Source organism: Pseudoliparis swirei, chromosome 8, assembly GCF_029220125.1.
Source record: "Pseudoliparis swirei isolate HS2019 ecotype Mariana Trench chromosome 8, NWPU_hadal_v1, whole genome shotgun sequence".
NCBI lineage: Eukaryota > Metazoa > Chordata > Actinopteri > Perciformes > Liparidae > Pseudoliparis > Pseudoliparis swirei.
In genome coordinates, this window is record NC_079395.1 from 9618750 (window position 1) to 9761812 (window position 143063).

At 41.9% G+C, this 143063-nt stretch overlaps 9 protein-coding genes across 18 annotated transcripts; 5 read left to right on the top strand and 4 right to left on the bottom strand.

The window, feature by feature from the left end:
- Positions 1-4735: 4735 nt before the first annotated feature.
- On the bottom strand, positions 4736-7843 carry LOC130197513 (uncharacterized). 2 transcript variants are annotated; one of them, XM_056420203.1, is made up of 6 exons: positions 6951-7843; positions 6634-6839; positions 6092-6274; positions 5652-5804; positions 5156-5222; positions 4736-5040 (listed from the first exon to the last, which is right to left on the bottom strand). In XM_056420203.1, the coding sequence occupies exons 1-6, from the start codon at positions 7582-7584 to the stop codon at positions 4820-4822; spliced, it is 1464 nt and encodes a 487-aa protein (XP_056276178.1). In that variant the 5' UTR covers positions 7585-7843; the 3' UTR covers positions 4736-4819. The 2 variants fall into 2 exon arrangements, with proteins under 2 accessions (XP_056276178.1, XP_056276179.1); XM_056420204.1 differs by having other exon boundaries at positions 6110-6274; positions 6951-7841.
- Positions 7450-22121, top strand: LOC130197514 (amyloid beta A4 precursor protein-binding family B member 1-interacting protein-like). The gene is made up of 13 exons (XM_056420205.1): positions 7450-7534; positions 11572-11631; positions 14838-14913; positions 15514-15716; positions 15804-15875; positions 15963-16122; positions 16260-16381; positions 16465-16539; positions 17001-17144; positions 19075-19185; positions 21047-21145; positions 21309-21393; positions 21892-22121. Exons 2-13 carry the CDS (start codon positions 11572-11574, stop codon positions 22023-22025), a joined length of 1341 nt encoding a protein of 446 aa, XP_056276180.1. The 5' UTR covers positions 7450-7534; the 3' UTR covers positions 22026-22121.
- Positions 22122-22224: 103 nt separating this feature from the next.
- LOC130197512 (abl interactor 1-like) lies at positions 22225-46293 on the bottom strand. 4 transcript variants are annotated; one of them, XM_056420198.1, is made up of 11 exons: positions 45978-46291; positions 40433-40600; positions 36295-36471; positions 32981-32995; positions 32287-32390; positions 31877-32017; positions 30256-30356; positions 29358-29573; positions 27702-27791; positions 24912-25097; positions 22225-24806 (listed from the first exon to the last, which is right to left on the bottom strand). In XM_056420198.1, exons 1-11 carry the CDS (start codon positions 46179-46181, stop codon positions 24631-24633), a joined length of 1578 nt encoding a protein of 525 aa, XP_056276173.1. In that variant the 5' UTR covers positions 46182-46291; the 3' UTR covers positions 22225-24630. The 4 variants fall into 4 exon arrangements, with proteins under 4 accessions (XP_056276173.1, XP_056276176.1, XP_056276175.1 ...); XM_056420201.1 differs by lacking the exon at positions 27702-27791 and having other exon boundaries at positions 45978-46293; XM_056420200.1 differs by lacking the exon at positions 32981-32995 and having other exon boundaries at positions 45978-46290.
- On the top strand, positions 46242-55535 carry LOC130197510 (acyl-CoA-binding domain-containing protein 5-B-like). 4 transcript variants are annotated; one of them, XM_056420195.1, is made up of 14 exons: positions 46242-46324; positions 47103-47365; positions 47644-47767; positions 48167-48239; positions 49221-49386; positions 49509-49547; positions 49910-50125; positions 50545-50769; positions 51465-51559; positions 51836-52028; positions 52535-52743; positions 52851-52901; positions 53020-53135; positions 53248-55535. In XM_056420195.1, the coding sequence occupies exons 2-14, from the start codon at positions 47284-47286 to the stop codon at positions 53258-53260; spliced, it is 1602 nt and encodes a 533-aa protein (XP_056276170.1). In that variant the 5' UTR covers positions 46242-46324; positions 47103-47283; the 3' UTR covers positions 53261-55535. The 4 variants fall into 4 exon arrangements, with proteins under 4 accessions (XP_056276170.1, XP_056276169.1, XP_056276172.1 ...); XM_056420194.1 differs by having other exon boundaries at positions 46244-46324; positions 46497-47365; XM_056420196.1 differs by lacking the exon at positions 46242-46324 and having other exon boundaries at positions 47344-47365; positions 47458-47767.
- Positions 55536-55819: 284 nt separating this feature from the next.
- On the top strand, positions 55820-63441 carry yme1l1b (YME1-like 1b). 2 transcript variants are annotated; one of them, XM_056421516.1, is made up of 18 exons: positions 55820-55994; positions 56398-56529; positions 56609-56786; positions 57077-57166; positions 57422-57519; positions 58135-58285; positions 58385-58468; positions 58855-59007; positions 59107-59259; positions 60108-60240; positions 60670-60732; positions 60876-60988; positions 61237-61392; positions 61601-61752; positions 61904-62030; positions 62150-62223; positions 62642-62728; positions 62830-63441. In XM_056421516.1, the coding sequence occupies exons 1-18, from the start codon at positions 55962-55964 to the stop codon at positions 62971-62973; spliced, it is 2121 nt and encodes a 706-aa protein (XP_056277491.1). In that variant the 5' UTR covers positions 55820-55961; the 3' UTR covers positions 62974-63441. The 2 variants fall into 2 exon arrangements, with proteins under 2 accessions (XP_056277491.1, XP_056277490.1); XM_056421515.1 differs by having other exon boundaries at positions 55821-55994; positions 58834-59007.
- Positions 63442-65142: 1701 nt separating this feature from the next.
- On the bottom strand, positions 65143-68765 carry LOC130198608 (patched domain-containing protein 3). The gene is made up of 4 exons (XM_056421832.1): positions 68046-68765; positions 67834-67955; positions 67614-67759; positions 65143-66662 (listed from the first exon to the last, which is right to left on the bottom strand). The coding sequence occupies exons 1-4, from the start codon at positions 68763-68765 to the stop codon at positions 65143-65145; spliced, it is 2508 nt and encodes an 835-aa protein (XP_056277807.1).
- A 945-nt stretch (positions 68766-69710) lies between these two features.
- LOC130197824 (ras-related protein Rab-18-B) lies at positions 69711-73913 on the top strand. The gene is made up of 7 exons (XM_056420744.1): positions 69711-69883; positions 70308-70363; positions 70457-70518; positions 70981-71053; positions 71319-71437; positions 71737-71803; positions 72420-73913. The coding sequence occupies exons 1-7, from the start codon at positions 69816-69818 to the stop codon at positions 72590-72592; spliced, it is 618 nt and encodes a 205-aa protein (XP_056276719.1). The 5' UTR covers positions 69711-69815; the 3' UTR covers positions 72593-73913.
- An 11216-nt stretch (positions 73914-85129) lies between these two features.
- Positions 85130-105255, bottom strand: LOC130198402 (MAGUK p55 subfamily member 7-like). Its single transcript, XM_056421554.1, is given in 17 exon segments — positions 85130-85327; positions 86576-86719; positions 87622-87730; positions 87904-87997; positions 88088-88168; positions 90007-90180; positions 92355-92399; positions 92798-92809; positions 93005-93063; positions 93168-93364; positions 94907-94992; positions 95175-95253; positions 97156-97290; positions 100747-100827; positions 102086-102163; positions 102843-102937; positions 105175-105255. Coding segments are annotated over 17 exon segments (1737 nt in total). The 5' UTR covers positions 105245-105255.
- A 2050-nt stretch (positions 105256-107305) lies between these two features.
- LOC130198181 (WW domain-containing adapter protein with coiled-coil-like) lies at positions 107306-117565 on the top strand. 2 transcript variants are annotated; one of them, XM_056421312.1, is made up of 13 exons: positions 107306-107612; positions 108050-108083; positions 108704-108893; positions 109408-109499; positions 111380-111495; positions 111708-111805; positions 112046-112324; positions 112980-113096; positions 113592-113740; positions 113884-113975; positions 114564-114747; positions 115190-115317; positions 116089-117565. In XM_056421312.1, the coding sequence occupies exons 1-13, from the start codon at positions 107572-107574 to the stop codon at positions 116156-116158; spliced, it is 1590 nt and encodes a 529-aa protein (XP_056277287.1). In that variant the 5' UTR covers positions 107306-107571; the 3' UTR covers positions 116159-117565. The 2 variants fall into 2 exon arrangements, with proteins under 2 accessions (XP_056277287.1, XP_056277288.1); XM_056421313.1 differs by having other exon boundaries at positions 111386-111495.
- The last annotated feature ends 25498 nt before the right edge of the window (positions 117566-143063 follow it).

Consider the following 143063-nt stretch of genomic DNA (forward strand, 5'->3'; position numbering starts at 1 on the left):
ATATAATATAGTTGTAGTGACCTATAACCCAAGCCATATAAAAAGAAATGTTGTGAGGTTTTTTTTACAGCCTCTAGGGCAAAATCATTTGACTCACGAGAGAGCACAGAACCAGTGGGGCGCCTTTGGGTGCCTTAAAAGCGGATACAGGAGGAAAAAAAAGAGTTTACAAAAAAGTGAGAACTGCTTCCAGATGATGTCTCACGTTCTTTCCCATCGCTTTCTACTTCTGGTTCTCCCACACCTCCCTCGGTATCTTTCTTTCCCTTCATGTTCCTTGATGTGATAGTTGTTACAGTATGAAGGGCAAACACATTCATGTATATCCACAGTCTGTGCACCTCGTGCCGCCCGTCTCCCCTCCGGCCGCCTCGTGCTGCCCGTATCGCTGAGAGGGCTGTGTGCACCACACATGCCTGTTCATTTAAGACCGTGCATAAGTGTATAACAATCATGTGTCAGACTCCCCTTTGAACTATATTTCTCTTAAAATATGGTACGTCTTTTACAACATTTTCCTGATTTTAAGCGTATCCCATTCTGTGTTAAAATGTAGTGTTATGGCATAATATGTTATTTCTTTTGGCTTCAGAGGCCAGGGAAAATTGGCAGAGAATCCTAAAAAATTCTAAAAGCCATGTGACAATGTTTCTCGGGAGGACATAATCATTAACATCTGTTCTTCCATCATGCACGCATACAAAAGACCCTTTTCCGTGCTTAAAGACCCACCCATACCAACTCCACACATATGCTTGTCTTTCCCTCCATCTGTGCTCAATTATCCAGAGTGCTAATGTGTAAGGGCAACTAGCCCTGCCAGACTCTGCTCTCTATCCTGTGAGGCTCTGACCTTTTTACTTCCACGTTTATCATCGTCAGACCACCATAACTCACCCAGCAAGTCATCCATCAGCCTGGAGTTTGCATTTGTGTCCTGATATGCTTCCTTTCTCTGTTGTTACTCGACTCAGGTCTGCTTATTGTCTTGTGTGTTTCTGACTAACGTGTTTCACAATATTACGGCTCAGTTCATAAACTGTGCTGCTCATGTTTTATTCATCGTGAAATCTGGTTAAGCAACCTTGAACTAGAGAGAATTAGAGACGACTGGAGCGGGAAACGGTTGTGTCGGCACTATTTTGATCACGGAGACTCGAGCATCTTCAAGACACGAACCTGCATAATAATGGAAATAATTCCCTAAAAGTCCTGATTTATTGAATAATCTATAGCACACATTAACCTGGGGGCCATAGCTTCAAAGGCTAACACAATAACATCGACTGGTCTACTGGTTTTCATAGAACATATGCTAAGGGTCGTAGTTTTGATCGTGTGCCAACACGGAGCAGCAGCACATTAAGAATGAGAGGCTGTCGGTGGACGTGCGTATAGAGGCCATTAGGAGGTTAACTACCCGGCTAATATAATTTCAACTGTTTGAAATCACGATAAAGAACCTCTGTTCTTTGACGTGTAATAGGAAACACCTGCAGCTTCTGCCTCAATTCAGTCTCCACGTGTTTACCTGTGACACCGAGGGGAAATCTTGTAATGGGATTAGTGCATTATGATTACGTCTTCGAAATGGCAAACCAACACACGACTTATACTTTGCATGGCTTTTGGTTTGCAGTCTGCTGCCATTGTGAAGTCTCGAGTTTGGGTTTTTGGCCGTCGCCGTCTTGGTTCTTGCGATCAGAATGGACACGAGAGGATGAAGCTCAGTACACTCACACGCTGAATGAGACGTTTAATGAACTGAAAACACTCTGTGAAAGGGTTAAAGTTGGAAGAGGAAAACTTGTACAACTCTGAGACCGCACCACATCCACTTCACTTATTATCATTCACTAAATGAACATGCTGCCTGATTTGGGATGAGACGAGTGCATCCCCGTTATCACAACACACCAGACAATCAGTGATATATTACACAAAATAATATGTGTTAAGATAATCCTTTATTAGTTCCACAGCGGGGAAATTTGCAAATATCTCTCTCTCAACGTTTTCTAACAATCGCACCGTACAGTAGCCTACAGTACAGTAGCCTACACCTAAACTAGCCGGACCAAGTTCAGCTTCAGAGGGAAAACACCCGAGTGTTTTTAAGGGTGTGATTCGCGGCTAGCTTTTATCCAAGATGAAAAATAATTTCAAAAGTTTGCTTTCATGACTGACTGCCTTCCATTACTCACCAAAGCACAGTCCTGAAACAGAGGCAGCAGCAAAAGAATCCAGCAAAACTAGTTTATATTTATTCGATTTAATATAAAACATTAAATATACACTTAGTTGCAGTCTAGTTTGAGTAAACAGTAACTATATCTTACGGTGGTAATATTTAAGATAGCATGGTGTCTTCCCGGGACAGTTTAGTGTCGACGAGGCCTTCGTGAAACACATGACTCTCTTTAAGTCCATAACATGCAGAAAGTGGTCATTAAACAAGGCATGCACAGCAGTAGATATTCACATTAGAAGAATGGCGGCTAACATGAAACACATGCTCTTAAAAAACACACTCCGCTCATGGTGACAGCAGAACATGCTGTAGTCACAGTGGGAATAAGCTGGAGGTCCTCTGGCGTCATCAGAGTAACTTAATTACATAAATATAAAACAGAAGTACAGCACATGGAAAAAGCTTAAAACTCAAGCATGAGAAATATTTTCTTTTGGAAGAAATCTTTAGGCCTATCAAATAGTAATATTCACATTGATATAAATACAATATGATTGATGTATTGTGGTAATTTTTAAAATAAGTCATATTTTAGCTTTTTTTTAACACAAAATACAAAAATGTCAAATTTGCCACAGGCTACACACACAAAGCAGCTCGAAGGAACAGTTCAAAATTGAGCTCTCATTTGTTACACTCTTAAAACCCTGGGGGTACCCCTAGTAACATGGTTATTCACTCCCTTTCCAAGAGAAATGAAAATATTGATAATTTACCACTTTCATATGTGTTCATAAAACATGAAGCGACAGCAGGAGACCGTTAGCTTAGCACAAAAGGTTGGAGATGGGGAAGCAGCTCGCTCGGCATAAAACTACAACTAGGTTTCCACTTTGTTGTTTTGGGATGGACGAAACAAGCAAGAGGTAACAACATACTGAGTATGTTTTACATTATCTAATAAGCATATTATTCACTGACATTTGAACAAGCTAGCTTTTTCTTCCTTGTCTCTAATCGTTATGCTATGCTAAGCTAACAAGCGGCTAGATGTAGCTTTATATCTAACAGACAGCTATGAGAGTGGTTTAAAAAATCTCTTTTAACTCCAGGCATGAGAGCAATAAGAGTCTTTCCCAAAATGATAAACTATTCCTCCAAAATCAAACCTATGAAACTACTCAATCATATAAATTGCTTAATATCTGTTCTACTGAATTGGAAACCACATAAAAAAAAAACATGGTTATGTTTTGTCTTTCTGATGTTATGCTGCCACCCAGAGGATTGACACTCCGCTTCCCGTCTGGTAGCTGATCTGGTTGACTCGTCCGCGTACGCAGTCCAGTGTGAAGAACACCGCTGTGCCGTTACGAACCTGGAAAGACGCCCGCAGGCTGACACCGGCCCAAAGGCTTCCCTCAGGCATCTGACCGCCGACCTGCTGGGCCAGAGTGACAGGGCGCAAACGCTCTGCCTCCCGGCCTCCTCCTGACCCCTCTGGATCCCTTCGCCTGAGAAGAGTCACCTTGAGGAGGTTGCAGGAGTGAATAAGTCTGAGATCCAGAGACACACTGGCTGTGCCACTCTCCCTGAAGACAACATCCTGTCTCTGGTCTGTGGATCCCTTCCCCAGCAGCGCCATCTGGGACACCTGAGCGCTGGTCTGGCGGAAGAACAGCGGCTTGTTTCGAACTGCTCCCGAGGGAAGGCCTGTGTGAGCCACGGAGGCCGACAGAGAAGAAGAGAGAGCGGCGGGGACCCAAACCAAGCTGAGGATACTGATGCCGGACTCGTCGCCAAAGAACCGCACGTTGCACTGAGCGGGAGACAGGATCTCAAAGGCCAGTGTGTCCCCAGGGCCGACTGCTGCCGCTCCGGACAGAGATAGGGAAGTGTCCCGATAGTGGACGCCTGCTTTGAAGCTACGGCACAGCTCCGTCCCCGTTCCATTATGGTTGAGATACGCCAACATTTGGAAGCCCTCACTCACACACGTCTGGCCCATTGAGTACACCGCCTGCTGGAACACAAAACGCACAGTTCCACTTTCTGTAAAGCGGATCCCACGGCCATCATGAGTCAGCCCCACCACGTAAGGGTCAGAGTTGGAGGTGGTGCGGAAGACTGGGCGGAAGTTTGTGTGGTAGTGCGCGGACACAGTGGCCTGTGCTGTCATGGCAACCGCCCCGGTGTCATGGGAGAGCCAGAGGAGGCTGAGAGACGGAGCCGCCAACGAGTCGTACAGCCGCACGCCGTCGCCGCTTTCGTTACAGTGGGCGCTGGCGCTCCGGAGAAAGAGGGAGATCATGTTCCCAGGGGCGACTTCTGCGACCCCGCTGATGCTGGCGCTCTGGAGCAACTTCCCCTCCCGCTGCTCCACCCTAATGCCACTGAGGTCACGACCTTCAGAGCCGTCTGTGTTGTTAATACGCAGACACAACTGGATGAAGCTCCGACAGCCGTGGCTCACGGAGAGGTTCTCATCCAGCCAGACCAGGCCGTGCTGCCTGAGCACCAGGCGGCCGTCCACAGCGGACAGCAGGCCGGCGTCGCCTCTCTGCTGGATGTGAAGCTGCACGCCGGGGAAGGCGTGAGGCAGGTTGTGGCCTTTAGCGCCAGGCAGCGTCACATCTCCAGACCAGGACAAAGAAAAGGCGCCGTCACCAGCAGCAGCAGCATGGCCGGAGCAGATGGAGTCTGTGGTAAAGGTACAAGGTGAAGCCACGGGCTCTCCGTCACACTCGTTACAGGCCTGACACTCGTCCATGTCGGGATGTAGAAGTAGCCGTGGCCACACATTCCTGAATTGGCTTCTCGCTCCGTCATGCCCTGACACCTGAATCCACCTGATGATAGGGAAACAAAGAGGTAAGACGAAAACTCAGTTTGGAGTTTAACAAATGCAAGAGAGGCCGAATGAGACATCAAATATTGAAAAAGGTTCTCAGTAATTCATGTTACCTGGAGTATTAAGACATTTCTGTTGGTCTCCACACAGATCAGATATTTCAAGGCATTCATCTCTGTCCTGTAACGATGAATAATTCAACACTTTAAATCAATTTGAGAGCATACTCTAAGTCCCCCTACTTTCTCAATCCATCTTTAGCTCATTGTTTTGGTTTTTGGTTTTGCGTCACTCTCTCCACCCTTATAACTTAGCATGCCGCTTTTTTCCTGCAAAACAATCCTCCACAAATCCAAAATCCCTCCGAGCACCACACTGCACACACAGTATTCTGTTTGCATGTTTCTTGAGTTTGTCTTCTCTGTCATGACGACTCGAGATAACTTCTACTCTCGATGGTAATCAGTGGTGAGACAGTGGACACATCTGCTGTAACTCACCCACACAAGCTTTGTTTTGTCCCCCACTCTTTAAGTTAAACTTTTGCCCTGTTGTACGAGTCCTGTTTACGTCCACGAGTTCAACCGTCATAAAGATAGTCGTGCTAACCTGGCATATCCTGTCAGCGTACACTGAACAATGTGCGACCATGAAGAAGCCGGCAGGACAGATGGTACATTTCTCACAGCGAGGATGACCGCTGCTGAAGCCGCAGTACTCATCGGGACCGCAGCTCCCACAGGCCAGCAGGGAGCGCCCCACCTGGCGGCGTCAGACATGTCATTAAACATCAGGTATGCACATCATATAAAGATGGCCATGCGTACGAGCTAACCAGATGTCATATATTGCAAATAAGTCATTTACTTGTCAAATCCATTTTGCGACTTAAAGTAGCTCAAGAGAAATTCTTTCTTTTTACATAATTACTCATGTTATTCTATAGTGCTTTTGCAGAAGAATATCATTTCCAAACTGATATAATATATAATTATGATATATAAACCATCAGGTTGTTGTTTTTTATCCACTATAATAGACGTGTACACCTTTGATTCCGGATTCACCTCCATCACGCTGGCCTCCATGTCCACCTTGTGCAGGGAGAGAGCCTGCTGTGCTTGGTGACCTCGGACCTGCCCACTCATGGTGTCCACGTCTAGCTCCCCCTGGAGGTTCAGGAGAGATGTTTGCTTGATGCTTTCCATCATTATGCTGTACTGGGCTTTAACCTGGATGGAGACAAATATAAAAGTGTAAACTTTTTGTTTTTTATGATCCTGATAATAAATCACTATGACGTCTGTTATGAATACACAAATTAAAATGCAGGTATGTTTATTCCATGCATCCCCGGTCCCTCAGGCTGCTCTGTGTATCATTATAATTCTCTATTGTACAGAACATTCCCTCTGATCCACATATGGAAAAGATCCACCGGAGGTCAGCGCTCAGGATGATGTAACACATAAAACGTCAGTAGGTCAGGTGTTTTCCATCCACCTCATCAACATAAACGTGTAATGCTTCTCTGCTGCCCAGTAATAAACAACTCCCAACATGTCCCGCATCAGCGATCAAGCAGTCTTACTTGCTCCATTTGGTCATACATCTTCCTCTGTTGTTCCAGTATTTCTCTCTGCTGGTTGACCAGCGTCTCCTGCTGCTCAGTGAGGAGCCTCTGCAGATCCTGGACCTCGTCCTGCTGGCCCCTGAGGGCCTCAACCAGCTTCTCCTCGCTATTGGACAGCTGCAGATGCAGCACGAGAGCGTCTTCTGAGGGAAGCTCATTGTTCCCTGAGACAAAGAAAGAAAACTATGAGACTCGCTGAAAAGGTCGCCGCGTGAAGTGTATTCGTTTATATATCTTTCCATTATGTGGCTAATCACTCACATGCGTATACTGACCTGGTTTCATGTCACATGTCAATTGTATCCATGCACCACGTTCCGACCCGAAGTCTGGAAGCTCATCCAGAAATTGCGCCGCTCTGTCTGTCACATGAACCGGTGAAGAGTGTCCTCTCCCGTCGTCTCCTCCATGCGTACCATGGCGCATCCGAAGAGGCAGTTTACATCCAATCCCTTTACACTCCCGGGTCGTGCTGTCGTCACTCGTCGGGTGGTGAGAGCCAGTGGTCGCACAGGTTCCACCGGCGCAACCAGGATGGAACACCTCCGCCGTGACGGTTCTCGGGTTCGTCCTCCTGGTGACATCTGTTCCCGCCGGTTGCGCAAAGCGTCCCTGCTGAGGTTGGATGATGGAGTACGGTGCCAATGGCGCGCTCTGGGCTTGGTGGTGACTGACATGAGCATCCTGTTGGTAACTCGGGTAGACTTGTCCTTGCCTGTATTGTGCAGAGCTGTGAAACTGTTGTCGGGACTCCGCTGCCTCTGTGCGCCCCTGGCAATGCACTCCGACGCACGGACTCCTGTCCTGCCCAGAGAAGCAGCGCGTCCCCCGGCACAACTCAGGTCCGCTCTTAGCCCCGGTGAGTAGAGAGGCCACGCAGAGTAAGATTAGAATAGAGATCTGTGCCATGTTTCAAAGATGAAAGGTAAACGAAATCAGGCCACGAGTGAATAGTGGCCCCTGTTTGCGCATCAATCCTTCAGTCCGATGGATTTTGTCTGATCGTGAAAAAAATCGCGAGTGCCAGTTGATCTTGAACAAGTGGTTGCACAGACCATGTAGCTTGTCTCCATTGCGCACACCTCGGTGTCTACCCCCTTTGCCCCTTCTGGAGATAGCTACGTCTAGCCCATGTGGCGCTCACGGCTCCTAATTGGCAACAGGCTTTGCTCCTAGTCTTAAATTAACCCGTAGCTTTCCCGGACATACCACTCTGCAGAATCACCCAATTCCTATTAAAGTCGTGCATGTGGTAGATATTTGGACTATTCTAATGTTTGTTCTCACACTCCCGTGGATCATTTATGAGCAGATGTGTACAGTGACCCGAAATATAGGAAGCTCCAAATAGTGCAGTGGACTTTCAGATATTTATAGAATGGTTGTTTTTCTTCTCACATTTAACTACATTATTTAAAGGGAACATTTTTCTTTCTTTCTAACCTTTTCCCTTTTCTATTGCCATTCATTTTGATGACCGGAACAGTCCGGTGGGCTTTTTAACAAGCCCTGTCAGAATAAAATCTGCTTCATGGGATGACAGCTTTGATCTATGTACTAGATTAGGGAGCAGTGGTTGGACTCTGTTATATTGTGAAGCCAAACCTGTCTCTCCTGTAAAATGTAAACTTCATTAAAAGTTTATTGCCACTCATTTCCCTCCCCTGCAGATGGCTTTGATTAAAGCTTAAACCCACATTAGAAAGACTGTTTCTCCCTCTTCTCCTTTTCTTTGCTAAACACATCCTTTTCTCTCTATCTCTCTCACACACACACACACATACACACCCCCACATACACACAGACTATATGCACATAAACCCTCCACCTCTCAGAAGTAGTTTGTTATAAATCATGATGAATATATTGAGTCGTAAACATTTAGTTTTCTTAAAAGGACTGCTTAAGGATGGATGTATCTGCATGTATAAGGGTCACCCATGATTTGTAATGTATACTCACATAAACTAAACTGGGACCACACATGATTCTAATACTAACAACTCAAAAAGACACAGAACAAACGACTGGGAAACACTCACAACTTTGGAGGCTTTTTATATATAAATGAAAATGTCCACAATTCTTTTCTTATCCGTAGTGAGAGTGTTATCGTCAGTGCTCAATCGGCTGCAACCCTATTATAGTCTACACTCAGTTGCAGCTGCACAACTAATGCAGTAACATCCCACAGTGCATCACTTAATGGAGGTTTTTGTTGAAGCCATTTTAGAGAAGAGCTAAGTCCACTTTAAGATCATTGTGGTGGCTGAAACACCTGTCAGTATAATTTAAGTCAATTCCACAGCAGCCCAAACTGCAGCCTCTAAAATAATCACACGGTTGAATAATTGTCTCTGCAGTGTCAACATAAGTTATGTTAATATAACAAAATAGTCGCTTTAATCTTGCTTCTTTCATTAAACCCTCCAAGTCGATATATACTTACAGTACATGCTGCATTACCTCAAGTCACACAAGAGTTTTGAGTCATGCTTTTTGATTTTTAAAGTGTTTTAAATTCGAAAATAAAATGCTAAAATGCACACAAAAAGACAAGCCAAAATTAAAAAGACACAACAATTGGAATTTAAGAAGCGAAAAATAAAGTAGACGTCCAAACACATAAAAAACAGGAGACTTACACTGCAGTTACAATATATCAATACAAAGTTTTAAATGATTCGTTGAAGCACTGGGGCAGACCTCAAGACTCATTTGCTTATGTCACCAAACTTCCTATACTACATAAATGTATAGTATAAATATGCTAAATAGGCACAATAGGGGGTGGCACCAGCGTGGCTCTACTATGATTGTGTACTGTCAGAAATGAAGAGAAAAGGAAAGTACATCATGGTACATCACTCTGCTTTAAAAGAAATGCAGTCTAATCTACTTCCTGATACCACAGGAAGTTCAGTTAATATCTGCAGAAGCAGTGGAGGCAACGTCACATGCTCAAGTGGTTTCTTAGAGACTGACCTCTGAGCGTTTTAGCCCTCACACACACACAAACACACACACACACACACACACACACACCGATGCTCCCATGTGTGAAAGAGACATATAAGGTAAGAACTTCAAATAATAGTGATTGTTTATTTAAGGACCTTTATAAATGATAGATATGTATTATGGCAACTGTATAATGAATCAACAAATGAATAGTATTTATTATGCTAATATATATATATATAATTTTTATTTTTTTCATTCTCCCTTCTCATCATCCCTTTAAGAGTTAAATACTTGAGCAGCCACATCATTTTGTTTCGGACACATGTCCTCTCACAGCCGCCAGTGGATAGATGTGCAACGAATTAGAAAACAGTAAGAAGCTCTCGACCACAAAGGAAGAAACAACATCGTGGTTTACTGTCAGGCATTGCTTTCTGATTCCTGTCATGCATATAAGTCTCAGTAAATCGCTTCGTGTCTCTGGGGCCCGTCCGCCTGATGCTGGCCTGTCTGCTTCCTTGTTGTGTTGATGTGTGAGACCACAGTGGGAGACGGCAGCAACGATCTGCCTGATCTCTGATGAGACGACGGCAAACATAAACAAATGGGGGTTTTGTCGTGCACGCTTTGATGAGACCATGTTAGGGATCACTGGGTGCCATTCAATAGACGTACCGATGTACCATGAAGAAGTTACAGAAACAGAAGTTTGGGTTGACTTTCAGACAAGAAGTCCCGAGAGGTCACAAAGGTAGAGTTCACTTTCTTGATTAACAAAATGCACTTTCATATGGAAGTAATACTTAGTCTACTACCATCCTCTCAACTTCCCCCTCATTACAGTTTAATGGACGGTCTGTTTACTTTTCAGCATAAACACAGAATGAGACTGAACAGCACAGGCAGGACTGTATACTGTATGTGTCTCGCTATGCACATTACGCTGCATGTGAGTGTATATGTGTGTGTGTGTGTGTGTTTATGAAGAAGAACAAGTGGTACATGGAGCAATAGACAACAGGAAAGAGCTTTAAAAGTATAAATATCTCAAACACCACAGATGAGTCTCTGTATACAGGCCAGAATATGCACTAATACTTCCAGCTGCAGATTTAATGTGTAAAATTCATCAGATTAAAGTTAAACAAAGCAAATCAGATGTCCACTGCTCTGCTCGTTGCATATTTAGAGTCAACCTGATTTTTACTTCTGAGAGTTTATTACTCTTTCTGAGATGATTCATTTATTTCTATCACAATGTGATCCAACCTGTGTCAGATAAATAAATAAGTTGAACAAATTAATGGTTTTAAAGTATCTATAATCAATGCTTGTATATTCACAATGGATCACATGACGACTTATATTTGAGAGACGTCACATCTATCAAATGTGCTAAATGTATATTTTATTTTTAGTTAACAATTCTAAAATTAAGTAGTCATTATATCAAGATATGTATTCTCCAACCATCTCAAAGATGAAGGTCATTGGTTTACTGGTGATGAAAACAACGTGTGCGACTTCACAGCCAGAACATGGAAACTATTTTAACCTACCACATACGCTGAAATAGCAACAACATTGCAGAGCAGTGTTTGTAAGCGAGCGTCCTCTCTGTTTTGCGATCTCTCTTTTTGCAGATTGTGGCAGACATATCCAAACTGTATATGTGCATATAGGCATGCATGTGTCCAAGAATGTGTTTATCTCCAGACCACTAAAAAGTTGTTACGCAGGTCTTGATAAATGTATGCAGGCCTTTAAATAGAGAAACAAACTACTCAACAGATGGTGCAGGTAGAAACTGAATTTAAAAAGAACTGAAATTATGCAACGTTTTTCAGTTCCTGATGCTCCTGCTTTCGTCACTTACTCCCCTGTGTTTAACCCCGTTACTGCAGCTCAAATGTTTTTCTGTACCATTCTCAGATGGGCGACGTAGACACCATGTTCAATCAGCTGCTCGGAGAGATACATCATCTCTCTCAGGTGAGTCGTACAGCTGCTGCTGCTGGGAGCTAAATGCTAACCTCATCTTAACATGCTCACAGTGGCATTGCTAACATGTTGATGTTTAGCAGATATTAATGTTTACCAGATATATTCGCCTCACAATTGTTAATTGAGGCTATGTTGTCGTGTCACGGGCTGTCGCCAGGGTGGGGCAGTCAGAAGCTTTAAAATAAAAGGGAAGGTTTATTGTTCACTGCCACGAGCAACTCAGGGGATTCATTTAAACCAAAATAAAAAAGTCCATTAATCAACTTAAAGCATCCCAGAGGAGAAAGTTGTTACTGAAACAAAAGATTGACAAAACAAAGTCCAGCTTACGGGGTCCTGCTCTTCACTCTTTTCCTCCTCATGGATGTCCTTTCCCGTACTGCTGGTCCAGCTCCTCCTCTCCATGTGAAGCTTCCCAGCCCCGCCTCAATGTGGTGCCTTAAGCACCTGCAGCTGGGTGAGTGATGAGGCAGTCTGGGAGACGTAGTGTCGGCAGAGGTGGCAATTTTGTGGTGTGTCCGCTGACCCTGAGTGGGAATGTAGCGCCCCTCCGCTACCTGTCCCCTTGTGATGCCACAATGTATAACATACAACTGAGGCTTTGTTTTGTAGGTAAACACATTTAAAGGTGCTACGATGGTATATTTACCTTCGCATTGAAAATGCCGGAAGGTTATGTTTTGATCGCCGTGTATTTATTTATTTATTTGTATGAGTGTTATTCGCAAAACTCAAAAAGTATTGAACCGAATCGCATGAAATTTGGTGGGATGATTGTTTATTATCCGGGGACCAGTTGATTAGATTTTGGGACCGGGTCAAAGGTCAAGGTCAAAGGTCATGAACAGGTCAAATCTTCTTGAATCACATGGAATTTGGTGGGATGATTGGTTATTATCCGGGGACCATTTGATTAGATTTTGGGATCAATCGGGTCAAAGGTCAAGGTCAAGGTCATGGAAAGGTCAACATATTTTTTTACCATAGCACAATACATTTGTGTCCAATTGGCATGCAACTAATGCCAAAATGTTCAGAATTCAATGCCCAATCTTGTGATATGCGAAGGTATGCGCTCTACCGAGTGCCCATTCTAGTTGTAGATGTGTTCAGGAGGTGTATATATCGTCAGAAACCTGATGATGACCCTTTGAAAAGTAAAGGGTCACAAAAACAATACAGTTAATCCTCATGAATGTCTTTACAAGAGACCGTGTCGTGGTGCTGGAAGAGTCAAGGGATCATAAGAGCCATGGTGATTCATCCTCTGAGAACCATGAATGTCTCCATGAAATTTAATTGCAATCCAATTATCAAACAGCAGTTGAGATACTTAAATCTGGACAAAACCGGTGAACCATCCGACCCGAACTGCTGTGCTTTTTTCACAACACATCGCATGATACATGATTCAAACATCTTTGGTTGCATTCTTTCTAAAAACATGAAATACATTGAGATTAAAATGTGGCAAACTGTTTCCATGAGGGGCTTAAAGCAGGAACAGGCTACGCGAAGCGAATCAGAAAAATCATTCAACGTTTACGTCACTAATCTGGACATTATCTGATAACACATGACAGTCTTTGTTTTGAAACTGAAGCATCAGACAGAGAAATGTGAGGTGAGAGAAGTGAAGTCATCGCATCTGGATGGGACTGTAGGCGATGGTTGCAGATTCCCTGAAGCACATAAGCTGCTCATCTTATAACTGCGGCTCGCCAAGAAAAGCATTGCATTCTTCTAACTGATGCAACCTTTGAGGCTCAATTCCTTATTGTCCATTTCAAATCTCTTCATGCAAGCTACATATGAAAGAGGAACTTTACATCAGCCACATGAGAAAAGGCCTCTATATGTCCCTTTGGCATACATACTCTTGGAAAGCCATCACAGGACAGACACCACTCCACAGACTATCAACAGAGTTAGCAGGAAAACCATTTTGATTGAAGCATGGATTCTTTCAGTCTGAGAACCCAAAGGATTTAAAGTGAGTCCACGCTTTACGCCAGAACACTAAAAGGATTTTTTTTTTTTTTTTTACCCGTGACTGAAGACTTTGGAGGTGTCATTTAAGCAGCAGCTTCAGCATAATCATTTTCACAGTTGAGGAAAATATGTATTCCTGAATGAAGCTGAGTGCAGTACATCCTCTATTAAAAAGGAACAGATTGAAGACAGAGCACAATAACAGGGCGGATAGATAAAAGGCTCATCATGTAACATATTTAAACAGTTGAGAGCGGTTCAAGGACATACAGTGAATAAGGAAAGTATTCACAGCGCTTCACTTTTTCCACATTTTGTTATGTTACAGCCTTATTCCAAAATGGATTAAATTCATTATTTTCCTCAACATTCTACACACAACAACCCATAATGACAAAGTGAAAACTGTTTTTTGCAAATTTTTGCAAATCTGTTAAAAATAAAGAACGAAAACATAACATGTACATAAGTATTCACAGCCTTTGCCATGACACTCAACATTTAGCTCAGGTGCATCCTGTTTCCACTGATCATCCTTGAGATGTTTGATTGGAGTCCACCTGTGCTAAATTCAGTTGATTGGACATGATTGAGAAAGGCACACACCTGTCTATATAAGGTATCACAGTTGACAGTGCATATCAGAGCATAAACCAAGCCATGAAATTCAAGGAATTATCTATAGATCTGAAAATGGCTGTGCACCGACGCTCCCCATCCAACCTGATGGAACTTGAGAGGTTCTGCAAAGAAGAATGGGAGAAACTGCCCAGAAATTTGTGTGCCACGCTTGTGGAATCATACCCAAGAAGACTTGAGGCTGTAATTGCTGCCAAAGGTGCTTCAACAAAGTATTGAGCAAAGGCTGTGAATACTTATGTACATGTTATGTTTTCGTTCTTTATTTTTAATAAATGTGCAAAAAACAGTTTTCACTTTGTCATTATGGGTTTTTGTGTGTAGAATGTTGAGCAAAATAATGAATTTAATCCATTTTGGAATAAGGCTGTAACATAACAAAATGTGGAAAAAATCAAGCGCTGTGAATACTTTCCGGATGCACTGTATATAGCCCACATAACTTATGTGTAAAATGTCTTTAAAATCAACCAATGGAATTAAATAACTGTTTCACAAAATACAATGGTCATTTCTGGATGCTGTGAGCTGTTGTGAATTGACTTCTCATTGCTTTGTTACAGAGTTTATTGCCTGCAGAAGGGGACCCTGACTCACAGACCGGCAGCACCTTCTCCATTGGCTTCACAGACCTAAATGGTACAGTAAGTGCTCCTTCAGATAATGACGCACTCATCCAAAGCAAGAATAGTCAATAAAGCTTCAATCTCCAGATCCCCAATGTTTTAGAGCTAAGAGTCACACTGCCCTGGCTGACAGTGTGATGTAGAAGTGGGGGAGATGTGAGCCAGTCTTTGAAGTGATAGTGAAAGAGTTTTCAGTTGAGAGTCGGGGAGTGACTGTGTTTTCTTGCACCAGAAGGTCACGCCAACTTCAAGAAACCAGAAGAGATACAAGTAGACATAGGCCGATATCAGTTTGGGAAATACCATAATGTTGTTGGGATTTAGATAGACCAAAAAAACTTTCGAATAAATAAACTTTGCTTTCTTTCCGTCAGATTTAGATAAGAAGATTGTTACCGCTCTCATGTCTGTACGTTTAATGTGAGGATTCGGCCAGGAGACAGTTAGCTTAGCTTAGCTTATCGGAAAGACTGGAAACGGGGAAACAGCTCGCCTGGCTCTGAAGTTCTTGTCATCAGTGTAATGTCAAGGGATTTTGAAACATGGACAGGTCCCTTCATAAGGCCTCTTATCTAACATGTAGGGCCACAACTGTGCCCTGATCTCTGTACAGAGTCTCTTAATGAACTGGAAGACCATGACCTGGATGCTCTGGTGGCTGACCTTGGGTCAAAGTCGACCACCTCAGATGGGCGACTCCCTGAGGATCAACTGACCAGCAGCTGTGCAACAGCTTCAGCAATGGCTCGGGAACCTGAGCCAGCAGCTGCCCTTCCTCCGCCATCGAACCCTGAATCCTTTGAATGGCTGCACATGGTAACCTAGTATGTCGATGATCATAACAAATATCGTCGTAATGTTATGAAAATAATAACCGATTCCCTCTTCTTCTTATTCTTCCAGAGCGAACCCCGGACAAAAGCAGAGAAAATTAAACTGGCTCTGGAGAAGCTGAAAGAAGCCAACGTTAGGAAGGTAAATCATCATCCTTGTTTGTGTGTGTGTGTTTCTTAACTAGCAGTCTGACAGACGAAGGTAAACCCAGCTTGCTGCCTCTGCTAGTTGATAGTCAAGGTGCTGATGAGCGACGGCAGCTCCAAGACACTGATGGTGGATGAGAGACAGACGGTCCGAGAGGTTTTGGACACGCTGTTTGAGAAGACACACTGTGACTGCAGCATCGACTGGAGCCTGTGTGAGACCAGCCCGGAGCTGCAGATGGGTGAGATGAACATGTATCTGCTGTTCATACGCAGACTCAGACCACATGCTGACAATATGCAGCACATGCCAACGGAAATCCATTCGCAGAGGCAGGAGACACTGTTTTCAGTCCAGATGTTTTTCTCATCATTTCAGAAAGAGGATTTGAGGACCACGAGCACTTAGTGGAGCTCTTGTCTGCGTGGACGCGCTTCACTGAAAACAAAATCTATTTTGTTTCAAGACCTCAGAAGTATTTGATGTTCACTGACCCTCAGGCGAGCACAGGTTTTCTTCTCTCCAAAGGTTTGCAGTTCAATGCTGAGTCGGTTAATGAAACAATGCTTTACTCACTCTGTAGGTATTTTACATGTGGAAAAAGAAGAAAGAATATTTGAGTGGGAATAACGAGCAAGTCAAACAGCTCTTACTCAAGGTCAGTCACATTACCGTACCGCATTACTGGACATCTATATCAAGTTGCCGTGTGTCATTTCACACATTGAACATGGTCGACATTTATTTAAACTTTTGAGCAGTTTGGATAGTGCGTCCTCTTCCTCTGCACACATCTGCTGTGTGTGCCTCAAGGTCAAATTAGGCCCCAGCAGACAAGACCCAGCTGTACCTCCCACTGACACTTGTAATCTTGTTTTAACTCCTGAACTGCATCGGGAATGTAAAATCATGGCTGGTAAAAAGTTTCCTAAAGCAAAACCAGAATATAACTAATGTTTTCTTGTAGACTCTGCTGCTTACTCAAAAAACGAATCAATATTCTTAACCTCTGCTATGAAAAGCAAGTTCCCATGCAAGAGATCTGTGTTAACCACACCAGCATTTCTATCCACTTTACAACTGTAAAGCACTTTATAAATACATTTATTTACCCTGCAGCATCATTTTGGAGGTTCCACTCTGATTGTTCCTGATATTGAGGGCAAGCTGTACCTAAAGGAAGATGGGAACAAGCTTTGGAAACCTCTCTACTTCATGCTGAGAGCCTCAGGCATTTACTATGTACCCAAGGGAAAGACAAAGGTACGTACTCACTATCACATCCTTTTTTTATTATAAAAGAAAACCCAGATCATATTCAAGACAACCGGTGGGAGATTCCATTTAGCAATTTAGCAACTTGCGTGTTGAAATCACCCGTCGACAAAAAGCTTCGAGAACATTGACGTGAAACTGATAAATACTCAGTTTTGCCGATGTTTCATGAGGGGATTTTTGGGACAACCCACGAAAGACAAAAAAGGTAACATACTTTATTTGCATTATAGTTATTATTCTTAGATAGCTCCGAGAAATAGTTTGATATCTTGGGAAATGCCTCACAGGGCCACAGCTATCAGGTTTAAAAAATCTATCGAAATTTTATTAAGTAACAGCTTATACATATTTGTTTATTCCTTAAAAGAAAAGAAATGTCAGAGTAACAAGTTGTGGCTAGTTGTTTCTCCATGCTTAGCTCACATGAGCTAAACTAACAGAAACAAAGTCTGACACATAATCCTCTATAAAACACGTTTAAAGTTAGAAAACTAACAAATACTAATTGTAAATTATGATCTTTTAATTTTGTAGTCGGGACATTTCTTCCATTTAGACAGAATTAGGCTATTTATTCCCCCTGTTTACAGTCTTTGTGCAAAGCTAACCAGCTGCTAACTCGAGCTACATATTGGACGTGCAGACATACATGAGTGTGGTTATGATATTCTCAAATATAACTCATTACAAAGTGCTTTTTTTTAATGCATCGGTGCATCTATCCATTTCCAATGTTGATGAAAGGTTTCCGGTCTTTCATGCGATCTATTAACAACTGTACAGTTGAACAAATTTGAAGTAAAAAAACTGCGTTAAGTGTGGTAGCAGTACGTGCACAGAGAGATGTTGTTCCCTCTGTGAAGTTCATGATGGCTTACATCTCAGCACTCAAGCTCAGCAGAGGGAAACAGGCAAGAGAGAGCAACAGAGAAATGAAGATGGACAGTGTGGATGGAGGTCTCGTCACTGTTAAAGAGCTGCTAGTCGTTCTGACACTGAGACAAAGAGAAAAGACGCCACACAAGCAGACAAACTAAAAAAAAAAGGATCCAAGAGGAAATAATAGATGGAGGGCAAACTGTGCCAAGCAGATGTGCAAATCACAACCAGAGAGCTGCAGGAATCTTCTGATGTCAAGAGCGAAGAAGAAATAGAAAATGCCAAATCAGACACACACACAAAACACACAACAGCTATTATCATACATTAAGTAGAGAGAATAATGGAGCTGTGATCCTCAAGCAGGCAGAGTTAGGGATAAGGTAAGAAAGTGAAGAATGAAAATGGACGAAGGTGTGAGATCAAGGAAGGGAACCTGAGGGAGCAAAACAAGAGGGAAGTCAGAAAAACATCCTTTTAGGGTCACTTCCACATGCAGGAAGCTTCACTTTGTAGTTTCCAGTAAACCGCAGCAGCGCTGTCGGTGTGGTTTCATGTGAACACGATGTGTTTCAAATTTAAAAATGGAAGAAATGTTGAAACGCTTTAAAAAGAAAAAGAAAATATGTCCTTCGACGTGGACTTTCTTTGAAAGTTACATGAAGAAAAACGTCCTTACACTGAAGTGTGTTCTCTAAAATTTCTTCATTTTAATTTAGCTACCATAAAGTGAGATTGTGAACATATAACACTATCACTGAAGAACTATTCTGGATTAACATTCTTTTTACTTAAAAAATACTAGACTGTTGATTACCATGTTTACTTTTGTGTATAAACATTTTTTTCTACTATTCCCGCCGAGCACTTGAGAGGATCTCAGCTGTGCACGCCACATGTTTAGGGTAACCAGAGACTCTATCATATATCAATCTATCATAGAAACATTCCTTCAATATAAATAGTGTACAATATTATCCACATAATAAGATTTCTACCAGTTGGTGTGATGATTTGCTTGTTTTCTGCCCGGCAGGCTACCAGCGATCTCGTCTGCCTGGTTCATTTTGAAAAAGTCAACATCCACACCACCAACAACTACACACAGAAATACAGAGCTCCCACCAACTTCTGCTTCATAATAAAGGTAAACAAAAAGATGATTTGATCACCAAAGAGGGAATAAGGTAAAAGCATTTTGTGTAATGTACCTGGTGGATACTTTTTTGATCTTTGTCCTCGGGGAAAAAAGTGTTTTAACATCGTGGTGGTCGATATGGACTTTGCAACGCTTTGTGATATTTTATCATAGAACAGAATGTTTAATTCAATAAGAAAAGTGTAGGAATGAATAGAGTGGAACAACATGTAGGCTGTGTGTGTGTGTGTGTGTGTGGTTTTGTTCCATCTGAACGGCATGTCAGATCTAATTATTATGGCACACCAGTGCTTATAGACTTTGTGTTTTAAGAAGAGCCTCAGATTAATTTGATACCATGGTGCAGTGAAATCTTGAACATTGATCGGACCCAAAGCAGAACCCCGAGGAGACGGTAGATTAACTTTACTGTTTCATCAAATTGATCTCCCAGTTGACAATAGCCCATGCGGTAACAAGCAAACGGTTGACAGGAAACTGCTAAAAAACTGCAGACAGCAGCCATGACAAGCCAAGGAGCTCAGGAACCCAGGTGCTATAAATTGAGTGAATTAAGTGAGGTGAGTGACTAATGAGGGACAGGTGAAGCTCGTCAGGACAGAGCAGACAATCAAAAAGGCGGGAAAACTCACAAAAACAGAAAGTACAACCAAACATGACACATACTTCAAAATAAAACAGGAAACCAACTACCCCATGACCGTGACAGTGTGCACTGTTAAATCACATTGTTTCCACTCTGGTGCTTTCTTCATCAAACGTGAGCGTAGATTGAAAGGGAGGTTGAAGATAACGAGAGGAGACGTTACACAACTGCACTCCGACGCAGCAACAGATATAAAGCAAGTTGTTGCTTTTAAAAAGTGTTGCTGGCAACTACAGCTTGTTCACGTTGAGAGGAAGTGAGATGACTGAAGACAGACCAACAAACCTCAACGGGTTGTGATGAAGTGACTTGTGTGTACATTGTGTATTTCTGGCAGCTTGTTTTTATTTCAGAGCATTGCTTCTCACCCGTGATAAACTTGACAAAGCAACACAGTGATACAGTGTTTGTAATAACTGCAGTTTTTTGTTTCTTACGTAATTAAACAAGTCACATCTTGGATTTCCAATGTTTTTTTATATTTTAGATTCAATATAACTAATCAAGTGCCACATTCCAAGTGAAAACATGTTGTTGGTCCTGTTATAAGTCAGGAGTGCAGCAGCAGCAGCTTTGTATCAGCTGCCCTCTGCTGACTCATACGTGTACTACAAATACACAAACTGGCAGCAGTAATGCATCAGTTTTGATCATTACCTTCGCATTGAAAATGCGGAAGGTTATGTTTTGATCGCCGTGTATTTATTTATATATTTATATATTTATTTATATGCGTGTTCCTCGCATAACAAAAATAAATTTAAACCGAATCGCATGAAATTTGGTGGGATGATTGGTTATTATCCGGGGACCATTTGATTAGATTTTGGGATCAAGGTCATGAAAAGGTCAAAATCTTCTTGAATCCATGCCATTTGGTGGGATGATTGGTTATTACCATTTGATTAGATTTTGGGATCAATCGGATCAAAGGTCAAGGTCATGGAAAGGTCAACATATTCTTTTTACCATAGCACAGTCAATTTGAATCCAATTGGCATGCAACTAATGCCAAAATGTTCATAATTCAATGCACAATCTTGTGATATGCGAAGGTATGCACTCTACCGAGTGCCCGTTCTAGTTGTATATTTATATATAAAGATATATAAGCTGCTCTCGATTCGCCCTAACCAAATGGAAGTGCAAAACTAAATCAAGCGAATGGCCCTTTAACCTCTCTGTTCTCTCCGCTTGCCCCAGCATCCCTGCATCCAGAAAGACTCGCCCTACGTCAAGTTCCTGTGCTGTGACAATGAACACACACTGCTGCTTTGGGTAAACTCCATCAGAATAGCCAAGGTCAGATTCAACGCTGTCAGTAACACAAGTCACTTTCCTGTGAGCAGTTCAATGATAAATCTATTTGAAATTCAGCTTCGAATTTGGGAATGTAATGGTCAGAAATAGCAAATATAGATATTTCGTCTCCAGCAAAGTGTGTGTCCTCTGTGTGTGTGCTCAGTACGGGACTGTCCTGTACAAGAACTACCAGGATGCAATGAAGAGAGCCTCCAGTTCACAACCTCTTCACTCTGCTGCACACAAAGGTGAGCGCACACATTACAGATGTTGTAATCTCTTAGAAGCTTTGCATTAGTTAAAGTTACATTTCGCCAAGTTTGACCAAGTCCAGGCTGTGATCACAATCTATCGCTCATGCATTGAATCAGCCAATAGCAGGCCTCCAATAGTGCTATGTTAATCATCAAATAAAAAAAGAAGTCCCTGCGTGGGCATTATACAATGTGTGTATTTGTTCAGGTGCATTTTTAGATTGGACTTTTCCTTCCCAAACAGAACCTAAAAGTCAAACAGTGTCATGCATGTTTTTTATTCTTAACTCCAATAAAAGCAAAAGACACCTTTCTGAGAAGTCTGACATACTACAGACCAACATTTTTCTTGACGCAGTTTTATATGTACATACAGGCCCAGGTCAGAACTGCTTTAAAAAAAAAATAATGCAAGCAGGAATTTAACAAAATAATATAGAATAGGAATACCAGTATTAAATATCTGGAATTCATTATCATTTGTCTTTACAGACAGAGACAACAGCCCACAGACAGACCCAGCTCCACCCAGAACCACAAATGGTGAGGACAATCCACATGAGCCACCACCTGACTTCATCCCTCCTCCTCCTCCTCCTCCTCCTGCCTGGATTAAGCCTGTTTAGCCTCTCTGTGCATATGTCTGGACAAATGTGTCAATAAGGTAATGCACTCATGTGTAGCAGCAGCGTCACATGGATATGATGCAATAGATCACATTTTAAAAGCTTGAATGTATTGCTAAATTTATACGGATATTTAAAAACAAATGCAACATGCACATTCATTCAGCTTTACGACACACACACACATCACACACCTGGGTTCATTGTTTCAATGGGCTGTTTATTTAAAAAAGACTGTACATAAATTTCAATGGACACATAATATTTACAAACTGAGAGGAGAAGACAAATATTGGTTTCTGTTCCCATGAACATTTAAGTTACTGATTTTTTTACCCACTCACATTTCATCAATAAGAAAACACATCAAAGAAAGGCGCCTTGACCTGTGATGCCCTGAAATGCGAGACGTTAAGTGGTAAACATTACAAAGTCATCAGTGGTTGTCTCATGATTTCTCTATGAAAAAAGTATAAATTAATCCTTTACATACAATCTGCTAGCGGACGTTCCTCAGCAGGATCAGACACAAAAACAAGTTGAATGCAAAGCTAGAAATACATTAGGTAGAAAAAGTTGTTTTCTCACAAAAAATGACCTCATGATGGAAGAAATACAATCAAGAATGAGATGTAATGGCGAATCATTTCCTGCAATGAAGCTTAGAGCTGAATGAATACTGTTGATTTGAGTCGTTGTCGTCGTGGAAACCTGAACAAGTTACCTCTTAATAATCTCCTCACAACATAAGGAAGTCTGTATGCATTTCAAAATAAAAGTGTGTGTTCAATGCCCGTTAATCCCAAAGTGTAGATATGATTCCGTTTGTGTGGATTGTTGAAAAACATTGATTCCGAGATAAACATTAGCTTCAATGACATTTGACAGAACCAACTGTTCACACATTTGAAACAATGATCACCTTTTTTTTTGCAAAAAAAGTCGTAGAAATGAGAACAGAAGTCTCCATATCGGCACTATTTGTAAAACCTCGGGATTGCACATCCTTCCATCGCTGCAGTTAGCGGGTGTCATTCATGTGCAGCACAGACTCGTGTCTGTATCCGTGTGCAAATCGACAACAACAGACTAAGTAGCAGGCCGTCTCTAGCTGGAGCTCATTGCTGCTGGGTTCCTACATTGACTGCAATGCAGCTGTGATTGAAGACGATTACAATCAAATCTGATGAATGGTCATCCTCCGGAACAAAGCAATGTGACTTAAATCCCCCGTTACGCTTCTACAGCCTTTAGAGCAGTCTTGGTTTGAGGTCGTTTGGGTCGGTGATGATGGTTATTGAGCACCAATGTGAAGCACCACACCACTGAAAGAATGGAAGAGTCAAGGCCAGTTGATTCTTGTGGATAGCAACTCTTGAGTAAAAACCAAAGCGATGAAGGAACTCATCACGTCATCACAGTTGATAACTAATCAGTGCAGCTATTCCAACACAATGGAAAACAACATGAAAACACAGCGGTTAGTCCTTCCACCGCTTCTCATTTTGAAGCAATCTCTGCTACAGTAGCTGGACAGCGTCACCGGATTCAGTGACAGCGATCGAAATGATATAGTGGTGAAAAAGAAATGTTTATACACGGCCACTCTGCTCCGATAAAGTTAAAAATGGCACTGTGAGTGATGAATATAAAGAATATTCAAGTAAAAATAAACCATTAAATTGAAAACAACATCCGATCTTGGCATCACCTCCACTGACGCTGGTGGAAACTCACAGGTGAAACACACTATCTGACAAATGTACTGTACTTGCAGCTTCTCACGTTACAGTTTATATACAAGAGAACAGAAGGAAGAGTCGGTTGTCTTTTTTTCGTAATGCATTCTTGACACTCGGTTCACCTTTTTTGACGGCAGCCCGACGTACGCAGAGCCGAGTAAATACACAACTCGAGGTTGCTTTTGTTCCCTCTTTAACATCTTGTGATTTGGACATCGACGGCATCAAACATTCAGTCGTGTCCTTATGCACTTTGTTGATGTCGGTTTGTCCTTTTCGGGTTGTTTTTTTTGTAAGGTATGATGGATGTTGTTGAAAGGAGGGAACGGTTGGTCTGCTGGTCTAGAGTGCAAATAAAGAGGGAGGAGCTTCTGCGCACCACTTTATTTAAAAACTGCTCCACTGCCTCATCTATTGATGAAATCCTCGTGATAACTTCACTGGATCTCCTGCGAGCTGGAAATACTGGTTTTATAAACACTGAATCACTAAATCTAAATCTACTTGGCATTGCTTGAAATTACTCTGTAATTCCACAGTTTAAAGTTTAAAAAGTGCTACTGACCAGCAGAGTGTCCCAGCAGTAGCACAAAGGCCTTTAGCTCCTCCCCTTTCGTCCACAGTGTAAACTAACAGACCCCAGTCCAAAGCTCCAGCGCCCTCCTTCTTTGTGCGACACGTTTTTAGTTTTTGGGAGCATAACAAAACCGTGCAAACACTAGCCCCCCCCCCCCCCCCCCCGCCCCACACAAAAAAAGCATTTAAAAATCCACCATGGCACTTCATTCAAAACGAGAGCTGTACATCCTCACGGGTTTACCTCAAAACTGCATCGGCATTTTGGGTGTGTTTTTGTTTTGTTTCTAGTCAGCATAGTGCATGATCGACTCGACGTAGTTTCCTGGGAAGAGTCCGGTGACGCCGTTGGCGACGCCTTCAAACCAGCCGTCATCGTTTTTCTTGATTATGTAGATGATGGCTCCTTCCAAGAAGGACAGCTCATCCTCCTTGTCCCGGCTGTAGTCATAGATGGCCACAACTGGGGGAACAAATGAAAAAAACAAGTTCACGTTAACTTCACAAAAACGTCAGTGAACATCAAGTCAAGTTTTTTCAGTAAGAAAAAGGGAAAGCGGTCACGAACCTTTCTCTAAATAAACCTTGGGGGCCCAGTGGGGGTCTCCGTCAGCGTAGGGATCGCTGTAATGAACCACCGCGGCGTCCTCTTCCTCATAGTCCACAGGTGGGGGGGGAGGAGGGGGAGAGGGCTCCTCAAACACACCCATGTCCTCTGGGGGAGGCGGAGGAGGCGGGGCAGGGCTGTCCGTGACTGAAAGAGATGGGGGATCAGAGCGGAGTGCACAGATGACACGTTCGCTCTCATCCGTCAGTGCAGCCAATTTTAAAATGTGTCACACAGTTTGGGCTCAATTTCCCTTCCAAATGGAGGTGGGTTTTTTTACACCCTCTTTTATTAGTTCTTGTAAATATTGGGATGTATTCTGGCTACATCCCAGCGAAGCCATCTGGAACAAGAATTTGGTTCTACAACACATTTGTGCAACATAACATGTCACTGTGAAGAGGGACGATGGGACTGTAAGAACTGTTTTCTAGACATTAAACTTGCAAACATATTGTCAAATTAATTTGTCCATATTGACAACTATTAAGATCAACAACAACTTTTATGAACCCTGTTACTGTCGAGACTTCTGCATTTAAATGTCCACTAGAGGGCATCTCTGGGTCATTTCTGCTCTTTAGTATGGCAGTCATCCTCCAGCTTCAACTACTCCTACGACTACTACCACTAATACTACCACTATTACTAATACCACTAATACTACCACTATTACTACTACTACTACTATTACTATGACCAATACTACTACTACCACCACCACTAATACTACTACTATTACTAATACTACTACCAATACTACTACTACTACTACCACTAATACTACAACTACCACTACTACTACTATGACGATGACCACTAATACTACTGCTACTGCTGCCATATTATTCATATGCTGTGGAAATCTGTTTTTAAATAAAGAGTTAATTATTTGTTCAGTTATATGTTCTTGCTTCCCAACATGAAGTTCTGAATGTTGTCCAAAAGCCTTTAACACGAATAAAACTCTGTTGGAGAAATATTGAGTGTATTTGTTTCTTAACCTAAGTCCAATGAAATCCTGTTCCCCCCCCCCCCAGGTGGCTTAACCCCAGACCTCCGTGTTTTCAATGGCAGCTACAGCCCTGCTAGTATTGTAAACAAATACATATGCTAGTAGCACCCTTCAGATTATGTGTCACCCCATTTAAACCAAGAAGTTCCTATGGCTATCATTAAGCTGTTTTTTTCTTAATAGACAACTTGTGATGTTTTTTTTTATTTTTTACTTTTGGTGCTGAAGAGGGTTCAGCCTCTCTTATTTACTTTTATAATGTTTTCCCGGAAGAAAAGAGCGGTTCCATTTTAAGCATGCAGCCTAAATATTCCCGTGAGTCAGTTTTGTGTATTTACTCGTACAGACAGTGTGATCCGTGTCTGAGGGCTAAAGGTTGAGCAGAAAAGGACCCGCCACCTCTTCTGCAAATACGAGTACAAGGTGGTCTATTGGCTGGATGTGTTTTACTGGCTTAATAAATAAATCACACAAGGTCCTGACTCCTGACACTCTTCCACTAGTGCTTCAGTCTTTTAACCCTTGTGTTGCCTTCGGGTCATTTTGACCCGATTCAATATTTAACCCTCCTGTCGCCTTCGGGTCAATTTGACCCGATTCAATGTTTAATGTCGGTGTTCTTTCGGGAGTCAACAAACAAACATAAAGTACCTCACACTTAAACTTGGAAAACAATATTAATTCTAATAATTTTCTGGAGATTTTAATAGCTGGGGTCATATTGACCTCAAGGGTAAAATATGTTAGTAAATATAAAGGTAACAGGAGGGGGTATCACTGGTCATACTAACTAGCCACTGCTGCTTCTATATACATATCAATCCGTTTCTGGTGGGAAATGTGACATGCTTCCCTGTGTGCCTCTGTCTGTTTATAAGAATAAAAAGGCAAAAGCTTAATGGATATAGGTTCACAATTTTTTGTATCAAAATGTGCTAATTACCGGTTTGAGACCATAAACTTGGTTTAAGACATATTGCATTCTCTGTCTGAGTCCAGCAATGCAGCAGGCCGGCAGTCTGCGTCACGTTTGACTGGACGAACACAGACAGGCGGACAGGAGGCGAATCAGGACACGGCATCAGGTCACATTTTCTCTCCTCAGTGAATAGAAAGAACGGGACGCACGCTTTCCGCGATCCATCACCATGGCAACAGACAGTCAGCCGAGGGCCGTGTGCTTCCCCTCGACCCCAAATACAGTGCAAGAAAAGGTGTGCCGAGTGGAGCGAGCCACCGGGAAGAGTGTAGAAGTGAGGCTGCGTGTGGATGCTTCATAGCATTGATGAAAGGTGTCTCTCTATATTTGTATGCTCAGTCATGGAGACATAAAATTCGACCAATATGACTGAAGATCTGTATGGAGATAGATTTACCGTTCTGCATTTATTTCAGTACATTCGGTGAAAATTGTGATTCGAGTCAATTTAGGTCGTTCGGAGATTTGTAGTGTAGGTCATTCAATACATTGAGTTTTTTGTTTCCGCCCCACCTACAGTTTCTACTGTGTGTGTGTTTTGTGCGACTGTGTGGTCGTGAATGTGTCTCCGAGTGTGGATGTGAATGTAAAGAGTCATCTCTATAAGAATGTGATTTGAATACTGAGATCGTTGGAAACGCACCCGTATGTGCATAAGTGAGTATCTGTATAATATATAATGGGTTGAATTGAACTCACACATGTATATCTGCTTAACTCGGTGCATGTGCATGTTTTACATGGATGTTCTACTTACTGCTCTCCTGCATTCTGGCAACAAAGCCGGTCAGAGGGATCTGTGGGGTCAGCTGGACCATTGGCGGAGGAGGCGGAGGAGCCACAGACACTGGAGCAGCAACACCCAGAGAGGCAGACAGAGCAGCAGAGAGACAGAGAGAGATGGAGGCGGTGGACAGGGAGACAGGCAATGTCAGGGGAAGAGCAAATAGACAATACAGAGGACATAAGGGAACAGAGAATGGAGAAACAGAGGGGTGAATTTAAGGAAACAAAGAGCTTGTGAGTGCAGAAAGCATTGCTGAGCAACTCTTTTACACATTTCCAATTATTGTTCTATAGTTTCCTTCGTTTTTTTAAAGCAAGGCTAAGGAGGCATTCGTCTCATCTCTCGTTAGGAAATCGAACTCATCAGCATCCGTTTAACATCAAGAGTGAAAGGCCGTCGCTAGCGATATGTTTCTGCTACAGTGAAAAGCTGCATAGCACCACACAGCCCTAACGACATCGCAGCTCTGGCGCTGTGTGGTAGGAGTAACATGGCAGGGATGTGTGTTTACAGGGAGAACGGCAGCATCTGTATATGATCTGATTAAATGCTGAATTAGAGTGATATGTCTGGATCGAGTGCTACATTCAGTTCACTCTCCACTGAACAGCCTAGCATCGACACATTTGCCATCTTCTGCCTCTAGAAAAGGGCTTTTTGCTGCAATTTCTTTTTTTTTAAAGAGATAAATGAAGAGAAAAACAGACAAACGCTGCTTTCCTGAAGGATGAAGACATGATGTCACCCCAGCGTATGCCAGGTCTGACTCATAAATCACATGTCATGGAAAGGCGTCTATAAACTCGCTGGGCATTAATGTCTTATGATTCCACTCTGCGCTCACCGCAGAGTCACATCCAGCCACAGCTACACCCGAGAGATCAATGAAATCCCTCATGCCTTTTCTGCGATTACATCCACCAGAAATCCCAAAGTATATTTTCCTTGAATTCAATTTAAATGAGCAGACATCACGGAGATCACACGCTGCCCCAGTTACAGACCCTGGTTGATGCAGCTGTGCATCATTGTCTCTCTCCTCCCAGAGAAGACAAACAGCCTCCTCCATCTGTGCCAAGGAAGATGCTAGTCCTTTGAGGGGGAGAAGCCATTAGAAGAAAATGGCTCAGAGTGATGACTGCCAAAATAGATTATATCTTCTGACAGAGAATATGCATATGTCCCGGGTTTCCCCTTGTCTAGCAATTATTTATGTGTTTGCTGCCCTGAAATGCCTCCTGCCTGTCTTTCTCTCCTCAACAAGAAGCCTTCTCCAGTTGACTAAAGTGATAATGTCAGAACTCAATTACAAATGGTAATGAAACACTCTGCACCGCAGTGGTGAGGTGGGAATGTTTCAACAACCCTGACTTCAGTAATTAAGGTTCATCATTCCTTTTCATTAGCCTCTTGAAGCCCATGCATATCTTTTAGACCCATAGGATCGTTTTTTGCAGTTTCACATAATCATAGATTTTGGAGTCAAGCTGCACGACCAACATGTACTGTATGTGTGAGTTTCACCAGACCAGATAAGTCTATTACGACGCACCAACCATCTGGTAAAGCAGACCATTTCTAAACCTACATTATTGATGAAAAGAAAAAGTATTGAATCTGAGTTACCCGTGTTCTGTGGGTAGGCCGGAACACCGTTGATGTGGGGCTGCTGGGATGAGACGGAAGGTGCGCGGCGGTAGGTGCCGGTGGCCGACACCATGGAGGCCGAGGAGGTGGTGGAAGAGTTGTGACGGGAGATCTGGCGGGAGATGGTGCCGAACTGGGACATGGGTATTGGACCCAAGCCGGGGCCTTGGGGCACCGAGGCAGAGGACGTCACCACTGAAGCAGAGGAAAGAGAACCTCAGTCACTTTTTGTGCTGACATTATCAATAGTTTTTGTAATAGTATGCATACATTTTCTGGATATTTCCATGCAGAATGTGCGAAAAAATAATAAGATGAGAGCATTTCAATTCAGTTTACTTACACTCAATAAATAACTGAAAATGTAATAATTAAAACAGTACAATAAAAAATCTTTTAATGCAACAGACTCATCTTGTTTAATAATTATTGCATTTCAGTGCCCATTTTTTCCCTTTGCTTCCTGCAGGATGCAAACATTTCAGGATGCAAAAACGAAATAACCTGATCATAGACTAAATCTTTACAATAATCTGTTTCCTCATAGGTTATTTATACAGCTGAAATGGCCTGAATATAGTTAAATGCTGACCATATTTCTCAGATTTACAGAAATGTCTTTAATATGAAGTTAGATTATATGAATGTAACTTTACTTTTGTATAACACTTTTTGTATTGTTTACACTATTATCTTATATATATCCTTCTGTTTGGCCTGATGTATGTCTATCTGAGCGAATGTGATCATGACTGAGTGAAGACAAGTGACACACGGGGACAAACAGAGCCTCCAATATAACACAACTGTAACCAGCAGTGACTCCTCACTGTGAACATCTGTGATGAGCAGTGAGGGTCTGGCCTCTGAGACTCACCTTGCCCCATACTGGGAGGGGAGGGCGTGGGAACTGCGAGTGGAATCCCAACTGCACTGCCGCCACTGTTCTCCCTGCTGCCACTTCCACCACTGCTGCCACTGCAGACGGAGTGAGAAAGAATCTTTATGGTGATCATTAGAGGAAGTGTGAGACAAACCTAAGTACATGACAGCATTTGACATCCAATCTTTACGCTCTCGTATGTCATGCTGTCATAACAATGTCCCCGTCACCGTGGCAACACATTCACGGTTCTGTGAATGTGTTGTGTGGGCATTCACACATGAATACTGGGCACAGATCTGGGGAGCACACAGTCACATTTGCAGTTACACAGTGTCGGAAAAACAACACGACAGCCAAGGCTTGTTTGAAAGGCACAAAGAACCATGATCAACTTTCTAAAGCTCAGACTCGATTTGTAATTACACTTTGCCTTTAGATGCTGGATTGTAAAGTGAAACATGTATAAATTGTTGTTCCTTTGAATTTGAAATAATAATAAAAAAGCAAGAAATAGAGATAACAGTTGAATTCCATGCTTAAAACTATGCTATATTGGGGCTGGTGCAACTGGATAAAAACAGTTGATAGCTTTAGCTAGCTGCTGATATTAAATAGACAATATTTTAATTGGAAATGTAGTCTTCATTTTAGCAAACACCAGCACGAGTCTTCTGGTGCTCTGACACTGTGTTGTTGTGGATAAATGGGTAGAATGGATGATGGATGTTTAGGTGCTCAAGCCAAATGGATATGTACTGAAAACACTCAATGACTCGGATGGTTGAAGTAAAAACAAGAAAATAGAAGCTAAAAAAATAAAGTTATCAAGTGATTACAGCAATAACTGAGCAGTTGTAGATCAACAGTTACACAGGTGTTTTCACTTCTGACTGATTACATGTGCTCTCAGGATTACGTTTGGCTGAGACATGACACATTTAAAGCTGTACATATCAAGAGAAGGTCTCAATAAATTAAGCACACACAGTGTTGAGGAGAGGTCTAATTAGATTGTGTCTAAAGCACCTTTGGGAGGAAAGGAAGTCTGGTGTGTAGAGCCTTTAATGCAGTAAGTCAAGGTATTTTCCACAAGCAGACATGTTGACATATCACACTCGGAAACGCAGTTATAAATAATTAAATGAATGATTGCTGGATTTCATTTTGCTGCCTGTGTCCTAGTAGAGAAGTATGTTAACCCTGTCATACCAGGGTTAACACAGGTGTAATTAATAAGAGTAATTATGGCCCTGTTACGCCCTGGTATTGTGTATGCTGGCTGACCTGAGTGGCTGTTACACACTAAATACAATGGGGCCATAATTATTTATCAATTGCACCTGTGTTTACCCTGCGATGACATGTCAAGTTGCCGTGAACGGGCCTTTTGTGCACGCTGTCATACTGGGGCACTTAATTGGTTATTTGTAACACCTGTGATTCTACTACTATCGCGGGTCAAAATGTGTGTATGAAAAGGGCTACAAATAGTTTATTTTAATTTATTTATATTTCTCACTCCAATCTACCGTGGAGCTCTATCAGAGTCTTAAGGTGTCCGAACACAGATTGTGTGTGGATTCCGGGTGCAACAACGGTGGATCCATGCTACCTGTGTGTCCTGGGCCTCTGGTTGAGCGAGGCTGTGCGTGCGGGGCTGTGCTGGTTGCCCAGTCGGGCGGGGCTCGTCATGTAGTCATTGGGCACCACTGGAGGCTTCACTGGCTCCAGGGTCTTGTAGGGAGTGTTACGCCTGGATACAGATAAACACAGCCAAAGAGGACACACTTACTTCTCAGTGTTTTCATATAGTTGAGGAGGTACTTTGGGCTTTTACAGACATTGTTTATGGAACCATGGTCAGGTGGTCTTTGTGTTTATGACAACCGCTGTGTAATGTAGGACTAGTCTCACACTGACAGTATTAACATATAAAAAGGCATAACATACATATTTATTTCTGTTTGTGCAAAAATACATATACAGAGAACTTATATTTTTACTAAAGCTGTATGTTCTTACCCCAAGGTACCATGACCAGCCATGGGGGGGCTTGGAGGTTTCTGTGAGGGTGGGGTGGTCCTGGAAAGTGTCCCTCCCCTTCCTGCCGCATTGTTCCCATGTTGCTAGAGGAGCAAAGAGAAGTTAAAACATAATTTTTTTAATAGTCTGATGAGCTGACACCAGTGTTTCCCCTGCCAATGAATATTTAGGCAGAGGATGAGTCACTTAAACCTATAAGGACTAAGCCAGACTTGGGTTTTGTTCAAAAGCGAACAGAAGGCAGCACGATGTCGGTGACTGGCTGCCTTTGTGGAGGTCATCCGTTGTATGGATTAGAATATAAAAGGAGATAGGAATATGTGTTTCCCATCTCCTTTTCCCCATGTTTCTGCATTTACAGTAACACACATATAGAGTTGAACTTAAAGTATGTTCATGGTAGAGTTTCACACCAGGTTTTTACTCGTGACAGTTCAGTTGAAAAAGTTAAATTCTGTTAATTAAAGTTCATCAATGACAAATAGTGATGTTGTACATGTTAAACAGGAAACAAGAGATACAGTCTGTGTTACAATAGTGGTTTGTAGCATTGTAATAAATCACCTTTTTCTTAGAATCATATTTGTTCAATGAAAGCTTAATTCCAGGTTATCAAAATCTAAAATGTTTTTACAAATGAAAGAAAAATAAGAGAAATACAACAATCTCTTACCTTGGCCTTAAGCCACTGAGTGCAAGCAGGCAAAAAGGAAGACAGAAAAAAAGACATGCTCATTGGTTAATGGTCAAAGTGAGTTTAGTGAAAGCAAGTGTGACATTTAAGCAGTATGCATCAACCCCATGTATTCCTAATTAACACTGTACATATTTATATACAGTATATCAGAATCAGAATCAGTTTTATTGGCCAAGTAAGTTTGCACAAACAAGGAATTTGACTAGGTAAAGTGTCTCTCAGTGCTTACACAAAATATACATTACAACACAATACAATACAGAACAAACAAAACAAACAGTGCAGTACAGAACAAACAGTGCAAAACAGTGCAACGGTCTAAGAAGTTTTAGAAAGTGACAAAGTATATACAAGAGGAATGGCTATATACAGTAGCTGTGAAACAGTAGTGCCAGAAGAAGTGGAGAGTGCGAGAAGTGCAGGGATAAATATATATGCTACAGTGGGTTATTGTTTAGTAGTGAGACGGCGAGGGGGAAGAAACTGTTTTTGTGTTTCGAGGTTTTGGCGAACAGTGATCTGTAGCGTCTACCAGAGGGGAGGAGTTTGAATAGTAAATATAAAGTTTATGAAGAACATTGTGAATAATAAAATAACGCGGTTGAGAAAATGAGTAGGACATGGATAAGCCCGTCAGTCAAAGTCACCCATGTTGCCTCGAGACTCTTGTGGTTTGAATTGGAGAGCAGACGAGGAGCTGTGAATCTGTGTTTGAGTCAAAGGTCTAATGTGTGAAGTGTCTGTCAGTTGCTAGTGTGTGTGAATGTGTGCATAAGTGTGTGTGTGTGTGTGTGAAAACCTTGGGAAAATCTTGCAGCTCTTCAAGCTACCAACGTCACCACACTGGGCAAAGACGAATTACAGCAATCAGGGATCATTATTTTAGACAGTATTATTTTCCTCTGGTGATTTATGAATAATAAATTATAAATGTATAATGTCAATACAAGCGAAATTGCCATTGTCTTAATGACGTAACCGTAAGTTATTTAATTGTAACACTAACAGGTTTGTATCACATCCAGGGCGGAAGCTGGTAATGGCGTTCATTATTGTTTAATATGTTTAGTTTACAAAATGTCAGAAAATGTCTCAACGCTTTCTCATTTCCCTCAGCTTCACGTGGCGTGTTTTGTCCAGCCAAGAACCCAAAAACTAAAAGATCCACATTACGGAGAAAAGTAGAGGAAGGTTGGCACCCGATTGCGTTTATTATTTTTATACGACATATAACTTAAATGATGAGTTGGTTATTTTAAATAACAATTCAATTGGTTGGTAATTCATTTTCAACTAATTGAATAATCAACCGTCTCAGCAATAATCACAGTCTCAACTCCTCTTGAGTCACATTTGAGTAAAAATGTCTCACAATATCTGGCACATTATCTTTTAATCATCAGCACCATGAATATTGTTCTACAATGTCTGTCACTCACGTTTACACTCAGACACAAATCTGCCTGCCAGAAATCAAACCCACACCAAACAACCACAACGCAACGAACAGGAAGAAATAATGTCCTTTTGTACTACTTGTTAAAGTTTGAATGAAAGGAGCAGAACAAGATGAAACCACCACTGCGCTCGAGATCAAACACACAACGCGTGTGTGTGTGTGTGTGTGTGTGTGTGTCGGGGTCTAGACCCGTGTTATAGAATGTCATCACAATGAGAATGTCTAAACACTAGGAATAATGAGCAGTGCCCGCACGACATACAGCTCTGCTGAAGAAAAATAACCTATTACAGCGCGGCAAGGTCATGAATAACAGCAGCGAGATGTCAGAGTGGCTGTCATGTGGTCGCCCTGGTAACGGCTAGCAATGCCAATAAAGGCTGTTAAAGTGGAGGGGTGAGCACAGTCCTGCGTAAATGCAAATGGAGATTTCCATGCTCAAGTCTGACTTCCCAACTATTCACGGGTGGCTTCCCCGAGTTATGTGGATGAAAAGAAGAAGGTTGATGATCACGGCTTGGCCGCTCAAGGGAACGAGGCTGGAAGCATGCAGCGCCTATAAGCTGCCATTACTCCTCAAAGTAGGAACACACCATTCACTAATACACAGACAAATATACCCATACACATGTATTACTACTCAGAATACTTTACATCTCTATCTTTCTGTCTGTCTCTGTCTGATGCAGGAGTGAGTCTGAAATTATATAAATCTCTCTGAATTATTCACAAACATGAGAGAGAGAGAAAGAGAGAGAGAGGGAGAGGGAGAGAGGGAGAGAGAATTCTGCGGAAAAATTTGGAATTGAGATATTATGCATTTTTGTCTGTGTGCCCACGCACAATCACACACACACACACGCACGCACAAACACACACGCACACACACACACGAGTAGCCGGCGTGTTGTAGCATCTGCACCGATTTCTGCAGGGATCCATCATTTGCAGCATCCGTGAATGATGCTTCATTTGCACAGCGGGCCACGCCAAATCCGTGTCAGCGTGAGCCGGCTCTCACCGGAGGAAACGCCGGCTTTTGAATTCGATTAAGCGGATATTTGAAAATCAGCGGCCAGCCGCTATCTCAACAGAGACAGACAGGGGGAGAGGGATGAGGGGTAAACTCAAACAAGCTGCGGAAATGTGTGACACCGGCAATGAAGGCCCACAACTGTGTGTGTATACAAACCTGTACACAAGCAACAACACTCAAACTGTGATTTAAAAGAGGAGAAGAAGGAGAGGGGAGATGGCACGATGGATCATGGGGAGAGAGAATAAAAAATTGAAGAATGAGCCGGAAAGGGGTTGAAAGAATATTTCCCAGTTCAATAGAGGACGTGATGCTGCGTAGCACCAATATGTCTCGGTTACTCACACATTTTTATTAACTTCCATTTGAGGATGTTGTTAATGGGCACGAATGAAATCTCTGACAAACACAGATTTCCTTTTAGCCACTTCACATATCAAGCTAGGGTGCGTGTTTGATACATTTCTCAGTGTTTCTGGACTTAATTAACTGGAAGGCCAGTGTATTGATCGGCTTGCAGTGTGAGGGAAGGAGACAGTCAGCTTGTTCACATGAGAGTGGAGAGTGTGAACTCGACGAGGAATGTGTTGTACCGTCGAGCAACATTGATTATCGCTGGAAATCAAGATAACACATCAAAGTAACGACTTTGGGATTTAGCTGCAACACTGGTTGTGGTGAAGCGAGAATAGTGCCGAAGTGCTTTTTGAAAACAGAAACTGGGGTCCTCTTCATGAGAGTAAATAAGTCGTATACGAGATATATTTTTGACAAAGTCAACCATATCTTTCTTACTTTGACGCCGTGTCCCACGTCGTCCAGCAGTGTGTAGTCGATGGGCTTACGGATGTAGCGCACCGGCCGCTCCATGTTGCCGGGGGCGATGATCTTGTGGGTGCGTGCGGTGTTCTTATTTGTGGTCAGGATGCCGATCTCTCGACGCGCCACCTTCTCCTTGTGGATATCCACCGTCTGCAGGACAGAGAAATGAAGGAGAACATGAGTGGTGGGGTTCAACAGACGTTACGGGTTTACTCTTGATGATTCAAACGCATTGATTTTTATTTTAGACAGATCATGATCACAGACATATATACGATTTATACTTTCCCCTGTTTTGGAGAGAGAGGAGAGATTGAATCATATTTCATGAAAAGGCCTCCCTGTGCTCGTTGCACTTATTTTCTTTGAATGCAAAGCCAATACTTCCTCCATCTGGTTCACATTAAAAGCCTCCCAGGAGCTCGGGGGGCATAATCACCTCACTTCCCTGCTGAGATTGTATTGTCAATTTATATATTTCAGATCCATCCTAAAATGACTGCAAAAAGAAGAACATGGCCATGTTTGAAATAAGAACACCTGACAGGAATCACACTCAACTTTTTATTTAAACATATTTATCATTACTATATTTCATTTCTATTGAAGCACATTTGTTATTAAAATATGTACCGTTTTGAGACCCAGTCAATACTTTGATATGAGAATCTGCAGGATCCATTGCTGCTACCTGCTCCCCTGAGTTACAGTTGTTTCATACCTTCATTGAGTCCACCACGGTGGGACATCGGTTCTCAACAGAGAGAAACTAAACAAACACGCGTGTGGATAAAAAATAGAATATCAAAGTGATGATTGTTTCGAAATTCACCCAGTGTATTCCTTTGTGGGTTTTTAAATCCTATGTCCTCCCACTACTTGAACACACACTCTAGGTTCATCCTTTGAACTCCTCCTGACCCACTATTCTGCCGTACGGCCCATTTGCCGAAGCTCTGCTTTAACCTCTCGCACCAGAAGCAAGTGAAAATGCCAGTGACCTCCCTTTCTTCTGCGATTACGGTCATTATTGCTTACAGGACCCATTCACAGCAGGACTGCCGCCTTAGGACCGGCCTTATGAATGAGAAATTAAAGTTGAAAGAGTGAGGGATTAAAGGAGGGAGGGGACGCTAAACGAATCGGGGGAAGAACGGTGGGGCTGATGGGGACGGCCTTATCTCAGGAATATGAGGTCACGCTTGGGAGCAGAGTGCTGAAGAGTGTTATAACGGGCATATATGAATCCATGGCTGTTATTAATCATACTCTACATAGTGTACCTTCGTCCTGCATCTGTGCATACTAAAATTGGCAAGGAGACAATTGTAATATTGAGTATTCAATATCAAATGTATATTCATGTAGATATCTGTGAGTGTGTGTGAGTCCCAAACAACAAAAAGTTCACTCATCAATCACCACTCAGCCATCGCCTCTCCGGGGAGATGAAGAATCCAACTGAGAGATGGAAAGTCTGATCGGTGTTGAGAAGTTGACCCACGCAGAACTCTCTCCGACATGAAGTTTGTGTGCTGCATATGAGATATATATAGAAAACATGCAAGGCTTTTTTTTAGAAGAGGAAACTGAGGGCGACACGCCCAGCTTCAGCTGGGACGTAAGACACGCCTATATCCTGCCAGTGATAGGCGAGTAGAGGTGGAGCGCAGATTAGAGAAAAACGAGAACACAAAACTCAGCAGGACAGAAAAGCGTGAGGTGGGTGTCAAGATCAGAAAGAAACGTCAAAAGAAATGAAAGTGGGGATGGGGTGGATGCAGACAACATTTTTACTTTAGAGATTCAAGCCAACATAATTTAAAACGGTAACTTTTACTAAAGTATCGCAACCCATCTTGTGTCTATACTGTAAACGCATGGAAGCAGCATCCAGAGTTACTCTTCACAAAGAGGAACAACTCAAGCAGCAGAGCACGAAGCACGGCACGCATCTGCAGGTGATGACTGGACTGCCTACTTCCTCTACACACACACATACACACACATTACTAAAAACAAAGTTTGGTCATTTTTATGAAACATAATTACTAGTTATTAGTTATCTAATAATTGACGACAGACCTCTGTGCTCTCTCAATCTAATTTTCTTTTGTTTACTCCAATAAACTTCTGGCTGTCTGCTGAACACTGCTGTGTGTTTCTGTGAGCCGATGAGCAGCTGTACTGTTCACGACTGGATCTATATCCGATTTGCTGCTTTATAATCTGTGTGTTAGCACATGATTGGCCTCCGCAGTGCAATTGTCATATATTGCTCAGAAACACGTCTACAAATTCAGTTATGAATGAAACCTTTACAAGTGCCTGCATCAGTGTCATTATCATTTTTGAATTTACCCTCAGATATGATTCTTGAGAGGATTTGGCCAGTGGAAATGGAGCCGACAGAGGCACAAGTGGGTCATTGAGCTGATGAATGACAACTACTTCAGAGACATTGGGATCAGATGAATGAAAAAAACGGACAACAATCTGAAGTTTTCAATGAAATGGAGAAGAGGAGTAAAGAGACGTATGGGAAGCTACTTGTGTTTTGTATCGCAACACAATCCCTCGCATGGCTTTGGAGTAGCTTCAACAGCTCTGCTTTGTTGTTTTTTTACCTGCTGCAGTTTTGCATTTAGTGGCATTTCTGGAAGAACTTTGTGACATCCTCCTCTGCAGCATTTAAATCCTACAGAGATGGAGCTTTGGAGTTGCCAGCAGTGCTCGGCTACCTTCGCTTTCTAATCTCATTGAACTCTTTCGGCACATACATTTGTGAGACAGAAAAACACCTGGCACAACTAAGCAAGATAAAATGTAATTTGGTTGGAAGCGTCACCACTGGAATAATAAATCAAAGCCCTCGGAGAAAACCTGCATGAGATGCATCTTAAAGTAAACGTACTTTTCTCTACCTGTGAGAGACATTTACATTGAGACAGTCACCTCCAAGGACATTCATCTTGATATGATAATAATACCCTTTAATATGACCTGTCATGCACCCATGTCTGTTGGATTGCCTTTCATCAAGTATACCTTTTATGAAAAGTACAGGTGTAAATAACTAAATAGCTTTAATGATGGCTGTACCTGGTGAGCTTGACTTGTTCTTCAGCTCTAGTGTCGGGCATAATGGCTTCACTGGTACTCTCAGATGAAATGGAGCCATCGTTAATGTTATTAATTCCACCTGAGCTTTAAAAAGAAGTATTGTAAACACGATGGATAGACTGGGGCTGGCGACCAGGCTGGTGTTCACACCAGTGTGGTTACAAGTCCCGATAGAGCAGTCGTATCTGAGGCAGAAATATCAACCGACCATCTCAAAGAACGATAAAAGACTTTTGTTGTTCTTCATTAGATTCCACCCGACTGGACTCCATCAGGACTCCATCCTGCACCCCGTGGAGCAAAGCAGAAGCTGAGAATGCTAAGCAGGCGAGAGAGCTGGCGTCAGGATTTCACTTCATCCGGACAGCACACGGGGAGCAAGGGGGGGGGGGGGGGGGACATTCAGTGGCTCACAGGCTGGGTGGCCTTGTGAAGAGAGAGAGAGAGAGAGAGAGAGAGAGGGGACTGCTGATGAAGCAAGAGGGACTGAAAAGGGGCTGTGGAGGTTTGGCAGCTCCGACATGATCGATGCCTCGGCCATATCCGTCTTTATGAAGTGGGAATGTGTCACTATGACACAGGACAATACCAGCAGGTTTGTACTTTATTGTAGTCGAATAGGTTTAATCCTCAGAGGACCATCCTCAAAAAACACTCCTTGATCCACTAATATTACTCATTTCAGAACTGTAAATGAAAAAAGTGTTTTTCTATTTGAGGTGAGGAGATGGTGGCGAGTGTCTCGTGTGGGAATGTACATTATCCTGGATTTATGGACAACAGTTAAACATGGAGGACATTTTGAGTTTGCATTCACTTCAAAAAGCATCAACAGTACAAATTAAGTAGTAGATCAACGAATAGGGAGATGTCTCACTAAAGTGTAAGAGAGGCTTTTGTTTGACCCTGGACATTATGCATTGACATAAATGCAATGTATGCATCCATAGGGTATGAGCGTCTCCCAGTGAGGTGGCGTGTACCTGACCTGGGAGATGTGGTTGATGGAGGACTCCATGCGTCGCAGCTGCGAGGCCTGGATGTCCAGCAGCTGCAGCACATTGTTCGCTAAGGCGTTGATCTGGTAGGCCACGCTGGCCAGAGACTGGGTGGTGTAGGCCTTGGTCTCCTCCAGGGCCTTCTTCTTGTCTTGAGCCTGGCAGAAAGAGGAAAGGAGGAAAGAGAGGAAGAGGAAACAAAAGTCAGTCATAACCAGTGGAAGGATGTGTGGGTGGAAGAAATGGAGAAGTTGGCAGAGGGAAGCAAGGTAGGGAGCTCCAACAAACTCAAGAGGAAATGCTGCACTCTCGTTGTTATTCCAGTCAGTTTTGTGAGCGGGGAAAGGGCAGCGCTCTACAGAGGGCTGCATTTGACAGGACTGTTCATTCTGGAATGACTTTGTGGATAAAAAGCAGCCTGCAACTGGACAACAATCATTTCCGGATCACCCAGATGGACAACATGGGACAGGTGCATGGTGGGAGTTGAGCCAAGGGAGCAGGAATGCCAAGACATTTCCTGGGATCCTAAATATCCACCCGGCTGCGCAAACCATCTGTTTCTTGATGCCTTTAAATAGCAAAGGGACTGAATGTACATATTTATAGTTTGGAAACGAAACGGGGGCAATGCAGCCACACAGAGAACCAGTCCAACCGGAGACTGCCACTAGCAACTACTCTCTCTATTACTGATCCCATTGAATTTCTTTTTTCATGAATAAATTCCTCGATAAGTGTATGAAATGATGAAATGATCACCACATGCTAAACTCATTCGTTTCACCAAAAAGAAGAAACACAAAACAATTTGACCTGCAGATGTTTGCTGTGACGATGACGGAGCAAAGCAGCTGTGCATTAGGAAAGAGTCCATCCCTGTTTTACAATAGTCTGGAATATGCAATAAACATCATACATAGTAACTATAATGTGGATTCATCACATTAAAAAAAAACTGTCTGACTGATATAGAAATGTTATACATGCAATACATATATTAGTAATAAGTACATTTAAGAAAATAGGTTTATTCACTTTCTTGCAGAGTTAGGTGGGATGTTCAATATTGCTCTCACCTCTGCTTTAACCCTCCTGTTACCTTCGGGTCAATTTGACCCCATTCAATGTTTAACCCTCATGTTACCTTTATATTTACTGACATATTTTACCCTTGGGGTTAATTTGACCCCAGCAATTAAAACCTCCAGAAAATTATTAGAATTAATATTGTTTTCCAAGTTTAAGTGTGAGGTACTTTATGTTTGTTTGTTGACTACCTAAATAGTCCTTTAAATATATAAAAAAGTTGATATTTCTTATATGTTTGACACAGTGAAAAACAGCCTGGGGTCAAATTGACCCCAAAGAACACCGACATTAAACATTGAATTGGGTCAAATTGACCCTAAAGGTAACAGGAGGGTTAAGTATGATGCTAGAGGCAAGAAAACAATACGAGTAGCTTATCATATTTTAAAAAATTGGCAGTAGGGGGGAACAACTAGCTTGATTGTTTCCTAAAAAAAATCTAAAATAAGCCTATGTAACACCATCTCTAATGCCTACTTAATAACATAATGCACAAAAAAGAAAAGTGACAACAAGATGTGCTTTCACAGGAAGTTACGTGCTGCAACACTCTCCATGTGTTCTACACTAGTGTGAAGTCGTGACTTACAGTAGTCCAGTCTAGAGGAGATTCATGCATGGACGACCTTCTCTGCATCCGACATGGTTAAAGCGGGGCGGAGTTTGGAGATTTTTTTATCTCCATGCCAGGCTGAGCTCACGATCTCGTGGCTCGGGTGTCACACAGATAAACAGGCAGATATGAGAGTGGTGTCAGACGCCCATCTCACTCAAACTAGCTTCAAAAACACATAAACCCATCGGGTTTGATCTGTTAAACTATGTGCTTTTGCTGTTCAGACACTATGATTATTTGTACTTTTAAAGCTCTCATTTAGAATCCCATAACCACTGTGGCATAGAGATATTGGCTTTGACTCACCAGCTGTCGCCAAGCAACACTTTGGTTTGTGTGAGGTTGCAGGAAGTTAATAACCTGCAGTAACAACAAAAGAACCCCCTGCCTACCTGCTCGCTATCAACCCACCTGCAGCACCGGCACGTGTTGCAGATGTCTGGTGGTACCAACAGGTCCGCCCGTCCCGTACAGAGGAAACAATACCGCTGACTCAGCTTTATCACAGAGACTGGAACAGGTCCTCCGACCCGAGCTTAGGAAACGCTGACTTGTGTTTCTGACGACGCAGAGACTACCTCTTATTATACTATTCTCATTAGCCACTGAGGAAGACGTGCAAAATCACACACAATAGATAACATCAGCTGCCGGCTACTACCTTTAACAATGCTCGAATGAGAGGGAGTTGGAAGGAGAACACGTGTGAACTGGGATTAAATAGAGTCTAACAGAATCAAATTCATTTTTTAAAAGTCTCAACATATCTTGCAAAACCCTTTGTGATAATTGCCCACATCTTTGTAAAACACATTATAACTCCCTCCCTCTCTTTCGCTCTCTTACACTATTTACATTATGTCTCATGTTAAGCATAAAAGAGGCTTTTGCAAGAGCTGCATTTGGAAATGATTTGTTGTTAAGCACCAGAATCAACCGTGACAATGCGGTGCGTAACGGTGACGTGTCGTACTGAACACCAGGTCTGACAGAGGAATGTCATGGGCCTCATGAGTCATGAATGAAGCAGCCATGAGTCAGAGGGGTCTCATGTGAGCTGAGGGGGGGTCAACATCAGGGACATATTAAGTATTATGGGTTTCCACACCCCTTTCGTCACACTTGTGGACAAAAAAAAAAAGATATATCTTCAACTTGGAAACAAAAACTGATGCAGATACTTTAAAAAATAATGTGCAGCTCAAACCCATTGGTTGGCACTTTGTGGTTTTGAATCCGATACTGGAAGAAAATGAAGGAGTTTAATTAAATAAGCTTCAATGTTAAGACTCATTTACACACCAATAGCAGCAAAGGACCATCTCAAAACAGCACTGTTCAATGTTAACAGACAAGAGTTGATATTTTAGTGTACAAAAGCCTTAAGAAGGGTACAAACAAAGTGGAGTTCTGCTTTCATGCCAACCATCATTTTAGGTGACAGCTTTTCATTGGCCAATTTCAGAAATACTCTTCCAAGAATAACACTTTTTTTTCCTCCTCCAGAATAAGATTGCATTTACATATCAGGCCATAGCACTGCCAGTATGGTATTTTGAGAGATTATGCTATTCTGGTTGATACTATAAATGCATGAACTGCATCTATAGAATGTTGAATTTAGAGCTGTATTACAAAATAAATGATTGCACGTCTAATATTACTGCTCACAGCCCGAGTGTCTGCTATAATGACTTGCACGCCTTACTCGTAATTCCCTGTTGCGTTTGTCAAGTGGATTCAGAGGCATGCACGATTCTAGAGTCATTTTAATGTCCCAAAATGAATCATTCTTCTGGAGAAGCAGCATACATGCATCTTCATGTTGCAGGCATCATTATAGGTATTGAAGCAGAAGGTTGTTGTAAAGTCCTCTGAGATCAACAGAGAACGGGATGAAAAGCATCATCAACCCATTGAGTTTATGAACACAAACACATACACCGCTTCCTGGTCGTGACACAAAAGGGTCACGCTATCAACCTGGTGCGACAAGATGGAGTCGGCAAAATTATAATTTCATGTCCACACAATCATCCAAATTACTGAAATGTAAAACATCCATACGTGAACATGTAGAAATCAAAATGTCATCCACTCTCTAACCCACTACTTCTAATAAGATAGACACTTACCAACAGAAGCGTGACATTACCTCCCAAACTGTCAACTGAATGGTCCCCGTGAGACCTTAAATGACCTGTGAGAATAACACAATCCTTTGAGCTTCATGTCAAAAATGTATCAGGTAGCTTTCTGCGTAATGATATTGAGGTGTGGAGACTCCACCATAGAGCTCTGCATGCTTTTCATCATCTAAACGTGCATTTCTGATGACAAGCGAGCCAAAGCGATCTGCCGTGTTATTCCAACAAACTGGGCTTTCTCAGCAGAAAGTCTAAATGTTACCCTGCTGGAGCACAGCGGGGTTCCTGGTGTGTGCTGGTCTGTCGGCAGACTCTGCTGTTCCCGTGTAAGCTCACACTGTCACCCACACATTAAATGAATACATTCTCGCTGTGGCAAAGTAACAGGGTGATGCAATTTATTGTGAGAGAACTCTTCAGGCTTCAATTCCCAACAATTGTTTTCATATTTCACACATGTTGGATTCTTGGGATTGTGTCTGAGGGAGACCACCCGACTTGAGCACATGTGTGCAGCTGAACATTGACACAACTGATATACACTGTTTTGTTTCGTGGGTGGGGAAATACAATTAGCTTGCAATAATGACTCTATTCAAAACTTCCGATTTAATGAATAAAATAATAAGTTAAACTTGTATAGTCCCTGCGGGTCCACGGGTTTGTCCCCAGTTTGGGAGCTACTGCTTCTGATAAATAATTTTCCTGACTGACAGATTTAACATTCAGTGTTTCCAGAAGCAGCAGACACACCTATCATCAACATGCATCAGGCATTTGATTACAAGCAAATGATCCATGGACATGTTCTGCAGCCATGTTTTCAGCACTGTAGCCAACACATTCTACATCATGAGCAGCTGCACTACACATCTTGAGTCCTCAATGACTTGTGTTCCCCCCCCCAAGTCTTTCAGGACTTGACCTACATCATGGTGTACCCTAATAAACACCCCACCAGTTGAGGGAAGCGTGGAGTGTTTACGTTAGTGGCACATGAGAAGGACTACATCTCTGCAAGAGTCCTGGTAGTGAGCAGGTCCTTTACTCGATATGCGAAAGTGACTCTGGAGTACGTTAATAACATCTAACGCTACAACGTATTAGTAATCACTTATTGATTACTAATACCGATGTTACATTTATTTTCTGAGTCAAATAGTCTCTATATGAATTTACATCGCGATTTTTTTTCTTCCATTTACAGTGCCGTTATATGGCCCAAACGTCACAAGGATATTTAACGTCTAAATCAATTTGTATTATTTGTCTTTTCTTCTTTTTTTTAATGGGTGCTGATATGATATTCTGTCACAGGTACCTATCAGAGAATGCAGTCAGTGACAAAACCACTCGGTCATAACAACGACACACCCTCTGTAAGCCCCGAGCAGCTCCAGCAGCTCCCCACCCACAGAGTAACGTTCGCCTTTACAGGAGAACACGAGCCGCAACGACAAAATAACGAAACGCAGCCGCGCCTGACTCTGAATCATGATATCGGAGGGAGGGGGAAGGCCACTACGTGTAGCTAGCGGTTTGAGGATCCCTCTCGTTCCGACCAGCGTTTCCTGTCCCTGTGGTTTCACTCACTTCTAACGTTACTATTCTGCGTCGCAGACTCGACGGATATCGCGGGTAAATCAAACGAATTTAACGGCCGTTAAACGCATCTCTTACCTGAACATAATTGTTTTCACAGTATTCCGCAACCTTGGACAGGTTCTGGTAGCTTTCTACGAGGGCTCTTTTACTGGCTGGGATTTCCTCCTCTAATAGCATTTGTAGCTCTGCCATCTTACATCCCTTCGCATTGCTCTCCTCTCTGTCCTTCTCAGTGAGGCGAGGCGGTGATGCTGAGAGAGGGGCTCCCCCGCCTGGCATTGTGGGGCCGCTGGCCTCCGATTCACAACAGCCTGTGACAAACGGCAGCTCCGTTATCAACGGTGGCCTGCGATTGGCTGAAAAGCCGAGGGAGAAGAGCTGTCGACTAATCGCATTTCACTGTGGAGTCTATCAGTGAGAATGTAAGCTAAAATATGAAGATACATTATTTTAATCAATACACTATTTGGTGTTCTAGTAGTTTCGTAAAATAATGGAGTATCATTATTATAAAATAACACGTGCAATATAAATAGTATATTTGTATTATGTATAACATTTCTTCCATCCTTTTTATTGTTTGTTTTTTCACAGACAAAAATACGGACACAACATTTCACACATCACAAAGTCAGATTAATTTTAAAAAGAACAAAAGACAGGCAAGGGGAAGCTAGTCGTACAGTTACAGCAATAACATCAACAATATCCTCAATCATCACACTTTCTAAACATACATCAAATATATAGCCATAAGACATTATTGAAAATGGGAGTAACTTAAATATAAAAGCCTTTTAGACTTTACACACAAGGCCCGTGCTCGTTCGTGGTCTCTCTCTCTATATATATATAGATATGAATAACCTCACGACACTACATTTCCCATAGATCATCGCGGTTTAAATCCCGGCTGAGAGGGGTTTGTGGATCTTGAAGTAATACACGTTACGTTTTGTCCCACTGCTCTGCGAAGCTGCTTCCAGATGAAACTACATTTCCCAGACATATTTGGTGAACAGTAGTTGACCGTTTGGCTCATCCTTTACGGGAGTCGAAATTGGCTTTCTACTGCATATTGCTGACAAACACCGGGCTAATGAAATAATTATTCCACCGGCGAATATTAACTTTTTGGTGAGTTTCTAACAAATCAGCCGTAGGGAGAATTAAACCGACAATAAACCACATTTTCTCTAGAATATCCTGGATCTAAGAGGAAACAGCCTGCCTCCTCAGACAAGACAAGTGGCAACCAGCTGCAGTGATGAGCACACTGTGTTGAAGTGTACTTCGCTGAACACTTTCTGAACGGATTCGATGACTTGCTTCATATTCAAGATGTGAGGACCGCTTCACTTCCTCCCTGTTGGGATTCAGCATGGCGCAGGAGGAGGACGCACACAGCCTGGAGGCGAAATTTGTTGCTGCAGTTAAAGTGATCCGGAGTTTGCCTGAAGAAGGTGATGCTGCTTTGTGCTCGTTTCAAAGTGATTGGACTTGTGTTCAGTTAGTTACAGTGAAGTCTGTGCCTGTTTGTGTGTGAACTCTCCAGGTGACCTACATGAGGAGCCTCTAAGAGCTGTCCCTCTATTGATAAAGCTTCTATAAGGATAAGAGCTGATTAACTGAATCACTCATCTCGAGTCTAACAAAGTTCTCTGTAGCTCACTTGTATCTCAGCATAACAATTCATGTTGCATCTTCAAGCTGCCTGTGTACTTTGACTTTATAATTGCAGGTCCTTTCCAGCCATCTGATGACATGCTGCTGATGTTCTATAGTTACTACAAGCAGGCCACCTTGGGGCCCTGTAACATCTCAAGACCTCACGGCTTCTGGGACACGAGTGGAAAAGCCAAATGGTATAATATGTGGTCTTAATGCACACGTGATCGTTTTATTTCACAAGTAAATTCAGAGTTGTAGCTATGAGAAGACGGCATGGTGCATTTGCATGTTTCACAAAAGCTAACTAACTAATATTCAAACTATCATAGAGTCTCGCTCCTTGTCCATTCACAGCCTGTCAAAGACACTTCCTATGCCTGCTGTACCATAACAATGTTCAAAATCCATGGCTTATTTTAATAATGCAATACCCAAATAGTACGATACAATACTGCAAGTATGGATAGTCCTGCGGTAATACAGAATATATTACATTTGCTGAGATTTCAGCATGCTTCCCTCTTTTTTTTAAGTTATTCAATGTTCACTCTTCTCTCAGGGTTCAAGTGTTGAACTCAGACTTTGTGTTACAGGGATGCATGGAGCTCATTGGGAAATATGACAAAGGAGGAAGCCATGAGGAATTATGTCGAGGACATCCAGCTGGTAAGTCCAGTCAAGGAAAACTAAAGCTGAAGAGAGGCAACCAATATGCGTAGCAACCAATATGCGTAATAATACAAAGTTAATATACTTGGAGTACACATCTCTCCTCACATTGATGCTTCTACTCTGTAAGAATAGTGTGTCTCGCCAACGAACAGTAAATATATGTAGATGTATAATAAATGATGTGCTTATGAAGGCTGATCATCTTCTAATACAAAATGTATCACAAATTACATTTTAAAGACACTTTGTGTGAGGACAATTTATTTAAGTATGAAGCACATTATTCATCACATAATTATTTTAAAGCCAGAGTTAGTCTGTGAGCTTTTTTTCTCTAGCGTCACCGTGAGACAGACTTTTAATTATCCTAACTTTGATTATCTTGTACCTTTTCACCTTGTGCTGCCATCAGGTCAACATGTAGTGGTTTTGTTTGACATTCCATCAGCCACAGTTGCAGTTTGTGTTTATTGCTAATTAGAACATGTTAGCATAATATCAGGCTAAACTAGGATAGTGTATGGTAAACAATACACTTGATAAACATCATCGTTATTGTGAGCATGTTAGCTTATTGATGTTAAGTACAGCCGCACAGAGCAGCTGCTAGTGTGGCTTTAATCTTGGTAATAAAAAAAGGACTTGCGTCATATCTTTGAAAAAATGTGTTGAACAATGACAGCTGCTGTTAAACAACAGCAGAGTGTTACAAATTGCATTCTGAATTATTCACCTCACAGCATCAGGTCCTCCAGTTATTAGCTGTTTATAACCCGCTATAATTACCTGGTCCAGCAGATAAATCGGTCAGCCTTTGCTCGATGTAATTATGTCTTAATCTGTTTTCTGGCGGCGTGTTTAAGGTTGTACCGCACCTGTTCATGCAACGGCAAGTGCATTATTGTAACCATTTCAAATTGTTGCAAAAGAGATTGGAAGAATATGCATCAACATTTATTTTTAATGTGTTGTTAGATTTTGGAGACCATCCCAATCTCGGATGAGGTGTCCGATTTGGTAGAGAAACTTGGCAACTTCTACACAGAAGTCAACAGAGGAGAAGAAGAAGAAGAAGAAGAAGAAGAAGAAGATAATGAGGAGGACCAGAGACCCTTCACCCGGCCTTTTGCAAGCCCTTCAGGTAATGTCCTTGATCAGTGTTGCCATAATAGGAACACAATCCAGAGGGATGTATTGTGCTGTTGGGCATCTCTGTTGGTCACACAGATGGCATTTGTTACTTACTGGTGTTTTTATCACTAGATGAAATGGTCCGACAATTTTACAAACCGACAATGGAAGGCAAGTCTTTGGTGTTTGCAGTAGCTGTACAAGTGTATTTCAACCTCTTTTACGTTGCTTTCATTCAGTTTCATTTGGCACAAGAATGATACGTGTATGTTGTGCTTGGCTTGCCCTGCAGGAACTGTAAGGAATTAGATCGTTAGATGAAACTTTCTTGTGTAATCTATTATGTATGAGCTGTAGTTAGTCAGCGTGTTGGTTGTTGCCTTTCATCATTTGCTGCACTTTGTGGTATAGATGTAGTGGGCATAAGCTGTAAAATGTTTACTTGTGAGTTTGTCTTTTCTTTGTGTAGATGTACATTGTGCAACACATACTTAGATAGAGAGTTAATGAAGAGTGTTTCCCTCACCACTCAGGCTATGGGGATCTGTGGGATGATATACAAAATCTCGGAGAAATTGACAGCAGTGCTCACTGCACAAGTCTCTTAAGTGGCAAGGAGGCAGAAGAAAGCAATGCAAATAGTGAAATCGAGAGAAACGAGGAAAGTAGAGATTGGAGGAACAGTGAGGAAGAGGAGAATGGGGATAAAGAAGACAATGCAGATGACGAAGACAAGGAGGAGGAAGAAGGTACCATCTGTGGGAGAAGTTGTTGGCTGTTTTGTGCCGTGTTTATTTCTGCTGTAAATTGGGCATTTTAACATTGGGGTCCATGGGGATTGTATATGCAGTATTAGGCTTTATATTTTAGTATTGGGAGTTGCCGCTTGGCCATCACACTTTTATTTGTTCTTTTTAGAATAACATTTTTCCCACAATGTGAACCATTTCTGGTATTTCTAAGGATATAGAATCCACATAGTTTCCATTGTAAGCAAATACATGTAATGCATGTTCCATCTGTATACATCCATATACTGTAAATGAGGACAGAAAAAAGTAATTTGCACAGTTTTACATCCAGAGCCGAGCTATGGCAAGACAAAGGCCACCACAAAAAGAACTTTTGCAACAATTTATTATGCTGTCTCTCTCTCTCTCTCTCTTAGGTTCAGTCTCGGACTGGAGGCCTGGCCAAAAGCTGCTGATGGTGGACAAGAGGTGGAGGTCTGACACTACGGGGTCCTGCAGCAGCATGGAGCCCAGCATGTCCTCCTTCACCAACGGGACACAAAGCTCCCTCAACAACGAGGTGGAGGAGGAGGAGTTGGCCTGTTGTATGGAGCCCAGTGTCCAGCATAACTCTTATATGCACTTTAATGGACAACTGAGTGGTAAGATTCCATATTAATGCAAAAAAGTGTACACATGTTTTTATAACTGTGTGTGTGTTATATACACTACCGTTCAAAAGTTTGGGGTCATCCAGACAATTTTGTGTCTTCCATGAAAACTCACTTTTATTTATCAAATGAATTGAAAATTGAATAGAAAATAGTCAAGACATTGGCAAGGTTAGAAATAATGATTAATATTTGAAGTATTAATTTTGTTCTTCAAACTTCAAGCTCAAAGGAAGGCCAGTTGTATAGCTTATATCACCAGCATAACTGTTTTCAGCTGTGCTAACATAATTGCACGGGTTTTCTAATCAGACATTAGTCTTCTAAGGCGATTAGCAAACACAATGTACCATTAGAACACTGGAGTGATAGTTGATGGAAATGGGCCTCTATACACCTCTGGAGATACTTCATTAGAAACCAGACGTTTCCACCTAGAATAGTCATTTACCACATTAACAATGTATAGTGTGTATTTTTGATTAATGTTATCTTTATTGAAAAAACTGTGCTTTTCTTTGAAAAATAAAGACATTTCTAAGTGACCCCAAACTTTTGAACGGTAGTGTATAATCAAAAGAGTTTATAATAATAACCAAAAAGAAAATCAAAATTAATAAACTAAAGGTTTATTATGGAGATGTACATTGAAGAACAATATAAGTTACCATTGTGTCCATGTTTAGGCCATGCTGATGCTTTTCCTGAGAAGACCCATCGCTCCACAGACTCCGATAATGAGGAATTCTGTGACTCAATGGAGCATCTGGCCATGGAAAAGGTGTGGGCTTCCCCTCCATATGTGCACCACATCAAACGATTAGTTTTTATATTGAGGCAAATATCGCTATTTACTTTCTCTCCGTGAGCTAGATGAGCTTCTTTTCTCATGTCACCCGAGGCAAGAAAACAAATATTTTACTTTCTTTCATTCCTCAGGTGACTTGATATTGAAATAAAGTCACACATAGTTGCAATGTAAAATACAATTCATGAAATGTGTTCTAACCTAATAATGGCCAGTCCAACTGTGTTCGACTCTTCTTTTCCTACCAAGGGGCTGTCTACGTCAAGAATACTGTCAGCTGGAGCAGGAGCTGCTTCAGTGAGGCAGAGGGAACTTTGGTTTGAGAGTAACACTACCCTTAAGGGAGGAGAGGACCAAGTACTCATGGTCATGGGAGACTCCTACCTTAAAGAAGGGATTAGTGCAAGCCAGCACAACAGCTCCTTGTCAAGAAGAGGGAGAGGTGACCATGTCCACTTTGATTTATACTGACACCATTTCCCTAATTTGTCTTTATTGTCCTCCTATAACATTTAAAGGCATTTGATACCCTGGTGCACAGCATTTTTCAACAAAAGTTGCCCTTTGAAGCAATACAGGACTAGTGTGCAGGATTTAGGGTGGATCAATTGTCAGAATGGAGTATAATATCATTAGCCTACGGATCTTTTCTTTAGATTATAATCACTCTAAAATATGAATATTTGTGTTTTCGTTACATTAGAATGAGCCGTTTCTATCAACACACTACATACATCTCTTTGCTGAGCTGGCACATGTTTCTACTGTAGCCCAGAACGGCAAACTAAACACCTGCTCTCGAAGAGGGCCATTCGCAGTTTTGTTGACCACCGTAGTTCTTCTCCATGCTTGTCATCCCGAAGTAGGTTCAGTAGGTTTCAATCGGCAACCTCACTGCCCAATCCTACACTCGTCCTTTAAGCTGTCATTTTCTGACTCCTGTTTCAGGTTCACAGTCGCCGAGAGCGGCCCGCAGCTCTCATCGGGCTGCCAGTGTCGATGCCGCCTGCTGTTGTGTGTCACAGAGCAGACATTCAATCAGCTCTGTCCAAGGAAACGTCAATGAGCGAATAGCTGCAGCTCTGCTGCGTCTGCAGCATGACATGGCCACGGTGTTGCAGAGGCTGCGTGCTGTGGAGGCGCTTACGGTGTCACAGGTGAAAGACCAGAGGTCCTAATCACGGTGTGTTCAATGAAATGTATCATTGTTGATGACAGCCTAGGTGACAATTGATTTCTGTATTTCGTTATTTAATTTTTTCAGTCTAGATCATCTTCGCCATGGCAAGAGGACTCCCTAACTGTAGCACAAAAGGTCATTTTTTAGATTTATATTTCAAATGTTATCTTGCCATGATTTTTAATACTTAATTGAATGACCAAGTTGTATCTAAACAACAAACAAACAGTCCTTTGGTTTCTGTTTGTTTTAGTTCCTGAGACCATCTTGGTGGCCTTTTGACTTTTCTCCCCTCACTGCGGTGTTTACTGCACTCTGGCCTCTGATTGCCCATTGGCTCGTCCAGCTTTATTTACAACGGAGGAGAAGGTGAGCAAAAAATGGCAATCAAGAATGTCCTGGTCTATTATAAAATATTACTTTTGCTTTATAGTAACACTGCAAACTACCAAAACTCAGTTTCATCTTTTCTCCCACACAGGAAAATCCCTTGAATTATTTGTCAACCATCGGCATCAATCAAAGAACATGAAGCTGGCGTGGAATTGTTGCACTTATGTGGCTTTCTCAAGCCCCTTCACAGATGCAGTCTGGTGAGGCTCCAGAAGAAATGGAGAGGCTACTTTAGATAAATGAATAGTCATAAAGGTGTGTAAGACTTTGCTAAATAGTGTAGCATTTTGACTTCATGGATACCATTTACGTGTTTAGGAAAAGGAAGATTTGTGCATTATAAATGCTAGCATATTTTATTTGGTCCAGCGAGCTTAGCATTAGACGGTGTTTTTATTTATGACAGGAACTTTATATACACATAACTCATACCACTGAGTTAACTATTTATTGAAATGAATTCAGGATAATACAGTAGCTGTTGACCTTAACCCTCCTGTTATGTTGCGGGTCAAATTGACCCGTTTCAAAGTTTGAAAATCTAGGAAAAATACTTCTAAGTACTTTTTCTGTATAAAACTTCTTCTGCCTACCTTATTTAGTGTAATCAACGTTAAAAAATATAAAATAAAAATATCATGTATTTGCAACCCCCCCCTGCAGGTTTATATAACAGAGATGATGTTCCCGGGTCAATTTGACCCGGCTGTGAAAGTGAAGGCTAAAAGTCACCAAAAGAGTCACGTTTAGACTATTTCTTTCTTTGTAAATGTAGGACAGTCTTTCTTACTCCCTCCCACCAAGTTTCAACACACACACTCACACCAACACACACACAAACACACACCAACACACACACTAACACACGCGCGCACAGACACCAACACACACACACACACACACATATCAGCACACACACACCCCGTTCACAACCCCATATATAAAGTTGTACACATTTCAAACTTCAAACAAAAGAATCAGGTGGTTGTTATGGGAACCATCTCTATCCTGCTGTGTGCCCATCACCCTACATGAGAAGCACACTTTACAGAACAGTGTTTATCATCTTCTAACTTTCCCCCTAAATACACCTTTATTGGACATGGGACACTAATGTGAGGGTTTCTTTCATGTCTCAACTAATACATATGTAGTAATAGTACTTCTAATATACTGTCTGTCTGACTGGGAGAGACACACACCCTGTCTCATCCCAATCTCAGACCCACACATTCTCTTTCTAACGACCCCACCTGTGCGAGAAATACAGATACTATTTTGACGGGAACCTTTATTTTTCCCTGCGGGAAAACTCCACTCACACGTATCAGGGGAGGGCCAAACATACAAAATGGTTGCTGAGAAGTCCTACATTACACTCTGCAGATACATACGACTGCACCAAGAGGATGACTGTGTGCTGGCCTTTGGTCATCTTTTATCATATAATTTATGCATCTTAACACTAAAAATAAACATAACTAACGTTTAATTTCAATACAAATCCTTTATGACTCATTTGGCTTGATTTTTAGTGGGCGGGTCATTATGACCCTGAACAGCACAGGTGTCTCATCTCTATTTATCTACATCACCCCATGAAAAAAAAACTTACAAAATGCAAATAAAATTTAGGAGAAAATACATGTTATGGTAGACTAATGCAATTTAGATTTAGATTTTTTCAATGTACCTAAAAAATAGTTTGAACATGTATTTTTCATTAAAACGAGTGAGTGCTCCTGATTGAACTCTGATCTATGGAGGGGTAAATAACTCAATTCCACTAAAAACTGATTTAATTGTTAGTAATGTTGTTGGTGATGAGGTACAAACTATAGTTTTTAGAATTTTTTGGTTTCTGACCACTTTTGGATGATTCAACATTAACCGGGTCAAATTGACCCGGGAACATCACGGCTGTATGTAAGAAACGAATATAACAGGAGGGTTAAGCGATTCCCCATTGTCATTGCAAGTTATTTTATTTATTGCACATTTAATTGTTCATTTAGGTTTCTTTCATGTTTTGGCAAACTTATTTTTTCTGTTTAATAAGGACTTTTATATTGTTAGAATTATAGAAATCATTGAGGTAAATATTTTTTAGACCAAATAGAGATGCTGACTAATTTTGTATTTATATGTAAAAGTATATATTTATTTGATGGCTTTAGTGCAATAGTATAAAAGTGTGCAGCTTTGTTCAAAGTGAGAAACAGAGAAAAGATACACACATTCTGGTTTCTTGTCAGTTATACAGTGAAAATGAATATTTCTCAAAAGAGGTGTGGTGCTTTTGAATATAAAGTTGTTAAACACAACTAGGTAAAGCACATTTTGACATGCAATAAACACATTCTTTTGACAAACTCATTTATTGTGGTGAATCTTTGATTTTGAAGTTCAAAATTTAGAAAAGTGGCTGAAAAGTTGTACCTGCTTGTGAAATGGGCAGATAAGCTTCCTGTCAATGATCTGGGAAATGTACGTGGTACGTTTAGTTTATTCTATCGCATTTTATCAGTTTAGACTGGTGTACATTTTTCTGACTAATATGTGAAAGGTTTACATGAAATGACACGCATAACTTAAACGGGGTCAGAAATGAAAACATGAAACGGGGTCCCGACACGATGTACGTCATATCCGGTTTATTTCCAGCTACCGCTGAAGTTCGCAGCTTCAGCTGCTATGCCGGTTACAGGGAGATAAGTAAAGTAAAAACGGACCTTTAACTCTCGAGGGCAGTGGCTCATTTTGTGCAGCCCAACGTTCGTGGTGTACGAGTGAGAATTCAACATGTTTTCCCTGTCAATGACGGTCCAGCCACAGGTAAGAAAGCAGGAGACGCCCAGGCCAAGCTAACATTAGCACTGTTGTTGTTTCGGCTCAAACTTCTCTCTCTCTCTCAAGTGACCTCTGTCGACCTTTTATTAAGCTTTGGAAGACCTTCGTATTCACGTCAGTGGACATTCTGTCACTATAATTCTCGCTCTGTTTACCCGTTATTAAATAAAGCCCTTTCGGTGAAGTTTCTCCTGACGCCAGCTAACGTTAACGTAACGTAACTGTCGGTGTGTCCTGACTTGAGACTGCGTCAATTAGCGATATGTTAGACACTGCATCCTAATAATATCACTGTGCTACTTTTTTTCTCCCATTTATAAATAATTGGCGTGTAAAGCTTGCATTATATCAAGTTGAACTTTCACTTTGTGACTTCCTGTGATCTTAGGTGACTGTCCCTCTGAGCCACCTCATCAATGTCCTCCACTCGATGAAGAGCTCACTGGGCAGCAGCAGCGCCGCCTACAAATCAAGAAAACACAAGGAGCAAGCCTCAGACTCGGAACGACACCCCACAGAGGTACACCTTCACTGGAGTTACTGTTCCACAATAACCATGTGAGGAATAAAAACAAATATGTTATAATGTATGTTTGCAGCCCATGTGGAATCTGCGGGAGCTTGGCTTATCGGACCTGGGAGCACAGCAGCTGGATGAGCTGGTGAACAGTGTGTTCCCTCGCTCGAGTCCCCAGGAGACGCCACTTTGTTTGGGTGGACAGACAGCATGGAGGACATCGCATCTTTCGACGCACTCCTTTTACTACAATAAGCATGGTGAGAATGCACAGGTCTCCCATACTGGAAATAGTACTACTTGAATAAGTGAGCCGGTGGCTGGTGCTTTTGCCTGACTCCTCAGCATATCTCAGGAATGACAACAACATGCCAGGACTTCACAGTTTGCAAGAAAATCGAATATTGTGTTTCACTTGACTGTTTATCGTTTTTTTGTGGATCTGCTTCGTTATTAGTTAACAGTCTTAACAAGTATTTAGGGCCTCAGCTACCAATCTTTCCCCAGGTTAGCTCAACGTTAAATGTTAAGCCTTGTTCTCTGTTCCCAGGCTTCTCGTGTGGTGCAATGCCCATGTCTTATTCCAGGCAGCACCCCATGCTTCTCCAGTCTGTCTGCACAGAGCTTCAACATTGGCCAGGTAACTATATAGATTACCATGTCATATTTTATTACTAATCCAAAGCTTTGCATTCAGTTGTTTATAATTAATTACTAGAATGTGTGTGTATGTTGTTCGACAATGATATAAATAACATTACTGAGAGAATTGCGTGGTGTATTTTTACATGTACGTTGTAGATTTACAATGCTTAGTTATGTTAATCTTGTTAAGTTATATGCTGTGGAAGCATGACTAGCTTTTTAACATCAAATGCTTACCTCATATTTCAAGTGTGGGTTCCAAACAGAGGCTTTAAAACTTTAAAAAGCAAAACCAGACGACTGCAGTCCGCCCTGGACTCTGAGGGATTCACACCATCTTTTATGAAGGTAAGTACTTGGAGATGTTCACATGCTTAAGCAAATCCCTCAGCATGTAATGCTATATCCTTACTGTGCTTAATATAGTTAGCATATCCTTGACATGTTTAATATAATTAGCATATTGGAGATACCGATATTTAATTTATTTGTAGCCTTAACAACAACAAGATTTTCATCTGGCTAGGCTGTTGTATTTTTTGGAGAACAGTTCAAGGCCTGTTGAAAAATATTTGCCTCCTGAGTAGAAATGGCACCAGATCACTGTTGTTGGTTTTCTCTGCTGTCTAGTCAAATATAACTCTTCAGTTAAATCTTCTGCTAAAAAAAATAATATTAAAAGTTGGCATTTGGTGTTCTGCCTAGCCTGAGTCACTAACGGCCCTATCATTTTGGCTGAATACAATGTTTGTTTATATTATTATATTGTTATGCAGCTGTCTTGTCTGAGTAATCGGAGCTTCCAGCTGTTCATGCAGGAACTAAGAACAAAGGCAGAGTGTGCACTTTAAGTTTTGAGGCTTACACATTGTGTCTAGCGCGATGGCCTTAAGAGTGACGGTGGGATTGAAGTGAAGGTGTATTGTCGCTTTGTCTGCCAACCAGTCTTACCTTGTGCTGCAGGGTTTCCTAACGCGTGACAAGGGGATAGAAGTTGACAGTCTAGACAGTCTGGTTAAGAACAAGAGCGTACCCGAGGGGCAGCAGGATGCTTTCAAGAGCGGCTTCGCTGAGGGTTTCCTGAAAGCCCAAACCTTGACACGACGCACGCAAGGCAAGTTTTATAACAAACTTGAATAGAGTCACACAATCATTATTCCATTATAAGCATTACACTTGGCTGATGTAAAGTTGTTGTGCTCCGACTGTTCAGACACTCTCAAGAGGACTCGTCTCATCCTGCTGGTGCTGCTTCTTGTTGGGCTCTACGGCCTCTCCAAGACCCCTTTCATATCGGGTAAAGGCTCCCTTTCTTCTTTAAAGCTGCTTTTAATTTCATATCACACACGTGAAATCCCTTCTAATATGTTAACATTTTAATATGTCAATAATAAAGCCCATTATTAGCCTGCTACACTAATCTGTGCATCCTTTAAAGAAAATAACTAAGTTTGGTATAACTGAGCTATTGGCTGCTATTTGGAGTCAACAATAACAGCATATTTTAACCTTCAGTATTAAAACACTAATATATGCAATCAGTTGTGGTTCTTAAATAATCCTCAGTAACAGGCAAGTGTGTGTGTGTGTGTGTGTGTGTGTGAGTTTATTAACTGTGCCATGCAGTGTGATTTCGAACTTTAATCTAACCATTTTGCATAGTACGGTTCCGAACCACATCAGGCCTGGACTCTGCAGTGGACCCTGTCCAGATGAAGAATGTGACATTTGAGCACGTCAAAGGGGTAGATGAAGCGAAGAACGAGCTGCAGGAAGTTGTGGAGTTCCTGAAAAACCCAGACAAGTTCACAGCCTTGGGCGGAAAGTTGCCGAAAGGTATCGCTATCTCTCACCGTGCATTTTCTTTAATTCTTTTCAGGGATCTTTGTTTTTGTATCCGGGACCCATTCCTCGTCATCCCTTTCTCTCCTCTAGGTGTTCTACTGATTGGCCCTCCAGGGACTGGGAAGACTCTGCTGGCCAGAGCGGTGGCAGGAGAGGCAGATGTGCCATTCTACTACGCCTCCGGGTCCGAATTTGACGAGATGTTTGTTGGAGTGGGAGCCAGCCGCATCCGGAATCTTTTCAGTAGGATTTATAAATATTTATGAATTCAAAAATGTAATTTTTCCTTTTTCCTTGCTTGGTATGTAGAGTTGACCACTCCTGGTACAAGGGCTACATGGTTGTGGCAACAAAAGAAATTGGTGTGAACTTTATATTTATTATTTACTTAACTTCTTCCAGTAGTGAAACGTTCTGCTCAGTTAGGACACCTACCCTTTTACTTTCATCAGTCAAACCTTCCATACTTACATTAAATAGATATACAAATATAAGAATATTAATTGTTTTCAGGCTTTTCTCCTCTTCTTATAATTTGAGCTCGAAACTTTATTCAAACTATAATTAAACAATATAGTCAAACTACAAACAATAGTCCACATCTTTTATACATTATTGATATTTTTCAACTTTTAAAGTCAGCAATAATACGAAAAGTTTTCAAAGGTGTCAGACGGCTGCAGCTGAAATCTTAACTAAGACGATAAAATTCAAGTTTAAAAAAAAACCAGTTTTAACTTCTCTTTGTTGGAACAATGCCTCTGATGACAAATAGACACGCCCCTTCCTAAAGGCCTGATCTCCTTAAACCTTATACTCCAAGTCCCCAGGCCACAGGGCATCATACATTTTATCTTATGAAATAACCTCAGATTCTGATTCGGTCTCTCTCTCCTTCTTATTTCAACTCTTGTCTAAGATTCATTCTCCATTCAGACATGCTCCTTATCTTTACAACTTTTAAAAGTGATGGGTGTTTTTCAACTTTTAAAGCCAGCAATGCGGTTTAGCCTGTCAGCATTAATGATTTGCTCCACCACATTGTGGTACATGTGTCGATTTTTATATTTTTTCCTTCTGCTGTTTGCTAGGGGAGGCTAAAGCCAATGCTCCCTGTGTGATCTTCATTGATGAGCTAGACAGCGTGGGTGGGAAAAGGATCGAGTCTCCCATGCACCCTTACTCCAGACAGACTATCAACCAACTACTTGCAGAGATGGATGGGTAAGCTCTTAATGTATCCGTTTCATTTTGACAGTTTTTGAGTCAGATGATGTTTTAATTTAGATTAACAGCACATTTGGCAAGATGGTGGGTGGGGATGTTGCAATATACTGGTATTGACAAAAAACATTTTTAGAAAATTTAATATTACTATGATGTTTATTATGCACATGATACTATACATAATCTAACTCAGAGCATGGATTAGTTATCTATATATAAAATGTGTTATATTTGTTGACATTATCTTTATCATTAAAGATATTATTATCAATAATAACACAAATCTGCGATCTGTGGCTGTCGCAAACCTTTAATACGTGTGGCTCTCAGTTGACTTATTTAACTACAGATAATAAAACGGTCTTTAAGGAGAGCCGCAGCATTGCAAACACCGACTTGCATACACCCTGTGCTCTTATTTTGTAGGTTTAAACCAAATGAAGGCGTGATCATTATTGGAGCAACCAACTTCCCAGAAGCTTTGGATAAGTATGTCAGAGCTTACAATGCACAATGCTTTCCTTGATGATAATAACAACAAAGAAAGGACTGCAACCCTGAGGCTGTTTTGTATGCAGCGACCCGGATGCTGACAGTCGGCCCTTTTCTAACCAGTTGATCTTCTTTCTTAGTGCCCTGATCCGCCCAGGGCGATTTGACATGCAGGTGACTGTACCCAAACCAGACGTGAAAGGACGCACAGAGATCCTCAACTGGTATCTGAAGAAGATTAAAATTGATCCAGGTGTGAGATCAGAATCTGCTAATTATAACTTTATTTTGACTCAACTGCTTTGTTATGGTTTGTGATATTTTAACCATTGCGAGACGGAACTAACTATTCTTAGTATCCCTGAGCTTGGGGGGTCCTGACACACGAGCGCAGAGCATTGGTCTTTTTTAAAGTTGACATCTTAAGCTGAATGTTTACTTGCCTTTACCCGGTCTGAGGCCTGGCCTGATCTTTGTTGATGTTGCGTGTTATCGCTGCAGATATCCAGGCCAGTATCATTGCCCGGGGCACAGTGGGCTTCACTGGCGCTGACCTGGCAAATCTGGTCAACCAGGCTGCTCTGAAGGCAGCAGTAGATGGCAAAGACATGGTCACCCTGAAGGAGCTGGAGTTTGCTAAAGACAAAATCCTCATGGGTGAGTAATTCGGAAGACGTGCTAGTTGGAGAAGATGGACCCCATTCTTGTTTCCCTGGAATTGTTAAAATATGAATAAACTTTCCATTATTCCTTTTCCTGATTTTCTGGTTTCATCTTGCATGCCAAAGGCTTCCTTTTTATAACTATGTCTGATTTTGAGAATGTTGCTATAACATCATTTAATTCATACCTTCTTTTCTTTAAGGCCCTGAGAGAAGAAGTGTAGAAATAGACAAACAAAACAAGCTCATCACAGCGTACCATGAATCGGGCCATGCCATCGTGGCTCACTACACCAAAGATGCCATGCCGATTAACAAGGCTACCATCATGCCCAGAGGCCACAGTCTGGGACATGTAAGGAAACCTTGGGCGTGTTAACCAAATCGTTACAATCTGCATATTCAGTTTTAATAACAGGTCTGGTGCAAACTGTCATTACTGCGTACAGCTTCTCATCACTATATTTATTCATTCCTCCTCCATCTTTCTCGATGTGTCTCGCCAGGTGTCCATGCTCCCAGAGGACGATCGCTGGAGTGAGACTCGCGCTCAGCTGCTGGCCCAGATGGACGTCAGTATGGGCGGCCGTGTAGCAGAGGAGATTATATTTGGCCATGAGTACATAACAACCGGTGAGACGGAGTTCCTAAAAATGTTTTGATAAGAGGGGTGAATGTAGGAAACTGTTGATTTTATAAAATATGGAATTTTCGTTGGAAGTTTTTTAAGCTTAATGCGTCTTCTTCTCCAGGTGCGTCAAGTGACTTTGATGGTGCCACAAAGATTGCTAAAATGATGGTGACCAGATTTGGAATGTGTCAAAAGGTAAGTTAAATAGGTAAAAAGAGAAGGCTGTTCATATAGCAGAGGTTGTCTCACAACACTCCAGCTATAAATAAGTGACATACTTTGCATTACATTTCTCAGTGTTAACTATATGAGTGATTATTTGTTCAGAAACAATTCTCCACTCCATAAAATCATAATTTTTTTTGGCAATACGGTCAAAAGATGTTGGCTGAACTTTTGCTGTCTCCTGGAACAGCTGATTCTGCAGCAGGCAGAAAAGTGGTATTTGTGTCATACGGCCCATTTTAAATCATCTATTGGCTTTTAACATGCTTCAAACTATCGTTATTATATCGGCCTTTAAAATCCACGATCAGTCGACCTCTAGTTAATAGTATTTGTACTGTGCATGCATTGCAGTCTGATGTGTTTGTTTCCCCTTCCTGTCTCGCAGCTGGGTGTGATGACCTACACTGACATGACGGCCCAGAGCCCGGAGACACAAGCAGCTGTGGAGCATGAAGTCCGAGTATTACTGAAGGTCTGATTGATGTTTTTGATGCTAAACCAAAAACGGCTCAGCAATTCCACCAGCCATGTCGAAGCGTTGTTTCTTACCGTCGTCTCGCTTGCTGTCCCCAGGCGTCTTATGAGCGTGCCAAAGTCCTGCTGAGGTCCCGCACCAAAGAGCACAAAGACCTGGCAGACGCTCTGATCATGTATGAGACGCTGGATGCCAAGGAGATTAAGCTGGTCCTGGAAGGCAAGGCCCTGGAGACCAGATGAAACGTGCAAGCACAGCAACATTCAGAGGGTAGCGGCAGGGGTCAGATTTGTAGAGCTCAGGGGTCACAGAAGGGAATGGACTCATGAGAAGTCCTGGTCTGCATTCTCAAAGTGTCTTTATAAGTAAGTGCTCATGTGGGACTACGTCACATCCTCACTCTGTCCCCTCCGTGTAATCCCATCAATATTCCCAGATCGGTAATTCTGTCATGTGCCACTTAAACAACGGGTACATGTGAAGCAGGTTGCTCAGGTCACTTCATCAGTTGCTGGGAGGAAATGATACATTAATGTAATTATTCACCGCAGACAGAAAAGCAGCATGTTAAATATTGTAAATTGTTGAAAAATGAGTTGAAATTAGTTTAAAATGTGTTGCGCCAGGTCTGTTTAGACCTGTTGATGGGAAATGCTGATCGTTAGCCCAAAGAGCTCTCATGTAATAATAAAATTATAACTAAATCTCAACTCCTATTTGTCACTTGTCTTCCAGCGTTTGTGTTCACATGTTATTTGTCTGGTATATCTTCAATGTCCTCTCCACTTCCAGCCTGCGTGTCTCCTCGTTAAGAACCAGGAAGTGTCACGATGGCGCGCCGCTCTTTGACGGTCCATCAGTGTCGGGATGATTGAAGGATCGTGTCGATGTATTTATCTCCACTCTCCTGTCCCCCTCTGCATATATCCCGTTACTTATTTTAAATGGTGGCCTTTTGAGGAATGTAATTCTTTTTTTCTTTTCTTTTGAATAAGGAAGTATATTAAGTTGGACTTTGGGGATGTAGGTGTATAAATTGAAAATACACTTGATGGATGCATTTTCGCTGCGTATACAGACGGAACAATTACTGATGCTCAGCTTTAAAACCACGCAACAAAAACAAGCTGTTTCTCTTGGGATAGAGCATTGGGAACTTCAGGATTTTAAAGTTGCAATGTAGTCTAACCTCAAGGCCAGGTATCGGTTATTGACGGTTGAGGTCTCCTTTGTCATTATCTTAAAGCAGAGAGCTTTCTCACATCTTGGTCACTATAGCTTTCTGTGCAGTGGAGGGAAGATGCCGATCTTTGATGCCTACTGGCTCTGAGTAGAAAGAAAGTTAAGCTGTCTAATTGTGAAGTTCTTGACTCTAATATGACATTTATTCAACACCGATTGTGGGTAGAAACATGCAGTTATGCCTCTTAAGATGTTCTAAATTTCAAGTGAATAGTTGCAGCAGTGTATCTAATCCATATTTTAGAATTATTTTTGACATTTAATTCAAAGTACAACATGTGTCAAGATTACCACCAGCATATGTACTTCATGTTCTTCTTAATCTTCAGTTTCTTGGCCTTTTATCTATATGTAGCTGTATATATGATTGGGATGCCATGGGAACATTGTATATAAATGTATAGTGATGCTTTTATGCTGAGAACTCATTGAATGTCTCTGCCGTTGATTGACAACATCTCCAACGATGTGCTGGATGTGGTTAATGAAAGTTTCTGCAGCTGAGAAATAAAGAGAAGCCCGAATAATGTGTATTGGGGTCTGTAAGCCGGAATGTATTTAAGATGTATTTTTGACATAACTATATAAATTGCTCAGCACACTCCTCATTTCCAAATTACACATTTGACATGGCAAAACAGAATAGTTTAAAAATCTAATTTTATTGTTAAGTTTGACACTTGATACACAAAATAAATGATCACCAAGTATTAAACTCAAACTGAAGTTAAAAACATTAATTATACAAATAAATCAATCCTTGGTGTGTGTTTTGACTACAAAATTGTAATAACCCCAAAAACTAACATCCGGAATATGTTGTCCACGTCACATCTTTGCTCTTGATGGTGTCAGTACTGCCATTTATTTGGTCCAATATCTAGATTGGGTAAATTGGGCAACTTTGACATAGTGTCCAAACAGTGGAAAAACAATTTCAACGACAACCTCAGCATACATATTACCCATAAATCCTACTTGCATATGACTATATGAAAAAAAAACCCAAAGAAAATAAGAATTTATTATTTATTGAGTAATAAAAAATAAAAAGTCTTCCTAATTCTTCACAGTATGATAGTGGACCCAGCTCCAGCCCTCCCCCACCCTACAGACCCCAGTGCAACCACAATGCCTGCACTCTATAATTACGCCGCTGACCTCCCCTCTTAACACCACGCCCCACGGGACCCAACCAGGGTCAGAAACACTGGAATGAACACTAAGCCGTGGAGCAGCCCAAATGAAATCACAAGAAACACAATCTTGAAGAACGTCCTAAAGATGTAACTCCCAGACATGGACAGCACCACCACCCCTAAAATAGTGGACAATGCTCCTTGCAGGATTGGATAGCCTAAATGAGCCAAAGCATCAATCGCTTTCTCATTGGCATCAATCTTGGAGCTGGAGACAAAAGAGTAAGAAATATGTGCTGAGAAGTCCACAGAAAAGCCAATGCACATGACCAGGTGGATCATGGAGATGCAGTCCAGGTTTACGCCCCACAGCGCCATGAAGCCTGTCACACCAACCAGGACTGAGCACATGGCAAAAGCCACCCACAGGGAACACAGAGGACTGGGTATCAGGAGAAGCGAGACGACCAGCATCACAATCACGGCCACCAGGATAGTTTGAATGGTGTTGTCCATGATGACGGTGTACTGGTCAAAGTAGATGAAAGCAGGGTGGTACACCAGGAGCTCTACTGGACTTTCCTCTGCTGCTTTTCTCAGTCCAATCATCAAGTCCTTCGTTGTTGTGTTGCTCAGCGTCTGAACAAAAAAGCGAGAAGCCTGAATCTTATAGTCTGCAGTGAAGTTGATGTCTTGTTTGAACATGGAATTACGGTCTAAGAAATGTAGCAGATGTGTTCGGAAAGCCTCTTGAGAACCTATATTGAGATTGGTTGCATTTGCATATTGTAGAAAGGAAAGAAACCAACCAAAAGTCCCATTCACAAAGTTTAAACTCTCAAAACTTGAAATGCATGAACGCAAAAGCTTCTGTTCATCTTCATCCCAGTACCGCAGGGGATGCTTCACTGCTACCATCAAGTTATAGCGATATTCAGAGAAGTGTTGCCTTTGATTGTTGTAGTATTCGACGATGTAGGAATCATCCAAAGCCAGATTCCCAATGTCGAATCCTTCCTTTAAAATAAAACAACCGTAGACACTAACAGCTAAATAGCCTGCGTAAAAGACAAAAACACAAGCTTTTATGCACTTGTGGGTCAGAAATGGGCCATAGAAGCGCTCGAACATGAAACTCAGGGGCTCAGTTTCCTCTTTCTCAGTGACCCTATCGTAGTTCCCCCCAACACAGCACACGCGGAAGGCTTTTGAACCTCGACATGGTACATCTTCTGGGATTTTGGCACAGGTGAACCAGTGCTTGTTCTCTGCCTCTCTCTGTCCATTCAAAGCCAGACACGCCCCCAGGAATGTGATGCTGTACAGATAGCAGAAGCAAATAGAAACCCCAGAGTACAGGCAGAAGGACCGCACTGAGCCGAAGGGCGAGCTGTAGCCCAGGAAGAGAGCCAGAGCGTCGGTCACCGTGGTGATGGAGATGGAGACGGCAGCATCCTTGTAGGCGTCGGCCAGCCGGTCGGGGACGCTGTCCAGAACGCGGGTCCTCTGCCAGCAAGAGATCATGATGAACATATCATCCAGTCCAATACCTTTGGGTTGGAGGTCAGAGGAGAACATTTTTTAGCTTATGACTCTTTCCAGTCTAGTGTGCAAGGCTAATATTTAGGAATGTACACTGAAGTAAAACAATCAACTGAGGTCGGGCCTTATCTTGTGACTGGTGTGTTTTTGAAAATCCTTTGTCAAGATATTTTAAAGGACTATACTACATTGTTTGAAAGTTATTTTACTACAAATGATTTGTAGACGTCTTTGCATTTTGTTGATGCTTTTCAAATGGAGACTATGTATAATTGAACTACTGTTCAATACAGCAGCAGCCATTGTTTTCCATCCATTAATGTTCATTATGACAATCAATTGGAATACTTTTGAATTGAAGAATTGAAGTTGTGTTATACCTCACTGCGTAGTGCCAGATTGTAGTGCAATAATAACTTAATATTTACACTATGTTGATCTGCACTTCACACATTTCATTTGTTTGCACTACACACATACACACACATTTCATTTGCACTGCACACATATACACACTCTGCATTTTGCACACTGTCTATATTTAATACTTTTGAATTTGATTTGATTTGTCATTGATGTTGTGTGTTGTGTATGCATGTGTGTTGTATATGTACATATATATTTTGTTTTGTATTTTACTTTGTATACTTCTATATCTTTCACCCCTGTTTTTTCTATATTTGTGTTTTGTTTTTGTTTTTATTCTTGTGTGTTTGGTTTATTGGTGCTGCTACTTGTAACGACAAATTTCCCCTTGGGGATTAATAAAGTATATATCTATCTATCTATCTAATTACTTCTGCATTACTTTCGGTTTTATGATCTGGTCTGAATAATTCTAATGCCAAAGGAGAAAAGAAATGTCATGTCAATGTATATTTTACTTTATAGGTTAATAGGAAGTTATATTCTTTTGAGATGTCTCTAACTTTGATGTGTCCTTGGACAATGAAACCTACCTAATATCATGAAAGGACAGGAGGCCACTGTCATGACAAAAGGTTGATCCAGCAACAGCAGCGCACCAAAACCACTCAGGACGGCCAGACCCGTGGAGAGCACCCCGCAGGACGCCACCCACACCTTTGTCCTCACATTATCCAACCTAAAAGAAAATCTGAGATCAAAAAAGAGCCACACATACAAATAATATATCTTGTAACATGATGTTTTACCAACCTCCAACATGAAATGATTGAAAATGTGATGGCAGTGGCGTAGGTGATGGAGAATAAATAGATGACGGATGCGGGAGTTTTTCTAAATTCCCACTGCATTGACATGGAGGTGGAGTAAGACACCTAGAACGATTATTAATACATTTTAATAGAAGCTGATTATTTAAACAAAAAGTTGTTCATTTAAAACAAAACAACGTAAATTCTGCTCACCTGAATGGACGTTGATGATTTGTTTGAGACCAGATTGATGAAGCTTTCCAACCAAAGGTCGGTCTTTGTTTTGTTGTCCTCACGTAAATAGTAATGGACCTGTAAGGCTTCAGAACTTTCAACCACTGAGCTCTCCTCGTACGTCTTCACACTCCCAAGACTTAAATATAAAGGAATATTCTTAGAATCGGAGTAATACCACGGATATGTCAAATTTACAGTATCTATATTGTTGGCACTGTATTCAATAATATCTAAAATGTCATTGGAGGTGCAGGATCCCATCACCTCAGCACAAATATCAGCATATTCAAATGATCGGTTGTCAAAATACACTATCATACTCCGAACTCTAAAGTCCAAGTCTAGAATGTGCTGGAGTGAATCCACAGTCAGAATATTCCGGTCACTCGTAGCTATGAGAGTTGCATAATTCCCATCCGTGCTCAGTCTTAAACGTGAAAACATGGAATCGTTTCTTGGGAAAGTTTCTTGGATATATTTCCTCTCCAGCTTGGCTTGTCCATCGAGTGGTGTGAACTGCTCCTCGATATCGTTCGACGTTCTGTCCTCCAGGAGATAAAATCCGCTCCCCAGACCTGCCGAGAGAACAAGTGGGGCGATCAAGAACCACCAGGGATGGGAACCAATAAAATGACCCAACATCTCATAGCACATGCGTAGAGGTCTCTCTATGCAATTTGTGCGGAGTCTGGCCATAGCTGCAAAATACTTTAAAACTATAGAAGAGCTGCTCCTTTTCTTCTAAATTTCAACATTAGAGAGAGAGCTGTGAGGACAACCAGCTGTATTTATTGTGCGTGAGAGGAGATTTGCATAATAACAGGGTTGGCTTCTCTGCATTGAACAGATACTGATGAGGTTTGAGGAGGGCCTCGGTCTAAGAGCCTATTGGAGAACAGTTGGTGTAGTACGGCTCACTGGTTCCATTTCAATACTGACCCCCAGGTGATTCCTTCTCATTGGTGAGGTAACATTATACTTTTGGGTGCTTGAAGATTGGTGAAATGTAGCAAAGGCCCAGAACAATAACCTATTATAGAGTGGATCTTTGTTTCTTTTGTTTTCAATCAGTCAGTTGACAGTGATTTTCTATGGTTGACTTCCCTCTAATTCCTCATCCACCTCTGCTTCAGGGTAAAGTGGCCAACAATAGAAAAGGAATATGTGGCTTGATATAAAATAAAGAAAACGTGTACACAAAACCACATTTTGTGAGCTTTTTGTCAGTATTTAAAAGTCAGTGGACAAAATAGAAATCAATTGTATTATTATTATTGTTATTATTATTAGTATTATTATTATTAATGTCACAGAACTTACTTTTGAAAAATTCCTGAAAAAATACAACACTTTTATTTAATAAAAAAATAAAAAAAGTATATATTTTGTAATTTTGTTCAATTTAATTAATTTAATTTAAACTGAATACAAAAACTAAAACTATATTCAAGCCAATTGATTTACATTAAATACAACGTAAAGTGCACAACAAAGTCTACAATAATATAATAATATAATAACACACTGATGACATATTCACTTTTGTTTTCAATTTTGTTTGTTTTTTATTTCATTTCCAAACCTCGTGAACCTCCGTGACGTCACGACCCCGTCGCAGCCTCGGCGGAAGTTGCGTGAACAGCGGCTGTCATCGGAGCTGCTAACCGCCTGCTGCTCCCACAAAACAAGTGACATTCATCATTAAAAGCGTCGCAAAGTGCCAGTGAGACCAGCTCCTCCGGGAATATGGACGACGACGTGTTGACGACTCTGAAGCTGTTGATAATTGGCGAAAGCGGAGTGGGAAAGTCCAGGTGTGTCTGTGTTGTGTCGCGCGCTGTTAGCTAGCATGTTGTACATGTTGACATTCTTCTAGTTATGTAAGCCATTTTTTTTTGCCCCGTTGCTCAGCTGTTGTTGCTGCAGCAGCTCGCTGGCACTGTTACCGATGTCCATTTATCTGCCAGTTCAGACCAAACTGTTACTGGGAATACGTATAACCATTATGGCTGACTAATGACGTCACAGAGGCAGTTTCACAACTTTTCACTGGTGTTTTTGTTTTGCTGATCAGAGATGCTGCTGCTAGTGCTGCTGCTGCTGCTCATGTCACTGCCAACATACACTGATCGATGTTTTGAGCTTCCTGTGACGTAGTTGGAGCCTTGAGGAAACTCATACAACTTTGTGTTCTGTCTGCCCTTTTTAGTCTCATGCTGTCTTTATCTCCCTCCACAGTCTCCTCCTGAGGTTTACTGAAGACACCTTTGACCCAGAGCAGTCTGCGACTATAGGTTTGAACTCACTCACTTACATCCACGCATATAGGTCGACACAGTTTTATGGACTTTCCCTTTCTCTCCTCTCTTTTCCTCGCGTCTGACCAGGTGTGGATTTCAAAGTGAAGACACTCGCAATAGATGGGAACAAAGCAAAACTCGCCATATGGGTAAGACTGATGTCATGAGGTGTTGCCGATAGTATTCTTTGTTGTCTCAGGAAAAACATGATGGACTGCAGGGTTTATCCACAAGATGGCGACATTACACAGACATAATCACTGAACCAAACTAAACAAACAGATTCTACTTTCTTTCGTGACGCATCATTTCCAACGAAAACACAACATCCACGGTGAGGCTATAAGAAGCCCAAATACACTGCATGACTGGTTTCAGAAATGTGTGTTGTGCTTGAGGATGCCAGGTCTTAAAATACTTCTCGAAAAATACTATGAAATAATTGCACATATTTCCTAATGCTCCATTTAACTATATGAAGATGTAACATGTTAATAGTGTTCTGAGGAATAATTATCTCAGGCAAAACATCTGTAAGGAGTTCTCAATCAACAGCTGGCTAGTGCACCAGTTGTTCTGAAGTTTGATGTTACGTGTCTTTACTTTTGCAGGACACAGCCGGACAGGAAAGGTTTCGCACCCTGACGCCCAGCTACTACCGCGGGGCACAAGGAGTCATACTCGGTAAGCAGAGATGCTCATAAACATAACATGTTCAACGCCAGACCTGGAGACCATTTTCTCTTTCCAGTAAACCACTTTTTGTCATACTTACTCTACACATTATCCTGTAAGTTACTTTGGATAAATACTGTAAATCAACAGCCATTGGACCGCTGCATTGTCCTGTTAAAATGACTTATGAATACGATTTCTTTTTAAAGATTTAATGATACTCGTGTCAACAATTCTTACTAACTCCTTTTCTCCTTTTGCATGTTTTTGACAGTATATGACGTCACAAAGCGTGAGACTTTCACTAAGCTCGAAAATTGGCTGAATGAACTGGAAACCTACACGACACGCAACGACGTTGTAAAGATGCTCGTTGGGAACAAAATCGATCGGGTGAGTGCTGCTCATCAAATACAAGTTCTAGTTGTCACGTTCAGGCCATCGCCGTGACAGATCTGTCCTACATGTTCAGAATATGCAGTATAAAGGCTCAAAGTTGGCCTTCATGTTAATCTTGGTTTTATTCTTACTGCTTTAATTCGTCATATTTCTAAAAAAAAATTAAAACACTCAACACCAGAAATTCTGGAAGCTTTTCATAAATGTGGGGTGTTACGTCACTTGACGTTTTATCCTTTACTCTGCTTTTTCTTATGGAGAAAAAACACATAGGATGTTTTTTTGTTTTTCAGGACGACCATGAAGTGGAGAGAAATGAGGGGCTGAAATTTGCTCGGAAACACTCCATGCTTTTTATTGGTAAGTATGCATGCAAGAGTAAAAATCAGACACGGCCACTTAAACTAATAGAGCCATAACATGTGACTTGCTGTGGAGAGCCACCAAAACCTACCATACTGTGCATGAAAGACATAACTGTAATTGTGCAGTTGGAACGAGTCCGACCTCACTCTCAGTCTTGCATTTAGTTTGGGTTTGTTGCGTTGTTTATTCTGCTTTGGCGAGTCACGCGCGCTGAAAGATGTGGCTACTCCAGAAGAACTGCATTAGGATTAAAATCTAGCGGGTTTTCATTTACCCGCTCCATGTCTACATGTGTTCCTGATTCTCATCTCCAATCTGCCCCTCTCTGGGAAATTTCGTTAACATTTATGGAGTTTCCATTTTAGAACGACTAAATTATGGGGTTTTGAAAGGGGCTGGGCAAGAAGATGACTTCATGTTTGTCAACACATGGATATTTTTGAATATCTTTCATTAGTTAGAATATTGCAAAAAAATAAAAAAAAGTGTTTTCTCTGTTTTGGATTTAAAACCTGGCAAGTAGATATTTTTTGAAAAACTTTTCGGGAAGTGTTTTTTTTCATTTTTAGCAGATCTTCTTAATCTTGTTAACCCTCCTCCCTTTGTGCAGAGGCCAGTGCAAAGACCAAAGATGGCGTCCAGTGTGCCTTTGAGGAGCTTGTGGAGAAGATCCTCCAGACTCCGGGGCTTTGGGAGAGTGAAACCCAGGGTCAGAGGGTCCGCCTGGGGGACCAGGAGCCGGGCAGTGGCAGGGCATGTGGAGGCTACTGTTCCATACCCTGAAACTGGACAGAAGGAAACAAGCACCAAAGTGATAGGAATGACTACAGACCAGAATCATCGAGTAAGAGGGGGTGAAGGAACTGGATGAATACTTTCTTTACTTTAAAAAACAAGTTTATTGTTGGGAGTAGTTCTGTCCGACGAAAGGACTTTGCTGTTTGCACACTTCCTTTTCAATCATCATCTGTCACTACTTTCTGTTTAAAACATGAATGAAAGGATCATGCAAAAATAACCTCTTGCCCAAAGGAAGTCTGGTGTTTTAAATCGACATGACAAGGCCGCGTGTATATCATACGAGTAAACGTCTGGTTTGAATTTAGCTTACTTGTGCATTAAGGCATCAGTTTAATAGCGTAGTTCCTATTACATCAACCAATTTGTAGGTTGCAGCACACATGTTTTCAAATTTTACCCCAAATATTTCATTCAAATCCAGACAGAAGTTCCCTGAAGAGCCCTGCGTATACTTTGTGAGCTCTTCATGTCTAAATCTAGCTGCAGAGTTACCGTTAAAATATTCTAAAAGACGTATATTTGTCAGCATTATTACATCAATAGCGCATCACTTGGATTTGGGATGGCTTGTGTTCATGTGTGAGTGATCTTTCATAATGCACCACAACACTGTGACCGCTCACGGAGAAGACCTTCCACAATGGACCCCCGTCATCTTTACCGTTCATCCAGTCCTGCTTCAGTACATCGAGGCTTTCAAACGAACCGACTTCCTGTTTAGTTCTCTCTTCCTCTTTACATTGAAATATGTAAGACGAGTCGTCGTCTTGGATCTTTTCGGATTTCTTGCAACCAAACCTCTTTGTCTTTGCATGTATGACCTGGCCGATAACTTCCACGAGTACAAGTGTAAAGTTTACAGTATTTCTTTGCCTATCTGATCTGGCAAAATGGCAAGTTTGTACATTTAGTCTCAGCTTTGCTCGCTCCGCTTGTTTTCTTCCCATTTATTTATCAGTTTCCATGTGGTGCTGTGGTCCATGTGAGGTCCCACTCACTTATTGAAGGCATTTCTCGCACATTATAGTATGAGAGCATTCCGAAGAGCTTCCTGTCCACAGTAAAGTATTGATTTGATGTATTGTTGCTATTTGTTTAAATTCCTTTTTTCTTGTCTGAAATCACGTTGACCTTTTTATTCCTGTACTTCCTCCCGTTGCGTTTGCTGTGCGCCTACTTGAATCATATTCAGCAACATGTTAAATTGATATCTGCCTTAACATTGAATGACGTGTGCTGGAGTTATGGTCCAGTGACGGTTGTATTGTTTCAAACTGAAATAAATGACAACCTCAGGATGCCCTCCCGCGAGACTGATTCTTGTTTACTTGCCATTTGAGAGCTGCCATGACGTGTCCGTGTGTGCAGAAGCCCATCTCGTCAAACCTTGGTTTACAGTGGAAACGGGAGTGAGGTGCTCTTTCCATAAAACTTTGTTGACTGGCCTGTCGCACATGCAAGACTGAAAATATTCACCGCACAAATTGTCAAAGAAACAGGCCAAAACAGGGAGTGGAAAAATCTTGGTAATCATGTTTCATAAACGAGTCCCAGAGGACTAAGTGTGATTACAAGCTGATGTTTGCTGTCAGGATTCCTCCAGATGTAGCAAGTGGACATGGCCTTCTCCCTCGGCTGATGGTGTTCTCTATATTATATATGTTTTAAAATAAAAAAACCATGACAGTTATGTGTCTCACCTATCATAATGTTTGCTGTGACTTTGATCCCCAGACAGACATCTTCTTGTATACTTTGAGCAAATTATCTTATTTAATTAAAATACATTCACAACTTTATCAGGTTTTCTTCCTAAAAGCTGCATTAACCGGCAGCAGTAAACGCACCGGTGCCTTAACATCCCGTAGGAGGTTCCATGTGAAGCTGTAGCTACCAGAAGCCTATCTACACGTACAGGCGACATGGAGCCAGCGTTCCCAATCTGGGTTGGTTTCTACCCAATTGGGAGAGTTTCGATGAAGTTGAATTAGTGTTGGGCTGATGACATTTGGGCTGCTTTTGTCAACGATCGGCGGGATTTCAGAAATATTGTCAACAAAATTTAAAAAGAAAATGCTGTTTTACGTTAAAAAACACATGTATTTGTTTTATATGGTAATGCCTAACGGAGAACGTTGCACAATTTGAATTGCTGGGAGCTTTTGTCACCGGGTGCAGATCTTTCTTTTAAATTAAAAAAAATGGTTACACCATTCAGTTAACATCGCCCTCTCACTCATATTGCCTCATAATAATTTGAGAAATATATATATTTTTAATCTCCTCTGGCAACACAGCATGAAGCAACATCAGCGCTCTTGGTGTTTTTGGTCACCACAAAGCTCCCTTTGGCTTCTTTAGCTTCGACACGCTTAGTTTTCACAACCTAGTTGCCGACTAGCAGTCGAGCGCTTTGTGCTACAAAGATAGCCTACAGCTGGTTTTTAATTATCTTTCTCTGAAAGCTGTTGACTTACTTACTTTTTTTGCAACAAATGTCCAACTATGTGAATCCTGCTGTAGCTGGAGCGATGCTCATCAGAAGGACTCCACTTGATGTCTCCCTTTGTCCACGCTGCCCTCCCTTTCTGCCCATTTTACAACCATTTACAAAGCAATTTGAAAGCATATTGTGAAACTGCGAGACCCAAAATTGCACACATGAAAACTACAACTAAATACAGTTCAGTGAAACATAAATATGCAGCTCCAGCGACTGCAAAGTGATGATCTAAAGCAAACGACTGGTCAAAAGATTTCACATTGGGTTTATTCAAATAGCTGCTGTTAACTTTAAGCATTGGATGATAATCCAGTCTCATGGAAGTTAATATAACTTACGACAATAAAAAGACATTATAAACATAGCAAAAACTGTAGAAAATATGAAACTGCATTAGGTTAGTTTTTCTATTTAACAATGTAAAAATGTTTTTAAAAGTTTATCAGCATTACAAAATCACAGAGGCTGCACAGATATTGCAAGACACTTAAGCATCTAGTATTACATGGAACGATAGACCCGATGTTGTAACGACATGCTTATAGGCCTACACTGTTTGCCACGTGAATAGTCTGGACCTCCAAGATATGAGAGGACTTCTGGATGATGCGGCTGGTGAGAGTGGGCCCCGCGGTGCAGCTCTGCCTCAGAGCACCGGGGGGGCCTGCGACAAACATCCTGTCCACGATCGTGGTCCTCGTAACCGAGAAGGGCCCTTGGGTGCAGCTCTGCCCCGTGCCAGCTCTGGGCACTGTCTCGCTGCTCTGGTCTGCAGCGCAGCTCTGCCCCTGGGCCAAGTTGGTCAGAGCCATAGCGGCGTGGATCTCCCTCCAGCCCTGATTGCCTCCTCTCTGCTGCTGCTCCCTGCGAATAACGGAACAAAACAAAGTGCCAAATCAGCCAGAGAGCAATTTTAAAAATCCAAAACAGAAATGGTGGATTTGCTTCTCCTTTTGATATACAGCCAGAATAATGTGGAGGAATCAAAGGTGGTGGTTCAGTTCCAAGAGAGGGATTATGTAGAGTATTGCTTTTCGAGCAGATGAAAGTTGAAAGAGGCAAAATAGATTTGATTATAGATTGAGTGATAAATAATTACACATACCTGTCACATTTAGTTGAAGCGTAGTCCACCGTGTCTGCAAGAGAGAAGGAAAGGACTCACCTAACTGTAACTTGAATCAGTTTACTTGATAGCAATGAAATTGCAAACAGAGAATATTCAAAGGGCCATCAATGTTGGCTGTATGACCGTATGTTTGGGATAATACATGGGTTCTAAATTTGCAGCATGTGTGTGAGTATCTATGCGTATATTCATGGCTGATTGTGCATCTGCATGAGTTTAGTGTATGTGTTTGTTCATGTGAATGTGCATCAGTTACTACTCATCCAGTGTGTCTCTCTGGATGTGTTTCACAGTGCCAGATAGGGTTGACTCACTAAAGTGCACCAGTCGGCCTGTGCTCAGCTACTCTGGCAGAAACAAATGCAATGCAATTCTTCTTTTGAGCTTTTGAGTGGGAAAAAATATTAATATCTACAATGTGTCGTGAGGACTCTCTTTGTGTTCTTAGGTTTCCAAAGCTCTGCTAGCACCTATAAAGTTGATCCACTGCGTGTTATTTATTTCCAAAAGCTGTCTCTGCACATCTTCATCTTTGTTTGACCAAAGCTCAAAGTGAAATCATACCAACTGACGGGAAGTGTTGCATGATTAAATACCTATGGACTACATCTGTGGAAGAAGGAAGTGTCTTTCTCTCACAATGCACTGAAATTAAACGACAGTATCTCTGGCTATTTCAGAAGCAGAATGAATACAACTTTAGAGTAATATTATATTGCTAGTATGTGCATTATATGTAGAACTTATTTTCCATTTTAGCTTTGGAATATTGTCTTGATGATTGATATCGCTCTCACGCTAAATATGAAGCTAGCAAGTCGCTGGCTCGCTTCGATTAGCGTAAAGACTGAAAGCGAAACAACTAGCCTTTACGTTTTAACAAACAAAACTAAAGCCAACAATTTATCATGTTATATCTAATTTGTTTGCTATTGGCAACAAATAAAGTTTAAAAACAACAAGTTTGGGTTTTGCAGTTAAAAAAAAGTCCCTGCTTCCACTCTTTGTGCTAAGCTAATGCCAACCGCCTCCTGGCTCCACCTTCATATCGTTGACAGATATGAAGGAGGTATCAAAGAAAACGTAATAGTTATATTTTAATGTTTATTTACGAAACTTAGACAATTTAGAGAAGATTTATGTAAAACTGTGTGTTGATACTACCCCTTTCTCACAGGTATTCCATTAGAATTAACACTGCAAAACAACTGTGTATGGAACATATTGTAACACCTTGTTTCATAAATGGCGATATGTATTCACTACCAAGAGACTCCTCTCTCAGCATGCATGTTTTCATTTGAAACGAAATGGGAGGGAAAACGCAGCAAGACGTTTGTCCAGATATTTTTTCGAACAATAAAACACAACTGTGGTCACATGTATGGCTCTCCAGGCGTTTTAAGAGAAACACTGAAGTTGATGCGAGTACCACAGTAAACACCCTCACATTCCTGTAGGCTACACGAAATGGCAACAACACTAACATATACAATACTACTTTGTGAGACTTTACTGCCTGTGGTATTCAGACTGATATGTGAAAGACACTGAGTAGCGGCATCACTTATTAGCCCATCAGTTGAGGTTTGCTTTTAACCATCTCCCGGGTGGAGTATAAACGTGTTAATGGTGTTATTGCCCGTCATAAATCTGGCAGCTTGACTTTCCACTTCCCTTTCACAGAGGAGTCGTCCTTGGTTGCAAACACCGTTAATATGACCAGCAGGGATACATTAAAAGTTTGCATAAACATTTCAAGAGCGCTGATGACAACATCAAGAAAAACCTAAACACTCTATAGTAAGATAGCAGTCACATATTCAAAGGAATAGGCTACATTTTGGGAAATACACTTATTCTCTTTCTTGCTCTCAGCTAAATAAGAATATTCTTTCAAATATCTGTATGCTAAATATGAAGCTGCAGCCAGAAGACAGTTAGCTTAGCTTAGCTAAAGCAAGAAAACCAGCTAGCCTAGTATTTTTCAAAGGTAAAAAACCCCTGACCAGTCAATAAACCTCTAAAGCTCACTAATTAACATGTTACATCTCTTTTGTTTAGTCTGTTCAAACTGTGAAACACCTAGGGAAGCAAAGTGTCCATTAGGTAAACACTGTTTTCGCTCTGAGCACCGTTTCTATCGTTAGCGCTTTTAGCATCGTTGGCTGCAAGCCGCCGGCTATTCAGTCGCCACGTTGAGAGTATATGTAGAGGCTATAGATATGGTCAGCATTTTATATTTAGCACATTTAAGCAGGGCAGTACACTTTAAATAATTTACCATTTCACTGGTTAAATATATTACAAGCTTGTTAAATTGATGAATTACCCTAATTATTTAAGTTACAGATACAGATGAGATCAGAAGTCTTGTCAAAGATGATACTAATATCTATTAAATATGTGTCTTTAGACTGGGACCAGAATGTTATGTTTGCCTGGAAACATTACATTATATTAAAAAGGAACTAAAACAAGCCGTGTCTATTTTTTAGATAAAGTATGCTAAAGAGTAGAATGGTTTCAAAAATCTTTTCACAACTTTTAGCATGTATTGTCCATTGATATTGATTTTGAGTTGGAAAGAAACACTTGGGAGAAGCCGCCTGCCAAAGCACACAAGTCAGGGAAGCAAAGCTACTCCCTCTAACAGCGATGGGGAAAGCCAAATGGATCGTAGCGATAGCGCTCTGGGTTGTCTCACAATTGAGTGGCAGCTCTGAAAGTCGCTCTACGTCTACGCGATGTCTTCAGTGCTTTACTGACAGACTGCTCCATTTCTACATTTGGCTGAGGTTTCTTCTTCTCACCCTGGGAAGAATAAACTCTCAGACATTCTGTAATTGTCCTTGAGACTGGACTGGACATTTCCACTATGGCAAGAATATGAAGCGGAACAAATGGCACATTCTAGTAGATGGAAATGATATTTGTGGTGTGAGGCGGCAGCCAGCGTGAGCTCTGTCCAAATTTTAAAATGAGGGATTTCTGCGTCTGCATGAGTCTTTATTAGTAATGTTTGTAAAAGCTCTGCCTCCTGTACCTTTAGTGGATTGGAGTGTTGTCAGTGTGCTGGGCTCCCTATATGTCTGAAAGGGCACCCGGGTGTCAAACTCCCTCCCAGATTCGCTATAACTTTATAATTGAATCGTGCAGGGAGAGATGTATTCATGTCGAGGAGCTCTGAGGAGCCATGTGGAAGTTTCTGTTCGGTCTGTTCTTATTTTACTGTACGCTGTGGTGTGTTAAAAATCAACCGAGGAGAAGCGGGGTTGTTAAAGTGTCATTTTGTCTCAAATTCAACCTGAATTAGCGATTAACAAGGCGCTGTTTTCATGATTTCCGTAGACAGGGGATGCTTGCACCAATTTTCCTCTCAAATGACCGTCTATGTTGCTTTAATATGTGCTTTACCTGATTCTACTTAGACATGTTCAATGTATAAAGGCCTCTGCTATTCTATTCTATAATATTGTCCTCCACAGTGACAAACACTGACATCTCTCACCCATGCGGTAGACAAAATTGGCCTCTGTTTCGTAGGACGACGCCGGAGAGACGACATCTCGATCACACTCGTTGGAGCTGATCGACTCAGAGTGGCTCCTCCTCTTGTGGGCGGAGGGGACGCCGTCGGCCTTCGCCGCCATCATGTGCCGCAGGGTGTCGTTCAGATAGCGGTTCAGTAAACTGCTCTTGTACTTGGATGGAGGTGACGCGCTGTCGTCACTGTTGGCGAGGATGCCGCCCTGCTTCTCGGGCACGCACTTGTGGGAAGATGACCTGCCAAAGTCTGATTGGCTTATAGGAGTTTGTAAGGGACACTCTTCATCTGCAGCAAAGGAAACAAAATAGAATATTTAAGAAGTTACAAATGAGGATAAATACCATCTTTAAAAAGTAATGCACTTAAATACACTATGATGCTGTAGGCCGTACCGTCAGTGTGAGTGTCATTGCTGCACACGCTCAGTCTCTCTGCGTTTCCCTGGATGTAGTTATTGTACAGTTTGATCCTCAGGGCCCAGCTCAGGTCGGGCTGTCTCACTGTGTTCTTCAGCCTCCGCCGGGCATTCGCAAACCAATTTGAGACCTGCACAGATGCACCTTGTTATAGAACAACACTGGCTTAATTTAAATCCACAAAACTCATCATCAACACATCTCCAAAGTACATTTTTCTTCATCCGTTCTATCCATGTTTTCTTGCACAAGCTCGTCTCTCACCTGCACTAGCGTCATGTGTGAGCCCAGAGCCAGCAGGACCTTCTCTGTCTTGGTTGGGTACGGGTTGTCCCGGTGTTTGTACAGCCAATGCTTCAACGGCCGGGCCATGTCCTGCAGCACCTGTCTCTTGTGGCGAACTTTGACCCCACACAGACGAGACCTGGGGGAATCACAAGTTGCCTCGTAGATTCACAAAGATCACCCACAATGCCTTCTGTTCAAACCACTTAACTTACTCATGGCAACAGATACATCATTTCTGTCTGTGGCTGGCATTTATAAAGAACTGCAAATCACTTTTTAACTATGTATGTAAAGGCAGAACATAAAACTGCATTTTAGCATGACATATTGATAGGTTCAAGAATTATGTTTTTTATATGACATCTGAAATATTACATTTTACGATGCATTTCCAAAGCGTACGACCACCTGTTTAACTGATCGAAACATAACTTCCAACACAGGCAAAAAGGGCGTACCCGTATCTTCCGTACTTGAGAGGAGAGCTGTCGTCGGTGGCGTCCCGGCATCGCAGCAGCTCTGTGTTCCGCTCGTCTGTCAAACTGCTCCGAGGTAAGTCTACACAGTTCAGTCTGCTCCTCTCCTCTGCTCTCATGTTGTCCTCAAAATGAAGCAGAGTATCAGACTTCCTCTCAGCAACTTTGATCATTGTTGAACATGCAGAGTTTTCCTTGATCAACAGGTGCATCAGTAGACTTCCAGATGTAAATAGAAGCAGCAGATTCCCATCCTGGATACACTTGATGTGAAGGTAATTAAAAACAAATTAAAACAATGTTAAAAGTTCCTCTTCCTTCTGTGCCCACGGGAGAAGTGACTGAGCAGACAGATGATGCTCTTATGAGAGAATGATGTTTTAAAAGTCAGAGGATGTTGTCTGGTTTAGTTGAGTTGTGTGAGGAGAGTTCAAATAACCTGCTGCTCAGCTGCCTATTGGCTCTCCCGTCATCCAATCACTTCTCTGGAGAGCTCTGTGAGGAGAAGCTTGCAGAACGGCAGGCAGCCTTGGACCTCGGTAGCACTCCAGGATATGAAAAATATTGCACATGAATATTAGAAAATGCGGTCGTGAGTCACTAGTGGGATTTTTGCATGGTATGTCTACAGCCTGTGCTAAGCACACATTTTTTTTTACACAAGGTATATTAATCTCTTGCGGTGATACCAACAATCATGTCAGCATATATTAATGCATGTTTTACCAGGGGACTCTGGAAATTCATGGGTGTAATTGCATGGTTGCTCATAACCATCAAAACCACCAAACTGTGCCTCGTGTTAGGCGGGGATGCCTGCTGAGCTGAAATGGATTTCAGTACAAATTGGCTCACAGTAGTTAACACAAACACTGGAAAATGAAACTGATCCTTGCCTGTATAATCCTCACAGTGTTGCACGTGCATATTTTCACTCGGAAAGTGAGCCAGTGTGCATTTTGACTGTCAGAAATGTGGATCTTGGTTATGCTCTCTGCAGTGTGAGCAGGCGTATCCAACTATAATCCTCACATTCATCTATTTTTGTCTGCATTTTGGAACAAGGACTGTAAACAATTATTTAAAACTGAAAGAAGCTTTGCGTTGTCATTGGTGTAACTCGATGACAACATGCTGCCATTTGGCTCAGTATTCAGACACTCTGTGGTTCAACTTGAGCTGTCATCCATGCATGTTTTTTCTCTTGACATCCACGATACAATAATGAATTTGCCATGCATAAGCATAACTTGATTATCTTTATGCAAACATGTGATAAAATGAGATTTTCCTGCCCACAGATGAAATCTTTTCAGGGTTATGGTTAACGTCCGTGCAGCACTTGTTCTACCGTCAAACATATTAAAGGGCTCCATAACGTCCGTGTTCATAATTCTGCTGTATTGGTGGCAGGTTGTGTTTCAATGGTTTTTAAAGCTGAAAAACACATGGACCAGAAGCATCCCCGTTAGGTGCAGTAAATTCCTTGCTTGCATTCCTCAGCAGTGGTCAGAGAATGCTACATGCTATCACACACCATTTACTCTCGTCCCGCTGTGATATGTTCACCGGTTCAACTGTTGATATTAGCTGGGAGCACACCTACATTCAGCAGCCAGGAGACCCGTAAAAAGCTCTGTGGAAGGACATATATCTCCTCTTGTTTGGGTAGTTTGGCACATATGTGTGTGTGTGTGTTTGTCGTGTCTTGCAGGTTCACAAACTTCAGGTCTATCCAAAGGGCCAAACATCTATCAAGTGGGAGTTGGAGAACTTGATTGTGTTCTCAAGTGTCCTGAAGAAGTGTCTTTTGCCAAATATGGATCTTGAATTAGTTTAAATGTAGTATTTAGTGCCGGAGATAGGCCTAATACTTAATAACACATGTATTTTAGCAAAACACTGATAAACCCATATACTACCTGAAAACTGACTAAGTGAGCAACTAGTTTGAATATTAAGCGACTAAAGAACGAGATCTAATATCTACCGCCGGAGTCGGTGGAGACCCAAACCAAGGTGACAATATTGGACTGCTCAAAGATACAAGATGAACAGCAAACTATTTGCAAATACTTTTAAAATAATCACTCTTCGGTGATAACATATCCATGTTGTGTTATGAGCTTTGCAGGTGTAAAAGCACCGTTATCTTTAGGTGACCTCACTGGCAGCGAGACGACCACAAGCCCAAAGCAAACAGATTGTCTTCCGGTGAGATCGGGCGTGTTCCCTTCCTGTTTCACTTTTGTAATCAAACCAGCGAAATGTTTCACTCTGACTTCCTAACCGGTCATTTAAAGCATAAACTACATGTTAGCATGTCAAAGCCAACTGTGTCGTCATGGTAATGAACTGAGTCAGTCGTATTGGTAAATTGTAGCTTTACAGCTGCAAGTTTGATAACATTCGGCACAATCTGCTCACACAAGTAAGCCACAAACCCGACAGTAGAAGACTGTTATTTCTTCTTTCAAGAGCTGGTCTGGCTTCAATAATGTAATATCAGGACATATGAATCAGTAGATGACTCTTTACATTTTCTCTGTAATGAATAAAACCCTTTTCCCTGCTGAAGTTTTGTATAATTAACTCCCAAATACCTTCAGCCTGTACGATACTGCGCTGCTCGTTTAAAAGTTATGAATATCTCATGCAAAGACGAAGATATTGTTTCACATCCGTCATATTTATTTTTACATACTTCGAATAGACAGTTCGATGATTGAGCCAAATTATCCGAGACCGATTGACATCATACTTCTGTGTAATGTTTGAAGTGGGAGCTGCAGTGAACATTAAACGGTGGGTTTTCATTGGATCACTCCGGTGTCTTTTAACGGCATCGTTATGATCTCAGAGGGTGTCTGCAGACTCTCAGTGATGTGTTGAAGTTATACTTCTACGCTTTGACTGAGCTCGGGCTTCAGGCCTGGCAGAGGTGCTATTGATGTATCCTGGCAGTCTGTTTGGTAAGTGTTGATGCCCATTGGGACACGTGGACCCACTAATGTATGCATCTCTATTTGTGACACTGACAATAAGCCTGCAAAACTAAAATATGGCGTGCTCTTTATCCCTGCGATGTATAAAACCAAATCGTGCTTTTACAGTAAGCTTTTATGTGCGGTCGTTACTTTCTCTTCGTACATCTGGGAAGGCCAGAGTCCCTAGAATAACATTACCATCTCCACACATCGCGTTGTTCCCTCTTCCTCACAAACACAACATGACGGACACATTAACACCCCTTCACACTCCATTGAGCGCAGCATCCAAAGAAAGGGAAGGAAACACCATGAATGTGGAGGAATCCAGTCATTAAAAGGAATTGGTTTAAGCAGCTTGTGTTGAGGAGAGCAGTTGAATCGGCAGCTGTGATGCTCAAATATGAGCATTTGTTAATGGAGTGTCTCTAATGACTCTGACACTTAATTGTAATCGTCTGTGTGATAGTGAATAAAAAAGGTTTTCTTTCCACTTCAGGGTCCATAATGGTATAGATTTTCACCATTGGGTGCTTCAAAATACCTTCTTACAAATCTACAGTGTCTACAGTTGTGAAAACTATTCGTACACTACACAATGTACACATCCTGAAACCTGCTGCCACAAAGAAAGGCTTTTCTTCTTCTTCATCTACAGTCTTTAATTGACTGTAATCTTATTTGTGTCCCTATTTTTTACAGCATTTTGGCAAAATGGCTCCCTGACTGCTACTAATAATATTTCTCTGGTGTACATTACAGTTAATTGAAGTGCAGCAGCTGTCAGAGTAATTACATGCTGATGTTTGCGATTTGGCAGGGAGGGATTACACTCAGCCACAAGTAGAGTTTCTCTGGACAGTTTCCTTTTTTTTCTATTTCTTCTCCGTCCTGCAAGCCAACGTTATTTCAGCCAAATGCCAACAGGGAAACTGGCTCTTGGACCGACGAAGGGAGCGAGGTGGATTCTGTTTGCTTAATTAGATAAACACCAAGGGACACCATGGAAAACGGTGGTAATCACAGGACAGGAAAAATATGTGAAATATGACAAAAATGAGATGTTCATGGTTCAACATACAATTAAGACATTATTTTGTTGTTCTTTTGTTGTTTGTTTCTTTGTAAGTTCAAAGTTCAAACCCAGCCATCCAAATGACCACAACTTCTCTATGCTTTTGTTGGTGAAGAGCAAATCCACTTTGCAGGAATCCACTGGACTTCTGCCTCCTCCTACTTCTCCAGGTCCACCTTCAGCTCTCTCAACACCTCAGCGATATCTCCGTTAACAATCACCTTGTCAAACAAGTGACTGCACTGGCTTTCGATGGTTTCAGCCAAGGTAATCATGTCCTCAAAATCCTCCTCCTGAGAAAAGAGAACGACTGGGTAAATACAATGCAGTATCTTGATGTTAAAATACATCTATTCAAGCTCTCTTCATCGTTTGATTTGGGTGTCATTTGTTTATCCATCTACTAAAAGATGAGAAAAATCTCTCCAGAATAGTAAAAAAAAAAAAACAATTGATGATTTATTATGATTTCAGTGTTAATCTGACAAACTCTGTTGGTGGAAACTGAAAAGCTAAAGCCATATGGACCATATGGTGACATCCTCCAAGAAGTTGTTTTACAATAATCTGCACGTACTGTAACATTACAGCACATGGGTCGGAACCCATTCAGCTATCGTTACCCAGGCGTAACACATCGTTACATGCTGAGCGGAGGAAGCCTTTCCCCACCAGCTGGAGAACAAGTTGAAAGCACAGCCCTAGACGATATGACACGTAGAAATAGAATAGGAGTAGAACGGGCATTGAACTGATGTCTGTGCTCAAATGACAAAGACAAAAGAAATGGCCAATTGTTGTTAGTTGCTATGATGACAATAACAAGTCAGTGGGGTCGTGACGTGTTGTCGTAGCTTTGTCAGTTTCCTCCATATGGAAGTCAGCCCACCAGGACGGATGCAATGGCAACGAAACCCAGACAAATGGCTGCCACTCCGGCTACATTGATTTGAATGGGAAAGTCTGTTCTGCAACTATTCTGTTTCTATGGCCTGGATCATGGAAAGGTTTCGGTGCTTGGCACCGGGCATCCCCCAGCCATGCTGCAACACAGGTGTGTGACCTCATGTGTTTAATAAGGGCAACATTGGCAGCCAGGGTCAGACAGTGAAGGAGAAGCCAGATGGGGACTGTGAGAGTGACCGAGCATCTTTGTGTCACACATCTGCCATCAGGACGTACTCTTGTTTAGAGATCTGTTTTGATCACCTCATTCAGTCATCATTTCCATCCATCACATATACACACAGGATGGTCGCCTTTATATTGGACAGAAAGTACTCACCTGCATGTTAGTTCTGGACCAAAAACCACCCACAGAGCAGCCTTGTAACCCCCCGTGTCTCTTCAACAGCTCTTAAATGCAAACCACAGGGTCAACGAGGTGTAAGGCAAGGTGTGTGCACGTCTGGGTGGGTGCAATAAGACCAGGGTGTTTGACCTCACGACGCCCTGATGTTACTAGAAACAGAACAAGCACCTGATTCACACATGGAGCTGGCGGCATGTGCTTTGTGTGTTAATGCTGTGGTTTATCTTACTGAAAAGATCCTGACTGAGTTCTTATCCTCCTCATCGCAGATGAATTTAGCCCTCCGTCTGGTCAGGCGTAGCGCCTCTATTTGCGGGGGCTTCACGAACACCACGTATGGTTTGAATTCAGATGTGTACACATGCTTTATTTTCTGGGGTGGCGGAGACAAAAAAGAAGGAGGTTAGAGGTTAGATGTGGGCCACAATACTCATGGATCTCAACTTCTTTCGTGTCGAGACATATTATGTCATGGACTTCCACTTCACAGGATTTTGCTTCAGGGACCTCAATATAAAAATATTGTGGTTGTTAGATATGAAAAGGAGGTGAATTGTATAGTTGTCAACTACAGTTGAAGAAAGTAGTGAAAGCTGGGACCCGAATGGTCTCTCTTGTGACTGTTACTCAGACTGGCTCACTTCTGGAGGGAATTAAATAGGGAAAATAAACTATATCCCATTTTTCTAGAAACCCCCTAGAACTCCCTCGAGGTCCCCTGGTTGTGAACACTATATTCAAAGATTAAATTAATATGAAGATCCCAGCTCTTGAAGTGAATGTTGAATAATCTTAAATGTTGCACTGAATATGCAAGTTTTTCTCTCCAAACTATTAATGATATCCAAGCAATAATGCGTGTACATTGCTAACACGATTTGTTATAGCAATGCCTTTAAGTGTCAGAGTAAAACAAGTGGAGGTTCATGTTATCCCTCCTCTACTCAGGGACCCCAACAAAACAGTAGCATGCAATCCCTCCCTGGCTTCCCACCACACCACTGACACATGTGTTTGAGGAAGGGGACAGGAGAGAAGCACCACTGCAAGGACCTATATACCCCATAGTGGTGGCACACACACACACACACACACACACACACACACACACGTCAGTCTTCTGATGAGAAACGATTTCCGATGAGACAATCGTCACAAGTAACATTTGGTGTAAAACATCAGCGTGAGAGATTTTGTATCAAAACAACGTCCTTCTCTTCAGCCAAATTAAGTCGTCTGTGTGAAACATGCTTATTTTAATGGCATAATACTCACATTAGGGTGCACGTCTAGGAGGCACACCTTGCCTTCAGCCATCACTCTTTGCACAGAGTCTAGACTGGTTCCATAGCAGTGTCCTTTGTGTTGCCCATATTCTATAAACCTAGAGGTCAACCACAGACAGACAGGAAAGACAGCGAGACAGCATCAAATGGTTATCCGACAGCAGGAGAAATGGTGTACATGACTCCCATGAAAAGGGACAATGAGTAGGATTGTTTTTATTTCTATGGGAATGGGAAAGCAAACCACCAGGGGCGACACCTGTTTATGTACCTATGATTGAGAATATCCTCTTCAAACATTTGAATCGACACACAATGATAATCCACCCCTTCAGTCTCACGCCTTCTCCTCTCACGTGGGGTGTCTGAAAGAGAACGGGACGGCAGCTGTAAAAAGAAGAGAAGCCATCGAGTGTGCGGGAGGTGAGGGGGACGGATTCGGACGTCTGTCTTACACGGTACAGTGACGCCCAAGTGGTCAGGGTCGGAGATCAGGAGCCTCCTCTTCAGCTCATTAACGCCAACGCCGCTGGGCCCTTGAGACACAGCGATGAAAACACTGTGTTCTGCATGCAGGTATTCATTCCTAATATCTGTGTACTAATGTGTTCTTAAAGTCTGACATGGGCTCAGTGATCTGGCGACACATCTGTCTTTATCATCAGAGAAGGGGAGTGAGCGAGAGTCAGACAGACAGAGCTCTGATTTCATCCTGATTTCAGTCTGAAAATAATTCTCCAACAAACCTCGCTCTTTCCTTTCCCCCCTCCTCCCGTGTCTCTCGATTGAACGTTAAATGCTCCTGTGGCCTCTGGAAAAGACATAGCGTCACAATTAAACGTGACATCTGCAAAGGCACACAGTATCAGTGTCATTATAGTGTAGGATGTACAGGGTGGAGCGCACGCGCACACACACACACACACACACACACACACACGCGCACGCACACACACACACACACACACGCAGCATCTGGGATTTTCTCCTACAGCAGGTTTCTGCAGTCCAAGATTGCATCAGACTCCAATGGAGAGCCGTCTGAAAGTCGGATTCTTGACATACCTGCCTTTTCCATCCCAGCGTTGCATGAGCTCGATGCATTACGACATATCAGGTTTATACTCGCCACTGTCACACTGCTGATGTCTTTTCCAGCTGTTTCACAGCACTGGAGAGCAGCATCATCGAGCTCTGAGGATACTCTCTTCCAACCTTTTTGTTTTTTAGTCAAGAGTTACACAATCTGTAGAACTTTAAAATGTCTGGCGGTTCCCTCCAGCAGCTGTCCCGGGACACAACAGTCTATTGTTTCATTCAACGTGCGTACGCAAAGCAAATAAAAACAGATACATTTCCGACCTGGTCAAATATTGTCCAGCGGGTCCTGTTCTAGCGATCCAGGTTTTTGACTTTGCCGTCGATCACTCTCATTGCCAATAAGATATATATTCTTAATGATGACCTCTGATGAAGAGCCTTCACAGCAGACAGTACCAAATAATCCAGAGTCGAGGTTAGCTCCAACTCAATTAAGTCTGAATCTAAATCCAAGCTGTTTTGACTGTTCCAGTTTGAAGATGGAGCACTTGGCTGACATTATGAAGGATCTTATTCACATTTCACTCATCACTTCCTCTACATTCACCTTTATTTTATCTCATCCCCGTCTTCTTGCATTGTTCGTAGTGTTTCTCTCCTCTCTGCCTTCCACTTTTCTGTTCCTCCTTTTGCTTCTCTCCCCTTCTCTTCTTTCTTTGATTTCCCTTGGTCACTGACAACCTGCAGTTCTATCATAATATGACATTAAAAAGATCTTCAGCAGGGCTCAATGTAGAATTCCCAGTGGAGGGATATAGCAAAGAAATACACAGAGCAGGCCTGCAGGATTGGCAGAGATGTGAATCTGTGGTGGGCCACTTGGTAATTTAAGACAACACAATATATTCTGACTTGGATTTCTCTGACAGTGTTTACGTGGTTCTGATGGGAACAGATTGTTCTTGCACTGAGTGGGGACATACATCTTCATCAATGCATTACTTGTTCTCTTGATCAACAACAGCTTCTATAATATTGTCCTTTTAATAAATGGGATCGTTTGGTTTTTAATGTTTGATATGGACCAAATCAAGGCAGAGTAATGATATAAAACAGAACACAATTGATCACAATGTGCAATGCTGTGCATATAACCACTGAAGATACCTTGCTTTGTGTATAGCAATGTTTAATGCACATGTGTCACAGCAGTTGCTCCAATTCATAGCATTGGAAGCTATTTCCAAGCTTTTGGCGCTGTGCTTTCAAAACAAAACTTTACACACAAGATGGAGCTTTTCGGTTCCTTTTGGTATTTTTCGCTCATACGTACCAACCAGAACAACCAGGCGGTGTCTGTCTTTGGCGTCTCTGTGGTAGGGGATCACCTCTTTGTAGGTCGGGGGGCGAATTGAGCTGTGTACCCCTGTGCTCCACCTCCTGGACCGAGCTGCTTCTCTGGCCAAGCTGCTCTTTCGCCCGAGTCGGAAACTCCTTCTTAAACCAGCTGGAGGCGAAAGAGAAGGACCTTAGACCTGCTATTGTATTGCTGAACATCTAGCTGGAGGATCGCCAGATGGTGGCAGTCCTAAAACCTGAACTCACTGATTTTACTAGGCCAATTGATCGCAGTGCGACTCAACATTTGTCTTTTTGTTGTTCTTGTTGATGTGGTGAATGTGTGAGGAAACAATCCCAGACTAATTCACACATCCAGCAGGCCAAGTCTTTTATTCACTTATACCTTTTAGTTCAGGTTTTAGTCTCCACCTTGAAGGAAATATCTCTTTTGCCGCTAAATGCTCCACGATGTCCACCAACAGCAGCTAACTTTGGCTGCCGGTCATTTGGTTCTGCCCGCTGTGGCTGGAGTTGAGTTTGATGAGTGAACCGACACAGCAAAACCGAAGGCTGTAAAATCAAAAAGCTAAACGGGGGTAAAATGGTTTGTCCAGTAAAGTCGAGTGCAGCATTACGGACAGGTGATCATTCTTTGGGGGCTCGTCAACGACTTCTTTCACATTAAATATAATAATTTGATCCTTTGTATATATTAAAAGATTTGATCAGTGAAGCTTTAGGAACACTTAAACACTTGGGTTAGGCCATATGATTCCATTATGACGATGATTTGGTTCATTAATGTTGACATAACATTAAATATGAATATGCTCCAGAGGATTGATTTATCATTAACGTATACTTCCACGAATCACCAACATTGCTTCTCTTTGTGCACCACTTTGTCGACACGTGTGTGAAGGTTACAAAGAACACAAGACACTCAGTTGACAACAAGGGCTGTGCCAACAGGGAGGGCGGCGTCAACACAGCCACCCAAACTCTGGTGTCAGGCGACATCCTGAACGGCACAAATCTCAGTGAACAGACGGCGACTCAGACTGTCACGCGTCGCTGAGACGCTGTCTGACAGCCAGCGTCTGCCATGCGACTGCGGTCTGGCCGGGCTTGGCAGGCGCGCTCTCTTTCATGATGTTAACTGCTGCTAAGTGATGCTGCCAGGCTTTCTTTGACGTCACGTCAGCTGCAATTTCACTTTGTAAGCATATCTGTCGATTTCCTCTCTGGGCTTCATTCTAAGAGACATGGCACTATGAGGAGAGATTTCAGACTTTTGTTTACACAGGATTTAAACTGATGATTTCACTAACCAAGAGTAATACATACTGTATTAAACATATGTTATACAGCATATGAGAGATCTTATTTCCTAGAATGAAATAAGGTCTAGAGGAAAACATATCGGAAATGTCAATCTTGAGTAATTCTGGCAGTGAAATTCATCATGTGTTGCTGAAAATGCTCTCAGCTGTAAAACTGTAGTACATTTTTGGAAATGCTGCAAGCTATTTCTGCCTCATTCAACTGTATGAAGTATGGGTGAGAGTAGAGATAAGACTGCGAGGAGAGTGAATATGTGCAATGCATGTCACAGAGTGGAGCTGGGCCCTTCATGTTGAGATGGTCTGATATGAGCCTTAACCTGCACAGAGTGGACAAAAACATTCAGTCCGAAAAGTATGACCACTATTATCACAATGTCCCTTCTCTTTGCTCTGATTACTCGGCATGCTGTCATTTGGTTGTGCAGCATTGATACAAGTTACCATGCCAGACAAAGAGTCTGACCCACATCATCAGGTGAAAGCTGGCCTGAGATAAGATAAAATGCACATTATTAAATGCACATGACTTTTGGAACTGATACAATGCAACATATGTATTTACCTTGCCTTGTACCGACGTAAGGAGCCTTTTTACAATCAGCCGTAAGTGCACGCCCCATATGAACATCCTGCACTGCTCATTTGCACACACGCGAATACACTCAAGCACATCATATCCAATCTCTGAGATCAGGACAAATGGGATAAATGGCAAGGCTGAAACCACATTTGCTGTTCTAGTCTTCTCCCTTAAATCCCCAAACCACGAAACGACATCATCATATGAACTGATTTGTCCTGTAACTGTAACCACGGTCTCCTTTTGTGACTGTTTTCGCTCCATCTATTTTTATTGCAAACATAATACATATTCAATATATCTGTGTTGTTGTGAGTTGTCATGTCCATTAGCCATGAGTTTTCATGTCTTCCATCATACTGGTCCATTCTCTAGTTTCAGTAGGATTTGAGTGGAACAATTCAGACATCTCACCAATGTGGATCCCTGTTATCGCTCCGCAGTCCAAATCCTCCACGACTGGAAAGAAATAAGAAGAGGAAAGAGTGAGGAACACAAACCACAGACAGATGACACGTGTATTGCTCTGAAATTACATACTCAACGTATTAGCATATGTACTAACCCAAATGTTCTTATATTTTGCTTTGGAAAAAATGATTGTCTTATTGAGAAATGATATTATAACTACCTTATTCTTGTTAGCTAGAAACTAGCACAAGGCAAGAAGGCCAGATCGCATGAACCTGCTTCAAGGAACATTTAACAGAATATTTTCCATGTTGGAAAGACATGCACAGAGAATTACAAGGTTATTACTTGGATAATACATCTCTTTACATCTTAAAAACATAAACTAATACATATGTATCATATCACGTAAACATATGCTCGAGGCAAATCCAAACAGACAATACCTTCCCCCTCATCTGTGGAGCATGTGGAGAAAACAAAAGCAGTGAGTACAACGCGGTGGTAGCAGAGCAAGGTCATGACCGTGACCAGGTTCTCCAGAGATGACCTGTCACCTTTCAGCTTTGCGCAAAAGGAGCTCCAATATCTTTATTGGAACGGTTTTATTCTTTTCAGTTGTTGGGATTTTACAGAAAACGTTGGCTCATCACCTGGTGGTTTGACCCGTGGAGGCGTGAACAGGGCTTTAGGTCGCTGTAGGGCAACTCTCCTATATACAGACACAAAAACACATGAGATGTAACAAGGCTGGATTAAAAACAGGATTTAATCAACAGGTGTTTTCAAGTGAGTAAACGTGTTGCCATGGGCGACCTCTCATGGAGCTGCTGCGAGGGGATGAGCCCGGCCCGAGCGTTGCCGTCCCCGAGGCGACGCGCCTGCCACCAGGTGTCATCCTCCATGCTGACTATCTGAAGGACGTCCCCTCTCCTGAAGGTCACTGCTGCGTCCTTGCACGGAACGGTGGCATCCTCGTTCGGATCATAGTCAAACAGAGCCTGCATGAACAGCTGAGGGAATAGTTGAATGTTTTTGCTTTCAAACGGACAAACAGGTGATAAAGGAAAATGCACATTGTTTATAATCAAATGATTTATTCTCTTGTCCTAATGCAGCTCTGTGAAGTTCTTCTGAATCCGAGATGTGAACTCAACATCTTTGTCCGGTGCTTTTTTTTTTTAACATATGTTGATGTAATTTTTAAGAAATGATGATGATCATAGAAAATAATTTGTCCTAATCTATTGCAAATGCTCCCTGCTCTAACAGTTTCCAGCTTGGACAATCACTTCATGTATGTGGTGGTTGTCATATTCCCAACCCCCCCCCCCCCCCCGCCCAAAAAAGGATTGTTGAACTTGGGACATTTTCTACAGAAGGTGTGCAGATTTATTGGTAATGTTAAATTAAGTTGATGCGGTATAACATATTCGATGGGAAAAATGATAAATCAAGTGTTTAAATGATAAAAAGCTGTATATCGTAATAACGTTCGGGAGTGTTTTATCCTTGGGCTGGATTTACTTCTTGACAACGTGCTGCTGAAGTGACAGCAACGTGGCAAAAACACAAAATATAACCAAACACAAGATGCCACTGATTTCATCAGTTTTTACTGAAACCAGCTGGGCAGCCAGACGGCCTGCTAACTGGAAAAAACACATTGTGCAGAAATAAATGGAGTTAATATTAAGCCGTACCTTCTTATTTGATGACATTTCTTCCTTGGAGAAGGCAGGAACTATTTTGAATGGAACTTCTCTCAGAGATTGAAGTGGGAGTTATTTATTTAAAAAAATTATCTTATTTACTTTCTTGCCAAGGGTTAGATGAGGAGATTGATGTCTCTCTCAAAAATGTCTGTCTGGTGAATATGACGCTACACCCAGACCTCGATTAGCTGAGCGTAGAATAAAATCAGGGAGAACCGGCTGCGTTCTGTCCAAAGGCGTTCTTAATCCATACAAAAAGCAATATGTAAAGAGAAAGTATAACAAAATACTACATCTTGGCTTAATTTTTAGCTGGCTGATTTCCTCTGGTTCTAGTCCAATGGATAATGTGTGGTGAGCGTCTCTTGGCTGTAGCTCTATATTCCATATAGTATGTCCTCGACAAATCCAATTACATTTTTTTATAAAAAAATGAATAGCCAACCAACAAGCATTGTCCGAATTGCAGCCAAATCCTGATATTTCTTATTCCTATGTGCCAGGTAGCCCCATTGTTGTCTAGAAATGATCCAAACACATACAGCATTGTAATATTTTGGCTCCATCTAAAATACACCATCCTGCACTTGTGCGTATACTCTCCATTTCATCAAATGTGGAATAATCCTTAGCACGAAATTGTTCCAGACCAATACACTAAAAACTACAGTCCCATGATGTTTTTAAGAATTACTTTTCTGAAACAGTCCTTGATAGGAACAATGACATGATTAGCGTGATAATGCCGAAGAGAAGAAATACAAAGTTGAGAGCGAGAGGGAAGAAAGAAACCGAAACATTTAAAGAGGAGACATATTTAAATGTGTGTGTGTGACGAACCAAAAGAGGAAGGATCTCCTCTGGCTTCCTGTGCTCCTGTGGGACTCCATTCACCTCCTTCAGCTCATCTCCTTCATGGATCAGGCCTTCAAAGTTTTGAAATACATATGAAAGTTTGTACCCCATGCTCTTCATTGTACGATTGTATGACGGTGCATTTGTTTGCACCACCATAATGTTACTACAACCTGATACAGTATAAAGGTAGAGCGAGAGAAGTAGAGTGGACTCAATAATACGATGTAAAAACTGTCATAAAGAAGCTCACCACTTTTATCAGCTGCTCCTCCTCTCATGATCCTCGCCACAATAGCCCCGGTGGATTCATCCCTCTTAATTGTTGCCCCCTTGAGGATGACGAGTGAATGAAAGGATGATAAACAAACAGAAGCAAAGACATCAAGTGATGAACAGTGACAATAACATGTTGGTTTTATTAGACAGGCTTCTTATTTAGGGTCACTTCATTCCAGTGAAGGTCATTTGTATGAAGACAAGACCAGTTAGCAGGCTCGCTCCATGTAACACAAAGCACTGGTAAAGGTTATCCAAATCAGCATTGTTTTCAACAGATGTTATTGATTTGGAGAATATCGCAATGGAAAGAGCATCTTATGCAGCCGACTACAATCAGCCACATGCTCGGCTGTAACTGCGTTGTCTGGAAAACGGGAACATATTAGATCCATCAAAGAGACCATGTCAGAAGAAGGTCAGTCCCCTTGTAATCTAGTTTTGGGATCAATACAAAAGTGTGTTCTCTATTATCGGTTCCGAGCACGTTCCACTCCCAAAGCTCACACACTGACACACGAGCATACACACTGCGAAAAATATCCATCATTAAATAAATTATTCTCATTTATTCTTTTTAGAAAATATGAAACTCGTCCCTGCCATAAGGGTTATGTTTTTGGCACCATGTGTTTGTCTTTTATTGAGCAGGATATCGCAACAGATTTCAATGACAAAGCTTTTTTAGATTTTCTTTTTAAGGAATTTGAACTTTGTGTGTCAGGGCATTTTCTTTTTTCATTTCTGCTATTTTCTAATGAACAACTGGATCTAGTTAAGTGCAAAACAATCTGGCACATGCACCCCACGGCAGTCGATCGCTAAATGTATTTAAACTAAATAAAAAAAGCTGAACCCTGTGTAATTATAAAAGATAACACATTTTAGAGGATTTTGTGGGCTTTGTAGTTTGGTTGGTTTTCAGTCCAGTTACACTTGATCCAGGACATTTCCAGAAATACAGTAAGTGATAATATCTGGGAACAACGTGGAAGAAGACAGATTATTTCAGGAGAATAAAAAAAAAAGAGCTCTAATTAAAGAAACAAGTTGATTTATATCAGAAAAGACATTTTCCCATTTCAACGCTCAATACGGCTTAAAAATACTCATTTATACGTTTTCACTGGATATACATATACGCACATAAATAATCACACACACACAGAGAGCGAGAACAATGCTGAAAGCATACTGTGCGTCACAGGAGATATATGGCAATAAAGATGTGGAAGAATTGACTGTATTGGCTGTTGCAGGAACCTTTTCCTCTCGGGTCCTGTCATTGAGAGTCCTGCTACACCTTGGCATCCGTTGCATGAGCAGTCAAGTTTGACAGCATGATATACATTCAGTCACACCAGAGAAAAAGAATCCGCTGTCTTTCCGATATGTTTATTGCTTTGAACGGCCTGTGCGTGTGTTAGATATTACTGCTGGACACATTTCACACTGCAGTTGCCCTGTTACACGGTTGTCTTGACTGAAATACTTACATTTGAGTTTGTTTTGTGTTTAAGGCCAGGCAGACCAAATTAGAAACAGGCTGACAGGCCCAAAGTGTAGTTGTACTAGTTTTTAGAGGCATATACAAAATATAGTTAAGAGAGTTAGATGAGAAGATGGATACCACTCTCATGTGTGCATATGCAGCCAGCAGGAGGTTATCTTAACTTAGCATGGAGGATGGAAATGGCATGAAACAGATGTCCAGGCCTTCAGACAACTCCTCAACTTAACATGTTATATCTCATTCCTGTTGCGCCAAGAAAAGAAGAACATCTACAAACCTCTCCACAGAGCGAGTTTCCCTCTGAAACTGTAACAATCTTCTCAGTAACTCTCACCGATAAAGCATTTAAGTGTATTTCCCAAAATGTTGAACTAATAATACAAGCCTGAGATGAATCTAATTTCTAACTTGACCTCTGGAACATGAAGACGTGTTCACTGACCAGGGGGTCTTTGGTTTTGACCAGACTGACGATTTTGACCGAATCCTCGTCGTCCTCCAGCGCGTCATCGGGTATCGGTGGCAGACGAGGCTCAAAGTCCCTCTGAGCTGCAGCGTCATGGACAGACAGGAGAATCTGGAGAGGAAACAGAAACGCAGTGAGGATGCTGATCTGTGTTCAGATATGTCACTTTGAATTTGAGGTGTGGAAAGGGATGCCTGCTCTTTTATTCACTCTGTATGGAAAGATGGCGCTGGCTAAAGCCAACAGTGTAATCCAAACAAAACATGTTGGTTGTCAAGCTATTCAAATGCAGCGTTGTGAGCTGTCTCTGAGCAGCTTCACACTGCTAGAGCAGCCTCTCTCTCCTCTGTCCTTATCCTTCCTTGACTTTCTGCACCCTTGAACACCAGATCCCCATCTGATCTCTTCTCTCTCTCTCTTCTCAGGCACTGCACTCAGCTCACTTCTCTTCCTCTCTCTTCCTACCTTCCTACGGCAACTCCGAGAGGATCTGGATCTGATCTCTGTCCTCTCACCTCCTGGGGTCTCCCTCCTCTTCCTCAGTGCCCTCCCTGGGTCCTCTCTCTTCTTCTCTGTCTTCTCTTCTCTCGCATTTGGCTTCTCTACCAGCTATGCTGTGATGACTGATGCTGATCTTCTCTCTTCCACCGTCCGGTCCGACGGTGGCGTCCCGTACGACTCTGCCTCTGCCTGTGATCTCTCTCTGATGTCTGCTCACCACCACCTGAAGATCAACCCTGACAAGACTGAGCTACTCTTCCTTCCAGGGGACTATCACCCACCCCACCCTCTGACCCAGCCCAACAGCAGACTGCCAATGGCCCCACCCCGACCACAGGAACCCACTCGACAGTCAACTCTCCTCTCCAACAACATCATCTGACATCAATGCGCATAGGTACAACATGCACATCAGGAGAATCGTCCTCTTCTTACTCAGAGGCTCTTTTCTGATCCAGGCTCTGGTCATTCACTGCAACTCCTGCTCTTCTTCTGCACTGCTACCTCCCTCCGACTGGGTCTACTCCTAAGCAGCTAGCCCCTCCATGCAGTCAGCTCGATCAAGCTCGCCTCCCACCCCACCACACACACCTCCTCCTCCGCTCGCTCCCCACACCACCGCCACTGGTTGCATCACTGGCTTGGTCTGGTCTCCCGTCCCACTGGTCTAGACGGATCCGGCCCGTGTACATCCCGGGTCCCCATCCACCGTCTGGTCACTCGATATGGTCACACCCAGCCAGCCAATCGACCTGTGCCTCCTCTGCGATCCGAGACTGTTTGCTGTCCTGGCTCCTCAGTGCTGTTTGCTGTCCTGGAGACAGGGACAGGCTCTCCTCAGTCTCCTCATCTGTCGAAGACAATCTCTTCCATCTGAAACAACACAGATCTTTCCTCGACAACACAAACATTAACTTTCACATTAATATAGATTAGACTTATAGTGGTTCGACTAGTTTGACATGTTACTTCACTTACTTGTTACTTCTTTGTGTTTTTTAGTTTTGTGTTCTAGGTTGAAATGCACTTATTGTTGTTTGTTGGTGTTAAAGAAATGTAAAATGACATGTAATGTAATGTAATGTAAATGCCATGTGCACTCGCTGCAAGAGTAATGCGGTCCATTCTTGATGAAAGCTCACTGAAGGAACCACTGACACCAGTTTTACCAGTGCAGCTCAAACACTTCCGGCCAACTAGGCTACAGATGGTTACATGTAATTGTAAAATTGCAAAAAATTCAAAGCATTCAAACAAAAATGACACAGATCCCTGTTGACTAATCAGAGGTGACTGAGACTGTGCAACAAGTCCAATAAGTTTGACTGGCCTGGCACCGCTCACGACAGCAAATTAATCCAAATGCAGCACTTTCCTTTTGGTGGCAAACCTGCAGTTTCGATGGTGCCAACATGCCAAATTTAATTTCGTCTGGAATGTACGGCCAGCCTGTGGGCCACCTGAAAGCAACCCCCTGTACTCCTGACAGTCGTACTGGCTCACCTCAAACATCACGGACGTCTTAAGAAGCTCTCTTCCAGTGATGGGACTGGGAATTGATATACGACACAGTTCGTTTAAGTTAATTATTTGTTAAAGTGGGTCATGAACCAAACTACAGGTTTGTTTTGAGAAAATCCATATTATGGTTAAATATTAATCTCACGAGATATAATTAAACTAATTTAAAAAATAGGGAATTTAGTGTAATAATAATAAATGAGAAGGTGGGGGGGGGGGGGGTCATCTTCTCATCATTTTAACAATCAGCCATCCATCCGTCAGTTTGCTTATCCATGTCGTCCATCAACAGTTGCCCTGCTCAGACGCTGCCAGCGCGTCAGCAATGTGTCTCTGGACACTTTCAGAGGCACGTTTTAAAAAAAACAAACATTCATTCACAGAATGTTTTACCCTGAGTCTCTCATAAGTATGTGTGAGCTCCTGCGTTTGGGCCAAGAACAAACAGGTCATTAAGACTCTTTAAACAAACCTGGTAGTTCTCGGCTGACTTCGGCTCCTCATTAAGAAAAACCACGACTCCTGCAGCTCGCTGGAAAACCAAACGCTGTGTGTGTGTGTGTGTGTGTGTGTATGTGTGTGGCTGAACTAAAATAAAGAAACATGCCTTTGAGTAGTCTGAGCCTCTATGTGAGTGAACACTAATGAACATGATTAGTATAGATCTTCAATTCCCATGTGGTTAATATACATCAGGAACTCTCAGAGGGCAAAATAGTTAGGTGAAAAAAACGTCAATAGAATTTGCAGTTGGATGACTTTGTCACTTTGAGAGCCAGAAAGGTCTTTTGATGTGTGCGTAAACTCCGATACTCAGTCGCCTGAACGGCATCAGAATAACTCAGATGAAGCATTCCTTCATGGTTTTAGTTTCTCAGATTACACTCCGAATGTTAGCGAGATCCAGAACAAACGACTGAACCACATCATGGATGTGAGGTCCTGGGACAGAGATGTCTATGTGTACAGATTGTAAAGCCCTCTGACGCCAATTTGTCATTCATGATTTTGGGCTATAAGAAATAAACTGAATTGAATTGAATCATCCATGAGAAGGTTTATTTCCTTGTTAATGATCCATTGGGGTGTTGACATAGATAGAAGCAACACGACATCTTCTGATCTAATTACATACTTGCTAAATAAATGGCCTGTGTGAATGTCAATCATAGCTTCTGCTTCAGTGGCAGAAACCTGCGTCATGTTTATGTGTGTGAGTGTGCAGTGACATCACAGATGTTAGGACGGCCCTTTGACATGTTGGGAAATGCTCGTATTTGCTTTCTTGCCAAAAGTTAGACGCCGTCGGGTTGTTTTCTGTTATGTTGGGAGTTGGCCCTCTGTGTGCCGTGCATGCTGCTTCCTACCTGCTACGTTGGATTCCTGCTTGTAAGCTTAAACTGTAAGCTTTAAAAGAATAATCAAATCCATGCATTGTTTCTGCTCCTTTGGTGTGTTTTTTTGCTTTTGTTTGTGTGTGCGTGTGTGTGCGTGTGTGTGTGTATGTGAAGATACAGTGAACACGTGGAAGGAAATACTCTTTACCTTAAAGTTGGGTTTGGACAAGAGAGCAACCAGTTCTTCGACTTCGTCTCTCCAGCCTTGATCTATCAGCTCCTCCGCCAACTGGAAGCAAAGGAAAGGAGCGGCAGGATACGTCACTTCTTTGTTTATAATTAGAGATGTACATGTGTATCTTGGCCCCAGAGGTTTGCTCTCGGCGACACTGTATGAGCCAAGAGAGATGGAGAGTTAGTGAATTACACGTGTGTCTTGTTCAGACTGCAGTGACACATACGCCCTTATGTATAATCTTCTCTTGTGGCCCTGGTCACCTCACTAGAACTGTTGCTCTTTTTTCTCTCTCTCTCTTCTTGATGTTAACCTTTTGTCAGTTTTCCTGTTTTGGGTTTGTGCCTTTTTGAGGGGGGGGGGGGGCTCCCAAATATTCAAGGCTACACGACAGCTGCGGTGACGGCTTAAACAAAGCAGCCTTGACTGAGGGAGGAGGCGGCGATTGACTGTGTACAGTCGCCCGTCTTGTCGAGCATATTACTGTAATGACTTCTACTGCTTCAAGATGTTGAGGCACACTCCAGAGACACAATGCATGAAGGTCATGAGTTTCCACTGTGAGCAAACAGAAGCCTCTCTGAGGGGAAACAGACCCATGGTTTGGCCTTGCTAGTGGGTCCTGATGATTTAAGCCAGGCGGAGAGTGACTGTCCCGCAGAATCTGAAGCAAAGGGAGTGAAGAGAAGAAGATGGAGAGGAGTTTGGGGCAGAGGATAGGGATAGAGAGACAGTATGGAAACATGGCAGGAAGTACAGAACAGATTATAAAAGAGGTGAAAGGATAAGGAAGAATATAGATAATGGAAGGGAAGTGTGGTTTGGGGATGGAGAGAAGAACAGATGGAAGAGTGGAGTAAGGGGGAAAGTCTAAAAATAACATCCTTGTTTCACACGTTGTCCAGGAACCAGAGGGGACACCAGGAAATAAAAGTGGAGCATGACCTAAATGGCTCAGGGGGGATGAGATGGAAGTATAGGAGTGCTTGTTTGGTAACAGGAACAAAGTGGACTGGGATATGGAATATGATGCACATCCGAAGGGAATATACTGGTCCACAGTGGCACTCCTGGCACGTAAATACGAAACGATATCTGTGACAAAACACGGCCTTTCAAGTGATAATAACCCAGTTGACCTAGTTTTGAGATCAGAGTTCATAATTCACGACACAAATGTAGGAGTTGACGTTCCATTAATGCTTCTGTGTGACAAGGCACGGCATCTCTATGAGGAGGAAACACTTTCCCTGTTGTCCTCGGCAGCGTCTGTTTGTCTATCTGCAAAAGATGTTTGGAGAGAGTCCCTTACTTCTGAGGCCAGACTGGCCGCGTGCTCTCGGACGGGGGCGGGGCTACGCTTCTCAAAACGCCTCAGCCGCTCGTGGATCTGTCGAGTCAGGAAAGTCTCACAGGAAAGGTTTTCTCTGCAGTGAAACTTATACTCCAAATTCTCCTGAGTAATAACATTATTTTATATGGATACAATATTCTTTATTGAAAGTCCTGCAATGGGACCGTGGCTAGAACACAGCCTGTAACAATTTCAAAATAAACATGAGGAAATATTGCAGTTCAGTTAATGCTTTTTTAAACATTCATGAAAATATTGTATAAAATGTTGATGTATTGTACATGACTTACTATATAGGTTAATATTTTACACACAAACTGAATCATCAACTTATGAAATATCAATGTTTACACATTTTATTACCCAACAGTAAATACCATACAATCCAGTAATAACAAATCCATAAAAGCTACAACATTGAAGTGTCACTTATGCATTAATAATAAGAATTTATAAAATATATAAAAGAGTAAGACCTTTGACCTGTACAATACTATGTAGAACATGTATGGTATTCTACTAATATTTAGATTATTTGGCAAATATTGCTTAAGTAACACTTTGATTGCATGACCATTTATTTGTAATAGAGTATTTTTACACTGGTATCCGAACAAAATAAGATCTGAATTTAGCTACTCAAACAAGTCTGTAAATAGATGCTGTCGCTCAAACGAGTGGAAGTAATCAAGCACAAATCAAAATGTGTCTTCACCTTAAAGAGCAGATGAAGCTTCTTCTCCATCAACATGCTGTGGAGGAACCTGTAGTCCTCCTCTCTGTCGGCGTGAGACTCTGATCCAGACATCACTGAAGATAGCAGCATGCACACACCTGCAGGAGAAGGAGTACACACACACACACACACACAGTCAGATTGGATAAGTATTTGAATGGTGACATCACTTTTCCAACTAAGCCTATTTACCCGACTGCAATGGATTATAAATGAAAGTCAATATGTGGTTGACTTTCAACTTTAATTCAATGGATATAAGAAAAGTACCTGGACCTGCATAATTCTTTCCTTGAATACTGAGGTCAAGAATACTCTGATGAGTTATATATAAGGGAGGTGGAAAAAAAAGATACCTAATGTGTTCTAATTGCATATTCCTTGACTTTCATGTTCATATAACCTGTAATATACATTGGATGTACCTCTGTGTTCGGTTCGGCTTAGCATCCTCCTAACTCTGAGAACAGAGAAGATCAAGATTCTAAATATTGAAACCCTTAGTATATGTTCTATGTAAGTTGTGGTATCTTAATCCAGAGTTCTTGATTTTACAGACAAATAGGGAGACGAGAACATGGCAAAGAAGGGGGTAAAAGTATGAGAAAAAGTAAAGATAATTTATTTTATTTCAAAAGATGCTTCTTCTGAGATATTACTGCCCCCTATTGCTGGTATGAGATATTTCAACATTGCGTTAAAACACTGTTCCACTTTCCAGACAGCTAAATTGGTAAACTATTATCAGTTATATTCAGGGTTATTTTTCTTCATTTAATTAAACTAAACACATCTGCATGAATGACTGACCAGTAATATCTACATAAAATTACATCAAGCAAAAGATGAGAACATAACTTTTTATACACAGTAAATAATGAATATCCTCTGCATAACATACACATATTTCTACCCTTCTCTGACCATATTTTGGTCAATTTAAGAAATGATATGCAAATATACCAAATTTCATTGAAAAACATCAGAATTGATTCAACAAGAAATGCACTTGTCAGATAATAGAATCTCGAAAGAAATATTGTCCAAATATGTTTCACTTACCAAAGACATTGCATTCCATAAGGCCCAATGCAGGCAGGTCATGTCGCTTCGTGCCTCATGAGTCTGAGCATCATTTGCACATCCACTCGTAGAGAGGTTGTATCGTGTTGGACTGGTCCGATGGTCAAAGACACTTCCCTTGTTCAGTCAATATGTGTTCGATCTGACCTCAATCAAGCCGGTGGGCGATCAATACAGCACATTTGTCCCACAGATGTAATTGAAGCCGGGGTCAGCAGTTACATTCTTTCATTCATTTTTATTTCACACTTGGACTTCTCTTTCGTGATAAATTACGATGGTGTTCTGGTTTAATCCGAATAAAAAACAAAAGGTTTCACAGGAGTTTGAATGGGCTCTTCCTCGGCTGAGCACATGTGACCTCATGGAGTCTACCGACAGGTTCAGACTCACAGTTTCCTCCTGCACCCATAAGGTCAACGAACACATATGAGAGTGGTGTCGCGCTTCTCGATTGACTCTCAGCAAGAAATTGTGGCCCAGGTCGCAACCACCAAATGTCAAAAGTCTAAAACTAAAAAGCATTACGGGCCGGTTATTTGGGAAAAGACTTACAGAGAGACCATGGTCTCTTAAAAATGACAACAGAACTGTATGGTAAATTAAGGTTGAAGGGAAACACATTTGATCCTGGATTGCATTTGTTTTTGACTTATCACAAATAGATTTCAAAAGGTCAAATGGATGGGTCAACGCACACTCAGCCTCCACCCAGGAGATCGCTGCATGTTCCTGTCCAGTCTGAACAAAGTACTTTCGTTGCATCGTGTCTCGTTTACATGTTGTAGTCATTTAAAGCCATGATGTGTACTTAACCTAGTAAAATTTGTTTTGGAGCATATTTTGTCTCGATTGGTTTCGACCACAAATATGAATACAGTATAGTATTAATTAATACAGTATAGTTTTTTAACCCAGTTAGTCTTGAATGAATTCTTTTTTAGAATTGTTGGCCGATTAATTATTAAATCAGCTCAGCTGCAACATATTAAAGACAGGTTTTTGTCAGCAAATTCCGAAAGCCGAAAATAACTTTAAACTAATGTTTTTGATTGGTGTTTGGAAGTCTCCAATATTCACTCAAAATCCATATCAATAGATGTATCACAAAACTATCTCTCTTTCTTATTGTTTTACTTTACTTACTCCAAAATGAAAAGTATCCTCATTTATCACCTACACCCACATTCCTGCTCCTCCTGCATTACCACCTGCTGCTCCTCCTCACCCTCCTTTCGTTGCTCCTCATGCTGCTCTCTCTTGCTTCCGTGCACACTTTTAATGGCCCTGATGAGCATGTGGTTGCCAGGACTGCCCATACCAATCCTCCAAGAAGACTCTTTGGTTCTTAGATCTGCCTCCACTCCGAGACGCAGGGAAGGCCGAGGTGGGATAATGGTAGACTCGGATTGACTACCATGACAATCCTCCTTCACAAATCAGAGCAATCGCTACATCACTTCCACATCACAGCAGACCATGTGATAGCCTTTGCGTCTGGCAGGCTGGTGTTGCCCCAGTCAGTGCCTTGCACTGGGGCTTTATTATAGCTTCTCCTTAACTTTGCCCGGTGAATCGATCAACATTACTTTCATCCCGAGGCAATGCCCGCTGGTGTAGCCTTTGCGTCTGGCAGGGCAAATTATCTTAAGCCTGGTCAGTGTTCAAATGAACACACTATTTCTTTTCACAGCATCATTGGCTCCTACTGGTTGGTCTGCAGCCTGCACATTGGGGGGTTTGGGTTATTCCACCCAGATGCCCTCCAGCTGGCAGCTGGATTGCTTTTCCTGAGGTTTCTTCCCAATTTGGTGGATATTTCCATGTCTTCTTAGAGAGCCGTGGGCTGGGTGAAATCATCCTGTATTGTTAGATAATAAATAAACAAATACACTTACATTTACTCTACAAGCTTTTTTACTCCATTATAGTGAAATACACGGTATACAAATAAATAAAATTTACAGTAATGATCTTGAAAAAATAAAGAAGTTGTGAGTGAATCAGGATGTGTCGATAAAGGTGGTACCTTTAATCGAACACATTAGGCTTGATTAAAAGTGTTTCAGCTGCGGTCAAATAAAGGCAAAAAAAGCCAAACAATTATCTAAGGAGACCTCAGATCATCGCAAAGGTTCAAGGAGCTTTACATCAGAAATCAATATCAAAACATGATAATATATTTAAATAAATCAAGGGAATTAACAGATAGAAAACAAATAGTTAAATTCACGATAGAAACAAATCTAAATAAATAGTAAGGTCATGTCAGCGAAGAGAATACGAACTGTTTTGCCCCAGTGTACGGTTAGAACCAAGAGAAACCAGACCATGACAATAGATTAGTCATCAAATCAGATGTATTGGTGTAAACAATTCAACGACTTACATCTTAAAGTGCATCACTCGTCAGTTCTCTCCACTGGAACGACACACTGTATACGGGTTATATGGTATTGACCAATCACAACGCTTGAATGCTACGAAGGGCGTGTCTTGCCAAGAAGAGCAGTGGGATTAATACGTCGCTGGTAATATTCGCTGCTAACTTCCGGGCACAGAGGCATGATCCGCCATTGCTGTAAAAAGAAAAGTGTAGTGAATGCAGATGACGTGACTTTGTCGGAAAAATATCGACTTTTTTCAAAATAAGAGCACAGGTTTATAACTTCCAGAGTGTGAAAACAAATGTCAAATTCGTTATAACGAGGTCGTGTAGTATTTTTCTTCTGCTTTGAAATGCTACAATTAAATTGTTTACGGTGTACCAACAACAATTAGAACAAATGAAATATGTTTTAAAGGCAAGTCCGGCTGTCATCTTAACATTACATGTTAATTTGCCCACAAGTGTGTATTGTTAAATGGAAGATCAGCGTACAAGGAAGTGTCCCATCTCGTAAAAATTAGCATATCATTTCATGATCATATTTGTTTGTTTTTTCTGTACATGGATTTACTGTATATGCAAACAATCACGGCAATTTCTCGTGCTCATTCATTTAATAAGACAATTTGTCTTTTTATGTTAGTCTGTTATTTTCAGTTTAACATTATAAAGGCGATATGCAAGTATACCTAATGCCATTTTTCTACATTGTGGTAATTTTATTGACTTTCTTTTTCTTTTCATAATGCTTCTTAAAATATCATGTTTGCAATTTCATAAATATGTAATGGCTAAATACACGTTTTAAATAAAAAGGGGACACTAAGGCACACACGCTCTCATTGTATAATAATACTTTTCTCAATAAGGTCGGAGGAGTTGCTTCATTGATCATTATTTTAATTTGAAATATATAACCGGAACATCTTTTTTCCGGCTAAACTTCACGGAGGAGTTCGTCTGCGCCGTTTCCTCCTGACTCCGCCGCTTTTCGCTGAGCAACATCGGCCGAGCTGAGCGTATACCCCTAACTACATGTCAGGCGATGCACTGAGGGTGGTTTGCGATAAAGACCACCCGCTATGCAGTGCTGGTGCTCGGCGTGCGGCTTCTAGGTCTCTGTTGGGTAGAGTAGTGTGAACCGAAACATCAGGAAGCAGAAGAAAAGAGAACTGAGAGCAGATAGACAGCAGGCCACGGTTCCCCCTCACACACACACACATCAACACGGCCTTGATGGTGATGTATGCAAGGAAACCAACAAGAGTCAGCGATGGGTAATTTAAGCACAGACTACAACGTTTTCAAAGTTATTCGTCGGGTTTATTTGTTGTTGTGGAATAGGTGCCGTTCGTTTGTGACGTTAGCTGTCAGTGCTACGAGCTAGCAGGTTCCGGATATTTCCTTTCGCTTATCGAGTAACTAAACGCTAGTTCACTGAACGAGACGTTAGCTAACTGCCGCGGTGATGGTTACCGTTAGTGAACAGGCCACAGTATGTACGGTGCGATTAAAACAATATCTGTTATTTTCTACCAGGGATATATTGAGAAAACAGCTGTTGCTAAAGTGGCTTATTAAGCTAACTTAGCTAACGGCAGTTTTTTTATCAGCAGTTAAATAGCGTTATGCCCCCCAAAATGACTTGCTGTAGGAATACAATCAGTTAAAATATAAATTGCCTGACTATATTGTTTGTTCTATGTTTTCACAGGTGCAACGATAGAAGGGATTCCCAATCCTATCAGGTATGACAGATGTATTTGTTAACAGCCACCTTTCCTTATTCTCCACTCACATAGACATTTAAGGTGTAGTATTCTCCATGACAACGATGAGTTTAAACATTAATGTAGTTATGTTGGAGATGCATCAACCCTCCTCCAGACATGTTCAAGTCTACGGTTTGAATCCTGTCTCCTTTACTCCTCCATTTAATCTTCCTTTTACACTGTCTCTTAATAATCCAGTTTAACAAAATAAACCACCAACTTTAACAGTTGACTATTTTATGACTAATACTCCTACATGGCTTTTACAAAACTATCTCTAGAAGCTCTGTGACTGCTGTGGCAGTTTGTTTATTGTTGCTCTTAGATGGGTGTTGTTTTGATGTAGCATCAACCTTGTCAATGTAGGACACACTTTGTACATCCATGTTCTCCTCTAGTCTATTACATTTACAACCAATGGCTTCCTTTAGGCTGCATTCATGAAACACTGAGAGGCAAAGAACCTTGTCTTTCCACTCATTGTAATATGTATTACAGACACACATTTTACACAAAAATGTATTCCAACAAACTATGGAAACGATGCCAAACTTCCCAATCCAACAAGTCTTTCTGCCATACTTTATTCAATCTAGACCCATAAATCTCAACCAAAGAGCCAGTCCAGCAGCCTTCACCGCTATGACAAGGTGCGTGACGGCTCATCAGACGCCACGCCCCCTTTCAAGATGCTGCGACGCTCAGACGAAAGTCCTGTCAGCAGACATGGAGACGGCACCGGGCACGGCAAGGCAAAAACCTCTCAGGCAGTTAGAGGAAAAAATGGTAAGGTCGGATCTGTTCATCTTACACATGTGTTACTGGGTTGTTATAAGGAAGAGGCAGCATCTTGGTCCTGAAGGACAGTCAGACAAATGAAAACATCATATCTTTGTGGATGCAGGGAAGCTAATGGCTCTAACCCTCAGCTTACTGTAATCAATTTTGTTCACAAATATCAGAAGACTGAAGATCAAAAGAGTCTTCTGTTACTTGTTATTAATCTGTAATAAACTGTGTGGTCTTTGGTCATATATGCACTCTAACCCATATCACTTTTTAGCATAGGTGAGTGCAGAGTTTGATACAAAGCAAAAGATTTACCCTGAAACTTTGATGGAGAACAAAGTGAAGCTTTAGATTATTTTGTCATCTCACTGTCATCTGATCACATGACAGCGATTACTGCTGTGTGAATGTGAAACGTGTTTCCCATTTGAAAATTGCAGCTGTTCCTAAGATCCAGTCCTCGGCAAGCCATTGTGTGTCTTCTGTGACTTGATGAGTGGATTTGTTTCAGGGACCAGCGGCTCTCCTCAGGAGAACTCTCACAACAACAGCTCCCACCATGGCCCCGACTCGCATGCGACTCAGAGCAAGCCTGCAGACCGGGTAAGACGTTATCTGATGATAAACACTCAGCGTTTCCTGTCACACTGCGTTGGAACACGGTATTGGGTCAATATCTAGAGGCGTCTCTCTCTTTCTCTCTCTCTCTCTCTCTCGCTTGCTGTGCAGATATTTAATTTGTTGGACTCAACAACAATACATGTATAAATGTATGTCATATTCATGTAACAGTCTGGTTCATCGAATAAAAGGGCTTATTTTTAATTCTCGCCTTTCTCATTAAAATATTTAATTATTATATGTCACTCAGTATCTGTTTAAACTGAGCAGTGAAGCAAGATACTAAACTCCATCATTGTCTCGTTGGACATGGGCTCATCGGGCCGTCTGATGCTGTTGATGCTATATTGTGACAATCATGGAACCAAAAAGGAACACAGGAACACATGGAACGACTAAGGGACCCAGATTAAGTTATTAAACATGATCTTTTGCTTTGTGGGCCTCCTGATAAGTATACCTTCTTGCCCTTCTCTGTGCTACTTTAAGTTGCAAAGGCCCAGAACACTTTGATTAGCTGTTAGTTGCAACAAAAATAACTTCTGTTTTAGTTTTCTAAATCAAACCCCCCCCTCACCACCTCTATGCCGATCTCCCATTACATGGATGAGTTACTGGTGTGAGAAGTAAGTGACGGCTGTGTTGACAGCTCAGGATAAATCAAAGACGATTCAAAGCTATATATTATGTTCCATTTCTGTCGGGAGTACATTTAAAATTGTAAACTGCAATTTAAAAAACGTTTTTGTGTTTTTTGTTAATGACTATAATAGCTGGCTTATTCATGAATATGAATCTCAAATCTATCCTGAAAAGCTGTTGTCCATTCCTGAGGGAGGAAAGTCAAGGTGGCTGACCTGAGAAAGGAAGACGTATGCTTACTTATTAAGGGACGTTAGACTCATGTATACTACTTACTCATATGTTAATTCATATGAAGTGCTACTTTTGCATCGTCTCATGTTGTGATGATTTTAAAAATCAGACAAATATTCTTAGAGGAGTGTTACCATTTTCAAAAGTGTTGCCATTTTTTTCAAGTAATATGAACATTTAAGGCTTGAGAGATGATTTACTCCATCGGAGGAAATGTCAGCTTGCTTTTTTCAACCCTTCAACTTTTCATAACACCTTTTAAACAACTTTTTCAAACTAAAATCCTAATTTCAAACTAATTTCCAACACTGTAATTCAAACATGAGAGTTGTGGCAGCTCCTGTGATCTCGATTGTTTGCTTGTGAAGTAGTTTGAGCTGCTGAAGTCAGTCTTTTGCTAGTTTTTGAGATACAAATCAAACATGTTTCCCAAAAGTTACAATGCAGATAGTGAATGTCAACGACTGGAACATTGTAACATTCGATGGGTGGGCTCTCCGGACCTTTATCAGACTGTCGTTTGTATATTATATTATATTAACTTTCATTCCTGCGACGAGTGTCATCCTCCTGCCTGGCTCTTACATACTAAAGGCCAAGAGGCCCCACGCTGTTGGCAGAAGAGCAGATCACTGCTGTTAATCTGAGGAGCATGCATGGGAATGACTGACTATTTAATATACTTGGATATATAAGTAGCTTTTCCCCTGATGATTTTAATAAGTCACTACATTTGTTGCTAGTTGCTTTTTAGAAATTAAGTCCATAAGAAAGTCTAAACCATCGGGGATTCGTGACCACACACGGGCAGCTGAGCCCAAAAGCTGCCTTTGTTTCTGCTCGTTTGTCCAACAGCTCTTTTACTTTTAGCAGGATGAAAAATGATAGGACTAATAATCTGTGTCAGAAAACGTTTAGTCTTTAGTTTTTTAAAAGTCGTATGTAGTGATTGGTCTTGATAAAGACCCGCCTGTCTCGTCTCTCAGCAACAGGAGCCAGGAGATGACTGGACAGAACACATCAGCTCCTCTGGGAAGAAGTACTACTACAACTGTAGGACGGAGGTCTCCCAGTGGGAGAAGCCCAAGGACCTGTTGGAGAGGCAAGTCCTCTTAAAAAGACATCAGCACACACGCGTACACTGAGGGACAATTGAAAATCTAACCTGAAGCGGTAATCGAGTGGCTCATTCTCGTCCATGAGACCACGCAGCCCACCGGTCTTTGAGAATATCATTAGTTGAGGATACAGAGTCTCACTGTAATCCTGCATCCTGCACATTGTCACCGGTGCTTTCTCCTCGATCCGCTTCAGGGAACAACGACAGAAAGACCCAGTCAAGATGGCAGCAAATAGTTTCCCCAGGGACATGGACTACAGACAAGAGGCCTTGCAGGACAAAGCCTCAACAAGTAAGTTCGGCAGAATTATGAAACCGAAGCGATGTGGTTCAAGTTTGAAATGTTGCGTCCAGTCCAGCATGGTCGCTAGCTCCTTCTGTTGATCACTTTTCTGTAGAGTACATTCTAATATACAGACAGGTTTGTTTGTTTTTTACTTGTAATTTACGACGTTGGTCTGGCGCACAGATCTCCCCTGACAAATATTGTGTGAAGTCATGTTTTGCTTTCCCGCTCTTCTCGTTTCCACAGAGACCACGTCAGGGGACCAGTCCACAGCGTCCAACTCCGGCCATTCCTCCGCTTCCTCTTCTTCTCAGAGCCTGAACTCTGCTCCTGGTGCTGTAGGTTCCACCCCCTCCGCCATGTCCTCCTCCTCTTCCTCCTCTTCGGGGCAGGTGCCTCAGTCTGTCCAATCCCCGTCACCAGCACTGCTGCAGGACCCAGCCCTTCTGCACCAGCTCCTCCCGGCGCTGCAGGCCGCTCTGCAGGTGAATAACGGCAGCATGGACATGGCGAAGCTCAACGAGGGTGAGTGAACACGAGGGCAGAGCAACACACGGTGTCACTTTTAACACGGCTGTCTTCCCTCGGGTCTATTCCGTTGACACACAACCCTCTGATTGTTTGAAGCTTCATCCAGTCATCGGAGACCAGCTCTCCTTCGATTGGTCGTGCATCGCGGCCAATCACGCAGCAACAATTGTCCGGCTCAAGCCTGTAGCTTCGCGGCACCGGAAATAACTTGTAGAATGATGCAGAGTCGCGTGACGTAACGGCACTCGCGTGAAAGCGTTGTGCGTCTTTTTCCAAACGCCACCGCGTTGGTCTCATGCCGTTGGGGCCGCTGCGGTCGTGTTTGTCCACACAGCTGCGTTCACGGCAAAGAAGTGAACGTGTCCTGCTGTGACTCACCGGGGGCTGCACTTGTCATTGATGATGAATCTGTTTCTATTCCATGGGAGGCTGACAGAAATGTGTGCTCGTTGTTTGAGAGCCGTTTGCTGGTAAAATGACGCGTACATGAACCGGCTCCTGTGCCGGTGAAATGATTAATCTTTTCAAAGATTACAAAAAAAACTGTTTTCTGACTTTACTGTGAACTCCCAGTTGTGCGTCCTTGCTCACTTACCCGTGTACTGATGTGTGTGTGCGTGTGCGTCCATTTCCTCTTTCCTCCCTCCAGTCTTGGCAGCTGCCGTTACCCAAGCTTCCTTGCGGTCCGTGCTTCATAAGCTCCTCACTGCTGGACCTGCTTTCAACATCACTGCTCTGCTCTCCGCTGCGCAGCACTCCAATCAAGGTACGGCCGCCTCGCTGCTCCACACCGTCTGCTCCTCAAACTGTTTTTCTTTTCCTCCCTGTTCCTGCACATCAGATTTTTGAATGCAGTGTAAGACACAATTTGTCGTTGAACTTCAGTCAATGAACCTTTTCATCGTCTGCATGCCGTACGAGTGACTTTGTGTTTGTGGAGAAACGACACATGTCCTCCCAGGTCCTCCGATGAGGCCACTCTGTTGGACCAGGATGTGTGGCGGTGCACTCACAACCAGTGTGCCAAGTTGACACCATGTTGTGACTCGCCTTATAAACTCCTTGTTGTTGTCAGATCTGATGCTGCTTGGTTGCTAAAGCGATTATTGGCACGTGTGCTATTCGTCAACACAAGCAAGGACATCACTGCAGGCTTCGGCTTTTCAATTTCTCGGTATTTGTCACGGACAACAGTCTGTGTTTGTGTCAGACGATCGAAACGAAAGGAAGTCGAAGCCATGAACCTCCTCTCTCCCTTCAGCCCAGCACTCCAGTCAGTCCCCCGTCTCCCTGACGTCTGATGCATCATCACCGCGGCCGTACGTCTCGCCACGGAACGGCACGCCACAGAGCAACCAGAAATCCCTCCTGGGCGTGCACCCTGGCAGCATCACAGCTTCACAAACGAGGGTGAGTCGCCGAAAAGTACAAATTGAAGAATGCAGGAGTACTCATCGTTTGTTATGACCGTAACATCTTCTCTTGCTGGTTCTCCTCCTTTTTGTTTTCGTTCCTTTTCATTTGTCTCTTGCCGTCTGTTCGTCCGTCTCCAGGGCAGCATGTCTTCAGGGAAACAAGGATCAGTCCCCCCCCCTCAGACCGCAGAGAAGCGCCCCGAGGACCCCAGAACTCTCCAGCAGAGAAGGTAGAAGACATTATTACCTTCACATTGAAAATGCGGAAGGTTATGTTTTGATCGCCGTGTATTTATTTGTATGCGTGTTATTCGCAAAACTCAAAAAGTATTGAACCGAATCGCATGAAATTTGGTGGGATGATTGGTTATTATCCGGGAACCATTTGATTAGATTTTGGGATCAATCGGGTCAAAGGTCAAGGTCATGGAAAGGTCAACATCTTTTTTTTTACCATAGCACGATACATTTTTGTCCAATTGGCATGCAACTAATGCCAAAATGTTCATAATTCAATGCCCAATCTTGTGATATGCGAAGGTATGCATTCTAGTTTAGTTTGTGATGATACATTTGCTCGGAGGTAAAGCAACCTACTAAAAAAGGAGAAGGCGTTTCACATCCGAATTATCAAAACACGTGACAATAGCAGCATGGGTGTCGGGTTTCAACGGGATTTGTCTGGACCTATGTGATGTTCTTTTTCATACTACGATAGGGCCATATCTAATATCATGCCCAAACAGCAGAACTTCACCAGTATGGGAGTTGCAGCTGAATTTATTTACACTGTGGTCATCACTTGTCTCACCCCTCAGCCAGGAGATGCTGTCCACGGGATCAAACGCGTCTGGTGCTGCGTTGGCCCCCGCCCCCTCCGGCAGCACCAGCCAAACCCCGGCCGAAAACCCCGGCACCTTAACCCCCACCCTGGCATCTCATTTTGATGAGAGCCTCATCAGACATATCCAAGGATGGCCTTCAGAGAACACAGAGAAGCAGGTACTGTCCACCACAGAGATGTACACAGAGGGTTGCAGAGCAGCGCTCAGTTGTTATGGTTACAAGTGAGTTCCCACTGCATCGTCTAGCATGACATCATCATGGCGGGACTGAAGCGCAACAGCTGCATTGACACGCCGGCCCCAAATACAGACTTTAAGTCTTTGACAAAAAGAAAACGTCATCACAGGGTCAACAGCTTTCATCTCGTGGCCTTTCTCAGAGGAAGTTGGTGGGACGCTTTGTAAAGACCAGTTTGGGTCCTCGTGACGGTCGCTCTTCTGCGAATCTCTTATTTTCTTCAGCTCGATGCGTTTTGATAAATTCCAAATCAGTGAGCCAGTGTTTGTATTTATTTTCAAAGTATTGATGAAATGTTGATTGCTGTTTGATTTGAAAGTCTCTATAGTCGTGACAATAATCTCTCCTTCCTCTCCGCCAGGCGGCTCGGTTGAGGGAGGACATCCACAACATGGGCAACTTGTACATGTCTGAGATCTGCACAGAGATGAAAAACCTCCGCTCCCTGGTCCGAGTCTGCGAAATTCAAGCCACACTGAGGGAACAGAGGTGAGGCCGCTGACCGTTTCATCCACGTTAGTCGACATATTCAATTTCGCAACAGCAGTTATGAATTTTGAACTCTCCCCCTCTTTTTCTAATGCTCTCTCAATGCTTCACCACGTAGACTAGTGTGTGTCTGAGCTTGTTTGACTGCTGTTAACGTTAGCTTTTAAAAGACAAGATGGGGATTGATTTAGTGTTTCAATAAATCTTGACTTTTAGACTGAGACATTTACAGAGATGGTTACAGAGCACCTGTGAGTGAGTAAGTGAAGGTAATGGATTATTCCATGCAAGGTTTCTGTGTTATAAATAATCATTTGGATGTCAATGTTCTGAATGAAGTGTCAAACTATTCGGTACAGCCCGAGTAATTACCCGTGAAGCTCCAACTCCAGCTGGAAAGAAGTTCTATTGAATGCAAGAATCCAATTAAATCCATTTGGATTTGGCGATATATATATATATTTTTTTTTACTTTGACAAAATTACAAATGAGTCAGAAAGCGTGATATAAGTGATTTCTAAGCTGTGCAAACACGTCAGGATTAAGGATGGAAACGTCACAAATCGTCACTCCCATCTTAAAAGTAACCATCCAACAGAATACAGAACTCTATCCCCAAAGAGCAGGGGGACATGCAACACTGTACAAGGGCGGCTCCTCCCAGTCAATGGATCTGATGGGTCTCAGCATATGAACGTTCCATTGCTTCAGTCGGGGAAGGCCAGTGCCGCCCCACCACAGTCACAGACTTGTTTTCTCCTCAACTACAGAATCCTGTTCCTGAGGCAGCAGAGCAAAGACCTGGACAAGCTGAAGAACCAGAACTCCTACATGGTGTGAGGACCTGGGATGGATGGAGGGATGGATGGATGGATGGATTGAAATACAGAATGAAGAAGAGGAGGAGACATGGACGGCGAGCTGCTCCAGCCGGTTTATTCTCCCTCCCAGAGCCACTGAGAACAGCCGTGAGAAGACCAATACAAGACGTGGCTGGAGAGCTGGAGCGCCATTATCCTGAACATGTCTTTTCTTCTTTTTTTTTTTAAATATCTTTTTTCAGTGTCCACCACATGAATTGCTCTTGCGGACACTTTAACACGTGGACATAGAGGACCTGAGGCTCTTTTCAAACAGCACCTTCTCGGACTGTGAACCTTGGATTGTGTGTATTGTATTGGGTTAACTTGTTTTCTGGTGTGTTTTGATGTGTAGTGGTCAGGAAAAGATTACAATTCATTCTTGGGAAAGTGAACTAAAACAAACCATGTCATTATAATTGGTGTGACACATTTCTGGGATTCCCCAATCTTCTGAAATGGACTTAGTCATTCATTGAAATGTATGGATTCAATGGCAGTGATGTTACTAATGCTCTTTTTAATTCACTATACTTGTCCGTGGTTTTGCCATCCCAGTGTGTCTTGGAGCTGGTTGGTTTTACATGTCATGATTAGCAAAGACCTTTGGCCAGACCTTTTCTGAAAATACTTAAATGTGCTTCAGTTATTTTGTCCCAGTTGATGGGAGTCTGCCTCATGGTTCCAGTGGTACAGATTCACTGGTGCGTTTTGACGAGCTGTCAAACACACTCCAGATGTTTCCGATCCATTTAGAAAGAGCCTCCGTTGTTGGACCTCGGCTGGCTGCAAGTACAGTTGAGGGTTGCGTCCGTGTGCAGACCTGCAGGCTGTTTTCTCCTCCCTTCCGCTATTTGTCGTCTTTTGTGCGTGTAATCATCATTTTGCTTCTCTCCCAAGTCCGATTTGGGAAATATTTCATTCCTATTGTGCAGCGTAGCAAGAGATTTTTCTAAAAGAATGGAAAGGCGACTGAATCTGCAGTCATGTAAAGCTAAATTATTGTCGCACATGATTGAACACTTCCTCGTCGTCGTCATGGAAAGAAGTTTTATTTTTACAAAATGGAAAACTCGTGTTTCGTTAATCATTTTTTGTTCAGTCGTCGTGGCTGCAGCCCTTTTATCAACTGACTGGAGCCAGTTCTGGCTGCTTTTTTTAAAAGGGTTCGTTCGTGATGAGAGGGTCAACTCTTTCTGTGAGCAACACATGAAATTGCAGTCGTACATTTCCACGCCCATGAAGCAGCTTCCTCTCGTCTCTCGCCTGTTCTTTTCCTCTGTCCCGATAGTTTCCACCAGATCTGATGCGCACACTCTTTGGGGTGGGGGTGGGGGGGTTGGGGGCTTTGTATTCCATAAAATATGAGAATAAAATATTATACCACACCTCTGGCTCTAGCTGTGACTCACTGTTCAGCACGTCTAGAATCCGTTTAAGTGTGTGTGCTTGTGTGTGTGCGCTGAATGCCATGAGTACATCTTGCAATTCATTCTTAATTTTTCAATTTTGCTAAATTAAAGTGTGTAATTCTGCATTTAGCGGAGGGTATAGTTGACGTGTGTGTGTGTGCGTTGGGACCAGACATACACGTTGACAATGACTTGACAGATGAAGCGGTCGCCATGGTCGCACAGATGCATCTGGATGTCGAGTCTGAAGGAGTGCAGCTCAACCTTTGGCCACAAGGTGGAGACGTTGAGCAATTTAACCATGACTCTAGTTCTGTTTATGTGTTATTTTTATTCTCTCAGATTAAAAACCTATTAGTAAACAGGTCATTGTGTAAAATGGAGCCTTAACTAAAGGTAAAGGTCGGATGAACTCGGAATTGAGTTGACTGGGTTATGTAACCGGGCCAACCCTGAGGCAATACACCGATAGGCACCGCGGTGAGATGATAATAAAACAGCTACATGGTGGACCAGACCACAAGATACACAATAAAAAAACAAGAGTAAAATGTCAACGTATTTCACCCGCAGTGTGATATCTGACATTGCACTCGACCTTTAGTGAGAACACAGCAGCTTGTGCTGCTTGCACAGCTCCTCGCTCTTTCAGAGGAGTCTTACTTCCAGCGAGCCGTAATACTGTAAAATACCTTTAGAGCTGCAACTCTGTTCTCTGTGATGAGGTCATTACCTATGCGGGGTCATGTTTATGTAGGTCTGAAGTGTTGTACTAAGCAGGACCTTCACAGCTTAAGCTTGTGAGGGCCCTTGACACAAAAGGCCTGTGCACACTGGCATTACAATGGCTAAATAAATACAATCTAATTGTAATTGTAATCCAACCATGTGGTCTTTCAATGCCAGAAGTGCCACAAATAAACCAAAAATCCATTCACCTTGAACATATCAGAGTGTTGGCAGTAATCTCAGAGACGGATATCTTAAAACCACTGAGGTACCTGAGGAAATATACAGTTATTAGTCATTTCAGTGAACCGACCCTTTTAACCCTCCTGTTACCTTTATATTTACTGACATATTTTACCCTCGGGGTCAATTTGACCCCAGCAATTAAAACCTCCAGAAAATTATTAGAATTAATATTGTTTCCCAAGTTTAAGTGTGAGGTACTTTATGTTTGTTTGTTGACTACCTAAATAGCCCTTTAAATATATATAAAAAGTTGATATTTCTTATATGTTTGACAGTGAAAAACAGCCTGGGGTCAAATTGACCCGAAAGAACACCGACATTAAACATTGAATGGGGTCAAATTGACCCTAAAGGTAACAGGAGGGTTAAAGAGAACACCAACATGGCTGTTAAATGTCCCCAGAGACCCCCCCCCAGATGGCAGATATGCTTTGGTGTCAATGTTGCTCTCATTCTGTTTGCATATGAGCTCAATCACGTTATTCAACTTCACAAGAATAAGCGCCAAAGAACTTCAGGAGTGTTCCTTTTCCTCTTTTAACACATCAAGCAAACTAAATGCTTCACTAGAGGATTCTTGCTGCTTTTGAGAACTAGATGTGTTTGAAATGTTTTATTTGCCTCTAATGTTGATACGCATGTATGATATTTCAATTAATTGCAGGAATGCATGTGAGCAAAGTATCAATGCCACTTAGAATATTCTTGGTTTTTACCAAGTACAAGAACTCGGTGGTTGAGATCCGGCCATCCTGTTGACGACGGGACACCTCTCCATGCTCTGGTCAGCATCAGCCCCAACTTCATCTTTTAATATGAGCTGAAACTCCTTAGTGTGTATTTAAAACGTAGCCCCAATTTTATGACGCCTCTATTGTTCCAGCTTCATCGCCAGCAGTAAACACGGTAAACAACCTCCGTGTCATTATGTGATCTTCGACGAGTGGACACATTTATTTTAGAATAAGTCTGACCTGAGAAAATAAAGACTTTATTTATCTTGTTTGTGTATCTATCTGGCTGCTAAACACCATTATTATGCGCTGACGTAGTACCTCAGTTTGACAACCCTCCACACACCCAGTTGTTACAAATAGTTTTCCTGTGTGTGTTTGCAGCCATCTTTCAGAACATATAACACCGACATATTGTGTTAATATAACCGCGTTACTTTAATCTATGTCAAGAATATTTATACTTGCCTCAATGCTGATCATTAATTTCAAGATGTGACATAATTAATTGCTCTACTTCTATGTTGATGGTGAAGTTAAGTGAAGCCAACTTTATCATAGATCTGCAGCCAAATTCTAAAATTAAATATACACTTTAAATGACGAGTGTGGACCCGTGGTAACATCGCGGTACTGGTCTAATCCTAAAATAGAGGCATGCTGGCTAGTCGTTACCCTCATTTGCACATCACTTCTTCTCCAGCATTAAGTCGTTCCTGCATTGTTTGTGTGACTAATGTTGCCCACATGGATCTTCCCTCTGCGTTGTGTTGCAAGCCATTTGCACTTTTTCCTTTTTAACGCCACTTTCTTTGCATATTCTTTACTGGCTTTTCCCGTGGCAACATCTTGTCTTTCTTTTTTTTCCTCTTCTGTACTTGCAAAATTTCACCAATTGCTTCATAGCATATGAGAAGAAAGTAAAGATTGTTACCATAAACAAATGAATGAAAATGTGACAAACAAGCAGTTTTATTGTATACTGGAGGAAAATGCAAACGATATCCTGTCAACAATATTATGTAGTCTAATCTTATGGATATTCATTTAGTGTTTTCTATAATATTGTTATATTTTAATATTATGTAAGTGGAGGCTTCAAATAAGCCTAGTAGGAGTTCTGCCTCTGCCTGCACTCATTATTTATTACCTTCGCATTGAAAATGCCGGAAGGTTATGTTTTGATCGCCGTGTATTTATTTATTTATTTGTATGAGTGTTATTCGCAAAACTCAAAAAGTATTGAACCGAATCACATGAAATTTGGTGGGATGATTGTTTATTATCCGGGGACCAGTTGATTAGATTTTGGGATCGATCGGGTCAAAGGTCATGAACAGGTCAAAATCTTTCGCAGAACTCAAAAAGTATTGAACCGAATCGCATGAAATTTGGTGGGATGATTGTTTATTATCTGGGGACCAGTTGATTAGATTTTGGGCTCGATCGGGTCAAAGGTCAAAGGTCATGAACAGGTCAAAATCTTTCGCAGAACTCAAAAGTATTGAACCGAATCGCATGAAATTGGGATGATTGATTGTTTTATCCTTGACTAGATTTTGGGATCGATCGGGTCAAAGGTCAAGGTCAAAGGTCATGAACAGGTCAAAATGTTCTTGAATCGCATGGAATTTGGTGGGATGATTGGTTATTATCCGGGGACCATTTGATTAGATTTTGGGATGAATCGGGTCAAAGGTCAAGGTCATGGAAAGGTCAAACTCTTTTTTTACCATAGCACGATACATTTTTGTCCAATTGGCATGCAACTAATGCCAAAATGTTCATAATTCAATGCCCAATCTTGTGATATGCGAAGGTATGCGCTCTACCGAGTGCCCATTCTAGTTTCTGTTGTGTTTGTGTACTATTTTAAATCTTGCAAAATAATAATACGAAACTTATTTTTTACTTTTGTGAAACTGAACTTTTCCCATCCTGTTTCATCTTTCTGTAAAACAAGTTTGAACTCTTTGTCCAATGTCAGCATGCATTTAAATTTCTGTCAGGGCACTATGGACAACATATTACCCTTCAGGCCCACGGGACAGCTCAGAACATTGCACCGTGTGTAAGAACCAATATATGTCCACATCAGATGAGTGATAGATTCCATCGCTGCTGTCTTCCATCCCTCACTGCTCATTTCACCCAGCGCAGGTCAAAGGTCATCTTCATCTACTCGAACACGCTACCAGTCCCAGCTGTGGAGACACTGGTACAGCTGTCTATTTATAAGGCATGTGTAGTTCTTTGTTCTTTGTTTTGCTTGTGGTTTTGTATGTTTTTTTAATGTTTTGTACTATCTGGACCTTGAGTCTGTAATAAAAGTTTGATGATTATCTTCTGTGTTCTGTTTGTCCTCCTCTGGGAATCGTTGTAATGTTGATCCTCAATCAGCTGCTCCAGTAAACGGTGTGAGGCACTGGGCAGTCCGCGTGTGCGATGCCCCTTTCCCCAGCTCTGTCCTTGGGGGGGGACATGTGCTGATGACCAGTCACACGTTTATTTCTGAGTCCCCACTTATCCAAGTGAACCAGCTGTGAGCTTTGCCATTAGCCCCTCTTCTCTTCAATTAGCCTCCTTTTCCCTCTCCATCCCCACCTCTGTCCGCCTCTCTTCTTTTCTCACCCTCTTTCCCTCCGTCCTTGCCTTCTTTCTCACCGTTCTACTGAGCATCTCCAGCCCCGACATCATTGGCTGGCGGCTACTCCTCTCCCACGGACACTGCCATGGGGGCGACATTAAGATGACCCATCAAACTGAACTCCAGATCGAAGGGGGGTTTGCTCTGGTTGACTTTGTAAAACCGGTCAGTGAGTTGTAAGGCTCACTCGGTTTGGACATGAATGTGAGGCGAGTGGGACTTGGGTCATAACTGTATGCATGGCTCTCTAGATAAAGCGTGTGTGAGCACTTCCTTTACCGTCGATTGTCATTTGGTCACTAGGACGGCAACACTTGAGGTTGTGGTGGGGGTCGGCACTTATTGCAAATACGTTGATGTGCTTTAAATCTTGTGATTTCATATCTCAACCGAGGAGCCTTCTACGCTGTGATATGTAACAGAGGCGTGGGCAGCACATTTCAGAATACTGCTATTGTTAAAGGCCCTGAAAAATATATGTTCATGAGCCCAACATTTGTGCTACTTTACCCTGAGAGCTTTACGCACTTTTCTGGATGGTTTGAAGTTGGCTGTTGGAAAAAATGTGACATCACATATTTCTGTGCACAATTGGGGATTTATCGGAGTCATCATCTGAGTCTGCAGTTCCCCTCAGATCTACGGGGCTTTTGACAGTCAACATCAGCATTGTCGACCGTGAAGAAGTGAACGTAGAGGACCATTCATCAACTAAAGAGCCAGATATGTCCCTCAGGACTTGTGAAGAACATTCAGTTCTTTATTCAGACATACATGTATTATAGGAGACCAGAGACAAAACGTTGGCATCCCAATGACTGACGAGTTGCATTGACATATGAAAGAAGTAAGAAAGTACTTTTGCATTACATTTATCTGATACTTTTATCCAAAGCGACTTACATGTATGTTACATTCATACAGCGTAGACACAGGGAGCACTTCAGGGTTAAGTGTCTTGCTCAAGGACACACCGACTGGGGCGGGGATTGAACTGTCGGTCCCCTGATTGAAAGAGAGACCTACTAACCACTGACCTGACTGTGGGTCAGGTCATTTTGCACTAAACCATACATTGTTCTGTGAGCACTTATTTCCAAACGCGTGTATCCTACTCAAACCTGTAAATGGGAGATTTGTCATTTACTGATGGAAACATTGCCTCATTAAGTAAATTACAACTCATCCCTTCTGCAACAGTGAACCTCAAAATTGTAGCAAACACACTCTCAGTTGGAATTGCCTCCCACAAGTGCCCATGCATATTTTGTTATTGTACTTATCTACATTTTCCAGTCCGGGGGTGTCTAAAATTGGTCCATCTACACGGTGACTGCTTATCTCTAAAAATGATTTGCACACAGAATGCATGAAAACATCATTATTTTTGAGAGCTGGTGATTACACAGAATGATGATGTTGTGTAACCAGGTGTTCATCCAGGTACAAATCGCTTGTGTAGAAATCACTGAGGCATGATGTATTTGCAGAGACATCTCAGGATAATAAGTTAGATCTCAACAAATCTACAAAGCAGAGGTAGTGAGCTATTTAGAGTCGCAATAAAGAGGACCACCTGACACAAACCTGCACATGTATACATTTAGTCCTGGGTATGTACAAGATCGAGGATGCACAGAATACACATATACATCAAAATACACAGAGGAGGAAGGCAACAACTGTGCAGGATATTGGTCTCAGCCTCATTGGGAGTGTGAGAAACTGTAACAATACAGACTTACCACAGGGGAGTGCTGTTCGTCAGTGGGCAGGCCTAAAGAGCTTCTTGTGGGCCACTTTGATCCACAAATTAGTTGAACGTCCATAATGTGTGCACCCTGAGTGCTTTAACCACATTATGAGGCAATGGACATTTAAATATTTGGCTATTTATCAAAAGCCTTCTTAATTTTAGACTTTGTACGAATGTACAAAGATATATCGGTGGATGGAAAGAGGTTGAATTCTTATGAAACTATACGCATCTGCACAGTGAAGCTGGAAAGTCTGGTGTCTTTGGGAGGTGCTGTAGGTTGCTGTGGATCTGAATCACTCCTCTTACCACCACACTCCCATTGGAGGATTTATGGTTCAGGGTTATGGCAAGCAGCCCAATGAGATAATTACAAATTAAGACAATTACAGAAGTTACTGGAGCAGCCAAATCCAGCCACAAGTGACTCTGGCTGAACAGAGCAGGATATACGATCGGGTCCTAAGAAGGGCGTCCCTTGTCTTAACTGTCTCTAGAGGATAAGACTGTTTACTCAGACTGCAACTGGTGCATTAATACAAGTGCTTCAACCACCAGAGGTATGCTGACTCATGAGTGGGCCTCTACAGTTTGGAGAGGGCAGTAACGGGATCATGAAATGCAAAAAGGCTCAGGAGTCGCAGCAAGTCTGAAAACTAACTAACTAACGATAAGTAACATTTGATAGAATTCGCCATCTTAAGTCCTTCCCTGGATATATCATAAGAACTGAAGGCCGAACTCCAAGAAGTTTCACTACATGACATAAGGAAACTACATTTAGACATTGTATGATATGTCGACAACACAAGGGCATTGCTACTGGAACACATCAACCAAACTTGTATTTTTCTAGCTTCTGGGTTTTCTTCCTTGTTCTTTCCCCTCGCGTTATCTCTCGGCCAATGCACTTTACATTGGGATGAAATCATGCAGATAAAAATCTCTTTCTAGGCTCTTGGAAATATACAAATATATAACCTTCATGGATTAAATAATATTAATAATCATAGAAAGAGGAATGATTCACCTCTTTTGCATTGCAAAGAAGGTTAATCATTGTCTTTCAGCAGTTGTTCAGACATCTTTCATGATACTGGTCTCTGGGGAAAAAACGTTTTGAGCTGTCGGGGATTTCTTTTCGATGCAACTGTCACAGTTCAGCTCTGAGCCGTCTTCGCTCTATGTTTCAGTCACTCCCACCTCGTCAGTCTAACTCTCTTCACCTGGTCCTCATGCCCGTCTCACCTGAAGCCCATTCCCTCGTTAGTACCTCATTACTTACGTCCCCTCACTTCCTGTTGTCCTCGGCCAAATTGTCTGGTGTTTTTTGGGACCAACCCCCCCAGCGTTCTGCAGTGTGTTTGCCTGTTCCTGCCGGTTCTGTTCCTGCCGGTACTTCAGTAAAGGATGATTATTTGTTACCTCTGTCTCGGGAGCCGTGCTTTGGGTTCCTGGTTATCGCATCGTGACAGCAACACTGCGAGGGCCACTGGGACAAATAGAGTGTGGTTGCACTCTATCTAGTTTAATACATCCATGGTCATAGGCCTACCACAAAGCTGGAGAAGTGTGTTGAACTGAAAGTTCACTAAAGCCTCTCCTGAAAAGTGTTCGTGTGTTTAGTTGTTTATTAATTAAACATCTCATTTGTTAGAGAAAGATTGTGGTATTTTCTTTCTAAAGTGAGTCGCCCTTATAAACCAGACAACTTTATAACGTCTTAATCATCTCATGAATATCAATGATCTGTGCAATGCACATTCCAATCAACAGATTCCCTTCCTCTGCGAGTGGGATCAACACACTGAACAGGAGGATCGAAGTCGACCCTAAATGTTCCATGCATTTTGGACTCTGCGTTCAGTGCAGTTCACCATGATTTAAGAGCTTTTAGGAATGAGAGATTGTTAAACATAAAGGATTTGTTTTAAGGCCCAGTCAATAGCTAGCTTGTTTTAAGGATCCATCAAATGTTCTGCGGGGTTGACCGTACTTCACGGCTTCTGAGCAGCTGTGTGGAAGACTGAGCTTTGTAACCTCTACCTCTTCATATCATGGCTCCTGCACATTCTGATCTGTAAGAGCAGCATGACTATTAAAAGTGTTGGAGACCTCCTGGCATATTCTCTCATTTCCTTCCTTTTACAAAGGCATCTGACCATGGTGCGATATTTTAAAAGCCTTTCAAATTATTCTCTTAGTAGATTACACGCAAACAAGGGATAAAGATATCAGCGGTAAATAATGACCTTCTTACACTGTGGGAGTAATTCCGCAGGATCGGAGTCTCACTGTTGTAATGATACACTAATAATCAAATTGAGCTTGTACACTTTAAGATCGTTGAACGCTCAACTAAATGAAGTATTGATCTCCTTGCAAAACAAATGATCACAATCAAAGGGAGGTAAAGAAGCAGAGGAGGGGGCTGCCTGGTGTTTCTGGTTTGCTCTCTTTTGCATGCTCCCTCTTTAATCTGATCTCTCTCTGTTGCCCACTACATCACCTCAAATAATACGAGCTGAGCTGAAGATGTAGACTCCGGCTGTCTGGAAACCTCTGAATAGGAATTTCCTTCCCCACGTAATTTCTCTCCCCTAATCCTACCGGGAAAGACAAGGCAGTGAGTGTAAATGTTGCCATAAAACAGTCCCAGCAAACTGTGAATCTGTGTTCACCTCATGGGACAAACAGGAACAAATTGAATCAGGAGCTCAAGGTAAACCCAGAATGGATGCTCTTCTAAATCTACCGTCTGGGCGTCGGAGTGTACACACAACACATAACAAATGGTCTGGTTTACTCAATTGCAGCACTTACTCAAGATCCCATCATCTGCTGCCTGCAGTGGTTTGGTGCTGCAGCCTCGTTTGTTCATTGGAGTATTTCCTTTCTCCGAAGTGAGAATCCAAGGACAGAGGATGTCGTCTGTTGTGCAGATCGCAAAGCCCTCTGAGGTACATTTGTGATTTGTGGTATTTAGGTGAATGACATTTTGGCAAATTGGATGAAAGTACCAGAAACAACAAGTGGGATTTAGGGAGCAAAATAGATGCCTTGGATATTTAATATTTAATTATAGTATTCCCTCACAATCGTACCTTACAGCATGTTGTTGTGCACCGACAGATATGCTAGAGAGGTTCAGGTCATTTATGTTCGCTTTCTCTCATTCCAGGCTTCCTGATTGTTTTCACCTGTCATCCCACCTGTCTCCTATGCTCATCAGTGTCAGCCGCCCTGATTGGTCCCACCTGTGTCTTGTTACCATGTGCTTAAATTCCCCTGTCTCCCAGTGTTCCTTGTCAGTTCGTCTTGTCTTTTGCCATGATCAGGTCAGGGTATTTTGTGCTCTTGAAAAGTTTTTGATCCTCACTCTTGCTCACTGCAGAACTGAAAAATAAAGTACTTACAAATACTTTATCTCTGGCTCCCGGTCGTGCAATTGGGTCCTACTTCCTAGTGTCTGAGTTCGTAACAGAACAGACTGACCATTATGACCAGCCGCACCCAGAAAGAACGCCCACCGCCTGTCGCGGTAGCATCGTAACAGAACAGGCAGCCATTATGGTTACCCAACCCGAACTTCAACGCGCTCTCTGCCGGTACAGGGCGTGATTTTCATAAAGCTGGACAAAGTCAGCCAGGAAATACAAGAGCTGAGAGGACGCCAGGCGGGTTCAGGAAGAATTATCTACACAGATGCAACAACTGGTTGCCCAAATGAATAATTTTTCACTCATCAACAGACTGCTCCTCCGTGGCGTCATCCACAGCTGAGAGTTTGCCTGTCAAAACTCCAGCTGACTACCCAGGTCAGGCTGTTCTTCCCTTACGCTGGCTCTTCCGGAGAGATTTTCGGAGACTCAGAGATGCAGAGCCTTTCTGGTTTTTATCTGAGCATGTTTGACCACTCATCGCCTGCTACGGAGGCCAGCAGAAGAGATGGAATGTTCCGGCTCTTCGTGGCCTTCATGACAGGACTTCGAAACCGATAAGACCCAGCTGCTCCATTGGAGACACCCCTGGAATCTCCTCATCGCTGTGCGATTTCCAGCTCATGTTACGGACCATCAGAGGACTACACTTCCGAATGACTCGTGAACCCATGCAGCTTGGAAGAACCAGGCTTTGCTGGGAGAGGGCAGCGCCGTCTACGAGGGGTTGCTGTTTCTACTGCGCCCAGCGGGTCATCAACAAGGAGGCGCTGGTGAGCAAGTTTCCCGCAGAACCCTCCTCGACCTGTTACAAAACTGTCCCTAAATCATCCTGTTAGTGCCAGTGCCTTAGACGGCCTTGTTGTTCACAGTTAGAATGGGGAGAGGATTGTAGGGCAAGTGTAAACTGCAACCTGTTAATGCACCAACAGACTCTAGTAGGATCATTATAGATCACCCTGACTATCCTGATCTTTTGACTGTCCCATTGATCTCTTGCCGGGGCCCCCATTCAAGGGGAGACTTGAGAACAGCAATGGATGAATACATCTCCTCTTCACTCAAATCAGGGATTATCCGTCTTTTCATCGCTCAGCCGGAGCGGATTCTTTTTGGGAAGAAAAGAGGTCTCTGAGACCTTGCCATAGACTACAGTCCACTAAATGACATTATGTCATCTGCTTTTGAACTGCTTCAAGCGGCCAAAATATTCACCAAGTTGGATTTATGGTCACTATGAGTACTTGGTATAATGCCTTTGGACTGTGCAATGCACCGGCTGTTTTCAAGCTTTGGTGAATGAGGTTTTGCGGAATTCTTGAATATTTCAGTGTTTGTGTATCTGGATGACATACTGATTTTCTCCCCAGGCGCAAATCTCATGTTAACCATGTCCAGGTCCGCCAGTTTGCAGAAACTACTGGAGAATCAGCTATATGTCAAGGCAGAGAAGTGTGAGTTCCACACAGAAGAGGTGTCTTTCTTAGGATACATAGTCTCACCTAATCATATCCAAATGGATCCTGCGAAAGTCAGTGCAGTATCCCAGTGCCCCACAGACTCCAGGAAAAGGTTCAGCAGTTCCTCTGCATGTTCTGACTTCTCCTAAGTTTCTTTCAGTGGACCCCAGGCGGATCTAAATGCATCCATGTGCTTACCTGTCGCGGAAGTTGACAACGGCAGAGCGAATTATGATGTGGGAACAAGGAACTGTTAGCTGTTTTAGTCTGGACAGATCACAAGAATCTAGAATATATAAGAAAGGCTAAGCGTCTCAACTCCCGTCAGGCCAGGTGGACACTTTTCTTTAGTAGATTCAACTTCACACTCTCTTTAGTCCCGGGTCTCAGAATCAAAAACCCGATGCTTTGTCTCGTCTTTTTATCGAACCACCCACTTGCGGCAGAGCAGACCATCCTTCCACTTAACCGTGTGATCGAGCCCTTTTCCTGAAGTGGTGGTCAGCGTTAAAGAGGCAAATGTCATGAATCCAGCACCTAGCAGTGTCCCAACAATCTGCTGTTTGTTCCTGAGGCTCTTCACTCCAAGGTCATCCACTGGGCTCACTCATCTGTGCAGAACAATGTTCAGGATTCAACAACGTTTCTGGTGGCCATCCATGAAGAAAAATGTGGCAGAGTATGTAGCGGCTTGTCGGTGTGTGTGTAATAAGACCTCATCTCAAGTTAAGATGGGCTTGCTCCAGCCGCTGCCGATTCTAACGTCCTTGGTCACACATTTCGATGGATTTTGTGACAGGATTTCCTTCATCCAGAGGCAAGACTACGGTTCTAACAGTGGTTGATCGATTTTCAAAGATGGCTCACTTCATCCCATTGACCAAGCTTCCCTCTGCCAAAGTCACCGCAGAGGTCATGATGAATCACATATTCGGATCCATGGATTCCCTAATGACATTGTTTCAGCCTGTCATCAGGATATCACCCTCAGTCAAATGGACAGAACTAGAGACTACGCCACGCTGTCTCGCCTCCGACCAGACCACCTGTTGCCCACAATACCCTTCCCACGGCGACCACAGTCTCTCCATTCCATTGTGTCAATGGTTTCTAACAACGAGGAAGAGGTGATGGTTCCATCGGCACATGCCATGATCAGGATGAAGGCTGTTGCGGACGTTCATCGCGGGGTCGCCTCCTACAGTCCAGGCCCCATGTCGCCCCAACGAAACTGGATCCGAGATTTGTGGGTCCGTGTGCAGTGTCCAGAGTCATCAACGCGGCGTCGGTACGCTGCAACACACTTGTTCCCGCTCAAGCCCCTCCACCGCCCCAGTTCTTTGAAGTCCTGAGGCTAGAAGCTGGATAGCTGCTTCATTTATCGACAAGACTCTTATACAGATATGCTAGAGAGGTTCAGGTCATTTATGTTCGCTTTCTCTCATTCCAGGCTTCCTGATTGTTTTCACCTGTCATCCCACCTGTCTCCTGATTGGTCCCACCTGTGTCTTGTTACCAAGTTTTTGATCCTCACTCGTGGAGCTTCATTGCTCACTGCAGAACTGAAAAATAAAGTACCATGTGTTAGTGCCGGGAACTATAAACCCTGAATTACAAATTGAGAACAGCCGGAGAAAACGTACAACAAACTCCCGTTTGATTTGTATAACAGTGAAACATTAATTTCCGAAGACTGATCATTTGAGCCTGCTTTTAATATTGCATCTAAAACGAAAATGTAGATTATGTTAGTTTAACTGGTGATCTGCCAAAATGCATTATTTAGTCTTATTTATAAAGTAGTTAACATATGTATGTTTTCAATTTCACATGCAGAAAACAAAGTTCTGATTTATCCAACTTACCGGTTTAAATGGTGGTAAAAATGGTCCGGAATGTTAATTCACACAAATTCGCTCTTCTCACTATTAATAAATAAGGCCTACTATATTTTGTATTAGGGTGCCATTATTTGTCTTTTCACTTCAACGGATCTCCAGTGAAATTTTTGTGTGGAAATATTACAGGACAGTGCTCGGTGCATTTGATCAGAGATATTCAAGTTCTTTAAATAGTCTTTGCTCCTGCCAATATCAGATATATACCATCCAATGCACATAGAAGTAGATTTGTGTTTGATGCAAAGAATATATAGTAAGGTGTCTGAATGAGGATCCGTTCTGACACGTGGCCACGTTACATGTTTTTATTCCAGTACAACATTCAGTAAATATCAGTAAGGGTTAAACTGGTATAGACGCATATAAAGAAACTGTAGGGATTAAATAATTTAATAATATTGTAGCTGCTGAAAGCTGATACCATTCTGCCCTGAGCGCGTCCATTACAGTAAATTATAATCGAGGTAATCATATTTTATTGCACATGGTGTGCCACACATAGAAAGCACTTACAAAATTCAATTACATCGTAGATGATTTATTAATAAATCCTCACTTTGGGTGCATCCTGGGATTTATTCTCCCTATGATGATGAACTCGAAGTTTATTAGTTGGTGCATCAACATCACGGGTAATGAATTACACTGTAAGACAACTGGAGCTAGCTATGGACGCAGTTTTTTACATTTGCCTTTTTCTCCATTTTAAAATCTTTTTTATCGCTCCAAGTTGTATATTTTATTGTCTCGATTCATCTTGTAGTTCTTCTGCTTAGTTCAGGGCTTAAAACTCTTTCAGATTGTCTGATGCATCAGTGCAGTGAGTGAAGGGAAGTCCACCTTCGGAACCGGAGCCGTTGACAAACTGGCCGACTATTGTTGAGCGCTATTGGTTCTGGAGAAACGAGACTTGGATTTGGATGAGTTGAATGTAAAGATTTGCTTAAATGTGACCAGGATTGCATGAGAAAGTGTCAGCAATTGAGTTTGTATCATCCGAGTCATTTTTAATCACCATAATTGGTGGGGTTTGTTTTAATTAGCATCGTTACAGTTGAAAGACCTCAAAACTTCCTCCTGCAGACAGACAGGAAGATCCCAACTCATTGTTTCAGCCTCAGAAACATTTTTCCCCACCCAATTTACTGAAGATAATTAAATATGGGGAAAACAATTGAAGCATCGCAAGTCACACACACACACACACACACACACACACACACACACACACACACACACACACACACACACACACACACACACACACAAATCCATTTTCTGGACGGCACTCGGATCACTGCTCACGGAGAAAAAAAAGCAGTGCAGTTTCCACCTCATTTAATGATCGCCGTAGTTACACAATATCACCTTTGACCCCCTCTTTATTTAAAGTGCCAGGTTTTTTGTTTTGTCTGATGTATTACCTCAAATCACAACAGCTAATAGAAGCCATACATCTTCCTTCATTTTATGCTGCCGTTTTTTGTGTCGACAGCTTAATAGATTTTTAAAAAGCTTCGTGGAAGCAGGATCTCATTTGCTTGGTTACCTGAATTGTGCTTACATGGCCACAATCTCTTTTTGTAGCAAACAGGCGAATAAGGGAACAATTGATTAATTAGCCCCAATTAATTATATCTGCCGCTTAACTAATGACGTTGGATATTCATCGCACATGAATGCATGGTTCGCTAAATAATCAATTGTTTCTCCAGTGTTTCTCAAGTGAGTTGGGATGCTGGTTTGGCAAAAATGTGTAAGAAAATCATTTTTTTATGATTAGATTTTTGACCAGAATGGAAGAGAAAGCATGTTTTGTACCATTGTTTGCAGGTCGCGTGGCCTCTAACGCAGCAGTTTGGCTACTAGATGCTTGTGTGGCTCTCGGAGGTGAGAATTGATGTGGAAGGGCAAAAAAACGCATTCAAACTAATGTGTTGTGGCTGACAACGTGGCATTGATTAATGGTGCTGTAGGTCTCTGCTGTGGTTTTCGGATTATCACGCTGTAGTTGCAGGATTCTGGGACTCCGCTCAGCGATGTGCTCAGCCAGCAAAGTCCTGTGTTTCCATCAAGGTTTTGGTTGAGCTCCGTGTGATGTGCTGGGCAACAAACCCGGTTATCTTCACATGACGGGGTCTGTGGCAGCTGAAGCCAATTTCATTATCATCAGCGCCCAGAGTGCGTAATGATGCCAGATGTGACGATGGAGGTGTTACCTCACATAAATTTAAGCGCATGTGAATTGGTATGAGGAGCTGAACAGAGTGGAGGTCACAAGGTCACTGTGTGTCTCTGCCAAGCCTTTTGTCCACTGCCAACAACGAGTCACGATGTGAACGACCTGACTCCGCTCCGTCTCCTGACCCGTCCGCCACAGGATTTGTAACCTTAAACTGTCCAATTAGAGGAGCGGACTTCTGCTCATAACCTTTTATTCCGCACTTACACTTTTCCCGAGAGAGAAACACAAATTGATGTCATGGAGATACATTAAATGCCAGTGGTTTCCTTAGTCCTTAGAGTCATTAGATTACATGTTGAAATAGTGGTAGCTGAAGACTTTTTCAGGAAATCAAAGAAGCTTTTTAGATTTTCAGGTATATCCTACTGCATTTATCTGGATTTTAAACCCTTTGATGATAGTACAATAGTTCCTGTCCCAATAGGTTTGCTCCGGTGTTTAAGCCTGTTGTACACTCAGACTTAAAAGCCTGCAGTGGGTGTCCATAGTGTCGCTATTAGGACTGTGGATTTTCATTAAATATCAATGACCTGTAAATCTCTCCTCACCATATAGTCAGTGGTATCATGGAAATAAGTACATTTACTCAAGTACTTTACTCAAGCAACTTGTATTTTACTAGTGTATTTAAATGTACTTTGTGCTTCTACTCCACTGTACATGAAAAATAGTTCCTTACCTTAAAGTTGGTGTGTCCTTTCCTCAAGTGGCAACAAGAAGAAAACATTTCAGGTCAAAGTTAAATGTCTCAACAACAATAAGTTCAACTGCCATAAACTTAAGTCCACACTCTGATGATCCTCCTCATGTTTCACCTCATGCATCATTAACGACATTTTAGTTTGTGACTGAAATATGCATACAACCGGCAGAATAATTGGTTACAGATATTTAAGGTCCCTAGAGGATGAATTATAAAAGGATTAATTCTCATCAGCCTCAGCTATACTTTGTGTTTAGCGCTAATGATCAAATATTAGCATGCTATCAGGCCAAACAGATGGTGGTGACGTGAACTTGCTCAACACTTAAAGTATCAATCTCGAAGATTTCATTAAAATAAACATCTGTTAAGTCCCTCTGTACCGTCAAAGGAGGTAACACAATAGTAATCGAGCCACTGATGAAAATATTTCAATACTTGCAGAGTTACAAACTGGGTGTCTGTGGAGACATTCACAGAAAGAAATGCTTTATTACCGTTTGTCTCCATTAAATACAAACAAGAAATAGAACAATGCAAACAGTAGTAAAAACGTGAAGCTCATGTATTAAAAACAAGACTCCAGACTGAAACTTTAAGCTCAACTGCACTGTTTCCCTTCAAATAGAAATTCAACCAGGACGGAAATCTTAAGAGACATGATATGCTCATTTGATGCTCTTTATTTTTCTCCTACTGTCCTGCTTTTTTTTTTTACTTTGGTCCCCATCATGCTATAATAAAACTCGAGCACATTTATATTTTTTTTTTTTAAAAAAATAAATAAGTAAACTATTTAGTAAAAAAGAAATGATTCGATTATGTGCCTTGGGGCAAAGTCACTGACATCATCATATCACAATGGATTCAAAGGTACACACCTAATATACTGCATGAGGACCCTGTGTGAAACACATGATAGCTGTATACAGTACACAGAGTGATTCATAAAAGGTGATATTAAGAAGTGCAAAAGGTTTCTTTCAGGAGGTGTTTATCAGGACGAGAGGACAACACTGTATAAACGTAGCTTATCTTTGAAAAAAGGAAGGACAACAGCTTATGTGGTCCACAAATATTCATCGACCCCTGCAAGCGAAACAGAGCGTTGGGTTGATGGTGTAAAAAGAAAAAAACTATGTCTATGACTTTATCCTCTCCCATCTCCTGACTCTCAGCTCTACCAAAGGTGTGACTCTCAACTGTTCATAAATGTTAACCAAAGAGAACCCAGTACATTTAATATGATATTTTCTATATCTCAGCTTGTTGTCCTGCTGCCTGTTGGTGATGTTCCAGTTCGGTGTCCTGAATTTCAGAGAGCCGGCCAGTGTGTTGAGAACCCAAGGGGGTCTCTGACATGCTGTGTAAGTAGCCAAGCCCTTTGATGGATGACTCTTATTTTCTTGTCCACCTCAGACGACTTTAATGTTTATCTTGATATCTTATTGATCGGCTTTCATTTATCCAATAAAGACTGGACAGGACAGGACGGAAAGGAGGGAGAGCGAAAAAAAGAGAGTCAATCAAAGAGAGATAAATAGAGCCAGGTGGACAACAAGGAAGAGGGAATGACACATCACAGAAAGACCTGCAGTAATTACATTTTCTTTAAATTACTAAAACAGATACGTTTTGGACTACACTCCAATGACCTTGATTTGACTCACACAGCAGCTCAATCACAGAGTTTGAGTGCAGTCCTACCATTTGATGTCGGAGCTGGAGGAGAATTAATGGAGAAACTCAGCGCTCCCCTCCTGCTAGCCCACTCCTACCGTACTTATCTCAGGTGTTTGAGTACAGATGTACTCGTTGGTCACATCCATAAATGCCTTCCCCCCCACCCCCCAGGCAACATGCAGGAAACACCTAATAATGTCACTATTGATGCATAGAGACATCCTGTATTTTGCATATTCTGCAAATGCTCTGTGCTAACGAACGTAATAAATGAGATGCCACATTTCTGCCGCCTTTTCATGCTTTTGCTGAGCTGACAATCCACCGCCTTTAGCCTGGCACGGGTTTGTTAAAAGAGTCTCCTCCATGCGGCTCTCTACACCTCTGTTTATCCCTTCATCTCCAGTCCATTCCCTCCGCACGCTGGATGAAAAATGGGAAGGAGTGCATCGGCTGCAGAGGAGGCGAAGAGTGTCCTCCCTCAGTCTGCCACTAATGCTTCATTAGATACTTGGCGGGGCCATTCATCGCTGCTATCGCCTGGCCACAACGTGCACCTCGCCACCTTCTACACACGCACACACACACACACACACACACACACACACAATATTTTTTTACACAATTTTGTAGCTGACACAGTCATGTACTTAATCCCCTAACATGTGCACAGACACACAAACACTGGTTGTGCTTTTGTGTCATTCAGCACTGCTGATAACTGGTGGTCCATAAGTCATGCCTTCTCTTCAGAAAATTCTGAATTTCACCGACCTCTGCAACTTTTCACAAGGATAATTATTCAACCTGCAAACATGCGTTGCTTAGTAGACAGTGAAGCATATGGATATTCCCACTATATCAAGTAGTTAGGCAGTTTCACCACACGCACACACACACACACACACACACACACACACACACACACACTAGTGGTATCATTGACTCACTGGAACCTCGGTGTTGATTAATCCCTGCGCTGCTGCAGAGAACTTTGTCATTACCTGATTCCCACAGTTCGATACATTGACTGAACCATTACTCTGATTAAGGGATGAATTAAACGGACTGGAGGTGCTCTCCTCAGCATCCGTTATAAATATATAAATCAGATGTTCCGGCTTGTGTTCTAAATCATGCTCAGCGCATGTTAAATAACAACATGGGCTTCATTATGTGTGTGATAATGTGTGTTAATTATAACGATCACTGGAGCTGCCTTTGTTCTCTTTGTTGCGTCTAAATATATGAACATGAGCTAAACATATGCAAAACATCTGGTGTGTAATCGACTCAACGAAGGTGTCGGCTGTGAAGCGTCTGCACTCTTTTACATCCATGTTAAATTTACACTTTTTGTCTGTCAAAGCTGCTTTACGTCACCAACCCACATCTTTTGTAATTCTAGCCTGATGCACATTAGGTTGCATCTAAGGCAGAGGAACACAATTATAATGTTTTAATTTGTCATGTTTTCCACTTTTTTTCTTCTTTTCCTGCAATTTAGCTTTCAACCTTTTGAGTATGCGTCTTTAGGGTCAGTGCACAATAATACCACTCCATTCTTCAGAATAGTTGTAAGGACTACTCTAGTGTAGTACAAGGAGGAAAATCTAATTACCTCTAAATATGCTTGTGTCGGAGAGTTCCAGCACAAAATAAAGTGTGGCAGCAGAAGAAAGTTGATTCTGGGAAATATAGTTTCAGTCCATAATTGACAGGTTCAACCCAGCGTATTATAATAACTTTGAGGGGGAGGGTTGCAGTCAGTGGTTTTGAAATTCACCTCCGATAAGTTCTATATTTGTTCTGCAATGGTGGCTGTTTATTCCGGAGAGGGATCACGCTATGGTTTAATTCAGCGTGGGATAGAAGAACAGGCATATTCGGCATAAGGCACAGCTGGCCGGGTCACCTCTGTCGACTGCTTTGTGCCTCTCGCTGACAGCTCCATATTTCAGCTCCATGGGTGTCCACCCTCCACTCTGCAGGGTTACAGAACATGGCTTTTATTTACTTGCATTTTTCCAGACATTCATAAAGCTCAGTGGAGTCATTCAGCCTCCCAGTGGAGAACCAGGGAGTACTCCATGAAGCTGGATTAGAGATCCGGAGAGCAGTGAAAACGATGAACCTACTGTAAAACTAAATGTCAACATGCATGATACCAAGTATGTATCCCTCAACATGCATCCACATGTTATTTCTTATTACGAACAGCATTTCAAAATACATACAACTTATTCAACACACTCATTTTTACCCTCCAGATAAAGGTAGCGAGCACAGACTGTATGAACGACACGTCTCCACACACTCCCAACGCAAAATATCCCGCTTGCTTGAGAGCCACCGAGCTCCCAACAACCAACCGTAATACCTCTCTCAACATGTACGATCACACTGATGTTTCAGAAACGTCCCCCGTGTCTCTGCTGTTAACCCGGCAGTCTGATCGTGCCGGCTAATCAGTGGACATGTTGCTAAGCTGGCTAGTGACACCGGTCAGTGACTGTATGACCCCCGGACTGATCAATCTACACTTAGTCTCTATATAAAGATCAATAAACAGACTATTTGAAATGGAAAATCAAGTTATGGAAAGTTAAAAGTTATATCACTTATACTTCATCCTTTTTGTACATTTCCCAAACCTCTGGGCCAGAGACTACGCCCTCAGAGCAGCTGTCAATGATGTCACACCGAATATCTCATTGTGATTGTTGACTGATATTGCAGTTACAATATGGTTTTATTATTGGAGGCATTTAAAATGATTTCATCATAATTCTCACTTAAAGTAATACATCTTGATCAGTCTTTTTTTTTTTTTTTTTTTTTTTACCAAACAAAGATATATCCTGAAGTCTAAAGCATGCTATGTGTCGGCCAGGATAAACATATTTAGGTTCAATTTAAAATGGTATTTTGAGACACATTTAGCTTTTTACAAATGTCTTGTCATTTAAAAATGGACCATATTGCATTTTGTATCCGCTGTGCACTGTATGTAATTCTTAGACACCCCTTCCCTGTATAGCTTCGATTAATGTCTGAAGTCGATAGAAAAGATTCTACAAACTTCATCAGGCTTTTGTTCACCATCCTTCATTCCATCCATCGCTACCTCCCTTCCTCTAAACCTGCAGCCCTGAGCCTCTGTGACCTGAAAAAATAATTAAACATCTGCAAATGACATGCTACCTTTCTCCCCCTCCTCTTTTTTGGAGAAAGCAGATTGATTTCCCCGGCATTAGCATATACCACCATGATCAACGATTATATGTGAATACACAAATAAATGCATACATTAGAATAATCTTGTTTACAAGAAAACATTACATTACACATCAATCAAATTTGTCAGTAGTAAACCAAATAATCGATATCCATGATAAATACACTACCGTTCAAAAGTTTGGGGTCAATATGAAATGTCTTTATTTTTCAAAGAAAAGCACTGTTTTTTCAATAAAGATAACATTAATCAAAAATACACACTATACATTGTTAATGTGGTAAATGACTATTCTAGGTGGAAACGTCTGGTTTCTAATGAAATATCTCCAGAGGTGTATAGAGGCCCATTTCCATCAACTATCACTCCAGTGTTCTAATGGTACATTGTGTTTGCTAATCGCCTTAGAAGACTAATATCTGATTAGAAAACCCTTGTGCAATTATGTTAGCACAGCTGAAAACAGTTATGCTGGTGATATAAGCCATACAACTGGCCTTCCTTTGAGCTTGAAGTTTGAAGAACAAAATTAATACTTCAAATATTAATCATTATTTCTAACCTTGTCAATGTCTTGACTATATTTTCTATTCAATTTTCAATTCATTTGATAAATAAAAGTGAGTTTTCATGGAAGATACGAAATTGTCTGGATGACCCCAAACTTTTGAACGGTAGTGTACATTTATATAAATTAAGTGACTTAATTCTGATGAATCTCTAACATTTGCAGCCCACTCTGGTGGTTCAAGTCCGTTCTGGGCTGTAACCACAACCTTCACTTGCAGTATGTGTCATGGCTTCCTGAAGTGCACCTGTGCATCACGGCTGGGAAGGGAAAAAGTTGAACCCCTGAAGGTCAGCCAAGAAAACATGTTCAGGAGGGGCTGAGTCGCAGTTTATGCAGCGATAAAGATCACACATTAAAAAACAGCTGTGTGTCTTTTCTGCCAGAAATCTGAGTCCATAAATCTGACTCTAGGTAATTGATTTTATTTCTACGGCAGACTGGGCAAAAATACAACTGGACATTCTTATTCAGAGGATAGAGGTGACGACTATTTAATTCCTTTAGCTCCTTTTAATTGAAGAATATTTTGTACAGCCTATAGTTGAATGGGAAGACTTGAGTTTGGAACTTGAAAGCAATACATTTATATATTTAAATAAGTTTCAGGTCTATCAAGTTATTTAGAAGCTGAAATGATTCCAGAAGCAGGTAATCATGCTATTGCTTTGTTTTAAACCTCAGGCGCAGTCAACAGTAGTCGGAAGAATTGTCATCTAATGGCCTCCTGCCACATACTTCTGAAGAGTAAAGAGAATAGACAGATGAACAGAAACATTTATATACATGTTTGTGCTGAAATGATGTGTTGAAAAAACTCAATTTATTTTCTTTCAAACAAAATTGCCCACAATAAGCTCATTTCAGCTTCTGGTATGTAACGATATCTTGGTTGTCTTGAATTTCTTTTGGTTTTAGAGTAGTTAATTTAACAAAGCCAAACTTCAACATACATGATGAATAGATCCCCATGAGAATGAAAAACAAATAAATATATATATTTTTATGACAAAGAATCGCTAGTTAAATTAATGTAATTTTTGTGCCATTTGGATATCTACACACTTTTCACATCGAAATGGCACAGCCATCAAACACCTTTTAAACATCTTGCTGGAGCCGTTCAGCGACACATTCCCATTCCAGGGGGAAATCAATTCATTTAATAAACAATTTGTTTTTTTAATTAACTCTCACTGAACCCGAGAGGCCCTTAAAATAATTGCACATCACATGCTTCCATTGTCAAGACGGGGAGAACATGTCAGTGGGTCATTTCATACATTATGGGCTCATTACAACATCTGTGACCTTGTTTTCTGAGCACCTTCCTCCTCCTCTAGAAGTGCCATTCAGAGCTCGAGGTCTCTCTCGTGCCCTCAGCTACGCTGCAGCATACATGCACAGTGTCGTATGTAATACATATCACAACATGGAAAGTGAAGGAACAAGAGACATGAATTGAATCAATGGCTCGTCACACTTCAGTTGCAGTTCAAAGAACAATAAAACCCTTAAGTGGCCAAATCCAAACTATTATAACATAAAATCGACTTCATATTTAGTGTACATTGTGAAATAATTCAGTCGAGCACTAAGTGAATATCCTGCATTCAAAATGTTAATTTTAAGTAAAAGAACAAAAGTATTGTCATCAAAATGTACAAACAAAGGTACACATATACTTATGTAGACCATTCGTAATGTATTTATGGTTGGCCTATACCTACTATATAATTATTGATGCGGTAACTGCGTTCATCACTTTAATGTTCCTTGTTTGAAGTGGTGAAGGTGGATGTAAGTTTAACTACTTTACATACTTTAATAATTAGTCTACAACATATATATACATATAAATATGTATATATATACATATTTATATGTATATATATAAATATGTAGATATACATATAAATATGTATATATGTATATGAATATATATGTGTATATATATATGTATATAAATATATATACTATATATATAAAGTATATATATGTATATGTGTGTATATGTGTCTGTATATATATATATATACATATATTTAAAAGAAAGTAAAACCTTAAAAATAAAGTATGGACCCAGTCACTTTCACACAGCTTGTTAATTAATTAAACACTGGTATTGATGGAATTTGTAAAAATGAAAATTGAATTGGCTGTAAAACTTGGAATAACACTAAATTTGCTAAAATGGGGATGCAATTTTTGAAGATCAAGGTTTTATTTACCATTATTATTATTTATTATTTATAATACCTAAACTGAACGAATATACGTCTTTTCAATTGAGGTCCTCACGAGGGGACGTGGTGCTGTGGTTGAAAGTAGAGACAAGTCATGACAAGGTTGGCGTGGGAGGGGTCTCAGAAGAAGAAGAGAAGTGGTGCAAAGTACAACTGATGAAGACGGAGTAAGGTGCTTCAGCGAAAAGTGTTGAAAAAAGGAAGGCTGATGGAGACCGACTCGGGGTCCCTCCTTTCCAATTTAGCCTCGCTGTCATCCCAGTTTGTGATTCATGAAGTACGGGATCCCATCTGTTTTCCCTGGGAAGTTCTCCTCTCCAAGCTAAGAGATTGTCCTTCTCGATACTGCCACTGACTCTGTTTCTCTCTCTAATTTAGAAAAGCCCAATTTACATGAGACTGAGAAACTGGAGGAACACGGCTGTGTTGGGGGACTGGGATAGAGCAGGTATTAAGATAAAAAGGGACATGATGAAGTGTTATCGCACAAGGTTGAGGACCATGAGGCACGAGGGAGAAGCTGGTACAATTGCTATTTTTTGCAAACATTACTGCCATCTCGGTCCAGAGGGGATGGCAATGAACTGTGATAAATAATATGAAAACAAGTCCTTTATTTCTTTCAGCATGAAGACCATTAGGGGAATTTTTCTTATGGGCTAGAGAGCATTTTGATCTAGGTTCTTTGAAACCGAATGCATACCAAGGAAAATGATTAAAAGTTACTGTAAAGTGAATATATATATATATATATAATGAAAATGATAACAAATTAGTGTACAGTTAATATATTAATATTTATATATTTATATATCTATATATACACACATACACAAACAAACTAACATTATTTTGACTTTGACCGTGTCGTTGTTGACCTTGTGCTCTGCCTCTGCACGTGTCTGCATAATGCAATGTGCCGTAAGCTCATGGGGAGCGAGGAGCATATTTCTTATCAGTTCAAGGCAGCTTAAGGGTAAATTTTTCAGTTTTGCGTGAAAGGCTATGATGACATCATCGTTTGGGCTGATAATGTGGCTTACCTTTTGCCTCAGACTATCCATCACATTCAATCTTAGGACCCTGCTGTAGGCACTGTGTGATGCACTAGACTAGAGGAAGAGGTGATTATATTGCGACTCCACTGCTTGCTCTCATAGTGGATGAGCTTATTATGATCTGAACTAAATGAACTTTCTGTTCACGTGGGGCGACTGTGGCTCAGTCGGGAGCAGAGTCATCCTTCAATCAGAGGATCGGCGGTTTGATTCCCGACTCCGCTAGCACATGTCTTGGGCAAGACAAATAACTCAAAAATTGCTCCTGTATCTGTGTCTTTGGTCTATGAATGTTATATGCTGATGTGAAGGTGGAGCCTTAGCCCCTCCCATCAGTGGGTCAATGATGTCATGAAGAGTCCTTTAAACGCTTGAAAGACTCGCTATACAAGTCCATTCTTTCAACTTGTTCATTTCATTTAGCTGATGCTTTTATCCTAAGCGATTTACAACCATACACCGTGGACACAGCTACGGGACTAGGGCGGGCCGTGAGCGGGGATCAAACGGCTGATCCTCTCATTGGAAGACGATCTGCTAACCACTGACCCACAGACGCCCCTTTACACTTTGTAAAAGTTGGTACGGTTGTTTTATTGCACTTTGAGGTTTCCAGGAAAGATGGCTGTTCGAAGCCTCCCTGCAGAGCAGCAAAGTCTTAAAACATGTGTCCGGGGAGATTATTTAGCATTTATAATGAGGAGAAAGACAGAAACCCCATCGTCAAAGTGACCTGCTGTCTGCTGTTTGTGCAGCAGGGCAGGGACCACCATCTGGAGTGCAGTCGTATTCCTCTGGAGGTGTGGCTGCGCAACAGGC

Bases quoted from the DNA above. Each gene is read 5' to 3' on its own strand.
- LOC130197513 (XM_056420203.1), bottom strand. From the start codon at position 7,584: ATGGCACAGATCTCTATTCTAATCTTACTCTGCGTGGCCTCTCTACTC. The intron at 6,840-6,950 runs GTCAGTATACGC...TCTTTGTCTCAG, and splicing joins GACATGTGACATGAAACCAG to GGAACAATGAGCTTCCCTCA. The intron at 5,223-5,651 runs GTTAGCACGACT...TCATCGTTACAG, and splicing joins ACGCTGACAGGATATGCCAG to GACAGAGATGAATGCCTTGA.
- LOC130197514 (XM_056420205.1), top strand. From the start codon at position 11,572: ATGGGCGACGTAGACACCATGTTCAATCAGCTGCTCGGAGAGATACAT. The intron at 15,717-15,803 runs GTAACCTAGTAT...TTATTCTTCCAG, and splicing joins CCTTTGAATGGCTGCACATG to AGCGAACCCCGGACAAAAGC. The intron at 15,876-15,962 runs GTAAATCATCAT...TGCCTCTGCTAG, and splicing joins AAGAAGCCAACGTTAGGAAG to TTGATAGTCAAGGTGCTGAT.
- LOC130197512 (XM_056420198.1), bottom strand. From the start codon at position 46,181: ATGCCAGGCGGGGGAGCCCCTCTCTCAGCATCACCGCCTCGCCTCACT. The intron at 36,472-40,432 runs GTCAGGTACACG...TCTGTCCTGCAG, and splicing joins CCATCAACCACATCTCCCAG to ACGGTGGATATCCACAAGGA. The intron at 27,792-29,357 runs GTAACTCAGATT...TTGCTGCTCCAG, and splicing joins GGCCTACCCACAGAACACGG to TGTCTGTGGCTCCTCCGCCT.
- LOC130197510 (XM_056420195.1), top strand. From the start codon at position 47,284: ATGGCGCAGGAGGAGGACGCACACAGCCTGGAGGCGAAATTTGTTGCT. The intron at 52,744-52,850 runs GTGAAAGACCAG...TAATTTTTTCAG, and splicing joins AGGCGCTTACGGTGTCACAG to TCTAGATCATCTTCGCCATG. The intron at 52,902-53,019 runs GTCATTTTTTAG...TGTTTGTTTTAG, and splicing joins CCCTAACTGTAGCACAAAAG to TTCCTGAGACCATCTTGGTG.
- yme1l1b (XM_056421515.1), top strand. From the start codon at position 55,962: ATGTTTTCCCTGTCAATGACGGTCCAGCCACAG. The intron at 60,733-60,875 runs GTATGTCAGAGC...CTTCTTTCTTAG, and splicing joins TTCCCAGAAGCTTTGGATAA to TGCCCTGATCCGCCCAGGGC. The intron at 60,989-61,236 runs GTGTGAGATCAG...TTATCGCTGCAG, and splicing joins GAAGATTAAAATTGATCCAG to ATATCCAGGCCAGTATCATT.
- LOC130198608 (XM_056421832.1), bottom strand. From the start codon at position 68,765: ATGGCCAGACTCCGCACAAATTGCATAGAGAGACCTCTACGCATGTGC. The intron at 67,956-68,045 runs GTGAGCAGAATT...TAATCGTTCTAG, and splicing joins AATCATCAACGTCCATTCAG to GTGTCTTACTCCACCTCCAT. The intron at 66,663-67,613 runs GTAGGTTTCATT...TCCAACCCAAAG, and splicing joins CTGTCCTTTCATGATATTAG to GTATTGGACTGGATGATATG.
- LOC130197824 (XM_056420744.1), top strand. From the start codon at position 69,816: ATGGACGACGACGTGTTGACGACTCTGAAGCTGTTGATAATTGGCGAA. The intron at 70,364-70,456 runs GTTTGAACTCAC...GCGTCTGACCAG, and splicing joins AGAGCAGTCTGCGACTATAG to GTGTGGATTTCAAAGTGAAG. The intron at 71,804-72,419 runs GTAAGTATGCAT...CCCTTTGTGCAG, and splicing joins ACACTCCATGCTTTTTATTG to AGGCCAGTGCAAAGACCAAA.
- LOC130198181 (XM_056421312.1), top strand. From the start codon at position 107,572: ATGGTGATGTATGCAAGGAAACCAACAAGAGTCAGCGATGG. The intron at 108,894-109,407 runs GTAAGGTCGGAT...GATTTGTTTCAG, and splicing joins GGCAGTTAGAGGAAAAAATG to GGACCAGCGGCTCTCCTCAG. The intron at 113,097-113,591 runs GTACGGCCGCCT...CTCTCCCTTCAG, and splicing joins TGCGCAGCACTCCAATCAAG to CCCAGCACTCCAGTCAGTCC.